General features: G+C 36.2%; 4 protein-coding genes across 13 annotated transcripts in view; 1 reads left to right on the top strand and 3 right to left on the bottom strand.

Annotated features, from left to right (window-relative positions):
- Positions 1–3554: 3554 nt before the first annotated feature.
- On the bottom strand, positions 3555–40748 carry RPAP2 (RNA polymerase II associated protein 2). 5 transcript variants are annotated; one of them, XM_035332822.1, is made up of 13 exons: positions 40557–40739; positions 40164–40209; positions 38344–38458; positions 37591–37689; positions 37215–37280; positions 36731–36819; positions 34727–34762; positions 32896–33844; positions 31373–31467; positions 29705–29785; positions 21937–22005; positions 4257–4406; positions 3555–3670 (listed from the first exon to the last, which is right to left on the bottom strand). In XM_035332822.1, coding segments are annotated over exons 1-13 (1854 nt in total). In that variant the 5' UTR covers positions 40615–40739; the 3' UTR covers positions 3555–3669. The 5 variants fall into 5 exon arrangements, 3 of the variants coding, with proteins under 3 accessions (XP_035188713.1, XP_035188712.1, XP_035188714.1); XR_004752749.1 differs by lacking the exon at positions 3555–3670 and adding an exon at positions 29458–29573 and having other exon boundaries at positions 4391–4406; positions 40557–40747; XM_035332821.1 differs by lacking the exon at positions 3555–3670 and having other exon boundaries at positions 3926–4406; positions 40557–40741.
- Positions 40664–61966, top strand: GLMN (glomulin, FKBP associated protein). 2 transcript variants are annotated; one of them, XM_035332826.1, is made up of 19 exons: positions 40664–40796; positions 42292–42363; positions 42836–42961; positions 44335–44454; positions 45270–45378; positions 45950–46196; positions 46684–46783; positions 49011–49198; positions 49669–49722; positions 50649–50679; positions 51046–51135; positions 51594–51635; positions 51720–51793; positions 52110–52194; positions 53972–54081; positions 55269–55332; positions 59089–59212; positions 60603–60685; positions 61906–61966. In XM_035332826.1, the coding sequence occupies exons 2-19, from the start codon at positions 42298–42300 to the stop codon at positions 61918–61920; spliced, it is 1728 nt and encodes a 575-aa protein (XP_035188717.1). In that variant the 5' UTR covers positions 40664–40796; positions 42292–42297; the 3' UTR covers positions 61921–61966. The 2 variants fall into 2 exon arrangements, with proteins under 2 accessions (XP_035188717.1, XP_035188716.1); XM_035332825.1 differs by having other exon boundaries at positions 60819–61947.
- Positions 61914–70579, bottom strand: C8H1orf146 (chromosome 8 C1orf146 homolog). The gene is made up of 5 exons (XM_035332838.1): positions 70511–70579; positions 66462–66555; positions 65231–65399; positions 63442–63520; positions 61914–62057 (listed from the first exon to the last, which is right to left on the bottom strand). Exons 1-5 carry the CDS (start codon positions 70577–70579, stop codon positions 61938–61940), a joined length of 531 nt encoding a protein of 176 aa, XP_035188729.1. The 3' UTR covers positions 61914–61937.
- A 10940-nt stretch (positions 70580–81519) lies between these two features.
- The window catches only part of BTBD8 (BTB domain containing 8), a 35234-nt gene continuing 5383 nt past the window's right edge, over positions 81520–111370 (bottom strand). For 2 of the 5 annotated variants that reach the window (XM_035332785.1, XM_035332787.1), the window contains 16 exons: positions 108476–108744; positions 107464–107581; positions 104444–104533; positions 102184–102264; positions 100865–100961; positions 100155–100243; positions 99842–99944; positions 96210–96392; positions 95322–95459; positions 94164–94293; positions 91534–91595; positions 89857–90490; positions 89593–89683; positions 88877–89016; positions 85352–87697; positions 81520–84010 (listed from right to left, as the gene is read on the bottom strand). In XM_035332785.1, coding sequence (XP_035188676.1) covers positions 83541–84010; positions 85352–87697; positions 88877–89016; positions 89593–89683; positions 89857–90490; positions 91534–91595; positions 94164–94293; positions 95322–95459; positions 96210–96392; positions 99842–99944; positions 100155–100243; positions 100865–100961; positions 102184–102264; positions 104444–104533; positions 107464–107581; positions 108476–108744 — 5041 coding nt within the window. In that variant the 3' untranslated portion in view covers positions 81520–83540. Of the gene's footprint in view, positions 84011–84108; positions 87698–88876; positions 89017–89592; positions 89684–89856; positions 90491–91533; positions 91596–94163; positions 94294–95321; positions 95460–96209; positions 96393–99841; positions 99945–100154; positions 100244–100864; positions 100962–102183; positions 102265–104443; positions 104534–107463; positions 107582–108475; positions 108745–111370 lie in introns of those variants that run through there. The other 3 variants (XM_035332788.1, XM_035332786.1, XM_035332789.1) reach the window with 3 other exon arrangements.

Genomic DNA, 111370 nt, shown 5'->3' with positions numbered 1-111370 from the left:
GCTTATCTCTTTCTTCTCCTGCCTGATGCGTGTCAGTTCTTTTCTCTCCAGCAGTTAAGGGTCAGCTAAGACTCACCGTCAAGCTGAACTGCTCAGCCCCTCTTGTATTTTGTGGAGCTCAGATTCCTTCAGCGCAGGGAAAAGTGGGTAGGGCATGCAGGTTCAGCACTAAGATACACAGGATTCACCACCACCACTGAACAAATCCCCCACACCTACAACAGCTGCATCACACTACCCAATGAGAGCGAAGAGTAAAAATCCAGGTGACCATCTGTCATCTGTCCAGGTGACCACGCTGTGTGATGCAGCCTTGAGGCCCCAGATGTATCTCATGCAGGCACCATGCTCACTGTTGTTCCCTGCATCACTCTTTCAAGAACGGGCAGATAAAATTTTCCAGTCCTGGGTTTAGATGGCAGCAGAATGATGTCAGTTCTGTTGCTTTAGATTTACTATGGCACTTTTTTGTTTTGATAGTCTTCAGTGAAATAAATCAAGCTCTCTTCTGCTTGTCTTAATGCAGAATTTTGGATTACCTTATGTAAGCACATGATTTGCAAACTCCATCGAGATGCAACTTAACCTGTAATTCAAATACCTGATAATTTACATTATGACCTGTTCACTTCCCTGAAATAGAGACTATCTAAATAACCCCAGAGTCCCCTTCTTTCCCATGAAGAATCAGCAAGTTTGGTCAACAGGCTTAAAGAACTGAACTGTAGCAGTGAAGGGACTGATCTCTGTGCTAGGAAATGCAGTGTTACGGAGTGACAGTATTCACAAGGCTGTGGCCTGAGCTGTGTTACAAAAGCTTTTCCTCCATCCTTTATCAACACAAAGACTGTTGTGTAACCTTGAACAACCAAGGACTTTCCTTGTATATGTGGTTTTATTAACACTGTTTTCTTTCTGAAAATACTTGTCACATAAAGAGATGTACCCCCCCCCCCCCCCAAAAAAAAACAACAACAACAAAAAACACATGATACTGTATTTGCCTTGCCACAGGTCCCACGGCACACAGAACTGGATAATTTACATAGCTATTGTAATGAACTACCAGGACTTCATGATCCTTATGATCTAAGTAACTGATGGCTTTGCCTAGCTTATTCAGAAATGGAGGCTTTTACAAGTGAGCCACTAAATTTAGTATATCTGAGATGAGGCTCAAGCCCACCTTTTTGCCTAGTATCACTTGTTCTCACCTGTTCAACAAACATAGGAAGAAAAACATTAAGCATAGCAACCAGGCCACAAAGAAACCATCTGCCTAAAAACAGAACCAAAATGAGAAGGAAAAAAAAAGTGAGCTGAAAAAATTAGATCAGCTAAATGACAGATAGTTGTAGCACAGAACTAGCGTTAAGCTCACAAGGTCTAGATTTGAACATTTCTAAGCAGTTAAGCTGTTACAAAACATGCTCATAAGAAAACTACATAAATGAACTTAATTTTTGGTGCTCGAGTTTGTGCTCTTTGTACAACTGGTTAAGGCTGGTAGTATGAAAGATCCTCTTGAAATGAGTCTGCAGCCTTCCCACTACTGAAAGTAATGGGTATATGTACACTTTCTGCATTTATTTACACAAGTTTTACTAAAGGGAGATAAGATCATTATAGGTAAGTGAAGAATATCCCTTCAGGGCATTTCCAGCTTATCACAGAAGTACTTCCTCTGGACTGGGTAAGAAGGTCATGGAAGGAGAAAGGTTATTCTGTTCACTTAACACAAGGAAAAGAATGAGTGAGCTTACTGTCCAGCTGCCCAGGAAGAGATGTAAAAATCCTGGTAGTTTACTTTTTTGAGCTGCTAAGGCAGAAAGTAAAAGCAGTTACAGTGAACCCTGACAAAGAGATCTTTGGACGTGTGACCTGCTCAGTCTTATTACAAGCTTATGTGTTAATAACACAGTAAGTGCTGAAGACCAGGCCTAAAAATAGAAAACAACAACAACAACAAAAACCAACCAAACAAAAAACAAACCACTACACTGACAGGAAATGTAAAAACTTTTCAAATGAGAGACAGCAAACCTGACAAAACACGTTTATATTCCCAGTTTGATGTACATTTTTAACACCAAATAGCAGCATTGTCATGGGGCAGTTATAATCTCTGCGTCCCAAAGTAAACATCCACAGACCAGAACAGTGGCTGGCTCAGAATCTAGAGGGAAATAATACCTATAAATAATTACCTTTCTAAATCAGAACTAAATAGAATTAAATTAAAGATTAAAGTTTTGCTCAGTGTATCTTACCTATTACTCAGTCTTCTAAAAGCTTATCTTTTGATGAGGTCTTGTCCCTTCTTTGCATATGTATCTAGTAAAAAGTTTTCCATCATGGTACAAAAAAAAAAAAAAAAAACAACACACACACAAAAACCTTCTAACTAAATTACAGCATGCATTCTTATGAATTTGACATCAGACGCTCTGATCATGATGGGTATTTTTTTCCTCCTATTGCATACTTCGAAAAATGCATAGCTTTAACTCTGCATTAAAGGTTTTATTCGTTCTAAATCAGTGCTTTTACAAGCTAAACTGAACATGACTTCCCATTACAAAGCATGTTTGGAAAACTCAGGCATCACCTAAATAAACTCTACTGCACAATTGAGCTGCCACTGAAAAAAGCTGCATGGGCTTCTGTGTGTCGGGAGAATCAACATATTTATCTCAATTATTGCGAAGTAACTACCAAGCAATAAAGGAGGTGCAGAGTTTACTTTCAGTGTCCAATTATGGAAGCGAGGCAAAGGAATAATTTTTTTTTTTTTTTTAATAGAGTTGCTATACAGAAGTCCTGGTAAGTCTTGCTTCAGTCTTTACTGCTGGCATTTGCTGCAGATTAAACAGTCAGTTACAACTTTATTTTCAAGTCTCTCAAAAAACAGTGTCCTATGAACTGAGCACTGTGCCTTTAGATGGTATATTGCATCATTAAGAATTACCAGTGGGTTAGTCTTAAACTGCATTTCATAATCACTTAGTAATAGGAGCAAGTTTGAACACAATCTAAACAACACAGCTATTTTAAATGAAATTACTACAGAAAGCCAAAAATTAGTCTTATTTTTTTTTTTGTAAATAAACCTATTTTGAAGTCCAAATTAGTAATGATTAGAGAATGTTTAGAAATCTTTTACACATGTTCAAAGACCACCTTTTTTTAGAAGTAACAAGATAAATCGGTAATAGATCAAACATCTTTGTGTATCATCTTCATCATTCTTAAATAATACTGCTCCCTGCACTCAGTCAACTGGAAAAAAGGCAGCAGTGTTCTTAACCCCCAAGATTTTTTTCTTTCTTTCCCCAGTTCCTGTAGGCAAATTTGAGTCAAAATTTTCCAAACAAAAATCCAAACCAAAAAAACCCTGGTTCCTTTCTACTGCTTTTAAATAGTCTTCAGACCATCCACATTTTAATTAGTTCTTATGCATACCTTGAAGAACTGCTGTTACTGAGTCAGCTTCTGCAAATGGCATCAAAGTTCTTCTTCATGAGAAAGAAATGACAAAGCAAAAGTGCAAGAAGTACAATGAATTCTTAATTTTATTTTTCATTTTAAAATATCCAACAATTGAAGGTGCTTTTTTGTTCTCCATGCCCTTATTTCAGATAGCGGGAGATGTAAAGATGATCTTTTTGTTCTGTGGGGAACAAAGGACATAGATCAGTAATATTAATACACAATTTATTTAATTACATAGTATAATGCTAGATTTATTGAATCAGTTGAATGTCAGCACACTTAAGGTATGCGCTCTCATTTTTCCCCCACCTATCCAGAATGCAAAATGTGGTCTCAGCGTTACTGCAAAAAAAGTTTAGCTTTTAGCTTAACTTTGTATCACACAGACTAAATATAACAATTACATTTTGCTGAGAGTTAGCCATTGTAGCCACTCGTTTTTTTTTTGTTGTTTGTAAATCCTAATAGAACTTTTGTAAAAATTCCTCCCAAAATCGCAGTAAGCCAACTACATATAAAACAAGTATGTATTCTCAAAAGATTAAAGTGATAAGTAACAAGCAGCTGGCATTTACTGTAAGTGACAGAATCATGACACTCATTTCCATACCATATATATTTCTATACTTTAAAATGTACTTTACACATTTTCTACTAAGGCAGATATGATCTGTAGTTACTATGCATACTTACAAAATGCTGGAAATTAAAATAATCAATTTGCTTAGTTTTATGAAATGCAGAATACCTTAAAAGTGACTGACCATTCAGGTAGGCTGTCCTTCCCAAATATTCTTGTTAAGCTTTCCAGATCTTCATTTTTGAAATGCAGTTCTTCTAGCAACGTGGTCAGGAACTGTGTGTACGTTGGGCTTGTCTGAGTGTTCTTGAAAACTGGACTAATTTGTGACAATCTGGAAAAATATATATATATTATATATATATATATTATATGTATATGATACAGAAAAGAGACCTTGCAGTGTTAGATGTAAAAATTAGATGTAAAAATGCAAGGCCTGTAAAAGTTCAAACCACTGTGCTGAAGAAAGGTGGTTTATAATGTCACACTTGGTTTGTTACAGTACAATACGTAAGACTGCATACATTATATACAATATGTATGAGCTGTACCGAAATATTTAATCTTATTAAGACGTAGTGAAACTAAAAAAGTTTAAATAGAAAAAAATGGGCTAGTAGTCCGTATGCCTCTAATCAGTTGTATACTGATGCTACCTACTGTAGGCAAATTTAGAACAAAACGCAAAATTACATATATTAAAAAAAATATCAATGCCAATATTTTTATCTTTACCAAAAAGCTCCTAAATGTTAATCTTGTAGAAGTTGTATGGTTCTTTGTATGAATGAAATATAAAAGAGTTATAAAATTCACCTTAAAGTAACTAAGAATATTTTAATCACAAATTCTTAGTAGGTATCCTTGGCAGACGTTTTACATAACTGCAGAGTCACACGCTGTCAGGCTTCATACCATTACATTTGTAAGATACACGAGGGTCCAGTTTGCTTACCTGGGGGATTGCCCCCATGCAGTACAGCACAAAATGCAGTCACTTGGTCACAAATACTATATTCAGGTAAGTAGTGCCATAGATAAATAGACATCATACAGGAATATTTCAGAATGTTTGTGAAATGATGTGCTTTTAAGAAGTTGCTCAGGGTAGTCTACAGCTTATTATAAACTTCACAGCTCAGAGAGCCTGCAAGTAACAACTGAGATAATCTTTGTGCAGTCATTGGTACTAAGACAACCTTCCCTTGAAAAATGCTGCATATAAAAGACTTAAATTAAATAAAACAGTTCCTTAACACACAAAAAAATAAGTTTCCATTTTTTTTCATTAATAAGACTTTTAAGAATTATTTTTTTCATTTATTTTTGATTCTATTTCAATATGTATATGCTAAATAACTATCTAGCACTGACACTTGGTAGTAGGATTTTAAGGGATGCTCAAAGTAATGACATGGTGTGGCACAAAACAGATTGATGCCCTGCTATGAGTCCTCCCACAGAAGCGAAATACTCACAGTGGGATTTGTGATGTTTGGACTAAGGCCACCTTTTTTTTTTTTTCTCTGTAATTTGACAGACAGGACTGAGTTGTCTCCTTCCTGGTAACTATTACAGTAGTTACTGTTTAATCTGGTAAAACAGAGTGCCTCTGACCAGGGCTGACAATCTGTAGGTTCATTTTTGCATTATGATGCTTTATCAGCAGGGAATCTTCTATCAGCAATTTCTGAGTGGCCATTTCAGGTTGGTGGTCTGGAGATGAGGTGAGTGGGTCAAAGACCCGGAGATGCATTGTTCGTGCTCTTCAGCTCACTCTTCTCCAGATTTAAGAGGCTGTATACGAGAAGGGACTGGTGGCATAAACTGGTGTCATGACTTCCTCAGTGCTGGTGCCAGGAGGCTGCAAAACACACTCTGCAGTATTGTAGATCTACATACATTTTAACTGAATTTTCTTTCTCCTACCTTGTGGTTAAGAGAATAATAAAAATACTATTTCTCCAAAAGAGCAGAAATCTTATGCAGTTTTAAGCAATATACTAACATACCAAAACCTTTATGCCACGAAGCTCACAGGCTAAAGAGTCTCTCTCTCTCCCCACGTATACACGCGTGTGTGTGCATTTGTATGTATATATTTTTGGAACTGCAGTTTGTGAAATTACATAGTTTCATAAATTACAAATATGTCCTAACTACCACACCCTGTTTAAGACATCCTGTATACAGAGCAGCTATTATAGCCTACGCTAAGGAAGAAAAAAGTATTCCTATTGTCAGAGAAACTGCCAGGCATTCAATATTGAGGAACAAACTTAAAAAAATGAAAATAAGTTTTAGCTGTTGATTGTTCTTTTTTTTTTTTTTTTTTTTTTTACATGACCTTTGTTAACAAAGTCACTAAGCTATTAATCATCTGATAAGCAGGAGACAAAATCGAGAAGTTCAGAGACACACAGAAGTTTCTAGCAATTATTAAAAAAAAGGCAGCTAGATGAAGCAATGGATTAAACATTTATGAATACGTATACAAAAATTTAGTCTTGGAAAACTGTGTCCTTTTGGCATTTAAATGATGCTCTGACTTGTCATTTGAAAAGCAGTTGTTCTCAGGTACTTCTCTGCTTTTAAATGGCTGTTTGAACTGAAGCAGAATCTTTTGTCTTCTGAGCAAGCACAACTTGCCAGTTTGCACTGAGTAATAAGTTTCATGGTCTTAGTAACATTGGTCCAACGTATATTCAAGGTACTGCACAATAGAGCATTGAAAGCTGTGCTCTCATCTTTGCATGCTAACTGAATTAAACCATAATTGTATGCAACTAAACCAGAACAGTCTTTGGAGTCATTATCTTGCTAGCTACAATGACCGTAGCTCTGAAAAAACTATTATGACTAATTCAATGTAACAATATACAGGATTTCAACTGTAAGCATCATGGAATTGCCTTGAAACTCTCAGCATCTTCAAAAAAGGCCGAATATAAACAGGACAGAAGATACTTGGACAATAATAATGACCGGTTACTGCAACAGTGAAAAGAAAAATATAAATTATGCCTTTCTGTTAGTTCTATCACATGTTGCAACATTAACATGGAACAAACTGTAGTGAAAAAGTCAAATAAGAGAGTATAAAGGCTTAAGTGATTAAAAACAAACAAACATCATCTACAGAAGCGCGCACAAATGTTACGGTCCAAAGTTATACGCCTGTGCTTCAAAGGATTGCCCTCAGCACACTGTTAAGAGGAAACTTTCGTGCTCACTTCATGGAAAAGTAGTACGGTATAGATCAGGCTTCATGAAACAGTGTCGTTTCCTGCACACCCACTTACACCATATGGTAAACAGGTCTTTGTAAAGTTTAAGAAGTGTTAAGAATGTCAAACTATATCTGGGTGATAAAATTTGTATTTGCTGGCTATTCCACATATGCTACGTGTTCAAAAAAAATTCATGTGAAGACCAAGGTATTACTATAAAGCTATTAAGTGACATGTGGCTGCTACAGAATGTTTACATAGCTTCAGTGCTTCTACTCAAGCCCTAAGCTTTCTATGAATTAGTCGCCTTACAAAAACATTTGACAAATACATTTAGAAGTTTGACCTAAATTAGAACATTTCTAGAAGTCAGTCACATTTCATGGAGCAAATGTAATAAATTGATAGCATGATTTGTTCACAGCTCTACACCTACCTTAACCAATACAACAGAATACATTCAGAAAAGACGATGGCAGAGTGGCAATTTCTGTATGGTGATAAATCACTAGTTGGCACTTCCTAAACAAAGATGCAAAAAGTCTGTCTAAATAAACTTTATTTACAAAACCATCCCCCCTACACACTGGACTTCAAGAAAAACTTTCTGGACTTCTTGTTTAAAATGAACTCTGCAATCCCCTTTGAAAAAGCTAAAATTTCGAAGGCACCCGTATGATATCACCAAGTTGGAGATCTCTGAACATGCACCTGAAAACAACGGTCAGAACACAACCACCTAAGAGTTGTTTTCCTTTCCAGTCTCTAAAATTAGTCACTTAAACTTACAGAACAAGTGCAGAGAATAGGGGTGCACAGAAGCGTACCTGATATCATGCAAAGCAGTTGTACACTCATGAAGAAAAGCCATATGCTTATTCTCAAAATAATTAATAATTACATCCTCTTAGAGAAATCTAAGACTTTCTATTTCTAAAGGCAGAATCCTAAAAAATAAAAGCAAGTCTTGTGGCAGAAGCGCTTATTTCAACTTTACCTTGTTTGGTATGCTTGGAAGTGGAGCAAGAACAGAATTCTAAAGCAGAATGAAGGGACAGGCAAGTGCCACCTGTCTTTCTGCAGAAAGCTTTGGGAAGTAGGATATAAATATTTTTGCCAACTATAGCTGTTTGAGCACTATGAATGACTAACATATTCATCACAACATAGAAGTTCTTTTCATTTTAATTATCTCAGTTTTCTTCTAGCTTTTGTTTCAGGCACTTGTATTTTTTAAGCTCATCATAACCAGGATGACTGATACCTATTTTTCTACCAGAATGACAGAGTTGCAACAATGATCACAAAAGTTTCTTGAACACTCATTTTGGAACATGGAAATGAAGCAAGAACTGGTGGCAAATAGTGGCAGCACATTTTTTTCTTTCCCCAGCAAACAGTCACAGACTGCCACATATGTGCTTCAGGGAAGGTGCCAACAAGCTTCTGACCAAGGTGCCTTCAGCAGATGCTCACTAAGGGTCCCCACCTGCATTTTTCTGCTGTCGCCAATTGGACTATGGCTAGCTCTTACCCCACAAGCATTTTAGCTGAAGGTCTGGAATCACACACTGTTTACACCTGACAAAGAATAAAAATGTTTGCAAGCCTCAAGCATCACTTCAGATGATTTAACATAGCTAGTAAAGGGCCTGAAAGATCAAGCAGCCATTCCAGCAACATACTATTAGCACTTAAAGCCAAAGCCTATTTGCTCCACTGCTATGACAAGGTCATGTCACATTGTCAACAAGGACTGACTTAGGAGACACGATGCTAAAAATCATGAAGCAACGTAACTGCGCAGATGCCACACTGCGGAGCGCCATTTATCATTAACTATCAGCTACAACAGAGCATTACACAGATTTCTGTCTGAACAGGAAAACCTTGAATACTAAAAGTTTTCAAGGTTATCAGCAATATTTGGACACAAATGACAAATATTTCAGTGACAACTCTACATCGAAGCATGTTGCTGGGGTTCGGCATGGACTGGTGAGGGATCATGGCTCTTTTCGTGCCTGTGATCAAATGGCTGTGAAAGCAGAGCAGCTGATGTAAATTCTTAGCTGAGGACTTCCTCAGTGAGCAGGCTGCTAAAAAGCTAAATACACCATTTTGTCTTTTCTGCACTTCACGTTTTCCTGGCCATAATCATCTCTACTCTTCCACATTGGGCTGAGTTACCCTTGCTATGCAGACATATGAGTACATTTGAGAGTTTACACTATTGCAAAAAACAAACTCGTTCTCAACAATTGGTTACTGGTTGGTTTTCTTACTACATCAGATATAGTTTAATGCCTTACTAGTTGCATGCCTGTGGACCACTTTTGCTGTCATGTGGACATAAGTCTTTAAATCAAAAGCAGGGATTACTACCATCGTGCGAATCACAGATAACGGAAGTTAATTTGGAAGTCTGGCTAATTTCCACTCAAAACTCACACTTGCAAGACTCTTACAAGTCACTTATGTATCTGGAAAAATGAAGTCATGAATGTAGGACAGCAGTTATCATCTTTATGAATAATTAATCAATACTTAGAGGAACTAAGTTACAAAGACACAGTATTCCCCGCTTTTCTCTTCCTGCATATTCTTTTTGTCAAAAATACAGTTTGGGAAAGTATTACCTAAATACCTTCTGTTTTAGGGAGTTACAAGGAGCATTGAGAAGAAGAGTACCTTTTCCCACCTCTGTACCTACCATTCCGAGGTGAAATCATCTCTGCTTGGATTGCTTCTATAGGGTGTAGAGGATCAGCACAGCACTGAGTGGCTCAAAATGTACTACACGCAGCAGTGCTGGCTGGCAAGTGCTAGGAGAGGGTGTTTTCTTCAAACCGACCCTGTGGAAGGCTGGTCAAAGTGGGAGCCACTGGGGAGCCCAGGGCAAGTCCTTCTGCAGAAGGCAGGCTGATGGCCAAGCTGAGCATGTTGAACCACTTCAACGGTGGGTCATAGGACAGCACTAAGGAGGCTGCCATCACTTTGACAGACACCCCTAAAGTTGTTCAGTAATACATTCATCAGCAGTCCAAGACTCCTTCAGCACCAATCTACGGTAAATTTCCCACTCCTTGCACTGAACCAGAAGAGATAGCACAAAACCTTGTCCGTAGATGTAAATAAGCTTTTGAACAGAGTTATAAAACCTGAATAGCAGTGTCACGCTGCAAGTCATTCTCAGTAATAGTTCATCTCATAAACTGGTAAAAAACCTCTGGAAATACACGAAGCCATGTTAAATTGTTGCAACCATTCCATTATAATCTGTTCTACTCCATCAACACACAAGGAACTTTTTTTTTTGCCTTAACAAATACTTTATATTTCTACTACTTGTGTTACAGATTTGATGGGCGTAGCAATGCAATAAAACGTTACTAATCAGAAATGACATTCTTTTAATATAGCAGAGTTTTCCAGAATACACTCTTAGATTCATTTGAATTATATTCCTATGGCGGAAGTCTCTAATGCAACTGATTAAACAGAAGTTACTGTTTTGTTTAAGACAAATGACTAGGCTGAGTCAATACAACAAGTGTTACAGATCAGCAGTAAAACTCATTGAAATAGATAGGCATTGCAGCTTGTAGACCATCTGCCTCTACGCGTAACTGGACTGTGGCCAATGTATCAATCCCTTAATATCAGTGCTTCTGTTGATGGGATGAACTGAAGAAAACTTTCTGCATTTAAATCCCCCTACTGAAAGGTGCTCGGGCATTTTGACAGAGTAAGTCAATACATCACTGGCATTCTGGATGTTCTACCCAACATACTGTCTACTTGCTCAGTTTGAGGTCGAGTCCTTCATTCGCCAGCGTATCACTACACACAGTATACTTGTCTAGGGACAGCAATTTTGTTAGTGAAGTATCTTAAATCACAGCAGGGATTTCCACAGACATTGAAACAAAACATGTCCATCAGGCAAGTTAGTATTAGCCAGAAAATCGATCTGAAGCACAGCGTGTGTGTAGTTGTAGGTTAAAGCTGCAATACTATAGAACTTACAAAAATTATAATCTTTGGTATATTTAAATAGTTACACAATCATACCATGCAGAAATTATAAACATTACATCCTCATTATTTAATTCAGCCATTATGCACAGTTCCGTTAAAAAAAAAAAAAACACAAAACAAAAAACAAACACAGATTTCTTACAACTTCAGTTTGAGCATGACTTAAAAAGCTCAACATAAAAAAAAAAAAAAAAAAAAAAAAAAAAAAAACTTGTTAAAAGCAAAAGACTGTCCTAAAGTGAATTTTCCATTAGAACACATTAATATTTGACAGACAATCTTGAACTGGAAGAATCTAACTTGCAAACATGATGCAGTGGTGTTTAAAAATATCTCTCATGTTGTCTTCCTTTTAATTAAATAATTGTACTAGCAGGGAAAAAATGTGATTATCGTTAGTATCATTTGCAACTCTGAAATAAAAGCAACTCCTACTTTAGGACCCTTTGTTAGTATCTCATATTGGCCAAAGAGGAAAGTCAGTATTCAGAGGCGTTTTTCTTTCATCTCCACAAATCTATTATTTGTGTTTTCTGTTTTCTTCAAAGAAAGATAAAGCACACAATGTTGAATGATAGCAACTGACAGAAATAGATAATTTTGAGGGAAAAAAGCTACTTCTGGTCTAGTTTTAAATACAACCTAAAGATCCTATTGTCATCATAAAGACAAGAATTTTGTAGCTAAAGTGCAGTTTATATTTTATTTATTATTTAACTTTCCTTTCATTATTGTGTACTGACTTGTCCACAGCATCCAAGCACAGACAGTTTAATCCTCTGATGGCAACAGGAACTAAATTATTCATTTTTTTTTTTTTTTTGTCCACTACACTTAAATCAATGCTACAAACATGGATTCAAAATCAATGACTGGAATTCCTACTTAATCCAAACATACTGCAAAACTTAGGGTTCATTCAAGAGGTAGCTTTGTTCACTGTTTCCACTACCTTAACTATTTCATATGCAACTTCTACAAAACTGTTTTTTGAACCCTATTTATGTATATACTTACAATAATTATATTTTTCTTCTTTCAAAGTTCACTTCCGCACACTTTTCATTTAGCTGGTAAGCAAATAGAAGTCAACTTCCATTCCCTTTGAGTGGGACCAAAAGGTCACTCCTGGTGCAGCAGAATGAATACAACTAACAGCGAACAGAAAGCATACCTGCAGTAATGAGAGTTTCTGCAAGAGGCAATGGGAACAAACTGGAAGACAGGAAGCTCTCCTTTACTGTGCAGGTGACAGAGCACTGGCAGGGGCTGCCTGGAGAGGCTGGGGTGTCTCTCCCTGGGAGACATTCAGAAACCGCCTGGACATGGTCCTGGGCAGCCTGCTCTGGGTGGCCCAGCTAGAGCAGGGGGCTTGGACCAGGTTGGCTTGGACATACAATTCAGCCACAACATAATGGTGTAATATGGTTCGTCTCAAAAAGCAACTTGAAAATGAAATTTCTCACTATTCCCATATTTCAGTTCCATGTGAGTGACCAGCAGTGCATTAGCACAAACACAGGGATTTCTATGCAGATGAGAGTAAATTTACAAGTCTTCTCATTGGACAATTATTTTAACCTTTGGAATGCAAGCATCAACACAGAATCTACTCCTATCACGTTCCTTCTGAACAAGTTTCCTGACCTTATGTATACACACATAAAACAAATTGAGTTCCCTTGGTAAGTGTCCTGCAAAGGAACTATACTTTTCAGAATATTCAGCAGATAGAAAATGTCACATTCTCTGCCAGCATTTGCCACATATATGCTGTTCCTGGAACATTTAGTAGTTGACTTCATTAAGTACTATAGGGAATCACTGGTTTTCACACCCGGGCTTAGCCTGTCTAATAGGAAAGAAAATGACCAACACTCAAAATACTTTGATGATACAATGCCATTAACAAAAATTCAAGGACAGGACTCCCTTAAAGCTATAACAATAATATGGAATGGTTCTATTTGCATCCTGTATTAAGGATTTTAGGAACTCTATTTTCAACTGTTTACTTATTTTGAAGTGACTACCACCAGAAAATATCATACAGCTTCAGAAAACAAACAAAAAAAAACCACACCACAACAATTATTTGGGCAGTCTTGTACAAGACAGAGCTCCCAGAAAATTTCTTTAACAGTGTATTAGAAAAACCTCTATCCAGACAAGACAACAAGGGAAGCACCAAAAGTGGCTCAGAGATCTGTGGTTTCTTATCCTAAGTACTTTTTAGTTTAGCTGGATCAATGGCTGTTTCACCATTTTGTATGAGCAGGTATGACTGCAGAATGATTATTTAAATACCTAATCCAGTATTGTACCCACCTTTGCATCACCACATTCCAAGTTATTATTACAATGCTAGTTCACAGAAACAAAGAATCAGAACTTAGTAATAACTGTGTGCCATTTAAAGCCCATTCATACAAGGAATTGTTCCAAAAGGTTTCAATTTAGCTTACTTAGCTGCATAAATCCAAGGCAATAAAATGTTCACAATATAAGCCAAGAAGAAAAGAAATCACCATCAGCTGTTTCCCTCTAACAAATCTAAGTTTCTTAGGTACACATTTCAAGGACAGGCCGTGTTTAAAGAGTTCCATTTATGTGAAGTCTGTTTCCTGCTAACCAGCTGACAGATCAAAGGTACTTCTCAGTCCTAGCGTTTGCTCCCATTTTTCCCTCTTTTTCAACTTGGCCAAAAATTTAAACGTAATACATTTAAAATTTATTTTTAAATCGATCCTTTCATGCTTTTCAGTCTTCTATTCCTTAGATTTTATGTTCCACAAAGTTTTCCTTTGACACCTCCCACATACTGCAATCTATGCCACTGAAGTCCTTGGGTTACTTAGCTACATGAAATTAAAAGCACAGGTATAAGTCCCAGTGAAATTAACAAATACTAAGATCTAAGCTTTAGAGAGCCCGAACCTTTTAAGTGCACTGTGAAAAACACACTATTGTATAAATTATTGGGCACATACAGTGAGACAATTTAATATCTAAAAATGCATTTATGTATCAACCTGGCACATTTTATGAATTCAGTATTATTTCATATACATCCATTTTTGCAGCTGCTGGGTTTTTGTTGCTGCCACACACTAGCAGTCTATTCCCATCAAGTCGTTATCTCAGTGCTATGAAAAAAACAAACAAACAAACAAAAAAACACCAGAAAACCAACAACACTTCAATACAGATTAAATCAGAAATATGCTGTCATACAGTTGGAACAGCTACAGCGTAATGTGCTTAGGTAAATAATTTGACAATACTTGACTTTATAAAATGTACTCACCTGTACTCAGTTACCACAGAAACAATGATCATAAAATTGACCATAGTTCAGTTTCAGAACTTTCTTACACTGTAACTTGATTATCTGCCTCTCAGTCCACCATACAAATCAAACACCTGGAATAATGCAGCTGAGTAAAGAGACATGCTAGGAATAGATTTGCTTCAACTGTGTTCAATTTTTTTTTTTTTCTTTCAGAAGTTAAACATATGAACTCCCCAGAGAGACTGTATTTTCTGCTTGTTCTCATGAATATGAAAGGAACACGTTTCAGAAAATACTGTACATTTTTCACTTTTTGTCTTTACATTCTATATCAGGACCAGAACTTTATTGCCAGAGTGGATCAGGACACTTGGTGTCAAAATGCTTTTATGTCTCAAGAAGTAACAAACTAAGGAGAAGTACAAATTTTCTTTGTACTCAATTCCTACATCAGTAGGGAATGAAAACAAGTCTTTGGTTCATCAATGTACTACTCACTATCATTTACTGTATCAAAACACATTTCTTTCCTTTCTGAATTAATTAGTTGTAACCTCTTCCTCCCTCCAAATTTTTCATGCCTCTAAGTAATTTTCAGTTTCTCTCTGGTTACTATAGAGTATTATAGAAACAGCAACAGTCTCCAACATAACATTATCCATATAAAAGCTAATGAAATTCATCTCTGTTCATTTCCCCCAACATAGATCTTTGATGCATGGGTCTTTGAGTAGTTACTCGGACTACTGCTTTGATCCAAGCAAATTATAACTTTGCTCAGTTATTCAACTAATTTTGTTTTCCAAGACATAATTCATTCATAAAGCCACTTTTCTTCTTCTTCATGTTTTTCCATCATTTGCAGGATTCCTTCTCCTTAAAAAAACGTTATAACAATATATGCCACATTAGGTCTGACACTTTCAACAGGAATACGACGAAACCAGCATCCCCAAAATGAAGTACTGTCTTTTTAGACAGTCTATCTTTCTGTCTTGCATTATAATGTTTTACATTTCATAATCTGCATGAAGCACCATAAGGAGAAAACTGGTAAGATCTTTGAAAGATACTGTTTGTTTGGGGATTTTCTATAATCAAAGTTTTTCTGTTATAATGGTTCCAGAAGAGTTAAGTAATTCAACACTTCTACTTTGGGCACAATTAATTTCAGACCTGAAAAAACAACAGGACACATCTCTTAGGCTAAGTGGTATTCTTATGACTCTCTGCATAGCAGAAAACAAATTAATCTAGAACCCATGCTAGAAATTATGCTGGTACAGAATAACAGGAGATCACATTCTAAGAAGCAGTAGTAACCTTTCAATGATGTATACCTCTACATTTATTTATTTGTTGTTAGAAACAACAAGCCAAATAAACGTTGATTTGCATCTTATGATGCAAAGTTTCCTGTAAGTCAAAAACATCATCTGTGTATTATGTCCCCAGCAAATATAACTTCGGAAAGTTTACCAAGATAAAGTTAAAACTCTGAAAATAAAAGATGCGTTTATTTGTCAGTCGTGTTTTTCTTCTAACAGATGGGTAATGTTTCATAATAAAAAAAAATGTTTGCATTGAATGTATTAAGATTAATTATTAATAAGGAAGCAAGTATATTTTCATAAGGCTAGAGCTTCAGGACTCAGTTGCAAAATTAACAGCTCAGTTTGCACAGTGGTTGAAGTTAAAATATGTTTAAAACTAAGTTCAGGGCAGCTGTTAACGGTGTTGTATTACTCACAATGCCACACTGGCATTATCCATTCAGAACTGCCTATATTACAGAGTAACTGTACAATTTACTCTACTATGACATTACTTCCAATAAGCAACGCTGTATGCAGCAATTATAGAAGGAAGGAAAATACGACATTACAAAAGAACTCTGCTGAATATATATCTTTTCCATGAACATAAATTTAAGACAGTTCTGTCTCTAATAGGGCTGGGCACTTTTTCTGATCTGCTTGATCAGCACATTGTTGTGGCATGAAGTTCAATAGGACATGAACTCCACTGACCGAGTAAGCTCCCCAAAGAATCAGCACGATAAAAATGTCTTCCAAAATCAGGCACGCTATCTTTCAGAAGCTGCAACAGAATTTTTTTGTTTACTCATACAAAAGGCAAAAATGAAGTGGCAGAGGAAAGTACTTTCCCTACTACCCTTCTTTTAATTCATAAACCACATGTACATTTGGAATATAAAGTTCCCAAGGGCGACTAAAGCAAAAGCTCCAAAACCCTCTAGCAACACACAAAAGTCCAGGACACAGTGTGTGCTAAGGCTCCACTCCTGCTGATGAGACCAAGGACCAGAACCGCAAACGGGAACTCATTACCCAGGATTCATCCCAGACAGTTTGCACTGGGTATAGTACTTCCAAATATCCCATTCAAGAGGCTATCCACAAGAAATACTAGAGCGGAAGAAGACTGCAGCTGTTATGTATGTTGCACTGAAATACAGACAAACAGTCACTTTCTTGTACACCAGCGCTAGCAACACAGCACTTTTTGTATGGGGAGAAACACCCCTTTCAAATCGTTTAGGTTTCTTCTTCTTCTATTTTCTCCCTTCCAAATGAAGAAGATATTTCATTAATTTTCAAGTTGGCATTATTAACATCCCCATGACCAACACTGCAAATTCCTCAAAATACCATTCTATATATATATTTCCCAAGTAATACTGCAACACGCTTGGAGGAAGTAAAGTAATACTGATCTCCTGCACAACGTGCCAAGTAAGCAGAGTTTGCTTAGGAAGTGCTGATAAGCAAGAACTGCTTAACAGAAAACCTATTTGAGTTCACACTTACTTACCCAAATGACAATCTAAAATTATAAAGAGAATAAAAGGGAAGAATGTCATTTATTTATTTTTACCATGTTAGAAAAACTTGCCTTTTCTCTATTTTAAACAGAAATATAACTCTACAGATTGTGACCAAGAGTAGGGACAAAGACTGGGGCAAAGTTCAAATGCTTTTATAAAAAGAAAGGCTTTTTGGATTTTTGATCCTGCAAGCTCTGTTTCAGAATGGGAAATAATTATATTTCTAGCTCAATGAGGAATGATTTTTCTCAGCTGGAACCTATTTTCTATCATCAGACTTGCCAAATAAAGCATCATCCAGCTGATCTGTATGTGGTTTCTGTAGGAAAAAGCCTATCTATAAGTGCACTTTTTACAGTCACTCTGCAAATCTGATTCATATCCGATAAGTGTTAGTACATTTGAGACATTCAGATGAGAACACAGTAGAGATATCACAAACATCTGAATTCCTCTTAAAATAATGCAGAAATGTCAATGTTGAGCAATAGACATGCTCTTGGTGTACAAAGAAATAGAAACGCATACTTGAACCCAAGATTCTCCAGTTCCCAAACTGTTATCTCCAAGACAGCAAACCTCTAGAGTACATCTCCACATGACACATTTATCTAAAGTGGCTGCACACATATAACGATGGCTTTTGTTTTGTGACCATGTTCATTTTGAGTTTGTTTAAATACTGCAGCCCAATGCATATACACTAATCCCAGAACATTCTGAAATGTTTCAAAGCTTTTAGCAGAAGGAACCTCTTGCATAGGCGTTGTAGATGAAGCTGACCACAGTTCACTGGAACCAGCCAGCTCAGATAAGTAAGATGAAAGCAGACATTTCCTGAAAATATCTTGAAAGCATTCCATTAGACTGTACCAGGGGTATACACTAAAAACAGCAAGTGCCCATGCTTGTATAGCAACCAGTCTTCCCACTGCTTTCTCCGTTCTTTCTTGACTACTGTATGCGTTAACTATTATCTGCTTCAATTTGTTATCTTGCAAAGTTCTTTGGGGGGAGAAAGATAGAATTTCTGTATTCTAGTTCACATTTCAAAGTCATTACTATAATGTAAAATTACGCTTAACATGCTAAGAAGGACTACAACAGGAAGACACAGGAATCTACTACTGCCAACTGGCAAATAAATAAGAAATTTGTTCTAGAGATCATTTTTAAAGAGTTACCACTCCATAGCAGGTATGAATGCAATTATTTGAACGTAACTCTCTGGCTGTCGAAGTATACTCTAGGAAAGTCGATACAGCATTGCTGAATGTGCTGGTCACAAAGACAGTAGTGCCTCAGGCTAGATTTTCAACAGAGGCTCAGACTGGCTGTTCATATTTTATACCATAGTTTGATTGAATAAATCCAGCTGTTCACTAGAAAGAAGAAATGCACCACTGTTGGGCTCTCCATCACTTTATAGTTTTAGAAAGCCACACTGTCTAGTTTCAGGTACTTTCCTTTAGAACAATTTATTGGATGCCCAGATTTTTTTAATAGTCAATAGACTCAAGGGTGTGTAAGTACTTAGAATAATTTTTGAAGGCCAGCAGATTCTAAAGGGAGCCCAGGTCTTATTTAAGCACCAGAATTAGGGTGTTGTTACTATCCTACACGTGGTATCCTACAAAGATTTAATCCACACGCTCTTAATGAAAAGAGGATACCACTATCATAACACAATACCAAGTATTAAGCAGTGATAACGCTTTAAGTCGATACCATTGTAATGATAAGTGATTCTGCTCAGTAGCATACCACAAAAAGTGTCAGGGCACTATGAAATTGCACCGTGAAGTTAAGTACACTGTATGAGTCCTCGGCTATATATGAGAAGGAAGTGGTGAGCCACAATATCAATGCACAGAACAGGGTGCAAGTCCAACAGTTGCTACCTGAAACAAAACAACTCTGCCCCCTTCCAAACAAACAAAAATACTTGAGGTCTTCATAGTTTCTCTTGATTTATACCCTGAAATCCCATGCTCACTCTGCCTTTTTTGGTGTGTGTTCTCAAACATTCTGCACCACAGGGTATGTGTAATATGGTCTTTTGTCCTGATGGAAAGAGGAAGTATTACCTTCTTTCAGGGTCTTGCTTATTTACTCCACTGTTTAGTGTTAGGAGTAGAATTGCCATCCCATGTCTGAGAGGTGAAGACGTGAACACATGTCCTGCAAAGGTTCTCTTCATCAGCTACAGATGCTAGTAAAGAGGCACTCTGACTCAGGCCCCATATACCTCCTCAATCTAAGTGACAGCACATCTGCTGCAACATGCATCATCATTCAGTGTAGCGACGGGGAGGCTGCAGAGGATTTAACAGATTATAATCCTTTTTATGAGCACCATCAGTAAGATAGGGTTGATTCCCTAGCAGACTATAGGAGGTGACAAAGGGCCACAATCTGAAGATCTGTTTGTGAGGAGCTTGGCCGGGTTTCTGGAAAAAGTACTCAGTAGCATTTCTCCTAACACTTCTATCTTCCACTATATCCTCAAGTTTGATTATTATTTCCAAGTCATGAAGCATGTTGCATTCTTTCCAGAAAGGTCAAAACTGGACATTTAATTTTCTTAGAGAAACCTAACACTCATTCTGCCCCATCTACATTTATCCCATGGTCTCTCCTAAGAGGAGGCCAAGAGAAGTTGTTCGAAGTCTGAAGATTATATGACTTTGCAAGAACCTTGCAATAAGTTGAAATCAAATGCAGTTTTATTTGTGATTTAACTAGAATAGTATTAGAAATTTAACTAGAATAATATTCAAGGTAAAATCCACTCTACTTCGGGATCAAATACAACCCATTTGTTTAGGGGTGGGCCCTTAGAAAGCCAAGGTAAAACAAGACTTGGTTCCCTGCTTCTGCTACCAAGACTGCCTGTTACTTGTAGAACATTTTAAAACAATTGTAAAACAATCTTTAGGTATGTAAACATTTAGAGCTCATCATCTGCAGCAGAGACCAGCAACATATTTTAACTTCTTAGCAAAAGAATCACAATTTCCTTAAATGTACAGAAACTACTTGAAAAATTCATAAGATCTGTTTCACAAATTACTAATTCAACCATAAGAATATATAGTAAAAATGACAAAAGATTTGTTCTTATAGTTGATAAAATATTTATGCCAAGGCATTCAAGTAAAGTTACTTTCTGTGTTCTGATTTAATGAATCATTTGAGCAGTATCTGGCTGGGTGACACAGATGTAAGGCTTGCTGAAGCCTACTCTAATGCCTACTGGTACAGCCTTCCTTCGGACAGTAAAGCCAGAACAATGTGTCAGACTGAAGTAATATCAAAGAAAGTAAGTGCAGTACTGGGGACGCTCTGAGGTTGGCCCACAACACTTCTTGACCTTTGAATGTCTGTAAGTACTTCTGTGTCCTACTCGCTCCAGTGACCCAGGAAACCCAGAAGCAGCAGCAGCAGCACGGTAATAAACAGTCTCTGAAATAAGATTTCTGCAATCTTGTAATTCAAGCTGAAAGACATACAAGGCTTGCTTGATGGTTTAACCCTACTGAAAGGCAGGGCCTGACACTATGTGAAACCACCAGTTATTTCTTAAAAGGTGAGCTCATGTTAAATGTTTAATATGAATTTCTGAAATAACTGTTTTATACACTGCAGAGTTTATATCTTTAACCTCAGAAAGGTACATTAATTTGGAAAATAGAAATTAAGGAACATATTTGAAGCATATGACTATAGCTTTTGTAATTCATGCCTGAGCATACAAGTTTACTGAAATACACTATAATAAAAACAAAATTCCAGTTAGTAAAACCCTTGGAAAGCATTTAACCCTTGGAAAGCAAGTAGAACAAAGCTGAGGAGGACTTTAGGCACTTCAGTATCATAATCTTAAGCAATAAAACTAATCCACATGAAATAAAATACTGTGTCCTGACATTGCTTTCAGGAAGTCAGAGCTGCTTAAAAAGCTTTCCCCTGCCAAACAAATTTGCTAGATTATTTAAATAAACACAAGCAGAAGCACACCATATCTTTATGGAAGTAATTTGACTTTAATTATGAAAGTGAAATCTTTTAAGAAATTAGAAGTAAAATGAGAAAGTATAACAATAACACTGCATCCAAATAACGCGTGTCATTATATCCTACTGTCAGACAAGGGAAGAAAGTCTGGCATTATTGAATAGAAGCAAGTAAAGTACCCTCTTCCTTCCTCCCACCATTCTTCTTTAAAAATACATACATACATATATATATTTAAATAACATTAAGCTTGTCCACTGTTAACTTGTTGTTCCAGATAATTCATTTCATTTGCATAAAAGAATATTTCTGTTGATTCCCCCAGTCAATTACAAGAAATATTTTCTCTCTTTTATCTGAAAATTAAATCTCATCATAACAGGCCAGTTAAGATAGCTGCATGTAAGAATATTTGACATTAAAGGGTACTTACACAGATAACAGAACGATAGCAATTAGAGTCCATTCAGGCATTTTGTGAATAATGTTTCTGTTTGTTAACCTGTAATAATTAAAAAAAAAAAAAATCAGCACATTTCAAAGTGAAAGTAAACAGATTTTAATTGCTGAATTAGAAGTCTACCATTAAAAGACGTGGTATGCAGAGTTACGATGTGGAAATTACAGCTCTATCTGAGCAAGTCACCAACTTTCAGGGATCTGTTTCTTCATATCCTGTAACAAAGGATTTGTACAAGTCCCAGTATCTGTCTTTGTTTCACGTGAAAGCTGGATGGGGAAGACTGAACAGAAGCTAATTCTTTGAATTCACAATTTTGGCTGCTGTGAGGTCTCAACTGTCCCTGACACCGAAAGGGACATGCTCAGGAAACACGCGTACACTTTCTGCGAAGATGGGCCTTCCTACACTGTTTCCCCTGTTAGTTTCAGATCCAGATTTGCTATAAAAGCTAGTGTTGCGGAAATAGACTGGATTTTAAGATACTGGGGTACAGTACTCTGATGATCCTTGTTATTAACATGAAAATCTAGAATTCTAACTTATGCAATGGGAGCCAGGGCAGATAAAAGAGCAAGAAAAGGTGTGAATCAAGAACCACACAGATGCTCAACAAGACCACTGCATTTTATACCCACTGACTCACATGGTTTAATTCCATAGTAAGACATTTTCCTTAACTCAAATGTTAATTTGACTTAAAACAATTAATGTGTCAATTGTTACGGCTGAATTTAGGCATGTGTTTGAGAAGAGAATTTTATGGAAAAGTCACAGCTCAAAAAGAAGCTGTGGCTATGTAGGCATCCAGAAAAAGCTAGCAGCATTAATTTTATTCAGACAGGTGCTACCATATAGCAGAAATACTGACGGGTAAATGCCTCAATATGTTTGCTTCCTTCTTACTCTCTGCTTCCCCTCTCTGTAGACTTGCATAAATTCAGACACATGAAGAAGCTGCCCTGTCATTAACACAGGTCTATAGGCCCTGGTGAAGCCGGGAGGCTGCTAAAAGGTCTGGGAGTAAACCACTTTCCTAAAAGTTCGTATTTCACCTGCTCCATCAGGGGCTGTTAACCAGTGTTCATTATGAGAGGGTTGAGAACATCACCCACTGCAGAGGTAGGAGAATAGCTTTCTATAACATGTTCAAGGTTCAGTTTAGGAAAAGAGACGTTGTTTTAGACATTTCAAAGGAAGACGTGATTCCTTGAAGTTTTAAATAAACTGTGGCAGCTGGCAGAAATACATGCTTTGAGAAGTCACAGATGGAAAACTAAGTGGCAGCATTAGCTGTAAAAGTTGGCAGCCTAGCCATAAGGGCTTTATCACCAGATCCCTTACCAGCTCTGACAATTTTATCACAGTATTACCAACTAAACATCATCATGGTAGCAAGACAGATGCTCATGACACAGCTTATGTTAGCTCCAAAAATAATAATAATAATAATTTAAAAAATAATAATAAAACATTAACTGTGCCTCTAGTTCCTTACTAGGACACAGTGTAGGCACATCCCTTCTCCTGGTGGTGTACAATAAATTCAGCTTCAGGAGCAGACCAGAATGCTACTGTGCTCAAGGGATCCCAAAGCACAGCAATGACCATGAAGATCATTTAGACATTTAGGTTTCTAGAGTAGGAACTTAAGTCTTTTTTTTTTCTTCTTACTCCAAACACGAGCTATAAAATGAAATACCTCACAACAAATTAAATTCCAGGGTATTCTTCCCTCAGTAAAATTTTTAAAATTATTTTTAATCTCTTTGGGAAGATATGCAGTTACCAAAGGGAAAAAAAAAAAAAAAAAAAAAAAAAACCTTCAAAGGTGGAAAAACAGACGTGCTCATACTTGCCATTGTTAAAATTCAACTTTTTTTTTAGAAAAATCTACCCAGTTATATTCAAAATAATCATTAAAAATAGTTATGAAGGTGTTTTAAAGGATCATTTCCCTTTTTTCAGAAATATATTCAAAAATATTTTTAAGAGTAGTAATGAACAAAGCAATATTATCCTGTTTTCCTTCTCAAATCTCCAAGTCTTCCAACCAAAGTAAGATTTTGAAGCAATGTTTACTCAAATAGTACCTTAACTGCCCTAGTTTTGTTAAATGATGAAAGGAAAAGCAGTGTATTATACTACATGTATAGGAACCATCATGCCAAACTAGAACCAATAATTTTGGTAAATACAGATGATTTTTGCTATTAAAAGATGCATGTTTACCAGTTGTTATTTGAAATAGCTAATGGAAGTAGCTGGCAACAAAGCTGTTTCATTTTTCAGGTTATAGGAAAAGAAACAAAGCAAAGGCTGAAGGTCTTGACTCAATACTGATGACAGTGATAAACACTACCAAGAAATGCCTGATGGAATCATCTTGACAGGCAATTCATATGTAACATTCCAGTTAATCTGCTATGGTAAGACACAATGGAAGAGACAGATCCAAATCACCAGGGAAAACTCTGTCAAAGAGAGAAAGCAGCTTTATTTCAATGCTCTACAAGGAGTTATTATTGATTAGAGTACAGGAAGGTGTCACTCTTTACACAAACTGAGAGATGCAGTTATTTGTGTCAATTAACTCTTATTCAATGGTAGTATTGATTGGCAAGGTCTCAACACTAGTCATTGCCATCAATATGCTATTTCTGAAGGAGGTAGTCCTAAGACAGATAACCAGCAGCATGTGGCAGTACAGAACTGCTGATGTACCTCTGTCACCAGACTGGATGAAGTGAGGCTTCCACAACCCTTCAGTATAACACCTGTCCTGAAGCTCCTGTGCAACTGAAAAAAAAAAAAAAAAAAGTGCACACACACACACAAAAACAAACAAACAAAAACCATTTTAGGCAGATCAGACTAGAGCTGGAAACCTACAGGTGTGAACCCTTAAATAATACAGAGCAGAGGAAGGGCAGTCACTTTCAAGAACAAGATGTGTGTCAACACCAAGGCCTCTGAAGAGTAAAGCTTTCAGAAAACAGGAAAGTGTAAGTCCTCTCTAAAAATGGTTCATTAATTCTTTGTCTTGCCTCTGGCCAAAATTGTTACTTCAGAACAATCCTTGAAAGATGGGGGAAAAAGGTCACTAGATTTCTGTCATACACATACTATGGAAATGTTAAAACACTACAAAAGTCTGGGTATATGATTTGGGTTTTGCAATGGAATGTTTTCTGTTAGAGTTTGGCTAAATTTTCCCACACCTAGCCAAAGAAAGATAACAATATACAACTTTCCAGAAGAGAACGTTTCTACTTTCTTATGGTTTGTAGTAATGGATAGGTAAGCCAAGAATCCTGGACGCTCCCAGATAGCTGTGTGGGTTGCTTAACTGGTAGTTTATGGGTGTTGTCTTTCGCCCCTGCACAGCTTGTTGGAAGAAGATGCTGGACTTAACTGCTTCCCTCATCCATTAGGCAGCAGGACCCACAAAGCAGTTCTAATGCTGTATGAACCAAAGTGGTAGAAATTGATAAATAAAGGACTAAAAAGTAAGACTAAAAAGAATTCCATTTCAAATCTCCTCCCAGTACCTGACTGGAGCCCAGCCTGCAAAGAAAGTCAACTCTGATACAGAAGCTTTGGGAGTATGGGGGAGTCCAAGGTTGAAGTAAGCAGTAAATGAAAAAGTAAACCCAAAAATGACACAAAAAGAGCACACAAGTTGGTCCTACTTCTTTTCCTTTAGTTGGCTTCCCATTCAATTTCTGTCAGCTGCTGATTTTGCTAGCAGAACTCCATTAGCAACAATGGCCTGATCTGTTACCAGTACTTGCTGTGGCAGCAAATTTAAGCACATCCAGGAAAGCCCTATGCTAGAATTTGGACAAGTACTTCAAGAAACTCTCAGCAGTGCAGGTGCTAAACACCTCAGCAGGATTACCTTTTCTGAGACTTCTAGGAAACAATTTGATAACAGGAACACAGTCCAACAGGAAATGGCAGATAGAAAAAAAGATTATTGTGCAGAGTAATTAACATCTTCCCCCCTCCCCCAATCAGGTCCACAACATCAGATATTACGAAAAAGATGCAGGGGAAAAAAAAAAAAAAAAAACAACAACAACAACAACAACAAAACCACTGGTTAACATAAAATAATCTTTGCTAAATGTATTTTATTTATAACCATTTATAAACTAATCCTGAGTATTCTTTCCTTATTTGTTGATACAATTGAACTTTGTTGCAAGGTAAACTCAGCATCTTTGCAAAGAAAGCAGCCTTTTCACTCGCACATCTATGTTCCTAGATGTAGGAATATGTTATTAATGTCAGTTCAAGAATCTGACCTCCTAGTTTGTCCATTTGCCTGTTCTGTAAGACAGACTTCATGGATGAGGATGTTAAAGTTGTAACTTTAGAGAAGCTCAGCTACCTATAATTTTTCAAAAGCTTGCACTGATATGGGCAAAGTTGTAATTTAACTAACCCAGGTTAGCACAGGCAAATATGAAACAAACATAATCTATGCTTCAAGCTTCAGCTAGAAAAATTTAAACATAAAAACCAGCTCTCCTCTACCCCCTTAAAAAGAGCAGCATATTTCCATGCTGAAGTATGATGATCATGAGCAAAAATGGCCTGTTATTTTAAGTTTAAATTTTCTTTAAAATAAACCCATTTAATTTATATCTGCTGCTTTAGAAACAGCTCTGCACTAATTACTCTGACTGATCAAGATTTAACACAAGTTAGCTCAAGTTTAACACAGAATAAATACTCTAGATGTGTTAACAAGCACTGTTACATCCCATCCTGTCTGGCTGTAATGGTGTGCTGCACTGGCACTTCAGCCATGGAAACCCATAATCTGCTGTGCTGAAGAGAAAAGGTCGTTGACCGGCTGGTACTTCCATATTTCCACAGAAAACCCTGACTACAATGAAGTATTGCTGAGTTGAAACTCAGAATCTAAAATTCCACTTAATAAAGGGTAATAAGCAAAAGCCTATTAGTGAATATAAACTAGATAACATGCACTCATTATACATATTTTAAAAGCTAAAATACTGTCTTGTAAACAAGACAAACCCTGTAATAGAAAATCATGAACACAACTTTAAGAAACAGCTATATCACTGGCATTGTGAGAGTTCATTGTCAATAACAAGCTCCATAAAATGAATTAAAATATTTACAACCATAAGATACAGCAGAAATTCTATTTTTAATATACAACATTAAGCTTTAAAAAATAAAATCAATCACACATTCACAAACATAATAAGTTAGCCTCAATTTCTATATAAATAGCTAATTTTGTCTTGATCTTTTAACAAAGTGCCCTTACACACTCTGGAGAATTATTTGACATCTCAGTTTTCGTAACAAAAGCTTACAGGCACTGTGGGACTCTGTTTGGGAAGAGCTCTAACCATTCTAAAATGTCTCCTGAGATCCCTCTAGTGCGTTTCCCAGCAGTGGTGATTGAATAAAATGTTGCCCAAAGGAGGCTGAACTGCAAGTGTTCCTTTAAAAACCAATGGAGCTGAAAATTGTTGTTGCTTAGTTCACCACATGCTCTTTTACCCTTCTTCAGCTAAGCTCTCCTACTGCCATGTGTTTTATCTCCTTCCCTCTTCAGCAAGTTCTTCAGCGTGAAACATCTCTAGTATGAAAAGCAAGGAAAAGCACCAGCATTTATCAGGGCTGCCTCCATAGTCATTAAGCATTTAAACCATATTAACAAAGAAAGTAACTTTTGAATTTCTACACCCTACAAACAAATATCAGTCAAAAAAAAAATCTCAGAATCCCTGCTAATACATTCAACTTAAAATCAGAGAGAGCACTCATTAAGTAAATTTATATTTAAGTATAGAAATAGGGATTCAAACCTATGCCTTCTTCTAGACAGCTAGCTTTTTTTTTTTCCAGTTTTGTCAGCAGACTCTTCTGTATATAAGTGCAACAACGAGAAAGGACTCAAAGGTTTTATTACTTATTTCCTGTATTTTCATATTATTTTACCATCAGCAACAATAACACTCCAATTATTGTGAGATGTACATAAAGGCACATACAAATTCTTGAGTAGTGCTCACAATTGTTGTCAGCCACCCTCCTCCCAAAAAGATGAATTTCTAAGCAATTTGTCTGGAATCTTCACAGCAGAAGAACCCCAAGAACTTCCTACCATTCCCTTCAACTTACTCCTTAACAAAAGAGACTGAAAAATCAACTCATTCAGCGTTACCTGAAGGATCAGAAATAGATCTGTGGAGAATTAAGAAATAGCAAATTATTGCTATATTAGCCAGGTCTCACACTTCCACTAAGATGTATTAACAATAACATTTTTGGATCAAAACCCAAATTAATTAGATTTGGTTCCAACCTGTAAATCCACACGTTTTTAAGTGTATATCTATGTTTTTAGAAGGCTATTTTGAATTCAAGGCTCTTTTGCTATAAACTGCTTTTGAAACCTGATATTCAGACCACATTATCTTTGAATAGGAAAAATAATTTGAAATATAAATTCTGCTCTTGAGAACCTCCAGGTAACCTTTATCCTTTTAATGTAAGCATACAAAAAGTAGACTGAAAAAGACCAAACATAGTTTTTTCCAGTTCTATCACTACTAAGCATTTAGACTGCAGAGCAAGAAAAATGCACAAAGGTTTAAGATACAAAGACCTTATTCAAAGAACCAATACATATACAGTATATAGATGCTGCTCCAGTATAACCAAAAATATCTTTCACAGTTTAGATATTGTTAAAATAAAATCACAATTAAATGACTGCAATTGCCAATTCAAGTTCAAACACTAGGAACTCTTAAATAAGAGATCATGCGCAGAATCACCAGAAAGGAAAAGGAAATGATTATCTTCCATGGTAAAAAAAAAAAATCCAACATATATAGAGATCTGTGTTTTTGTGGCGTTTTTCCAGATATCAGATAAATCATGAGGAATTAGGTGGAGTTGCGTTTCTGTTCACCAAAGCCTAGATTTCTTGTTGCAAATACCACAAGAATGAGCTTTGGTAATTTCACATGTAAACATCATGCAGTTTACTGAGGGGTGGCAATAGAGTTCCAAGAGTGATAGCATACACAGAATTAATAACTCTTGTTGCTCCTTCTCCTGACAATGCTTTAAGATGCAGGACATGATCTAGGTCTAAGATATAGGAGTTTGGCCCAAAGAAAACCTAAAAATGTTCAGAGAAGTTACCACAATTCTTATTTCCCTCTTTCCTTTAGTCCCAGTGTTTCCAAATACCCACTTCAGTGCTTCTAATTGTGGTGACGGAGCATGCCCTAGGTCTACTTCCCCTTGAAATGGGCAAGACAGCTCAAGCTGGGCCTTCTTCCCATCTGTAGAAGTTAGTGGTAACAATTATTAATCACATTAAAACCAGTCAGCCCAGCTACAGGGAGCCAGAGCAAAAGGAAGTGACAGATCTCAGAAACTCACGCTTAATAGGAGGCGATGAGGTAGCAGAACCTTTAAAAGACTCACCACCGTCCTCCAGAGACCACTGGCCTAGTTTTTAAAAATCTGCAAATACTCCTGGTGACCCAGCCACTGTCAGGAGCAAGGAAGGGCTTGTTAGTCCACAGGGAACGTGGCATTACCTACACGAACACACAGCCAGAAAAGGGAAAAATCTGTAGGGGGATCCTCTCTGCGCCCAAATCACAAATCATTCAACAGGATATTTAATTAATCAACCAAGAATAATCTCTAAGTAAAGACCAATACTTACTGAAAAGTTTTCACAAGATTTTTTAGCTCAGTGTAAACATCCCCTAGAGTAATCTGAAGAGGGCCCAAAACTGCAGGTAATCTAGAAGGCAAAAGACACTGGTTAATATATGTTTTCCTCTGATTTTATTTTTTTCCTCAAGTTTCTGATTTCTTCTCTACCAGAGCTCATTGAAGGAAATACAAAAAAAAAAAAAAGGGTTATTTTTGTGCAATAGATCTGGCATGATGTTTGTATTTCATATTTCTCTCGGTGGTGTTTGGGCAATACCTTCACTTTAAAACAGCTTGCTTGTAACAAGTTCAGTGTGAAAGTGAAGTAGAGATTAACTGTATTTTACATACTCTGTTAACTTCCATATCAGTTCTGATATGATGTTCTTGTAAAAAAAAAAAAAAGTTTTATGTTATGAGGATTACAATTCCAGGCCTCATAAATGCTTTAAATGTTTATATTTACATGGTTGAAAAATAACAGTACAAAAGGAAAACTGCATGCATAAATGAGGTTCACACAGGGAATCCATCTGCTAACTGCAGACTCTTACACTACATAAAGAGGATACAGCACTCCATTGTAAGCCTGCTAACTAGAACCACGATGTTAGCAGGCAATCAGAAAATTTCAAACACAGACTGCCTCTCTACTTGACTGCATGTAAAACTTGATATAGCACACCACAAAACACACACACAGTTTAACTAGGTCTCCGTATCCACAAGTGCTGGAAATAACGTGTATTCTTCACATTTCAGAGGTGGATTTAAGATGAAACTTTTGCCTCTATTTTCTTGTTTAATAGTTAATATCCTCTTGCATTTGAATATTTACATTTATATGTGCATGTAGTGCATTGATATTGCTGGAAGAATCAAGATTTCTATTTGCCTCTATATCACCGTGTGTTTTACAAGAACTCTGCTGTGCATGTTCATATTCCCACTGGCTTCATCTGAACATACCAGGAAATAAATGCTTTACCACAATGAAAATTACATGTAGTACATACATAAATTACATACACTATACACAGCTATTTAAAAATAATTCATTATTTTATATATACATATTCTATATTTATATGTTCAGATACTGTTGATTTACAGTTCCTATTTTAGGTCCATCAGAATCTGTCTCTAAAGAACTTGCAAGAAATTAGATAGTTCAGATGTTTCCAGATATGTGAGAAGAAAGAGTCTGATAAATAGAGGGTGCCGTGGATTTTTTTTGAAGCACATTCTTATTTTAAGCTTCATATGTTGCACCAATGTTTTGACTGAGAAAACACAGAAGTTTTCCGTGTAACAGCACAGCAACATGCCTTCTGCCAAGTGCTAAAGAGTGGGACCATGCTGTCCTGCCAGCCATTAATGCTGTCAACTACAAGTTCTGGTGCATGCAGGAACGGAAAAGTTTCTGTTAGAGAACACTTTGGCAGTGAGATTCTGACATCCACCACAGCTGTGCAAACTGACATCTGCTGCTTTATCACACATGACTTAGAAATGTCTTAGAAATAAGTTCTTTAGGGCAATAATGATTATAAATTATGAGTAATGCCACTCAGGAAAAGGCCAGAATGTCCTTGCACAGTGTGTTTATTACTTAAAATGATGATGAATGAGCACCAACTTCAGTTTGATATTTACTGAAGTAAAGAATACTTACACTTTTCTCAGTTTTTCAAGGACGATTCGCTTTCTAATCTGCATTTGTGCATTTGAATCAACAAGTGGGAACGTGAGGTCTTGCTGTTCATCATCCTGTATTACAACATTAAAACCTTTAACAATCATAACCTAATAATTGCAGGCTATGCATCAAAATAGTTACAGATTATCAATAAACGTTTAAACATAGGAAAACTTATCTCTGAACGAAGAAAGAGGAATTAGTAATTTTTTAATAGACAGAATGCTGGTTGATTTGACCCCATATACAGTTTGCAGCTAACCTACTTTTCCTCTTTTCTTGCAAAGCAGTATGCTAGATACTTTAATTCAATGGTAAATTCCTTCAAAATTATATGTCTAAACTTTTTACAAGAAGCAGTGTAACAGTTTTATTTTACAGGAAGCAGCATTGTGAAAGTTATACTCTCAAATGCAAATATTTAAAAGCAAAAGCAATTTCAGATGCCATTACAGTTAGTGAACTGTTTTACAGTACTGACAAGACCACCTTATTGCTATCAGCTGGCCTGCCTGACCTGGAAGAGTCAGAGAGAAACCTCACAGCACTCTACACTTTTAGGTCTACAACCCACCAGACTGCCCCCCCCCTCCCCCCCCCCCCCAATTGTATAGATTACAGCAACATATGTAAACAAATCAGCAGGCTCCAACTCAAAGAATTTTAACAATAGATAATGCCAGAGATTTAGTCTTACTAATAAGAAAGAAATCCAATCCTTGTCATGAATTAAAGGCAAAAATGTAGATATAAATTTTATCTAATGAGTCAAAGGGGAAGAGAAAAATATCACGTTCTTCCTTCAGCCAAGGCCTACCCTGTCTTATGTTTCTTCTACATAAACTTTCCTTACTTGCCCTCCAGGGCATCAGTTTTAGAGAAATCCTTAGCTATAAAGACTCTTAGGAGCCCTAGTTCTTCTTTGTCTTTAATCACCAGTTTTTCTTGCCAATAAACTATTCTTACACTGATTATTTAACAGCTTCACCTCGCTGCAATTATGCAATGCAACAATTGTAGAGTCTTTATAAGATGCAGAGGTGCTAGAAAGGACAGGACTTGGAAGTGATGACAGCAGTTGTAGTTGACCTTTCTGCTGAGATTACAACAGCTATAGCACCTTGACCCATTCTCTTGCAAAAACTACACAGGGCTCAGATAGTTCTCAACTCCTCTCCCATCCCAGCTTACCAGTACCTCCTCTGCTTGCCTCAGTCCATGATCAAACCGTGCTTGAGCAAATGGAATAATCTTTCAGGCTTCACAAACTGAAAGGCTGCTGTCAGAACTGAATGTATTCCGAACAGTCAAAGTCATTCTTTTTCAACCTAAAATATGTTTTCTCATCCTGATGGGATTGTTTTGAATCTAGTCTACCTTCTTTCACATTAATAGCTTGATGGCACCTCGGCCATATCCACTTACAGAGACAAAAAGCTTGTACTAACTGCTTGAAAGCAGGCTTTAAATAGCCTGGACACTATCCCATGGGCACTTACTTTGTCTTTGCTTGGAAGTTCCTCTGTTTGTGCATGTGTCACTGCCTCTTCAGCCAAGATGCACTTCCCTTTATAGAACTCTTTTACTCGGAGTTCTAGGAATTCTGTTTCTTCTTTTAACTTTTCGTAACTTGGCACAGGCTTAGCTACTCCACCTGAGCCTGTATAAGGTAAGGAATAGTTCAAACTGTTTTCAGACTCCCCTGGTGCAACAGTGTCAAGATCATCATCTGCATCTAGGTCATCCTCGTCACGTTCTTCACTTTCTTGGTTGGCAGATGATTTGCATTCTGACGAGCATAAAGAAGTGTAGTTTGGGCCATAGAGAAATTTTAAAGTTTCCTCAGTTCTCCATTCAGTAAGTGTTTGCTTAAGGACTTCTAATAAACTGCCTTTGGCAGCCAAGGAATTAACTGGATCCCGCAGTTCATTTTTTTTATATTGTTTTGAGTTAACTAGTATTCTTGTAAGACGTTCTGCCCCTTTTTTGCTCACACCTAGAAAAACTATCTGTGATCCACTAAAGGTGTTTTCAACATTTTCTGAAACATTTGATGTTCCTGGAGTAGGATTTTTTGAAGGTGTTGGAGTTACGTTATTTTGAACAGAGCAAGCATGCATTTCATCCTGAACATCTAATTTACAATTTGATAGTTGTTCAGTGGCTTCTACCACATCCAAGTCTTCAGCTTTAGGGCTGGAATAGACTTTCTCAATATATTTCTTTTTGAGGATGCTGTTTCTGTGCAATTGCTGTGCAAGATTAGCTGAGCTTGACTGACTTCCTGGTAGAACAGAAGAAACAAATTCTTGTTCGGTATCACTACTGCTGTCACTGGCTGTGTCACGAGAAGTAGATTCACATGGATTTGAAGATAGCCTAGGATTTTCAATGTCAGAAGCTTTAATTGCTTCATCACGTAGTTTCACCTCTTCTCCAGACTCGCCGCTGTTACAGAAAACACAAGCCATCAATGAAATAAGAAATGGGTGTTACCTATAATAGCTTTCTTTCTCATGTAAGATAAACAAAACATTTTCCCTTATAGTAGAAGTGTACTTTTTTGCTCTATAAATCATTTATCTTCCAAAAGTCTTTAAATGCAAGGAGTTTTACTGTTCTGCAATCAAGATGGCAAGTACAGACATCGTTTAGAGAAATAAATTCCCAGTTGCTCATTGGCAATTAGAATAGTAAATTGTTATTATTAAAGACAACAAAATGAGGTTAAACTTAGCATAATGAATTTGAAAAAAAAGTGCAATTCAAAATTAAGATCAGCATCTCAACATAGCTATGAACACAGTACTCTAAAATCAGGAGGCCAGCAGAGCTCTTTTAGCGTATGTAAGTTTGCCATCTAATGGCCATGTGTTGCAAGAGAAAACAAACAAAGCCATAATACACACAGCAAGGTACAGAGGGATGACAGATTAGCATGATTTTAATCTAGCAGATATCGATGTTTCAGAGTAGGAAGTACAGCAGCTTTCATCACATATAATTGGTACCATTTTCTTTTTAAAGAATAGATGGTATAAAATATGCCAAGTATAAACAGTGTATTTGTTTCAGATTTCAACAGATTCAATTACAACATACAGGCCAAGAACAGCTGTACACTAAATCATACAGGTCAAACATGCTGGCTTAGACTCACAAAGATTAAAAAAAAAAGAGAGAGGAAAAAAAAGAGAGACAAATAATCCTTTGTGTAGCCTCTAATAAGATCTTTTCTATAACACATGAAATCAAAATTTCTCCTTTTATCTTACATGATGCTAATACTTGTAACTATAAATGCACTTAAAAAAGTATTGTTCAGTGTACCTCTGCCCCTCCTTCAGCAGCTCTATGTCTGGTGGTCTGCAAAAAGAAGACAAAGAATGAAGAGTTTTCTGCTAAATCAATGCTCTTGAAATACACATACACACAGAAGATACAGTTAGGGACCTCTAATGGTCTAAGGGACCTCTAATGATCTTCTAGTCCAACATCCTCTGGTCAAAGCACAGTAAGCTTAACAGTCACCCCTTGTTAAGATTTCTGATACCAACCAAGAACAGTTTGGGTCTGTAATCTTTGCATTTCCCCCCCTGCCCACAAGTAGCTGTAGACTGCTTTCAGATCACCCCTTCGTTTCTTCTTCATGAAGCTAATCATACTCATATCCTCATCTGGTCACAAGAATCCCTATAGTAAAAGTGGTTCTGTGCAGTTTATAAGAAAATGCTCCAAATTCACGCAAAAAATATGAATATTCAGGAGATCTTTTTTTAATTTGAATTTTTATTTGGTCAAAATTAGGCTATTACAGTTATACTGCTTTAGGAAAATTGAGTTCAAAAAACATCCAGAAGCTCGAAGAACTGTTACAAAACAAATTCTGATGGGTTTCTTTCCAAAATTCTACCTGCAGTTCATCTGCTTCAAGTAGTTATAAGGTAACAACATAATGCTATTTATCTTATCCAACACTGAATGTTAAAATCCTCACCTGCCTTATGAGTGAAAGAAAACCTGTTAAGCATGCACCAAATACAAGTCAATGCAATAAAACCTTAAACTCAGTCAGTATATATATAAAAAAACAATAGGTTTAAAAAATATGAAAGCTGCACCAGTCATATGAGTGAATTGAGTCTGGAAACTAAAGGTGATAACATAAAATTATTTAAATGATTAATTCCAAATACTTGCTCTTTAGAGTTTAAAATTGAAGTTTTTAGCTTTTTATTTCAAAAGAATTTCAGATATTCTCATGTGTAAACATACAATGTGTGCAAATGTAAGTGATTATGCAAACAGACATAACTAGCTGTGCACTACCTGTTTTTTGCAATTTTGTTTTGCTTGTTTATTTTGGAAAATACACCCAGCCCAGCATAAATAATTAAGTACGTCAGGCATATCAGAACTGTATGCTTTTAATGTTAACAATAAACACTTTCTTTAGAGAGAGCAAGTAACAATGCCACAATAATACTGGTAAGTTTATTTAAATATTTCACAAAGAAAACAGTTTTGTCTACCATATCAGGCTGTTCTAAACCACTACTCTTATTGATCAGGCATTTCACATGATTGATCGGATCTGTGAAACTGAGCTCAGATATATAATTTCAGCTTGGTTATTCTGTTGCAAACCAGGATACTATGAAAAGTAGCGTCTTGGAGAATGAAAAATGAATACTTTTACCTGAATGTTCTCTAGGCAAGTATTTAGTGTTGAATAGTGACACCCAGTGGCTCAATTAATTATTTGCCAGTCTATGTTTCTTGAACTAGTCAACGTATTAAAACATTAACCATATTACACTCTTCCAAAGTGTGTATTGCAGTAACAGCAGGAAATGGGCAATCTGAAATTATAGTTTTATGCAGGATAAAGAACCTCTTCATTTATTTCAGGTGTAAACCTTTGCAGTCTAACTTTAAGCCCAATGCAAGTGCTCTGCTATAATTAGGAAATCTTTTGTACCAAGATAAGATTAATTAATTCTTTACATTATATTATGCGACTTTTAAGAATCCAATCACAAGAAATTTTAAAGTTACCAGGACATCATTATTATTTATGACTAGCCTGCCCTCTAAACTAACACAGTCCTGTCTGTTGAGTAGTCATGAGCAGAACTGAGCCATGTCAATTACAGTAATCCATACTGCACCAGCGCTTCTGAAATTGACACCATACTCAGCTAACATGTTAACAGTCACCTTTGCTTCAGCCTAACCATTTGGATGTATTGCAACTAATTAATTACCATCACAACTTGGATAGAGAAAATAGCATCCTCAAAATGAACCACAAATATATAAGGTTATACTTACATTTCTTCTTCTCGCATCCATACTGGACTTTTGGAAATTTGAGCTTCAAAATATTTAGATGCTCTGTAGCAGAAGTTGCTGCAGAAGCACTGGAAACAAAGCAGTATGTAAAGTATGACTAAAGACATCTTTAATAAGAAAGGGACAAAATGAATTGTTTTTCATACCCGTGAAATACCAATTCATATTTCTTTTTCAGCTTATAATCAAGCTTCTAATTTACGTGAGAAACCAAACCTACAAAACAGGTCTATCCCCACAAATCACTTTCAGTTTTTTCTTTTTCTCCCCACCTCCCTGCTCCTTTTTGCACTTTCATTATCAGAAACAAGCCTGTGTTGGGTTCTACATAATCAAAAAAGTTCAAAGAACAGATCCAAACATGTTGGTTCTGAATCAAGCCACTATATGAATACTTTTACAAAATGCATTTCTCATGTAGAAACAATATTAAATACAGTATAGAAATAGCTTGTTACCATACCTTTCTTTCAGTAATATCATAAACTCTGTTAGTTTTTGTTGAAATTCTGTACTTCTGTTTTGGTACCTAAAACAATATACTTTCATCAGCAAGACTGTCACCTTTGTCATGACTTTACATAAAACTTGATTCTTAATGCACATATTTTAATATACTAACTGATTCTGTCATACAGCAATGATTGTCAACAGGTCAGATTTAATTTTTTACTTCAGAAGTCTTAAGCTGAAATGGAACAACAGGATATCTGGCCCATTACTTAACAGTATTTTTATCTATGTTTAATATTTTAACTTTAAAGTGAAAAAGAAAATGCAAGAATGTAAAAAACAATAGGAGGCTCTTATGTTAACAGCATTAATAAAATGCAACTTACATTTTCCAGTTTATTTTGACATATAGGATAACCACATAATTTGATGATAGACCGTTCATCAACAATGTCTTTATAATGAGATGGAGTAATACTTTTTCCCTGAAATTACAAGAAAACAGTTCAAGAACAGACAGTGGAAGGTCATTTTTCACACTCAAAATTTCTCATAAGCAAGTGAATACTTGATACTATTATAAAATGAAAGGTAAGTTTATTAAACAGCATTCAGAACCTCCAAAGTAAAATTGGTAACAAGGTAAATACTCAGAGGAAAAGAAAGACACGGATCCTTCTTATATATAGAAAAGCCTCATCATTTTGCCTCTAGTGTGGTACCTATTCTCACGATTTTCCTCTTTATATGTTATATACACCTATCTACCAGTGCATTTACAACTTTAACAGGAATAATCCTCATACCACCCCAGTGGTATTATAAAAATTGTGCTGCTAGTATGAACTGTGGGGTAAAGAGTACCGTTGTCTAAATTCACAGAGGACCTAACTTTTTATACTTCACCTCTGAGTCTAGAACCTGGGGGATATAAACAAAGGTAATAAAGTGAGGATTCATTAATACATATAGTCCTACAAAACTACAGCATATTTTCACTACAAAACCCCTGAAAATAAGGCAATCAGAGCTGACGAGAGAGAATAACCTTGTCTACTTTAAACTTCAGCAAATCACTCCAAGAACTTAAAAAATTGAACACTGAGATACAAAATAGTGTAAAAATTTGCAACACATACAGAATTCAGAAGGAACTCTTCTGTAATGTTCTCTTCCAAAAGCTGCTCAACAATATTCAGTGCTTTTTTCTCAAATTCAATCTTCTTTCTAGTAGCAGCTTCCAGGACTGCTTTCCTGTAACATAAAGGATATTGAACGACACAGAGTAGCTCCAGCTGTATCTTTACCAAGTATCAATTATATCACAGAATCACAGAATTGTAGGGGTTGGAAGGGACCTCAAAAGATTGGGGTCCAACCCCCCTGCCAAAGCAGGTTCCTCAAAGCAGGCTGCCCAGGTAAGCGTCCAGATGGGCCTTGAATATCTCCAGAGAAGGAGAATCCACAACCTCTCTAGGCAGCCTGTTCCAGTGCTCTGTCACCCTCACCGTGAAAAAGTTCTTTTGCATGTTGGTGCGGAACTTCCTGTGCTCAGTTTTGTGGCCATTACCCCTTGTCCTGTCCCCACAAACCACTGAGGAGAGGTTGGCTACATCCCTCTGTCTCCCACCCCTCAGATATTTGTACACATAGATAAGATCCCCTCTCAGTCTTCTCTTCTCCAGGCTGAACAGACCCAGGTCTCTCAGTCTCTCTTCATAGGAAAGATGCTCCAGGCCCCGTATCATCTTTGTGGCCCTCTGCTGCACTCTTTCCAGGAGATCCCTGTCTTTTTTGTACCAGGGAGCCCGGACCTGGACACAGTACTGCAGGTGGGGCCTGACCGGGGCAGAGCAGAGGGGGAGGATCACCTCCCTTGACCTGCTGGCCCTGCTCCTTTTAATGCATGCCAGGATGCCATTGGCCCTCTTGGCCACCAGGGCACACTGCTGGCTCATGATCAACCTGTAGTTTACCAGGACCCATATAGGTGTCTCCCATCTCCATCCAGTAGCACCTCCCACAGAGGCTGTCAGTGTACAATCATTCCACTTTCTTAACTGGTAGAGGTCTACGATATGCATTTGAAAGTCTTCTATGCAGTCAAATGATTTTTTAGGTAACTGCCCATGGAAAAAAAAAAAAATCTGCCATGGCCAAATCTTTCAGATTTGGTTTTTAAAGTGAATAAATAAGACTGGAAAGTATGCAAGGAAATTAAACAGGCAAAAATCAGGCACTACAGAAAAAGGAAATACAACTGTGGAGTTCAGATTCATAAACTTTTGGCATATTATACCATGTATATATGTTCAGAGTCTACTTTGGAAGCCCTAACTCAAAATTAGTAGAAAAATTTGTCCTTAATCTCTTTGCCTCACTTTTCCATGTGAAAATATAAGTGCTAATACACTGCCTCAACATACCATCTTTTACTGACTGTTGTGAAAACAATTCAGCAAACATTTAACATATTAACAAAAACCTTCAGGATAAGATCAACAATTCTGTTTTCAGAACAAGGTCTGAATTGAGAAGTAAAAGAAGAATTAAGCTACACGTTGAACAATGAAATTAAAGCACGATAAAGGTATCTTCTAGGTATGCTTCAGTCACATACTGAATAAACGAAGAAAAAAAAAAAAAAAAGGAACAATACCACTCACTACTGTGATAGCATCCCACTGTCGTCCCTTTTACCTTGAGTAGAGAAATGCATGTGTGTTTTTTCTTCTAAATGTTTGGATGAGATATCTTTACAGTAACTACTGTGGAAACGTAGTTGAAAGACGCATAGCGTTGTCCCGAACAAGTCTGCCTGAAGGGGGTACTGGTTATCTCTTACGGTACTCTAAGAAAGCCAAAAAAAAAACCAAAACCAACATGCCAGGCAAAGAATACAGTTGCAAAATGAAGCAAAACAACATGATGACCACGTGTTGTTAGTCAGAAATTATACCTCTGAGCGACGTCTTCATTTTCCGGAGCAGCTGAACGTTTATTTCCTAGAAATCAAAAATATGGAAATCTGTGAGTTTATTTTCTTCCTTCATCAACAGAAAATATCGGAGCCGCGGCTCCCCGACCAGTCGAACGGCCGGGGGCGGGCTCCCGGCGCTGCAGCCCCCCGGAGCCTGAGGGGGCAGACGCAGCGCCCAGGGCCCGGCCCCACACCCGCCGCCCGCCCGCTCCAGCCCCACTGCGTTGGCGGTAGCGTCCCCGCACCGCCGGCCGCCCGGCCGCTCCTCACCCCCTTCGGTACAGCGAGTTGGGCGAGCCCGTTGGGCCGGCCTGAGGGCACAATGGAGAGCCCACAGCGCGGGGAGGGGGAGAAGCGGCGCTAGGAACTTACCTGCGCGCCGCCGGCCGGGCTTCCCCTTGGGGCTGCTCTGCGGCCTCCTGGCCGCCATCGTGGTGGTGGTGGCTGCCGGCTGCTGGCTCCCTCCCCCTGACCTCTTACCGGAGGCGGAGCCGTCTCGGTGCGGCCCAGCCCGGCGGGAGGCGGCAGAGCGGCGACGGCTGAGGGGTGCACGCCGCCGGCTGCGGGCTGGGGCGCTGCGAGGGGAGTCCGGCTCCGCCGGCGGGGCGAGGGGTGAGGAAGAGGAGCCGGGGGCTCTGATCCAGCCGTGTGCGAGAGGCTCGTTAGCAGCCCTCGGGATCGGCCTGCGTGTGGTACCTGCCTGGGGAGGGGGCTGAGGGAGGGAGCTTCCTGAGGGTTAAAAGCAGATTTTATTTTATTTTATTTTATTTTTTTTTTTCCTCGTTATTTAGATGCTGTACGTATGCCGCGGGAACCAGTGAAAAGATATAGTTAGAAACTGGATTAAGTATTAAGGCCTGAGACCGTCTGCGAGGTTAACTGGCAAATCCCTGCCAGGGCATATTTCAAGGCTGTAAGTACACTGTAAAATTTCTGAGGGCTGAAAACCCCAAAATATGAGCGTTTAAAGTACATTTAAATTGTTTTGGGCATCTTAGTGATGCTCAAGTGGTACAATGTGCGTTAATAAAGTACATGATAATCACAAAATCAGAAAGATCAGGTTTGAAACATTGCTAGATTGCAGTGAAGTTAAAGTGTTAAATTAGGCAGTTGAGAATAGAAAGTTACGTGATCTTTGAGTACTAAAATTCGCACATGTGCTTTTTAAGCTATTGTGAGTTGACTTTTTTTTATAAATGTCCAAATAGCTTAGTTATCTAGATGCTGTGTTAGGTAGCTGAGGTCAAACTTAGGAGGAAAAATGGAGGATGTTACATTGAAATATCTGTGTAAATATGAATCTTGGGTGCTTGGATGAATAGTTTGCCAATTATTGAAGTGCAGAGGTAATTGACAGCCACAGTGATTATATAACCAGGTTTAGGCACGTGGAACTGCTCAAAACTATAAAGATTACAACGGCTGCTCTGATACATCACGCAATAATTGAGCTTGATTTTATGTGTAACTCATGGTAACTTTACTGAAATGTTTACTTGGTTTTCAGCAAGGAAATTTTAATTGCATCTAGAGGTAAAAGGACACTGAACAACCAACCTAGACACCAACAGGAAAGAATTGATACTGCAGTCCTGATTGGACTAAAACACTGTTGACACAAACTGGCACAGAGGCTGGATCAGCTGTGCACGTCCTGGGCATCTGGTTAGAGTGTTCTAGTCAGAGCTGAGCAGAGAGCTTCTCTGGTGAAGATATGCATAGAAAATGTAGTGTATCATGGGAGTCCAGGGTTGGTATGCAGCTACCCCAGGCTGTATTAGTTGCAGTTTTCAGTGTCTGTGTCATAGCTAACGCCTCCTGACTTCCTAAGATGATCCTGATGGCACTCAGAAATTGCTTACCTGTATATAGAATGCAGGTTATTTTCTATGTAATCCAGCAAATATGGGGAGTAGAATAACACAGTATACATCTCTTAAAAATATATTTTTGCCTTTTTTTTTAATCATGTAATCTTCATAAGATCTATTCATGTGGATTGTTCTCATTTCGCTACTTGGCATTTTTTTTGATAATGTGATTATTTTTCAGTCTCTATGTTTACTTCATGTGTTTTAATACTGCACTCCTTAACTTATAATAGTTTTCAATGCCAGAAGAACAAAGTCAAACTACAATGGCAGTTGATGAACTTCAAGCCATAATACAAAGATGCGTAAGTACTTTTCTCTTCATAAACGTGACAAATGTAAGCAGTTCAAGTTTTTCTTTATGACTGCAAAACACAAGACATTCATTAGCAGATCTCCTCACTGGGCAGCTAGGTTTAGCCTCCGTGTTTCACTGACTTCTGCGTGGTGCTTATCCTAAGTTCTGCCTCCCAAAGAAAGAGAGGTTTTTATTTCTCTCAGTGGTACCTGTCTAAGGGAACAAATCACCGACAGACTGTTGTAGAAAATACATCTTCCATATATTGTGCTGTAGTTTAGGGTTAGAAAATGCTACTGAAATACTGCTTTGTCTTCTGTGGTAGCTCTTGGTAACTTCTTTTAATATGTAAAGGACGTTAGTAAGAAATGATAAGTTACAGTGACAGTACATCTAATTTTGAAATGAAAACTTGGATTTACCTATTTGTGATTTGATTTTTATAAATATGGAGCTAAGCATGTATATTTTCTTTCTAGCAAATTCTGGAAGAATCTGATTTTAGAGGAGAAGATTTTAATCTGTTTCAGGTAGCAGGTCAGAAATGTTTAGAAGATGGATATGCTGCCCAGTTGTTAGAAGTAATTCAAAATGAGAAAAATAAGGTGAGTTGAAGTTTGCACTATATATTAGTTGTACATTAAGCACACTTAAATAGATAAAACTATTAAAAAGGGAAAGCTACTTTCACTGTGGAGCAAGTGTGTGCATATTAACAGTTAATCAGTTGCTGTCTGTTAAGTGCACGTTCTTGTGCAACTTCAGGTAGTTTACAGAAGTCAAGTCATGGTCATTTAAGAAAACCATTAATAACTACTTTCTAGTGAGTTTAGGAAATAGAAAAGAGATGTTGAAAACACAGCTAAGAGAAAGTGCCCTTGGCCCTCTGTTGCAGGACAGAATTTCAAATGAGGCACTGAATGGCATTTCTTCATGGCCGCTTTAGGTTTGTGGCCAAGACAGGGTTGATAACACACTGGTGTCACAGCTGTTACTGAACAGCGCATGCACAGCGTCAAGGCCTTTTCTACTTCTCACTCTGCCCCCTCGGCAAACAGACTGGGAGGTTGCAAGAGGTTGGAAGGGGATGCAGCTGGGACAGCTGACCCTATTTGATCAAAGAGAGATTCCATACCAGGTAATATCATGCTTGCCAGTTGAAATGGGGATAGTCTTCCCAAGGTAGCTGTTGCTCAGAGACTGGCTGGGCAGTGGTCTGCTGATGGGAGTCAGTGAGTGATTGCCTTTGTATCGCTTGCTTTTTTTCCTCTTTTTTCCCTTCACTTATTAAATTGTCTTTGTCGTGACCCATGAGTTTTTCTCTGTTTTGCACTGTTTCTCTTCCCCATCTTGATGTGGGTGGAGAATGAGCAGCTGACTGGTGGGTGCTGATTTTCTGGCCAGAGTCAAACCACCACAGATGGATACAATAATATGGGTCAAAACTGTAAGAGCTGACTAAGCTGATGCTAACATGCTAAGCTCTACACAAACAGGAAGTTCAGGAAGAAAGTGAAGGATGGAATTTTTGCCCAGTGTTACAGGGAGTCCCCATCTAGTCACAAATTTTGTGAGTTTGATGTAACAATTGAAAATCCTGATCCCCTCACTTTAAACGTATTTTTTCTAAACTTTCTCTGCTTTGCTTAATCCAGCAAAATCCCTCTACCTACTAGGTTTGACCTGTTTGACATTTATTGCCATGTAAATTCTTGGAACTATACACATGTTAGAAATAATGCATTAAAGAAAGCTAGACAAAATATGAATCTATATTGATAGGTATGGGGAGAGAATACGATGTATGTCAAGTACAAAACTTTATAGTAATAGCTGTTATATTTTCAATAACATTATTATGGTACCAGTTGCAACCAGGACATTGATCTGTTGTCTTTTTTTGACCTTCATATATACAATTTTGCTGTGTTTAGAAGATGTCAGGTTTTCGTTTATTCTCTGAAAATCTGTTTTGTAGGTTATCATCAAGAATATGGGTTGGAATCTCATTTCTCCTCTTGTTAGGTGCATTTTAGCATATAAACAAGAAGATGATAAGCGAGAACACTGCCTGAAGATACTAGATCAGTTGGTACAGGTATGGCTTTGAAATACATAGTTATAATAAAATAATTGTAGGGAAGGGGAAGGGAGATGTCCTTTTCTCCTTCTGATTTCCAAAAAACAGGGTATGAATACTTCTGTGTTCCTCTACCCATTCCGCATAACTTTTAAACTCACAGGCCAGTTTTACCTGAAGTAGACAAAGGATTAGCATTCTCAGAGGTTCAACCTTTTAACAAATTTGGAGAATTTATTAACTAGACAAAGCATAGCGACAGAGAATTATTCAGCAAAAAGTAGCTAGGCATCATCTGATACAAAGTTTTCAATGGCCAGCTTCTGCAGTCAGTGTAGCCACAGCAATGCTACCTCTTGTCTTCATCAGTTACAGTATGACAGTGAGTGTCTGCTGATTCTGAGGGAGTAACAGGGAAATAAAATTTATTCTGTAGGAAATCGTTCACCTACTTAGAGAACAACTTGCAAATTGAGTGACATTCACACTGAAGTTTTTATTTTCTCTCTGCTCCTACAGAATTTCTTCCTATGGTACTGTGAGGTGTTTATAGAACATAGAAATCAAGTTTTGTGCCATTGGATTTGCTATGTTTTCAGCTTACATAAAAGTGTACTTACATATACATGTTACAGAAGACATTAACTGTAGGGAAGTACTTATTGTTTCATATTTATTTCCTTAAAGATTATTTTGGATGTTCTGATCTGCTTTCTTAATGTTCAGGGACCTCTGTATTGCAGTTTGGGGTGTGTGTGTTTTTTTTTCTTCTTTTCTTTTTAATATTTTATGACCATAGTGGTTAAAACATGTATGTTGTTCTTCTCGTACAGCTATGCAATCCAAAGGAACTTTTTTTGGGTTTACTTGAGCAGATAGAGCAGACGTCGGGAGAGCAAGTGTGCCCAACTGTCATGCTGCTACTTCAGCCTTTGCAGACAGGTAACATTCACTTGCTCATGTAGTTTCTGAAGAAAAAAAATCTTGTTTATCAAATTAGTTTAACTTTTGCTAGAATAGTTTCAGAATATTGCTGTCCTGATAGTCTTTACAGTCTTTTTATATTTTGCAAAATATAAATGGGGATATTTTCAGTATTAACTTTTAAAACATCGATTTCCATATTATCATGGTATAAAACTTATATTTGTAATTGAAGCAGTTGAAATGTTTGAGCTGAAAGATACATTCTTCTGCTTTGCATAAAAAGATGAAAAGCATTGGTTTTGGATACCAACTATATAGGTAATATGACTGTGCTACAGAGAAAGGAAGAATGTGTGGAAATGTGGGACTGCTTTATTGTGTCGTTCTCAGCTATATGGTCCTGTTAACTACAGTGTCTTAGACTAGCTGGTGATATTGTTTAGTCTTGCTGTACTTAGTCATATGAGTTCAGGTATTAGTCTCTTTCCTCCCCTGAAACGAAAGGCTTTGTTATGCAGTCACATTATTTTTCTTCACACTTTCTTCCTGCAAATAATAATGTCTCAAAATGTTCTCTTTGTTTCAGTGCTTTTGAAACTTCAGAACAAGAAGGCCTACTCAGTGGGCTTATCTTTGGCTATGATTATGAATCAGCTTACTCTCTTGCCTGTGCCTTATACAAAACAACAAATACAGGAAGATAAACTTGGTCTCTGCCAATGCTGTAATGCAGTGGTGGACTTTGCTAAACCTTTTGTGGATGAAGTTGTTAAAAACATGGAAAAGTCATCAGAATACAATGACATGGAGCTGAAAGAAGAATTATTAAAGTTGTGAGCATTTTTTGCCAAATCATTGTATTTTATAAAGTAACAAAATGAACAGTAGGCATTTATTGCATAGGCAGTAAATAAATAATCTTATTAGTGTTTTTATAATGCTGTCAGCATATAAACCAACGCTGTATTTCAAAAATGAAAAAAATAAATAATCCTTTACATTTTTATGAAGTGAGAGAAGAAAGGCAAAAATCATTTTTTTAGTACAAGGAAATGGTAATGAAATGTTAGTCTCTGTGATACAGAGCTAATTTGGTGGCCCTGTGCTTCTGCTCAAAGGTAAAACTGAGGATAATCATATTTTGGAGGCTAATTCTAAGGAATGCTTCTCTGAGAGACATTCTTGTTTTCATTCTTGGAATATTGGGAATAGCAGCAGCTAATATGAGTGTAGACTTTGCTGTTGGTCATTAATGACATTAGTATAGTCTCTATTTGTGACCGTATTGGTGATTTTATATTTCACTGCGTCTTATTTCAGCTGTATGAAAAGCCTGAAATTCCCATTATTGACTGCTCAGCTTGAACAGCTTGAAGGCATTGAAGAACATCCCTTCAGGCATTTTGCAACTGAAATTATAGTAAGTGTAGTCAAAATGAATTACAGTGTTTGCAAAAGCAGTGTTATGGTTCAGAATTCCCAATAATTAGTTGTGGAGCTCATTTTGCTTCTGTTGTTGGTGTGATGGCTTACCAGGTCCTGTAAGATAATGCAGGTAGATAAAGGTTTAGAATAGTTAAAGGTTCCATCCTTAGAAGTTATAAATCTTGCAGACACAGTTTTGCTCCTTGATAAGCCAGTTTGGACTGTTCTCTGAATCAGCAGTTGCTACTTTGTTGTAACCGATTCTTTTTCTTAGTGATGTATTATTTTTAAGCTTTTGAAATATCTAAAAGATTATTTTTGTTGCAGTATTAGATGAAGGTAAAAATCCAAGTATTAATGCAAGTTTTGCACACAGAGAAATCTCTACTGTGCCTAAAGTGCAGTGCCAGCTGCCTGTTAAGAAATGTAAGTGGATCCTTGACTGCTGCTGATGCTGTAGCTGGAAATTCAGTGTGAACATGCCCACTCCATGCTACCAATGCTGTTACTCTGGTTTTGAATGTTTTGCATAGCATCTGTGTTTTATTAGAGCAGGATTAAGTTGTTTCAATAGCTATGGATACACTTGTTTCTCATCTTAACTCTATTACTTCATGGAGTTGACATGAAGTTTGAGCTTTGGAATTTATTCTACCTTGTTATCTTTGGTTAGAGGAGGAAAACTCACAAGTCAAATACAGAAGAGAAAAAAATTGAAGAACGCATGGAGGGAAATGGAAGTTTTAGAAAAGGTAGAGTAGGAGGGGTGAAGCGGGCTGAGGAACTGAGGAAATACAACTACCTGAGGAAGAAGGCTGAAACTGGTTGTGAACTACAAACCAGGGAGTTAGAAAAGAGGCAGCTTTTTATATGGGGAGTAACTAGTCCTGGAAAAGTGGAGAGACGGGGTCAGGTTGTCATTTTGTGGGGAGGGAAGGGCATGAGAAGGTATGATAGATCTCAAAAGACTGGGAGCCAGCTGGGATGAGGAAAGCATGTATAAATATATGTATTTGTTTGCATGCACACAAAGCAAGTCTGGAAGTTGCCATGTGATACAATTGTTTCTTCTCCAATTTGTTTTTAAAAATAAAAATTAATGCACGCAAAATTTTATTAAGATTGTAAAGTGAAGCACGCTAAGCTGTTAGCAAAACTTCTGGTTGTTTTCCACCATAACTGAGTTTTCTATTGTGATCACATCAACTTTTTTCCACAGCAAGTCTCGGTCACCATAGGATAGAACTGCTATGGGGATCAGTCAGGGTTGTGCAATGCAAGAGAATCCGTGTGTGAGATCTTTGCTTCTTTTACTGTAGAACTTTTAAGATGTGCAGTGATAGAGGCAGGGATTACCAGAAGATCATCTAATGGTTAAGGTAGTTGAACTCTACTCTGAAAAATGGTCTTTTATCCCTACCTGTCCTATTGGGCACAGACTGAAACCATGTTTATTACACTAATTATGAATGACCTTTGCTTCATTTTCTCAAGAAATTTAATTCTGACGTTTGTGGAATTGCGTAGTGAGAGCTGCAGCTAAGATCAGTAATGACATACTTTGATTATATGATGTTTTGTATAATCCTGATTCTCTAAAACGTCAGATCCTGGATGTTTGGTTTGGACAACCCTGGAAGAATGAGTTAACCCTGATCTCTCTGCTTCTTCATAATCCGTACAGTAAGAATTACAAAAATGTGTGGAAAAAACACTTAATATTTGTAAAGTACTCAGGTGTCATTGTGTTGTGAATTGCTGGAAAGAAAGGCCATACAAAATGATTCTAACTTTAAAACAGGGCTTGCCTTTAGCAGATAAACATTGCATTGCGTAAGACCAGTGATCAAAACGCAGAATACTAAGTGAATGTTCAGTGAAAAACACACGGGTCCTCTGGCATAATGTGATTATGAAGCTATCATTCATAGCTCTTGTGGATAAGGGAGCCAAATTGGGTTTTGCAGGGTGACTTTAATTTTGTCTTTTGCTAACTTTTGAGTGCTTGACTTTGCTATCTTAGTAACATTCTTCTGACAACAGTTATTTTTCCTGGAAGGCTTTTTTGTGTATGTATGTATCTTAAATATTCACAAAATATTTCTAGTAACTTATACATTGCCTCATAAGAGATTTTACTGCAAATACAACTTAAGCTTTTAAAAGTATTTGGTATGCAGTTTTCTAAAGGCAGCTGAATGAAATCTAACTTTCTTGTTTAGGATATTTTGCAGGGTATAAGAGAATTGATACCACTCGTATTTTTACATCATAAAGGCAGAAGATCATACTGGGAGAATCAGGAGTTTGAGGACATAGAGCAAAAGAATTCTGCAGATTCTTCGGCATGTCTGTCATATCTGATGTTTGTTCAGCATTTCGGTATCAATTGCTTTCCAATGGTATTTAGGTAAGAGCTATTCTTAGTGAGGACGTACTGTAAGTTTGTAATTTGAAGTTTGTTTCTGAGCAGAAGAAAACATTTTATTTTGAATAGTTTTAATGAAAGCTGTGGTTTTCCCTAGTATTTATTTTTTGCTAACATTTATCATTTATGTAGCTTAAGAACATACTTCAGTCTTTCAGATTACTTTATTGCTGCTTAATTGTAGATGAGCTGACCTTTTAAAGAAACTGATAGGATTTGTCTCGTTCTGAAAATGAACGTATATTAAAATTTCAATTATAAATTTATAGGCAGATGTCAACTGCAAATTATGAACAGAAATTTGATTTATTGCTTTGTGTCTATTTCAAAATTATACATTTTGTAAAGATAATTTTGTAGATTTTTCAAAAGAGACTAAACCAGCCAAATACATTAACTGTAACAATGTATGTCTTTATGCAGTTTAATATAAACCTAACTTTCTCTTCTAGTCCATCATACCTCCTGCAATGCAATATGACACATATTGAAGTGCTGCTGAAAAGGTAGGTTATGTGATATTAGGATTTCTAGATAATGTGTGTCAGGTGTTTGTCCTATGGTTTATTTCTGATCTTTTATAGTAATTCATATAAATGAAAAACAAATAAATTCGGAGGAGGTTTTTAAAGCTCAAGGTTAAAATGGCAAGCTCCATGATAAGATAGCGTTCTCTTTTTCTAAGAGTTATAAAAAGTTGCCTAAAGCATTCATTTATTGTTTTTAGAAACTTTATTCTGAAAATGCAACATTAAGGCCATTTATACCCATGAAGAATATTTAGAATGTATATTTATTTGTAACTCTGTAACAGTTTACTACTAACAGAGACTATAATGATAGTACTTATTTGAATGTATTCTGGTATGATACACAATCTAATTAGAAGTTATGCTTTCTAGAGGAAACCAGACTTTCAGCATATTGTGTTTATTTTGTCTTCCATAAGAAGCAGTGTTGACCTAACAATTTCTACCATTGCTGTAGAAGGGAAGTTTCTCATTATCACTGCTTATCACTTTGTGGTAAAATTTTAGACAAAATTTCTTGGCCTCTTCCAAGGCCAAGACAATTCTTAGGATTTGTCATGTTTTTCTTTGGCTTGCAGGATTATGCATGTGAAATCATCTGTGAAACTTCATTTTATTTGTTGATTAATACCTGTGGGATATGAGCTACTGCCTTTGAGCATTTACAGATAATTGAGAGGGCGAAAAAGTTGACCCTAAAGAGAAGAGTCCAGTTTGCAACTCTTTATCAGTCAATATATTCTGAAAATCTTTGAGAGGAGTTATGAAGGTATCTTATTTGGAAAGCAGAATGAAAATTTTTGAGGGCCAAGTTTCTTTTTGACATTTGTTCTACAATTTCATCTGAAACTTCAGCAGCATCTCTTTAATTTACAACAATTTTAATGTCTTTTTCTTTCTAGAACAGAAGAATCTGTGTTATCTAAAGGACTTGTAAGTTTATTTTTCGTTTAATCAAATTTTCATTATTATAATGCTTACTCTTTCTGATTTGAGAAACAGTAAAACTTCAGCTTCCCTTTCTTAGAAAGGTGTACAAATAATAGTTCAGATAATATTTTCTTCAGTCTTACAAACGTTTAAATTTATTGAACGTTACACACATGCATATACCTTTAAATTACCATTACCACTTAAATTTGTAGCTCCTAGGAGCTTTGGATATGCAAAAGAGCATTTATGGTAAAGGCGGTTGTAGCCATGAAATGTGAAAAATAAATTAATGTCTTGTGTATGTGCAAGGTGTTGGTAGTTGGTTTTTGTTTATTTGTTTGCCTCTTTTTTTTTTCTCACCCACAGGATCTGTTTGAGAGTTGTATATTGAGGATGGAAGATAATAGCCTTCTCCATCAGTATTTAGAATTCAGAGATTTTATTAACGTGCCTCAGGTAATAAGCAATGTACAGAAGTCTCTGTAGTTGATTATAAATTATACCTAGCAGTTTTCTATGTGTTTGAGAGGGAATATATTACTGAACCTCTATAGAATTGTGTTGTCAAATTGAAACCTGTAGTGTCATGCTATATAGAATTGTCTTCTATGTGCAGCAGCATGAAGTTACTGTGACAACTAAAATACACTAAGTGTATGTACATGCCACCGAGGCAGCTGGGCACTGATCTTAGCTGAAAGAGCTCTTGCTAATTTTTGCTGTTTCCTTGGAAGTGTGTTGCTTGATCGCATTCTTATTTGGACACAGTTGTTAGTGGGCTGAGGTTTTTTGTTGTTGTTTTTGGTCATTTGTTTGGTTTGTTTGTTACTACCCTGAATAGATTTTATTCAGTGTGAGGTAGTCTAATAATCTGCATGTAATTACAATTTATGTTTTTTTTTGTCCAACTGCAGGATCTGGTGAAAGTTATGACCCTTTGTCCCATAGAGCATCTGGTATGCAATAAAACACACAAAATGAATTATGTGATTTTTTTTTAATTAGAAAATTATCAGATAATTTTTTATTATTATTTTTAGAGAAAGAAGAGTTTAAATGTGTTGCAGTTGTTCATAGACAAATTTGATGCAGAAGGAAAGTACACATTATTCAGGTATGCATTCAAATGAGTGTAGATTGTGTAATATAAGCCTTGTTGCAACTTAATTGCTTAGAAACTTAGTCAGAAATCATTTTTATCTATCTGGTAAGCCACAATAGTTTCACTATGTTAAATTGTGGATAAATAATGAATTTCAGTTGCCTTTCATAAAATAATCTGTCTTATGTAAGCCAGTGTTTAAAGGCTGGATATTTTCTTTTTCTGAGGAGGAAGTACCACGTAGTGAATAAGGCCATAATATCATCCAAGTCTTGAGCTAACTCTATAGGCAGCTTTTAAATAATAATATCTTTATTTTTGTTTGAAGGTGTTTACTGAAGACAAGCAACCACAGTGGTGTAGAGGGATACGTTATTCAAAAAATAAAAGATCAGATTCACTTATCATTAACGGTAAGCCTATTGCCTTTAAAAAAAACAAATTGTCATCTCAGATGTTGAGCAAATATGTATAACTTAAAATTTGAGCGATGCATTTAAAACAAAAACAAAAAATACAAAAATTGAAAAGAAACATAAGATTGTTTCAATACAACATTGAAAAGAAACATAAGATTAGGAAATAATTAAAAATACTGATTTGGCTTTTTTCTGTGTATGTATTTTTACATTATAATTTTACATATGTGCAGTTTTAATTACACAATTTTACAGTATATTACAGGTTATTACTACCTTCTCTGTGCTTGTAAAACATAGTCCTTAAGGGGGAACTGCTTCGTATTTTTTTTTTTATTCTCGCATTTCCTGAATATAATTCAAATACTACAGTCTAGACTATTGATTTTTCTCTTGGGTTTTATTATGACAGTCAGCATTATGAGTGCTTCACAAATGTTATATTCATCAGAAAGGGTTGAGCCAGATCAAAACCATTTAAATCTCATATTTCATAATAATTTATACCAGGAAAACTTAATAAATAAATGATTATCTTTTTTTTTTTCTTTCTTTCTTTTTTTCTTTTCCTGTTTCTTCCCCTTTCAACTTCTTAAGGCCTTTTTCAAAGCAGATTTCATCTTCAAGGTCTTCATTTTGTCAAATAGAACAACATAGTAAACTTGCACATATTTCATGCTAGCGTTTATGAAGTGTAACACGATTATAATATAGTACTAAGGGTACAACTCTGTTAGAGAACAGTGAATTAGTATTTATTAGGTTATAGTCTGTCCTGTATATGGAATCGTCAGGGGGTGAAGAAATTAATACTATGAAAATTCTCCCAAAAGAAGCTTGCACTAAAATTGAATAGGGAAAATACATTCTGAAAATTCTTTACTACTGAATTTGTTGACTATACAGCTTCAGAATTCTGTCAATTCAGAACTTCGATGTAGAGCAAGCTGTCTAAAAGTCTCATACTTTTAGAATTTTATCATATGGATTTGAATATTCTATTTTTGTTGCAAAGAATTCTGCTATAGACATCATAAAATAAGTGGATAACATTTTTACTGCCCACGTAGTCTTTGTCTTTTTAGGTTTATCATCTGATCTAACTTAACACTGACAGGTAACCCTCTTGTCTCATCTAATATACAGACAGAGAGGATTATGAAAAGACTAACTTATATACTTTGATCACATGTAGTAATTAGAAAATATTTCCTCCAGCATTTGATTTGTGTATCTATTAGCTATCTGTTTTCCCCAAATTATTCTTGTTAATCATAGAATACCCTGAGTTGGAAGGGACCCACAAGGATCATTGAGTCCAGCTCCTGGCTCCACACAGGACCACCCAAAAAAAACGTATTTCTGAGGGCGAAGTCCAAATACTTCTTGAACTCCACCAGGCTTGGTGCTTCCCTGGGGAGCCTGTTGCAGTGTCCAACCACTCTCAGTGAAGAGCCTTTCCCTAACACCCAGCCTGACCCTCCCCTGTCCCTGCTCCATGCCATTCCCTCGGGTCCTATTGCTGTCCCCAGAGAGCAGAGCTCCTGCCTCTCTTCTCCCCTCGTGAAGAAGCTGCAGGTCGCCATGAGACCCCCCCTCATCCTCCTCTGCTCTGGGCTGAAGAAACTGAGTGACCTCAGCTGCTCCTCATATGTCTTCCCTTTTAGACCCTTTGCTATTATATTATTTATGTTAAATTACTTAAGATTTATTTATCTTTATTTAAGATTTAAATTTTTTACTCAGATAAACTTTCTGTATCATTTTTCAGAAGGCACACGACAACGTCTGGTTTACAGGACATTACCTGATCTCCCTTCTAGATTTAGTGCTTTTCCTTCCTGAAGGCGCTGAGACAGATCTTCTCCAAAACTCAGATAGGTGAGTTGTAGTTACAATTAGAGGCTTTTCTCGTTTTTGTTTGTTTGTTTGTTTGTTTTTAATTGCTTAAAAAAAAAGTCAAGCTACCTTATTACACAATGAAGTGACAAAATCAATGTATTTTAGATTTTTTTTGAAACAGGGGTGCAAATGATAATTTATTTAAAACATCATTTTAACTAACTGTGCATAGAATAATGTTACAGTGCTATTATATTGGTGTTAACAATAAGGAATGAATTCTTCCTGCATTCCTCAAGAATATAAGGCCTTAGGTCAGACTACAGAGCTAATTGGTAAAGCATTATTCCTTCAGGAATGTGTGGTTTGTCATTTTTCTGCGGAAACAGAAGAATAACTTCAGCAATTGGCAGAACAGAAAAAATGTGGTGTGTTGCCTTACAAGATACAAGGGTATAATAATGATCTGATGTAACTTACAGCACACAGCCTTGTCAAGGCTCTTGCACAGGTTGCTGCTGGGAGCCCTGTATGTCATGAGTTTCCGCTCAGATACAGAGGTATCTCAACAATACTTGCATTAAATAAATAATATAAAAATAATTGGAAATGTCTCTGAAAATCTCCTGTACAGGACAAGTCTCTTCCTATGTGATGAATAAAAATTGAGCTTGTAAATCCCCAGGATGATGATGTCCAGATGGACACACAACTGTGTAAAAACCCAGATGTAAAATCTGTACTTGGAGACAGTGCTACAGCTTATCTGGAAAAAGCAATAAATATTTTTTTTTTGCTAAAAGAAAAGTAGAGTAAAACAAAAGCAAAATACACATTTAAAAAGCATACAAAAGTAAAAAAATCAATACAGTAAAAAAAGAAAACTGCTAGACGAGTTTCAAATCAACTGCGGATCTCACTGGTGATATATATTAGAAATTCTGTAATATAGTTCTCTCCCTTCAGAAAACTCTTTTCCTCGCAATCACTGACCTTGTCTAATCTGCTGCTGGTTTTAATCTTACTTGTAAAGCGTCAGCTTCTGTTGTAACAGGGGAGTCACTGCGCACTGGTGCTCTTGATTAAGCTATATTACTCAACAGAGAAGTGGTTTCATTTTATACGAAGGGATATTTTTAGGATGCCTAGTTAATAGGCAATTTAAGTTATCACCCCTGTAATAAATATCTGCACTTTAAATGATCAGTAGTGTTTCTCATTCACAGGATTATGGCATCACTAAATCTTCTGAGATACTTAGTCATTAAGGATTGTGAAAGTGACACCCAAGTAAGTAGTAACTGATTTGAAACGGATTGATTTCTGATTAGCAGAGGACTGAGAGTTTCCTCAAGTCAAAACCATGGTTTTTGCATTTTTCTCCAAAATGGTCAGCAACCCAGAAGTGATATTTTACTTGGCTGTATTTAGAGATGCATGATGTGTTATTTTATCCTGATGAAATTTGGTTGCATTTATATTTAACTGTTACCATAAACAAGCTAACCCTTTTACTCTGCCTAATGAGTTCTGGTCACTGTCCATAATTTTAGAGTATGTCACCATAAAATAACATCCCTATCAAGTATTCCCAAAAAAAAAAAAAAAAAAAAAAAAGACATTAGTCTTGATTATTTATTCACTGATAAGCCCCCCAAGTGAATATCTTAATAATGGATTTCTTTACAAGCCTTTGCAATTCAAAAGATCCCATTTATTCATTTTAGGTAAAATATCTTTGTGCAACATGCTTAAAGTTATTAGCATTAAGATTTCTCAGAAAATATTTAATAATCACATTTAAATAGTTTTTACTTGTGCAAAGACGTATTCTGTATTTACGCACGATAGGTACATATTAATATCTTCTCTGGGTATTAACATAGAAAAAGGTTTTGTCTGTGAGATCCATCTTCTGAAGTAATGAAAGGAATTGATAGGCCTGTCCAGGTTTCTGTTCCATTGCTTTATCAGATATAGCCTGTTTGATGCAGAAAGGCAACTTGCCAGGCTAAACTGCCCACCGGTACAGTTTACCTATATATTTATTATACCTATATCTTTTTACCTTCATTTCTTCTGTGTGTGGATGTTTGAATGTAGATATTTAGGAAAACTCTGTATATACTTTGCAGTATAAATGCATATCCATATAATGTTATGCTGCTTCGCTTTTAACTGGGATTTTATTACTTTGTAATACCTGCATCTTTCTTCTCTGTTTCATTTAGCTCTTTTCTGTCTGAAGCAGTCAGCGATATCTGTCAGTGGTAAATCAGTGCTAACTGTTTGTTATTCAAGTGCTGTGTGGCTTTTCAAGGTAGTATATTAGGATGGATCTGGGTCTTGTGTGCGTAGTCACTCCTGTTCATCTGCAGATGAGGGACTGGGTAGTCAGAAATTTTGTTTTAATTTTCACAGCTGGGTTGATATTCAGACTTTATATTCCTGCAGATGATTTGTAAGTGCTCTGACTTTCATTGTGTCACTACAGCATTGAAGAGCCAGTGTAATTATATGGGTTTAGTTTTCTGATTACATTCTGTTACCAAATGACTACTTACTCTAATAATAATTGCAACTTCTCTTGACTCCTTTCAAATCATTATTTTCCAATGTTCCTCTAACTTATGCAATTCAGTAGGCTTTTATCTGCTATATCTTGCAGCATATCACCTATCCCCTTAGTACTAAACATTTTGATTTCCTGTTAAAATACTTCTTAAAATTAGTGGTAGTGTAAAGATAAATTACTTTTCAGTTTTAAAGTACTGTAAATCCTTTCCTGCCTTCAGTAAGCACTATCATGGCCAGACAAATATTCCAACCAGCAGATAAGTATACTAAGATATTTTGTTGTTTATCACCCAGTTCCTCTACTTTCTTTATGGTTTGGAGTAATTGACTTTGGCATCTCTTTTTCTGCTTTTAAAATACAGAAAAAAAATCTGATCCACTTTTAGAGCACTTGTGGGTTCTATGAATACCAGCTTCTTAAGTGCCTAATGATGTTATTTAAATAGAATAATAATATCATGATGGGTAGTGATTACTAAAACAGTTATGAAAACGAATTGTAAAAATAGCTTTCAATTGGTGCATTTCTAATTTATTATTTAATTAGTTGGCATTGATAGACTGTTTCTCAGATTTATGGTGTAATTTCAATTTAAGTACTCATTATGGCCTACTCTATTTCATGTAAATGCATAGCTTTGTAAGAAAAAAAAAGTTCCTCTATTATTATTATTAAAAATCTATATATAGTAGCACGCAATTGCTGTAACATTTATGTCTAGTGTCTGCCATAAAGAACGTCGTTACAGTTTGAGGAGGAAATAACATCACGGCTTCTGAAGTTTTCCCTAAAATAAATCTAAATGCTGCCACTTCTTGACTTCCACCCTCCCCCGTCTCCCTTCATACAGCACAACTGGGACACAAAGAAAATGCTTCCTTTCATGTCAGTTTGGATGTTTTGATTGCTGCATAACAAGCACTTTCACTAATGAAGTATAAAAATGAGATTTTTCTGAAAAGTTATTTTTTCATTTCAGCACCATTCATGTGGAAGTTATTACTAGTCTTCTTGTTTGATCAGTTAACTTTGTGTCACTTAGCATTCAAATTTGGTGAATTATCCCCCGTAATCAACAATGCCATTTAACATCAAGAATTCTTATTTTTTTTTTTCATCTTTATCCTGCCCTTTGATGATACTGCCTGAGGAAAGGAGTCATATAAATAGCTCCTGTATCTACAGACACAAAGGCTGCTTTATATGCTTTTTCTACATTTCTACAGAAGTTCTGTAACTACAAGCTTAGAAGGTGCCAAAGCAGTGTAGTTTTCCTCTCATGGCATCTAACTTTGAACAGCCTTGCTTTTGAGCATCTTTTCATCATATCCCTTGCTTCATGAATACCATTTATATACTCCTTTCACCCAGCCCAAACTGGGGAGGAGGTTTGTGTGTCACTTCAGCTACTGCGCCTAAAGGCATAAATGAATACAGAGTGTCACGATATAGTATTTTTTGTGATTTCACTAGGGATTTCATTAAAATCTTAACAGTAGTAGAATGCTGAATGCCTATTGTGGTTTTATATATATACACACTTCATATAAAAATGTTTATGTGTATATATATATATATATAGTGAAGTTAACAAGGAAAAACTATGTAACTAGATTGTAAAGCCTGAGGGAGCGGTATTACTTGCCGGCAAATTCGGAGTTATCAGCGCAGCAGAACCAGTAACAAGTCTGAAGTCTTATCAGTGTGGTTGTATATGTATAGTAGCAACACTGGTACAGCTTAAAGCAAAATTTGATTCTGCAGTAAGCAAATATCTAATTTTTTTGTATATGTTTTAAGTTAGATTGGAACATGGTGCATATATGGAACATGTTCTAAAAACAATAGATAAAAAGACCTTAAAAGTAAGTACATATAGTTCCTACATACTGGCAGAGTATAATTCACCGTGACAGTTCAGAATACAAAGGCTGAAGTAGCAGCATATCCAGTAACACTCCTCCAAAGCTTCTTAAACTAATTGCAATATAGACAAGAACCTTATATGTGAGGAGCATGACATTTACCACAGCTTACATTTGTCATCTCAATACAATGGTGATTTAGGAATGTTAATTCAAATATTTGTGCTATTTTGCCACTGTAACAACATATAAAGCTCCTTTCAGCTTTATTTACAAGAATGAGTTGAAAATGTGCATTTCCATTGCTCTAGTTATTCTTCTACATACTGCATTTGCCCCTTTTCTTGACTTCTTCATCCTCTAATTTTCAAAAAATAATTTTGAAAATGCAGGAGAGTAAAAAGAAAGGAGCTTAAATAGCTGTCACCATGCTATTATTCCTTAAGAATAAGTGGTTAAGTCTAAATTTTCTTTTTTTTTTTTCTTTCCAGCACAGCAGTGTATGTTACAAAGACTAGTCAAAATTTCTGCTTGAAAACTTAGCATTGTGATGCTTCATTAAAAATAATGTACAATCTTCTCTGTTCTTTTCTTTTTGAATAGACTGGTGTATGGACCACACTTGCTAAGATTGAGAAAAATTTTTTAAAACCACTGCATGTAGGACTCAGTATGTCAAAAGCACACTATGAGGCAGAAATAAAGAATAAGAGAGAAAACAGAAGAGGTTAGTTGTTTTCTTAGCTTTGTTCATATTCAGAACCTTTGGAAATCCTTTGGAAACAAAGAATTGGTGAATGATGTATAGATTACATTTTTATTTAACTGTTCATGCTATTCCAGGTTTCAAATAGTAATTCAAGAGTTGCTATATGTGATATTAATACTTCTCATGATTAGTCAGAAAAATCTGAACTTGTTTCTCTCTCATCACATTTGTAAACCTTATGGAATCCTGACAGAAATGTCACTTGAAGACATTCAAACCTTGTTCTGCATTTATACTTTTGATTTTAAGGTTAGACAGGAGCATCTAATTCCCTATGTGAATATGTAGCCCTTAGGTTTCATACTAGGTGTGGGGAGGCTAATAAGAGAAGAAATAATTCACACAGCAAATAGGTACCCTCTTAAAGCCTGAAGGATTACACTGATTTATTTTTTTTTAATCTGACACACAGAATCAGATTCTGCTCAGGGTTAAGCAGATACATCCCACAGGAAATGAGAGCTATAGCTGCTTTAGGCCATCTCTGTGTATGTCAGATCCTCTGTTCCTTTGTGGTCTCTAGTATAATTAAGAGAGCCCAAGGAAATTGCTTCTGCTGCCAGAAATGTCAGTATAGTCTTTTGCCCCTAGTGTTATCCTCTTGTTTTGTTATAAAGTATACAAGTACAAGGCAGAGTGAGGGGATTTTTTCTGAAGGTACCCTGTGGATATCTTTCTAAAGGGAACCTTTCTTTTAGAGAAGAAGCTTGCTAATTCATTTTTGTCTCTTACGTTTCTCTAGCAAAGAGATCTGAGTTCAGAAGAGAACATCTAACTCATAAAAAATAAATGGTTTAGTCTTTCTCTCCAGTGTATAATCTTTGTAAGCATTACACTAAATTTCAAGTACGTGGTTTGAATGTTGGAATTTTCCTCTTAGTTTTCAAACTGTCCTTGTAGTTTTATCAGTGGTAAGTAGTCTGTCAGAAACAGACACCTGAATCCTTTTCTTAATTAAATATTTCACGTCTGGATTTGTTGCTTGAAGCTCAAGGATCTCCCGCTATCTCTGGATATGAAAGTATTAAAAATGTATCCAAAAAATGACCAGATTCTGTATATATATATTTTTTACCTTTTAAGGAGAATTTTAGCTATATAAAATTGTTTCAAGTTACAGATATTACCTGTTTAGTAATGTAGTCATACATCATATAGTAAGTGCAGAGAGCATCCAGCTCAACCTGTCTTCTTAAAGTTCAGTACCTTTTCTCCTCAGTGTTTTGTCAGTTTTTAGGTTTCTGCTTTTAACAACTGTTGCCTATAAATGCTTATATATATATATATATGTTAATATTCTAAAAGTTATGTGGAACAGCAACTTGATCTCTGTACTTTTCTTCTACAGTGGCAAATAATTCTAACACAGTTTGTTCTCTAACTGTCAGTGAGGAAAAGATGCCTGCCATGACTACTGAAATGCAGCTTCAGGTGAGTTGGCAGTTCTTACCAAGCTGTTCAGAAGTATTGAATACTTTTCAATCTAGAGACAAATGGAGATGTACAGTAGATAAGAAAATCATTGTTCTAATAAAAATAACATAAAACTCTTCTGTCATTTCAGGTTTTGCAGTCAGCTCTCTTCACATTTGATTTAATAGAAAGTGTTCTAGCTCGAGTAGAAGAACTCATTGAAGTGAAAGTAAAAGCTGTAATGGATGAAAACATTTAGGTCAACTGAAATACTTGAATTAGTCAAAATTATCTTGCAAGAAGGATGCTATTAGACTTTAGTTGAAAAGGAGGCTACCAACCTTTAAAGAAGAGTAGTGTAGAGTAGCCTCTAGAAAAATTGTAAATCCTGCTCTTTTGTCTTGTTGCTTTTTTTTTTATTAAAAAGAGTTCAGCTATTTTTATCTGTGATTCACAGAGATGGCCTATTAAAGTACTCCTTTTCAGAATTTATTGCTTTTCCCAAAGTTTAGAAAGTACGTCTGTCTACAAGGTGTTGTTGTTGTTATGCTGTGTTAAGGGAGCTATGATTGCGCATTTCTTGTTCTGTTCATTTTCAAAATACTTCAGGTAATAGTTGCTGACTGGTGTTCTGAATTATGAAGATTTTTATAAATTAACTTGGAGAGACGTGAATTAAAAAGCACTGTTTAAGCAGTAGCTATTTTTATTAGCACTTTTTGACAAACAAACTTCTATGTTTACAAACTGAACTGGAAGCTATAGATAATAGACTATGGCAAACTAAACAAGGTTTAAAGAAAAACACATCAACCTTGAGCCAAATAAGATGTTAGAACTTAGTAACAGAACAGATAACTGGTGTTTAAAAATGTACTCTGTAAGGCTTCATACACAACTATTTATGCACAGGAAAATGTATTTTGGAATTGTTTTATCATTGTTGTTTCTAACGATAAAGTTTTCGTTAAGATACATTATATATTTTGGGAAGTTATTATGAAAAGATGAATGTATAAGTTCAGAATTGAATCAAATATCAGGATGGTTTTTCTATTAGTGCAGTTAAACTACATTTTTAATTTGTTGTTAGAACATACATTGGGTATAATGTATGCTATTTTTCACTGTATGGTATTTTAATACAGTTTTTTGTTCCAAATGCGTAAGTTGTATATACAGTCTTTTAAATGTAATGGTATATTTTAAGAACATTCTATATTTTGTTCAAAATGTAGCTGCTATATTTATGAATAAAAACACCAGTTTATTAATTACAATGCAATTGGTATTTCTGAAGCATCTTCCAAACTGGACTGTTTTCCATTATGTGGGCTTTTGTCATTGCCATTTTGTAATGAATATCATCTATACACGGCTTGGAAGTCATCTTAAAAGAAAGAAAAATATTACAAGTAGGTGACAATTCTTTTTACATAAACAAATGTTCAATATCTTATTTTTCAAATAGTACAAATGTATTTATCATAATGAAATTTTAATCACGTTTTTTGAAGTAAATATTTAGAAATAATGTACACAGAGGTGATTGGATGTATTCCTTTAGCTGCAAGACCAGTCCTAAAGTAACTGGTTACATCAGCATTGCTTCTGATTATCTGGATAGTATTTCAAGAGGAGTTGGTGTGATAGCTCAGGATTAGTTGGATGGTACTGTTCCCTTGGCCTATGCTAAAACAACAAAAAAATATTTTTTAGGCCCCATGACAATTAGGGACTCTCATGTAAGAGGTCATTAAATTGGCTCTGTACTGCATTAGCAAGAAATAATGTAATGGCAACTTGTAGTACGTACTATATCACTACAGTTTGTTGTATGTACTATGTCACTTCTTACAGGGCTGTCCTGTTGAAATCTTGAATATTCATTCTGAACAAGCAGAAAAGCACATTCAAGTTTATAGGATCAACAGTAATCTTAAAAGCTTTTAAGTTAATGCTTCATGTGGATGACACCACAATAGAGTCCACAAAAAGTAAGAAAAGTACAACGTTCAACCTTGTAATAAGTGTTTAACAACTCTTCACATACAATAAATGAGATGTAGGTTACACACTTAAAGTGATGAATACTCTAAACAGGTTAATACTTAGTATTTTTAGATAACTTCAGGAAAGCATAAAACAAATTCATATTTGATTTCTAACATGCTATCTAACCTACTTTTTTAATTTTTGGTACATGAGCTGCTGCTAGTATTGTTATAGTTAGTGTGCAAGTTAGAATTCTTGTGGAAAAAATGTTTTTAAAAGCAGATTAGTGAACATACTTTAACAACGTGTATGTGTACAGGATATGTTGCTGTTACAGATAAATTACACTTGTTAAGCTATAGAAACACCATTATTACGTGCATCATTTAAAAATCTACAGGTAACCAGAGTTTTCAGATAGCTATTTTACTTTAAGAAGCCATTACATACTTAGATCTCATTGATGAAATCAAGATACCCTAACGTAACTGTGGAAAGTAAGAGCTGAATTAGCTCTTAAGTAACTCATTTGTTTTCATACATACTATTAGAAGCTTTTAAGCTTTAACAGTAGTTTAAACATTTGGTTAAAGAACTGAGCAACAGTTTTACCTCAAGTTTATTACATGGATTGTGGTCAATATGACACAAAGTTCCAGTAAGGAAAATTAATTATTTTCTAATTTATTTATTTATTTTACTTTTCCTGGTTAATATACTTCTGAAGTACTTGAAGTTCTGAGGAGATAATAATTTTAAGTATATGTAACTAGACTTACCTTAGCTATGGTTAGCATTAACTTAACCATTTCAGCAGTATTATGAACTGGTATTATACGTAAATTGCTGCCCAGGAATCTGCACATCAAAATAAATTTAGGTTACTTTCTGCATGCACTTGAATTGTTATGCCATAAAACTCAGAAATCACTCCCACACAATCTGAACAACTTCTATGTCTGCACCACAAGTTGCTTTTATTTTTAGATGAAGATTGCTTTTATCTTTAACAGCAACAGAATTCATGCTCTTTGTATACCTATCTGTCCCATTTCTATACCATTTGTTCAGCTGCTAAAAAAAATTTAGAACCTGAACTATATCTTTGTAGTGTGCTATCTAAATATAGCAATCCGTACATGAATTAGATGTGATTAAGATTGAGAGATAATTCTAAGAATTTCACATAAAAACTTGGACCAATTAATTTAACCTTATTCCAGTAATTTAACCTGAAATTCATTCTCTCTCTATAAATAAAGTTATTCATATGCATTCATGCTTGAGAATGGAATCTGAAGATTAAAATAACTACCACCAATTGTCATTCAAGGCAGTCATGGAAGAGAGGTATCAAAGCTTAGGCAAGCACAAAGCTTCTCTCTTTAGGCTTTTATCCTAAGTATGTTGTAACAGTGACAATAAAGTTAGCATTGCTGTCATTTTCTGTTGTAGAAAGTATAATTTAATCTAAAAATATAAGTATCTAAAATATAATTGTCACTATCAATTTGGTGTGGCCTGAAATGATAAAACTATTTTTTTATTTTAATAAAATTACTGACTTGCCAAAGGGAATGTATTTTCAAAACATCACGTTTGTTAGTGATCGACACACTTCCAGATCAGTTGACTATAGGCACAAAAGTAGATTGAGAATTAGCACAGCCATCAGCTGAATAATATGTTCTTGCTGAATGGTGGCAGAGCTTTTAAGAGCTCTCATGAAAATGTATGGAATTTTTATACAAGGATAATGGATTTCCTAAATTTCATCCCATACACTCTGCTACTCATCAGAATTTTGGCAATGTGCCCTGGATTTAATGAACGTGGTGCTAGTTTCAAGGAAGTAAAGATCAAAGACTCCATTAGAATAATCACTTATTTGATGTCAAGAGTGAAAATCAACTGCATTTAAGACTACTGTACCTGCCTGAAAATAGTTTTGATTAAACATATGGAACAGAATCTGATAACTGTTCTCAGCAGGTGCATACTGAAACATGTAAGTTTTCAGGCTTCATTAGAATCACAGATAATATTTTAAATACACCGGTTTTAATGTCCAGTTTTATACTCCTAATGTAGAATAACATTATTTCCATTGTTTAGCTGTGCATAATAGACACTGTTCAAAGTGAGCAGATTTTAAAACCTGGTAAGGAATATGTACTTTACAATAAAGCCTTTTCACATGTAGAAAACGTACATGTTCTGTTTTGAAAATAACCATGAAAAGATCCTGACAGAACTAAAAAAAAAAAAAAAAAAAAAAAAAAGGTTTATGAAAATTGCCTAATTTTCCAGCGCGAGAGAGAAACTTGAAAAGGGATTACATAGCCATAAAGTGATTGAAAGGAAGGTTATTTGCTGTTTTGAGGAAGATCCCTTTTTGTTAACTATGACATGTCAGATTGACTCACTCAGCATTTTTTTCATTTTCCATTAATAAACTTTTTTTTTGCCTGGGGAAAATAAAATTCATCTGAATTTAGGACTGCTGAGTAAACAGTTATTTCATTTCTTCCTAGCAATAAAAAGCTTAGTTTGATATTGCAATCATACCTTCTCTGAATCCTAAACATTATATTCCATTCTTGTGGTCCATGAAGAGCAGCTGACAAAACCAAAAAACTATTCCGATGTATGTTTATGAATTTCTGAATTCTTTCTAAAAACTGTTCTTCTCCTCTCATAACCATGTCTTGAGTGTCTGCCAGTATAAATGCAACACCTATTGAAGAAGTTAATATAAATATGTGTCATGGAAATGTGATTAAGCCTTCTCACTATGAATACCCTGATCAGGAAGCAGAATTGTTATTCAAGTATTAGTTTAAAAGTCAATAGAACAAAATGTGTGAATGAATTCACACATCTTGTTGGTGAAATGCAATCATGAGATTTGGCTAGTAATTTTAAGATAAAACTACAAAATAATCAGAGGTTATTTTCTACCATAACATCAAAAAAGCATTCAGTCCACTCAAAGTATAGACATCTGCATACCTTTGCAGGCAAATGCTTCGGGAACAAGAAATCGCTAATATGGAATATATTTAGGACAAATGCAAAGACAGATTGAAGAGCTTAGCAAATCTTATTTCTAAATAAGATAAACAAACACACTTTATCTTAAGATTAAGCTAAAATGTCTGCCATGAAAAATGAAATTATAACCCCATCAACTAAGTTATTCTGAAAGGGAAAGTTATGTTGTAAATGTAGGAGGTTTAACAAGAAGATACAAAAGACTGGACTAATCTATGCCTTTAATCTTTATAGTTCAGGGAAGCTTTAGACTAAAGATCTTGTCTACCTGTCTAAAGCATCCACTGCTCTAAAAAGGATGGATAAGTGTTTCATGTTTGCGGTTTCAGTGATTTCCTAATCAAACCTGTTCAATCAACAAATACTCTCGTTAACTCCCTTGTTACCACCAGGTCTGCAAACTCAACTGGAATAATTAAAGCCAAAGATCTCAGTTCACTCTTACATTTACAGCCGTGTATACGAAAAATCTCGATGGCTATCTTAGGTTTAAATGGCACTCAACAAGTTTACTCAGTTATAATAAAAATATACAAAACAGTCCAGCTGATGATCACCAAATCCAATGTAGAGATCAATGGAAACATTCCATCCTCTCACTTAGTGCTACCATATCACAGCTCCTTCCACGACTGCATGACACCCCAACACAGAAGCTTTTATTCAGTTCACTGCAGCCTTCAACAGAGCCTGACTCTGTACATCATTAGAGATTAGGAGTTTAAAAACAAACAAAGTACCATACCAGAAAGAGAAAAAATCACAGATCCAATTTCCACTGATTCTGAATATCGAACTCGGTGTTGTTGCCTCTCTAGAACTGTAGAGATTTCATGATTCTAAATAAATTGTAACATTATTTTTATGTTTCCAGCCAACAAATTAAATACAAAGATTTTTAAAACATTGAAGGTTTTAGATGGAACTTTAGCATCGTTGATTTAAAAATATTTTATTCTACTTGCAATAAAAGTAGTAAAGCATTAATTAAAATTTTTCAGTTAATTAAATTGTGGAATATTTGTATTGAAAGATATGAAATCATTAAACGGCAATTTTGTATGCATACATTCAGTTTGCCACAGGAAACTGTTGCATAAAACATAAAGAAGCTCAAACATTTTACAGCCTATTTTTGTAAGATATGCTAAAGGAAGATTTGCAGAAATTATGAACATATAGTCGTGTGTTTCTAAGACTCCAGTTAATTAGACTGCATTATTTTCATGGATATCAGCATTTCATTTGGAAGATAATTCAGAAAATCTGTATGGGAGATGATTTTCATTAAAGCTTTTTGACAGTATGCAATCCAATCAAGCAAACTAAAACACTGCAGTATCCAACATAATCATCTGCAGAATGGAGTGGGTTTGGATATAGCTTTTAGCCTACAAAAAGCATTTATGCAGTATATTATATATAAACTGTTTAAGCCCACACTTTTTAAAGATTAGACCACTGAATCCTTTTTAACTAACATGTTTTTTAGGTTACCCTTTTAAAATACAGCCAACCTGCCATGTAGGGAGGTGTCATGACCTAATGAAAGAGTACAAAACACAGTCAGGATGGCAAGTGTACCCTGAAGGAGACAGCAACCAGAAATTTAATGCTTTGAATTGGTATGGAATGGGAACACTCAGTGACAGCTACTTATGAGAAATAACTACAATTCTGGAAAAACTCTGTACTTTAAGTCACTGATGAAAGTGAAATATTTAATGTACAAATATAAGCAACAGCTTTAAGAAAAGGATAGCTGCACAGATAGGAGGAAGCTCATAATGCAGAAGTAACCAAAAATGATACAAAGCAATACCTCTGTAAAAGAAAAGCCATCTTAGAACTGTACTTCAGCTATTTCCATATCTTTGCTCACTGGGAGTCTTTGAATAGGACTCATGAATAAGGAACAAGTTACACCAGTATAGCTGATGCAATCAGCACACTCTGATACCTCTCACCATGTTACGGATTAAGTTGCTCTTGAAACTTTTACCAAACTGGAACAGTTTACCAGCTATCCTCCTAATGCAAGCAGATAAATAAAAATAGGCTTCAAAGTGAAACAACTCAGGAATTAATTCAAAAGCATTCACCTATTTGCACAGCAAAGATAGAGCAATAACCTCATGAGCCAAACTAACATAAAATATCCTTGATTATAAGTCAAAGCCCTCAGCCTCTAAATTCTCTCAAGCTAGCATGAAATTGGCCTCAGCTGCAGGAACTAATTATCAGCTCCTTGACAGCCCCTTTCATTTTACTGGGGAATTGATATTAACAGTTATAAATACACATCACTATCTGTAAGACTATTTTAAACTAAATTGCACACTTACTGAGTAATAATCTAATCCATTGTTGATACTGTATGGTAAAAATAAAGTGTTTAGGGAGAAATTCAGACAATTAAAAACATTCCAGGAAGAATTATTTATACTACTAATTGAAAGCAGCATCAACACAGTGCAGAATTGATGAGTCAGGAGAACAGGCCTAAAACAGTACAACTCAGAATAGCAGGTGGCTAGAATACTAAATACATAGGTAGGGAAAAATAAAAATGACAACAACCAGTGCTATGTGTGGGAATAAAAATGTTGTTTTTGCAGAGTTACATTGTTTAGAGGGAAGGAATGTGGTATTGAGACATGCTTGCAGTGATAAGAAAGCTTAATAGACAGCCTTGTAAAATGCAGATAACCAGACTCCTTAGAGCAATTAGGTGAAGATCACGGTGTCAAGTCAGATGAGTGAAGAAACATTACCACTTCGAGCAGTAAAAAAAGTTAAAAGAAATTTTAAATTTAATAGGCTGGCAACTGAAGGCCATGTATTGCCTGTGAAGCATCAGATAGGTTGTGAACCTGGATTACCCAGTCAGTGTGGAGACAGGGGAGGGTCGTCAAAAAAGAAAGTATATAAACTGTACTATGTGACTAGCAGGTGTGCTCCTGCTTGTGGGATGCCTGCCATTGCAATCGCAAATAAATTACTACTTCACTGAGAGCCTCGCCTGAGCCTAAGTTATTGGCTACAGAGTGTTTCTCACAATTTGGGGGCTCATCCGGGATCCAGTCACCCGCTGGGGAGCCCCACTGCTGCAGCAGCAGGAAGGCATGCCCCACTGATTTCAGTGATCCTGTGCATCAACGGTGGCGGTTCTGCGGAGAGCTGACAGAGGGCACAAGACTGAATAAAGAGGCAGGATTCATGAAGTAGTGGGGAAGGGAAGAAGGTAGGCACTCCAGGTTTAAGAATTGATCTAGTAACTCTGTGCACAGACCAAGGTAAGAAATATTAAGTACTGCCTTGGGGGTCGGGTGAGACTGTGTGACGTGTGATTGAGACGTACTTTTGTATGAAGCGAGTGTGGAGTCCTGATCTGCAGTTCCATAACTCTGCAAGGGACGTGGCTGGAGATGGATGAAGCGTGAGATAATGGCGAGAAATGAAGAGTCTAGGGAAATTTGGTGTATTGTACCCCTTGCATGGTGAAGAGCTAGGGAGTACACCAGGGAATCTGGTAAACTCATTGGTGTACGGTACCCCTTGCACAGGGAAGTGCTTGGTAGTACACCCCCATTTTCCAGAATCGGAACGTTAGTGTGTGGTACCCTGCAGGAGGGAAATTTCTGTAGCAGCACACTGACGAGGGCTAGGAAAAATAGGAAATAGGAGTTCCAGGGGGCAGGGAGATATCCCCGGGGGAGTGCCTACTGATAGTTCTTCCTGAAGTATGGTAAAAAATAGGAAAAATAATCTCAAAATTAGAGGAGATGATAAAAGAAAAAAAAAGGTTAAATATTGTGTATCAGTCTGGACAAAAGAACCAATTAAGGAAACAGCAGTATTTTGGCCAAAATACGAGTCTGATGAAAATTCAGGCTTTAAATTTATATGTAAACAATAAGATTCCTTTTTCAGAGAAGGAGCCAAGTCATGCTCCCTATAATCTTAATATTGCACCGGTGGCAGCAGCAGTTGCTCCAGGAAGGGAGACAGGTATTGCAATTAATGCCGTCTCTAGAGAAGAGCGCACTCTAGGCTCTGGTAAGAATTAGAACAAGGTATAAGAGATATTGAGAATTTTGCCTTCCCTGATACTAACAGTACTAACACTAACTCCCCCTCTCCTTGCTGGCAGAGAGGTGTTGGGGTTTTAAGAAGGTGATGAAATCTGTAACTGAGGACCCCATCAGGCTAGCTGAACAATTAGACCAGTTCCTAGGGCCTCACTTATACTATTGGGGGGAAATGATGTCTGTACTAAGTATGTTGTTTACAGGGGAAGAAATGGAAATGATCAGGAGGAGAGCTGCTATACAAGAATGGGAAAGAGCTCATCCTCCACAACCAGGAGTAATACCAGCAGGGCAGAAATACCCACTTGCCGATCCTGACTGGAATAATAATAATGCGCAACACATAAATCATGTGAGAGACTTGAGGTCAGAATGAGAAAGTACTTGTGGATGAATCCTGAAGACCCGGTATCCTGGGGGCTCATGAAAGTTCATTTTGTGGTTGGAGCCTGGTCAGATACATGCTGGGGGGGCTCCAGAGGGTGGGGGGATGTAGTGAACAGTCACTGGGTTATTGGCTACAGAGTATTTCTCACATATGGTAGAAGCAACTTCAAATAATGTTCAAATAACGCTGCTTAATCATCTAAAAGGTATATTAATTGATACTGAAAAAAAAAAATTCCATGTATATAATGTAGAAAATACTTCTTTCACTGCTTCTTAGTGAGTCACATGCTGCTCTTGACAAATAGTCTTATACCTGCAGACCCGTACTCATAATAACAGTCGTTATCCATCTTGACTGTTCCTGCCCACCACTCTCTGTCATTTTTTGTGGTCCACCACTCTCTGTCATTTTTTGTGGTCTTAATGGCTTTGCAATAAAATCTCAGCTGCCTCTCTGAAAAAACAAAACATAACAAGAAAATAGAGATAACAAGTATCTTAATTAAAGAGATACAATATTTAAGGCACAGAGATCCATTGAAGGTATGATAAAAAACCAGGGCACTACCCAGTTCTCCAAGATGTTCACAGGTACCCACCACCACTGTGGCACCACATATATAAAACAGCAGTTACATATCAAAATGGTTTTTCACATAATTTGTATCTAGAGGTGTTAACAGGGAGTGAGCACCGTAAATGACATCAAGAACACATTTCTAGAAATTTCTAGATTTTTTTTTTTTTTTTTTGATGTCTAAGGAACTTTTGCTTTGTTTTCAAAGGGCACGGTTGTTACTCTGCTGCTTTCACAGGAAAGCATTTTTAGGCAGTCTTCCCCAGACGTACTGCCCAGCCCGGATCAACAGCTCTTTCCGTGGACAGCTGCGTTTCACTCTTCTGAAAGCACTCCCCGAGCCCCAGCTTGGCGTCCATTTTCTACCTGGCTGAGGAGCGCTCGGGGCAGTGGGGACGCGCCTGAGGCAGCCCAAGCGGGGCCTGGGCCCCCTGAGGTGCCCGCCCGGGACATGCCACCACCGCCCTAGGCGCCGGGAGAGCTGGTTTGCACAACCCCTTCTGCCACTTAGTTCCCAATTTACATTCTAACAGAGCCTCTCCTCGCTTGAAAAAAAATGGGTATTTGGCAGCGATGTAGGCTCCGGGGCCCGGCAAGGCTGCAGGGAAGGTGGGGCGGGGAGAGCTGTGGCTCTCACTTCCCGCCCTGAGGGCTCTCCGCTTCTTCACAGCCGTGGCTCCCGTGCACGGTGCCTCTCGGCCTCACAGCTGGGCAAAGGGACGGGGCCCTCTCGGACCGGGAGCCTCTGACATGAAGGGATACCGCAGAACATGGGGCTGGTGGTGGCCCGGCCTCTCCCGGGGCCCCAGCTCCTTCCCGAGACCCTCGGAAGGAACCGTGGCAGCTCCATGCTGGCGACGTGCGGTCGCCGAACCAACTTTCCCTCACGGCTTCTCAGAAACAAAGAGAAAGTAAACATCTCCCAGCAAACAGATGAAGAGCACTTAATTTACCGCTAGGAAAGAGGGAACTTCGTGGGATCTGAGGAAACACCGAACCTGGTTACTGCCCTCTGGCTCCTGTCAGGAACTCCGTATTGCCCTGGGTGGGAGCCCAGACACCTAGTCAGCGTCCCACAAAAAGTCATCCAGAAGGTCAGTGAGAGAGACTGCTGCCATGCAAGTATGATTGTGTGACATATTTACGTGATAAAAAGCACAGAAAAGACAAAAACCATGGGAAGATCCCAGGTAGAACAAGTAGGTGCCATAAACAATAATGGCAATAAGTTTACTTCAGCATAGGAAAAATCTTGAGGAGGTGTTTTTAACGGACAGCTAATTATGCAGCTGTTTCTGGGGAAGAATGTTCCAAATCATTTATTTGGTGTTCTAAATATAAAAGTTAATACAAAAAATGTAAACCCAGTACCACTTTGAGAGAAAGAGGAATTCCAGAGTATTGATGCTTTTTTTTTTTTTTTTTTTTTTTTTTTTTTTCCCCATTATTTGTGAGGGTACCGTTTCTTTTATAGAGCAAAGAGGAGCTGGAGCCCAGAGCCATTAAGAGTAGTAGAAAGCAGAATATTGATTCCCATCTCTGTTTGTTGCAGTGTATCTGTATGTAAGCTCGTGGTTATGTATTGAAAACTGTATTTTTACTGAAAATCTGAGATGGTAGTAAAAACATTTCCTTTTAAAACTTCTTAGAGCATTTTTAAATAGAAAAAAAAGTGACCTTAAGTATATATTAAAAAAAAAAAAAAAAAGGCAAGTTGTCTGGCTTGCTTAGGAAGAGAGTTAGATATCTTAGTGATTTAAAAATGACTTTCCACCTTGTTTCAAGTGAACAAGAAGCAGATTCATACCTGATGGTTACCTTCTGTTGGTAACCAGAGAGTTAGAGTTACTCCTCACTGCAAGAGTATGGAAATGTCACACAACTATTGAAAGTCAGTAAAATACGTCTAATTCCTAATTCTTAAATTTCTATGAAGTGTAAATGTAGGAGTCAGCATATTAAAGGAAAATAAATCCATGAGGTATTCAGGCTCCAATGTTTTTCTGGATGGCTGTGACAGGACCAATGAACTGTGAAGCCATTTCCTGTAACACAGTGGAGCCATTACCTTTTTTGACTGCTCTGACTGCATACAAAAATCAGAGTGTTGAGAACATCAAGAATTCTTTAAAAATACAATTATAAAATAATAAGGCAGTTTTATGATGAGGGTTGATGATCCAACTGACATCTGCTGACGTGACATTTGAATTTGTGCACACTGTGAATGAGTTTATGTTTCAGTACTTTCAGTACAGAGGCATTCTGGGGTATGGAGTAGGAGCTGTTGCTGAAGTGGTTGTACTTGATCTTATAACACAATAGTGCCTTTGAATTAATATTTTGGAATATGTTTAATATGCATGAGCATTAAGTGAATTACATCAATTCTGATGGAATAGGTTGGAATAAAATGACAATTCACAATATAAATATACTTAACAGGTGAGTAGATTTCTGTTTCATGCTGTGTAATATTGTTAGAAATGTACAGTACAAGAATAAATTACTACATTTTAAAAAATATGGAGAAATATAAATACTGGATTTAGGCTCCTGGGATACCACCATGTGTCTTTCTGCTATAGCCATATACTAAATATGAAGAGGTTGCCTCTTCACAGCTTATGAGCCTGTTCTCAATGTATGTCTCTCTCAGCTGTGCCTTTCTTCAAGCTGGATTTCTAACCTTAATGCTGTATCTGGGCTGTATGAGGTTTGCACATACTGAAAATTAACCATTTCGAGAAGTTTTAACATTTTACCGCTAAGATACCCATCATTAGCTTAAAGATAAGTAACTTGTACAGTAACTGTACAGAAACAGGCAAGCACAAATATGTGTTAGACAGTCTCACTTTTGAGCAGTATGATTTCTTGTTACTCACTCCATCTCTGAAATACATTTTTTAAATAGCACTTGTTAATGTTTGGAGGTCATGTGGGCAAATGAAGCATGTTGAACCTGAAACTGAAAATAATCACAGAATCACAGAACTGCAGGGGTTGGAAGGGACCTCAAAAGATCATCGTGTCCAACCCCCCTGCTACAGCAGGTTCCTCAGAGCAGGCTGCCCCGGTAGGCGTCCAGATGGGCCTTGAATATCTCCAGAGAAGGAGACTCCACAACCTCTCTAGGCAGCCTGTTCCAGTGCTCCGTCACTCTCACCGTGAAGAAGTTCTTTTGCATGTCGGTGCGGAACTTCCTGTGTTCTATCTTGCAGCCATTGCCCCTTGTCCTATCCCCACAAACCACTGAGAAGAGGTTAGCTACATCCTTCTGTCTCTCACCCCTCAGATATTTGTACACATGGATAAGATCCCCTCTCAGTCTTCTCTTCTCCAGGCTGAACAGACCCAGGTCTCTCAGCCTGTCCTCATAGGAAAGATGCTCCAGGCCCCGTATCATCTTTGTGGCCCTCTGCTGCACTCTTTCCAGGAGATCCCTGTCTTTTTTGTACCAGGGAGCCCAGAACTGGACACAGTACTGCAGGTGAGGCCTGACCAGGGCAGAGTAGAGGGAGAGGATCACCTCCCTTGACCTGCTGGCCCTGCTCCTTTTAATGCATGCCAGGATCCCATTGGCCCTCTTGGCCACCAGGGCACACTGCTGGCTCATGGTCAACCTGTTGTCCACCAGGACCCCCAGGTCCTTCTCCTCAGAGGTCCTCTCCAGCAGGTCGTCCCCCAGCCTGTACTGATACTTCTGGTTGTTCCTTCCCAGGTGCAGGACTCTACACTTGCTCTTATTAAATCTCACTTGGTTTCTTCCTGCCCATCTCTCCAGCCCGTCCAGGTCCCGCTGAATGGCAGCACAGCCTTCTGGCGTGTCAGCCACTCCTCCCAGCTTTGTGTCATCGGTGTACTTGCTGAGGGCAGACACTCTTCCCTCATCAAGGTCGTCGATGAAGATGTTGAACAAGACCGGACCCAGCACCAACCCCTGGGGAACACCGCTAGTCACAGGCCTCCAGCTGGACTCTGCTCTGCTGATCACCACGCTCTGAGCTCGGCCAGTCAGCCAGTTCTCAACCCACCTCACTGTCCACTCATCTATCCCACACTTTCTCAGCTTTGCTAAGTAGGATGTCATGGGAGACAGTATCAAAAGCCTTGCTAAAGTCAAGGTAGATGACATCCGCCGCTCTCCCAGTTTTCAGTCCACATCTGGAAAGTTTTCTGATGAGGTGGAGAATTGCTAGGAATACCAAGGCTGTCCTCAGCACCTGCATTATATTCATTTGCTTCATGCAGTAGGGCAGTACAAGCAGTGCAGTTTATGGCATCGACAAGAATCTTGCTTTCAGCCAATCTGCTTGAATAGAAAAACAGGCATGGTTTCAGGAAATGTAAAGACGTTCAAGTCTTCATTCAACATACTAAAAAGTGAAGGACTATCAAAAATGATTTTATTAAACCTCCTAGTCCTCAGAGGTGTGTCATATTTTATTAAAACTGTGTTTACATGAGAAACAGTAGTATTTATATACCAACTGACTTAAGTTTTAATTTTGAAATAAAGTATATGCATAATGTTGAATTGTAATTATAGTTGGTTCCTGCCATCTAAGTAGAAGGCCATTTAAATAGAGCTTGGACTGAAAAAAGATGTATAATTTTTCAATAACATATTCTTTAGAGTATTCTTCCCCCTAAGTGTTCTCAATTTCAAAAAGTGACTTTGAGGGATCCTGTGCTGCCTGATGTTATGAGCTTCACTACCATATCCGCACTAATTCCATGCTTGATGTGGGTGTCCATCCTTCCTCTTCCCTACTGAACCACTTGGATCAATGCTGTAGCCTTGAGACTACAATTGACCCCTGCAACACTGATATTTAATTTTGCAGCAAAGTTTCAAGTCTATGACTTCTTACAGCTGCTAACCCAGTTCTTTGTCCTTCTGGGGACATGCACACAGAGCCACACACAAACTTCCTGGAACCTGTGTTATTTGCAGTGATTTTGACCTAAGAGGCAATTGAGGCCAACATAGGAGGCAACATTTTGCTACTTGGGACTACAGTAAAAACAATTTTTCATCTTCACACACATCACCTGTCTTGTTCTCTGATGACACAATCCAAGAAAAAGTACTTTTATCCATATTAGAGGACAGAAAGTTGGACTGAAGGTCCACTAAAAGAATGGAAAAAGAAAGTCACTTTTTTTTCAATTTACAGAACACAAATTAACATTTATGGCAGTAGTCCACACATTCAATGAAGTACAATGACACAGCTTTTAAGTTACACATAGGATTTATTATTTCCATCTGTCATACACAAATCAATTAAGAATCTTCAATATGTAGCATGGGGAAGAAAGCTTGTGGGACTATGCAACCATACAGTGATTCCGGAAGCAAAAGACTAGGTTCACAAGGAATCATTTGGAAATATGGTTACGTAGGCCCCAGCTGTGATTCTAATTATTAATGTTTGGAAAATAAGCAGGTTGAAAACATGCAAGCATTCAGCTTGAGAGCTTAACATGCTCCTTACTCTCCCAAAGACTGAATGGTCAAAATATTATAGGATCCATTAAGGCATGGACTACAGCTAGTGACTCAGACTTTTCTCCATATGCATCCCATTATACATATTTAGGATTAATCTCAATTGCTAGAGCACGACAATCCAGAAAATAGGGATTTAAGTTTCTTGCTCTACCACAAAGATACAGGCAGACCTCTTGTTACAAGTACAAAATCTCACTTAGAGGTGAGTCTTATGTTCACGAGCATTAAAATTACCTCATTCTATGAAGGTAACGAAAAGTCTTTATGCTACCAACACTGAACCTGGCATGTATATATGTTTTGTCCTAGTTATACTAATCTTAAGCATATTGATATAATTGTACTGAAAGGCAGGATGCCATGCTGCATTCAAAGGAGGGTTATAAAAAAGAAGCAAGAAACTAAAATGATCTCACTAAACACAAGTTTAAGAAAATCACACATTTGTTTGATCAGAGTAAACCCAAGGTATAAGAGGATTAAGTGAGCGCTGCAGAAATGAGGATGCTCTTCAATTTAACAATTTGTTACAGCCTTACTACGCTCAGTCTTAATTTGGTTATACAGGCTAAAATTTTTATTCAGGTTACCAATCCTTCTGTTCCAACTCTTTATAATATCCCTAGTTTTATAAATATGGATCTGATAACACTCACAGTAACTTCAGGGGGAGCTGAGAAAAAGTCAGTCACTTTTACTCCAGTACATAATTATAAAATGTGATGAATTGTCTGGGTAATGGGGTCAGTCCCCACATTTGTACATGCAAGTGTTCAGATTCACCAGAGTATTCAGTTCTGTACACTTCAGTTGTCTTCAGTTAACATTTTGAAAAAAATATTTTGACCACTGATGTACTTGCAAACTGTATCTAATTACTGAGGTATAGTCACCTCCCGCCAAATACTGAGGCTTCTGGTTTTGGAGATCTGATCAGCATTCATATTTTACAATGCAACAGCAAAAGATTGTTTGTTCCACATAATGCAGAAAGTTACATTTCTCAGGACTTTGATTTCCCTAATGGAACAGTCTTCTGAGCTGGGAATTTCAGTAATAAATTAAAGAGATAAGGGAGCAACCTAATGCAATTCCATTATTAATTATCGCATACTTTAACTGCATCCATATGGTTCATCAGGATTAGAATCTCATTAAGTTGAGAGTACCATCTAAAAACACGAGTATGCCTGCCCCCAGTGCTAGTTCCATTACCCTTTCTGAGAAATGAATGTTAACCTGAAAGCCAGTCTACAAATGATTGAGCAGGTTTACTCACGTTTGCAGAACTGTAGCCTAATTCACTGTACAGTGTAGATGATTGTATAGCAAGTAAAAAAGAAAGGTTAAATGCAAGAAATAAATAGGTGTGCATGTGCATGCACGCATTGTTTAGCTTATTCGCCTATTAGTTATCAAAGGTAAAAAATATGTATGTATATATATACACTGAAATCAGTATTTTTCCTTAACTGATATCCACATTTTATAGAAATCATTTTCTTCCATGTTTAGTTTCCTTAAACACATGTAGTAGTTGCTGATAGGAAGCTTGGTTTTAAATGAGCAAAGAATGGATTTGAGCTGTAATTTTTCCAAAATAGAATACATTAAAGCTTATCTTTGAAAAACAGCATATATAGCTTATAGCTATAGTGTTCAAGAGATATAGGTGAAAACTGCTATAGATTTTCTGCAAGAGATTAAAGCTTCTAATTATATTGGATTTCAAATGTAAAAGCCCCTTTCCATGGAATCATCTATTGTAGCAAAGCTGCTACTTCTGATTCTCTCTTTTGTCTTTAGTTCCTGTGTAGTCCTGGCAAGAATGTCATCTATCAAAGTATAAATGTTAAATCACTCCAGGCATGAAATATTAACAGAATACATACAATTATGACTCCTAAATTGAAGTCTTTCTAGCTGCAATTTGTCACCGTTCGAATTGTACAGTGTTATAGGTTGGAATAAAACTAGAATAGTAAGAAATACAGATACTGGAAGAATAAATTTTCTAGTATATGCATTTAATATAGCTAAGCCTTGAACCTATTTTAGCAGAGGTCAGCTGGAGTTTTGCCTTTGATATTAGTGGAAGCAAAATTATGCCTACTTAAACATCTTGGATTTGAGCAACAGATGATCAACATAAGAGTAGTTCTTAATTCCTTCATGCAAAGGTTTAGCTTTTTGCAACAAAGTAGTATGAACATGCTAGTAATTATTTTGCAGACGGCAGTAATATATATTCAGAGTTTTAAAATAGTCTCCTGTGATCTGTGTTTAGAACAGGTACATTATTTTTAGTGTGTATATTCCCTGAAAGCAAATAAGATAGATGATGTTAGGGGAATTTGTATTATGGACAAACTTTGTGTGAGGAAAATGGGAAGTTCTCTTGCCCACTAGCTCCTCTGAAGCAATATTAAAATTTGTAGGTTTGACAATTCAGTGTAGTTTTGAAATAGATTTAAAACCTTAAAAAGTAAAATGTGGAGTAAGATTATTCAATACATACAGTTAAATCATATATTAGCCAGAAATTAAAAATATTGCAAGCAAGGCGTATTTCTTACACTTCTTGACTAATCTTTTTCAAAATACTTTCAAAGTAGCTTTATTATTATGTGAACATTTGTATCTCAAGTAACTATTTCCAGTGAGCATTGTGTTCCTGTCTACTGACTTTATTCCAATTTGATGTGCTACAGACGTAAGGCCCAGCAACCTCAACTAACTTTGAAGTTCCCCCTGCTTTTAGCAGGAGGTTAGCCTAGAAACCTTCAGAGGTCCATTCAGGCCTGAATTCTTCTGTAATTCTGTGATTTTTCTGTTTCTATTCATTCTGTGATTCTATAGCAAATTTTTCCAAGAGAAAAATGATATATTTATGATGCATGTTTTCCACTATTCGTACCACAAAAGCACACATTCATTTCTTGCACTCTCATCCGATCACTTACAGTAACAGCCCCGCCTCCATGCTGATCTCATTTCATGCATACTTACTCATCTCTCCTGATCTTCATTTTAGGTCTTAGTCTCCTGATTTCTTGTGCTATGCTGTATAAATATGGCATCTTACGCATTTAAAATCAAAATTAAATATATTAACTGATGTGTTTTGTTAACTGATGCCTCTCTCTTAATTGCTAGCTTCAGTTTCCTTCCTACCTTTCTCTCAGACTCTTCCAAGCTGGTATCTACCTGCCATTCATTCAAAGGAAGCTAGAATCTCATTTTGATTGCACCTAAGAACATTTTCTTAACCAGCCTCAAAATTGCTATTTTATTCACATCATCTATTTCGTGGTCCTTTTTCAACATATATTTTTTTCTTATATTCTTCCTTCCTCATTTGACTCCTGTCCCCACCTTTATTTTCTTAACTTCCCTGATTATTTTTCAACCAAATCCTTTGAAAGAACCTCCTCTTTCTTCAGTTCCATGTAGGGGTCCAAGTGTTCAGGCCTCAAGTTCTTTCTCTTTTCTTGTCTGCAATATGTGATTTATTCCACAAATACAATTTTAACTAGCACATGTGAAAAACTGGCAGAGCCGCTACTCCAGTGCAATCCAGACTCTTCCTTTCCAGACAAAAACAGTTAATTATGCCTATTGACATCACCTTCTGGAGGTCTAGCCTATTTTGTACTTAATATACATCTATACCTGTTAAACATCCTTCCTTGTTTTTCACTTCGTTAAACGTCACTCAGGATAAGCAAAACCAGGGTTGTCATCTTGAAGTCTGATTTCCAAGCCCTACCTTTTAAATTTCTGATTCTTTATTCCCTGTGGGATACAGGCAACTTTATCCGTTCACATAACCAGATCTTATGGAAGCTGTCAGTATTACCTTTTGACTGCAAGTTTCTCTTCTGAACTTTGACAAAAAACAATTTTACTGCTGTTACTCATTCAAAATACTACTGCCAAGATAAATCCTTAACCATTACTTTGACTATGCCATCTTGTTTCAGTGGGTGTATGTGCACTGTCTTTACCTCAGAGGTCATTCAGGACCTCTTACACACTATTCATTCAGGGCCCACGATACTAGCTTTAGTTACCTGCATAAGCGTTCAGACAAACTTTTGTCCATTCTCTCATGTTTTGGAGAAGAGGTCAATACGTTAGCAGAATGATTGTCAGGACATGTGAGCAGGACTCCAGAGAACTCGAGTGATTGATGCTATTAAACAGATAGCCACCTATACCTGCCAAAATCTTGCACAATGTCCTAAGTGAGGAGGGACTATTAAACAACATCGAGCATGAGCAGGATTGGTCAGGAATATAGATCCTTACAGCTTTCTCCAATTTTCCCTTTCCATAATGCATACAGAGAAAAAAAACAACAACACAACTGTTGAAACTGATGGTGCACTGAAACTATTGCTAATCGACTGAACTAATATTGTCTCTAATTTTACTCTTACACCCATCTATATTTTTTTTAATCTTTTGTTTTAATCTTTTGTCTTAACTTGGATTATAGCCACGCTGGGAGGCCTTTGTTTTTGTTCTGTGTTTGTACAGTGTCTAGCCAGTAGGCTGCTGGTCTGATTAAGACTCACAGGCAGTCTGGTAATGTGAATTATGTGGAATTAAAAACAATACTGCTTTTTGTTCCTGCTACTTCTGCAGAGAGTCTGTGGCTGTGGGAAGCTGAATTCTATTGCTACATATGCATCAATTGAACAATTCACCAAATCCTGATCATTGGTCTGCTGCAAAACTATTACAGGAATTATAACATCAGTGGGTACTTGAAGAGAGAATCTGATTTAATTGTTACACTACAGCTGGAAAAGTAAATAAAAAAAACAGATCAGAAATGTGATTATATCTCAATATGCAAAGCGTGAAACTTTGTGTGCTGGTTTTCAGTTACTTTTTTGATTCAGTGAGAAGTTAAAAAAAATGGATAAAGCAAAAAATAGACAAGGGGAATCTTTCTTTCACTTTGTCACTTTTCCTAATCCTTTATCTTCTTCTTTCCATCATTTCATTTAACATTTGAATGTCCACCAGGGGCATCAACCAGGATTTTAAAGTTGATTAAACTGTATTGTAATCATCTTTTATGACAGTCTTTTGTACAGAAGCTGGGAAAAATCCCATTTCCTCAACATTCTGTGAGAGCTTCTCTAGTTCTTTTTTTTTTTTTTTTTTTTTTACTGTAGAGTCTTTTACTATGGCTGATACTAGAATTCTTTAATTGATTCAGATGTTAATGTCCTTGCTTGTGACCTTGAAGGTGAAAGCTAAGTTTCTTGATGACCTGGACCTCTAAAGCTTCTCCTTACTCTTCCCATAATAAAGGCTTAGCTATATACAACATATATTTAAAATACTATGAATTTTAATATCACAGAATATTAACACTGATAAAAGCTAGGAAGACCACAGGAAAAGTTACTATGAGATTGAATATCATTCTTGCATGGGTTTTGAGTCCTTCATTGACATGAAGGGAAAGGAGGGTTTTATTTTTTTCCCCCCTTTCTTGATATTAAAGAAAGGAATACAATTCCTCCTCAGTTTACTTTGGGGAAAGTAAAATGTCACTTTTACTTCTGTATCGAAGTTCAAAAAAGTGTCTTTCTTGAGTAAATGTTTTGCCTTAGAGCCCTTTATTGTGTCAAATCCAAAGACAAGTTATGACTTTAGTCATGTGTTGGGGCAACTTCATATTTCAACACAACTGAGAGTTTCTGACTATTGATAAAAATAAATGAAGTTCCTACAGAAAATTAAGGTGCCCTGTCAGAGTTCTGCAAAAGTCTGCAAAAACTGACTGTATTATCAGTGGGTAAAGCCAGCTAAAGTTGTGCTTTATAGATAATAATAAAAAAAAAAGTTAGCCTTTTACTGCCATATGGTGCTTCTCCTGTTAATGACTAAGAGGAGATAGAATACTAAAATACGTCTTTAGATTTTGAACTGTGTGAATGACAAGCCCTATCATTTCCTTACTGCAGGTATTTTAGAGGGGTTAACCCCTGCAGGGAAAAAAACCCTCTGTGTTTCAGGAAGAATTCTGTCTTTGTAGGAACAACGAATAATTTCTCACTTCCGTCTTCCCCTGTCAAATCAGAAGAGACAAACAGTCCCTCTATGCCCAAATTCATATCTAGAAGCAACAGAATGAGCAGTACTGAGAAGGATGTCCTATCTCATTCTGCTCACAGAAAAATGATTATGTTGACATTTAGTCTTTGGATAGAAGCTACACTAGAGAGATACAAGAATCTTGTTCCCCCTCCAAAAATGTAGTATCTATGAGAATAACCAAAACCAAATCTCTGAGAATCTAGCTATGTCTCAGGCAGTGTCAGAAGGGTGCAACTGTAAGGAAGTGAAACCCAAAGCTAGTTCTAGACAAAGTCAGACTTCTGATATGAGTGACTAGATTATTTATACCAGGACTTCAGACTGAGATATACTTTTAGAACTATCAGACATACTCTTTTCAAATAGGAGGAGCATTCTCCTGACTCTTCTGAATTAACGTACTATGCCATTAAAAATATTTACTTAAATACGTGCATTTTCAAGAAACAATGCCCTTCCTAGAGCACAGAGCCTCTTAAGACTTATATTTAAAGGAAAGACCATTAAAAAATTTATTGAAAACTTGTGAACAAAAAAAATACAAAAAAAAACAAACATGGATGAAACAGATGAAACAATCTGCTCATATTAATAAAGCCCAAAAAGGATTCATATTGGAACCTTTCCTGTGAACACAAATTTCTGTTATTTAAAGCAGAATTGGCAGACATGACCTTTTGACACAACCATTCTGAATCTTTATTGTTGTGAAATTGAGTCACCATATAGAGAAAGAGAGAGGAAAAAAAAGGAGGGAATAACTACTAATTGTGCAGTCATCTTTAAATTCTTGCTCAAGGAGACTATTAAATGGCAAAAAGGAAGATAAAATGAGAGAGGAAACCAAGATTTCCTTTCAGGTCAATCTAATTTTTCTAACAATTCTAGAAAATACATGCTCAAAATTCATTTTAGAAAAGACATACGTTTAAGTCTTGAAAAATTATTGTACTTGCAATTAAATCTAGATTATAAATTAACATATTTACCTCATTATATCAGAAAGATTGCCTCAGTACCAAGAATTGCTTGTTCTTGACTGATGCAGTATTTCATTATTGTATGGAAACAATGCATCAAAAATAGATTTGGGGAATGGATTGGACTTGCAAACATTTGATCACCTTAATGATGAGTTTCCAGTTCAAGAATTGTCCATTCCCCTTGAGGGGAAGAACAGTCTTCAGATGAAAAGCTTGCCACTGTAATGCTTGCTGAAGAATCATCAAGTGGAGACATAAGTTCAGTCCACCTACTGAATGTGTCAACTTGTGATGTACCCTGAGGATTTGAACCATCTCGTGCCAGAAACAGTGTCTGATTGATTAGACATTGTGCTAAGTTAAGGTCTTCAGGAACGGAGTTTTTGAAACCTATATTTGAGTCCTGCTCAGATAACAGTTGCCTGAGAAGAGTCCAATCCTGTTCTGCAAACTGCTGATCTTCAAGATCCACATCTAGAACTGCTGTTTCTGAATCCATCCTCTGCTCAATTGCTTCTCCAACATCCATCTCATATATTGGAGAAAGGGTTTTTGAAGGCCGGTGCTCAAACATGCAGGTTTGTGCCATTGTGTCATAATCATCTATGTCTCCTGAAATAATTCACAATACTGTACAATGTAAAAATTGCAGATGATCCTCCCCTCAGGGCTGTGTAGAACAAATTTAACTCATTCAGGAAAGATAATCCAACCAGGTTAAAAAGGGGGTGATGGAGGGTTATACAAAATTGACAAAATTTTAGGCATTTATTTCCTATATAAAAAACAAAGTATGGTTTATAAATCAAGTTAAAGCAGCAATCACCACTGGTAATTAACAATAACCTCCATAATTAAGTTTCTGATACAGAAAATGACAATGTAAATACACATTTAATGCACATGAAATTTCTCATTTACTACATAAATTAAATTTAGACCAGGAGGTGCATGGAGGGAATTAATAGAGAATGATTACTGTATGGTGACTTAAGCCATGTCAGCTTAGAAAAGAATTAAAAACAAAATACTTCATCCACAGGCTTATTTCTACACTACACATGCAACGGCAGCTGCAGGCAAGGGCAAGCAAACTTAAAAAATAAAATAGTACAACTTTTGTTGTCTTTGTGTTATATGGTCTGGCTGAACATAGATCATCATCAGCATTTCATTGCTCTTGAATACACAATAGTTGATAACACTATTGTATATTTTTGATGGGAAAAACAGACTGAATTATTGGTATAAAGACAAAACACAAAACAACTAGACAAGTATTCATCTAGCCACATCAAACAAGTTAGAACTCTTCTGTGAATAAGCATTAGTTCTAAGTATAATCTCTCTTTTAGGAAATAAGCTTTTACTGGTAAAATTTAGAATTTTAGACATCTCATAAGCTCTAAATCAGAGTTCAAACCTGCTCCCACTGACGTATATGGCAAATATTCAGTTATATTCAATGGGAGAAGGACCCAAGTTTGTGTATAATATATAACTAAATAAATTACAACAGTAATACATATAGCTGTTCAGGTAAACAGTTCAGTGCGCTTTAGTTAAGGTTATTACTGTAGTTATTGCACATCCCATTCAGACATACTATGTATTGTCAAGCAGACAAAAAAAAAGCTAAGTTTCCATCAAAAGTTGATGCTGTCAATGTTAGATTGGATCAAAAATAACTACAGAAAGCTGCATCCAATTTTTATTTTAGCATTACATTTAAATCTTTTCCTGTAGTAGTTAAGTTTCTCATTGAACAGCATGGTATTTATGGATATTTCAGACAATCATTCTTTACCCTAGTGAAATACTTAAAAATACTTAAATTTAATATAATTTCAGCCAAAATTAATTCAGTTTAGGATTCAATCCCAGGCAAATTCTCAAAGCTTTCGCTAGTAATTTGCTCTTGAATGACTGAACATTTCTATTTCTGTACATTACCTGGAAGTAAATCAGTATTAGCGAATTCAGTAGGTGATGGTTGACTGTCTCTCACTTGACCTTCCTGAGTCAGTACGTGATTCTTACTGGCTTCTACAGGTTTTGCAGAGTTGCTCTTTTGCATATCAGCATTTGTTTCTCTTTGATGAAGATCCAAATGACATGGTCTTTCTTGAGATTTTGCATCATTGTCTAAGTATTTATTGCACTGCTGAAACTCAATAGCCACCTCATTCTTTATATTTACTTTTTGAAATTCTCCTGGACATAGACTAGCCTCTGAATATACTTTCTCTGGGCAATTTGGTTCAGTCACTGACGTACCTTGATTCTCCTTCCCTGGCATTTCAGGGCCATGAAGAGGTAGGAGACAACCTTCACTTTTTTCCAGTCTGTTGTCTCTATCCTTAGCCTGTTTGCAATCCTGGAATCCATCTTCAATTTCCAATGAGTATCTTGAATAAAAAGTCTTTCCATGGTGCTCTTGAGAAACACTGTCAAATACATCTGAAGGAGTAAGAGAATCTATTGAATGCTGATGTGAAGGATGAGTTTCTGCTCTATCATCAGATCCCAATTCTTCACATTCATCTACTGAAAGCAAAACAGATCGTTTGAAATTTTTAGTTTTAGAAAACTCTTGTCTTGCACTATCGTTTTCTGTTGCATCTTCAAAAGCTAAATTATCAATTCCTTGGAACTGTTGAGTGGGAACATTTGATGGAGGAATATTTTCTGCAGCATTTTCTGCTTCAGATCTGTCATCTTCTGTTTCATCAGCAGAAGAAGAAACTTGGTCTGCTTCCTGAGTAAACTGTGCATTGCCAAAAGCAGAATTTTCAGTTTCTTTAGTATTGGTCCTTGCACTTCCCTGCTGGGACCAAATTTCTTTTTTTTTTCTTGGTATTTCATCATCACTTGTTGAATTAACACGGAAGAGATCAGAACCTTCTTTTTTCATTTTTACTTCTATTCTTAGGCTGCTGTCATAAATTTTTAATTCTTCAGGTGTGCTAGTGTCACTGCTGCTTCTTCCAAGAAAATCATGGCATAACATAGTGCTGCATTTAGAAATCCCTCTTTCATTGGATCCTTCATCATCCTGAGAGCCTCCAGCATCATAATCTTCTGATCTTGGTTTTATATCATCAGAGGATGTGGTGGCACTGCCAGTATCTGATTCGGGACTCTCTTTTGGATCTAGTGCACCAGTACTCCAGTGGTCCACAAAGGGAATTTCTGCATTTTCTTGGTTTTCTGGCATTTCCATGGAATCAATACCTTCTGTGTAATGATGTGCACATTTGTCCCTTACTCCTTCTGTGGAACATTTGGAAACATCATCTAAAGCTACTGTAACTGATTTGTATTCAGTCAGGGCTGATGTATCACACAACTTATCAGCTGAAAGAAATCCCTCCATATGAATATGAGGAGATGATGTTACATCTTTATTGGTTATCCTTTCGGAAAAGCTTGGTAAAGTATTTTCACCATGGTTAAGACCCGTATCACTGCTTAATTTATCACTTTGTTTGATGCAGACTGTTGTTGCTTTTGAATGTTCTACAAGTTCTCCTGAAGCAGTAGCCTTTTGATTGGTTTCCTTGGAAAAGTCTGAGTACCCATCACTGGTAGACTGCACTTGACAGTGAAATTCAGCAGTATTATCATCTGTCTTTCTGTCTTTATTTTGTTGAATTGCAGCCTGATCTCCACAGATTTTTCTTGCTTCCATTTCATTTTGCAGTGAAACATGCAATTTAGAAAGAGTTTCTTCTATAATCAGAGGCAAAGATTTAGACTGTGATTTGTATTCCTCATTTTCAGGAGGATCCAATAATTTTTGTTTATCAGGTAGGCAGGATTGATCTTCTCTGCTACCTTCCATCATAGATTTTAGACATTCACTTTGCCTTGCAGAACCGCATTCATTATTTTCATGAAGCTGAACTGCCACAGCATCAGCCATATTTTTTTCAAGATTCTGTCCAGGACTTCTGTGTTCTGAGGTGTGCATATTCTTCTGGACAACAGGAGATTCACTCCTTGAATGTTTTGGGGCAGAGGACTGAGATTTTAATACAGATTGACCAGCTGTTTTCAGTTTCGGGTCTTTATTATTCATAATCTCACCATGCTTTGATGGAGTCTGAGTTTTGGGTGTTAGTGTTTTTGCAGCAGCTTTTGTTACAGGTGTTTGAGACTGTTTAACACTCTTCTTCTTGGCTGAAGGAAGTTTTTCTGGGAGTGCTGTCTGAACCAGGTGCTGTACCACATTTTTTTCTTCATTATGTTTTGGAGACATTCCTGATTTCAGTGAGTTTGGTGATTCCACCATAGGTCCTAACAAACCATGAACAAACAGACAAAGATTGTAGATTTTAGTCTATGTATATGCACTGAATTTAGGTTAGTGTGCATTTGTATTGAGAAACAGGTTACTCAACTTTTCATGCAACTAAGGGATTTAAGGCTTGCTAAAGAATCAAGAGTTGAGATCTTAAATACAAACAAGATGAAAATGCCATCCTGCATTTATATGCCATCTTTGGAATGAAAGCACTTTGTAGACTATACCTGAAGGAATTTGACCAGTCACCAAAGTAGTCATCACTGGAGTAGAAAGCAGCAGCTATGTAATAGTGCATAAAAACACCACATAGCAGTTAGCACAGGAAGTGATGAGTCCTGTATTCAATTTATATTGTAGAGGAAATGACAGGAGGTACAAACTAATTGCATTACTTGTAATGTGATTAGAATACCAGAATGAACATCCCTGCTCTGTCTGATCATACTGCAAGATCTCTAATGACCATATATTGACAGGACCTGTGGTTTCTGTATCATAATGCATATAAGATAACGCGACTGGAATGTTCTTTCCCAACCCTAGTAAGTGCTAGATCCAAATGGGATTAGAAAGAGCTCCATCCTTAACACTTTGTATTTTCATAAAGCTGGTTTTCCTCTCTGTGCTCTATAATGTCATTTCCCACACTTCCTCTGAACAGCTGTTGAAGTTGAATATTAGTTCATGGGGGTAGGTCAGCATTAGCAAAACATTTACTGGGGGGGCAATCAACAAAAAAGGGAGGCATAAACTAACAGTTCTTGAAACAGTCTGCAGTCTGGATCTTTGATGCATATTGTAAGTGCTTGACCTGCAGGATTTCTATTGAACTCAGTCGTAGTTTTAAGTGCAGAAGTGTGAGCTATTAGCAAATAAAAGACTCGGCAAAGCAGAAGAAAACACCAATTGGCAGAGAAAGCCATCTCTAAATATTCTGAAATAGACATTCATTTACATTTTACAATTTAGTGTTGTCATCAATAGTGAAATATGGAAAATAAAATTGTTCAGAAGATTTTGCCAGTGCTTGCACTAAAAATAAAAATAAAAAATTAAAAAAAAAAAAAAATCAAACAAACAACCACCAGCCAAACAAACAAAACAAAAGACACCCTCCAAGTTTTTGCAAAAACAATGCAGGACTGTTTCATTACCACTGGAAACTTTACCTTGATTTTTGGGGGAATTGGTAGGTGTGTTCTGAGCCTTTTGCTGTGTAGTAGAGTTGCTACTCACATTCCCTTTTTTCTTTAGGACAGCTTGTGCATTTTGTTCATTGCACCCTTTTCCAGCTGACTTTTTTGTTAGACTGCAAAGAAATTATTATATGCATTATTTTCAAGCATAAGATCTAGCAATGCTTGATTATATTTGAACAAGCAATATATGTGTTTTAATGTACACACACATATATATAAACATTGAAAAACCAACCTAAACCAGGTACTTTTTTGGAAAGAAAATATACACCTATGTATGTATATAGGCATACACACACACACATTTATGTAAATATAAATGACAGTTGTCTTATTTTCACAGGGTTTCAACTGCCTTCCCGTGCAGTATTTTGCAGTTCACTCTAAGCTATCCCAGAAATACTAAGTTTGCAACACCTTGTGTAGTCATTAACTGTTCCAAGTTTACAGAGTTCTGAATGACCTACAACAACGTACAAATGATTAGCATGAAACAATCCAACATGAAATCCAGTGTTTCCAGTAACTATTTTTTTTTTAAATAACATGCAATAGACAATCATTCTGAAACATACTCAGGTTAGAAGTAACATGTTGGTTTAACAGTAAGTTTAATAGTTTAACTGAAAAAAAAGACTTCACAAGCATGCATCCATACAAACTAAAAAAGCATATTATTAACAAACCTGCTTGTTGCAGCATTAGCCTCAAGCTCAGTCTTTTTTTTTTTGTTGGTGACTCCATTTGATGTCTTCAAAGAAGACTTTGTTATTACTGTTGTAAAATAAATTCAAAGTTAAATATAAGGAAAAATGCATTGCATGTAAGTAGTGAAAAATTCTAATACATGACAGTCAGCTATTGAAAACTGCAGAGATGCTAAACATGTAAAATTCTTAACATATGGCTCTCAATTTATGATAGACTTTAAAAATAAATAAGTAAATTACCAGTACGTTTTTTTCCTTCCTCTACCAATTTATCCTCTTTGGGTTCTTCTGCCTGTTCGCTAGCAGTCTGTATATCCGTGCTCGAGTTCGTTAACTTGCTGGATGCTCCTGCCACAGTCACAATGGATGGAGATTCCTTCCCTGTGTTTTTTTTCAATGGTTTTGTTTTGATTTGCACACTTGTGGTTACAGTCAGTACTTTAGGCCTGGCACCTGCAATTTTTCCTTCATGGTTCTTTAATCCTTTGCCACTGCCTGAATTTTTTTGTCCGCTTGCAGATGTCTTTTCAGTATCTTGCCTGGTAGGCATGCTTTCAGCCTTTGTATTTCCGTTATTTTCTATTTTTGTTTTGATGACAGCTCTAGCCTTTGGCGAAGCAGTTTTTTCTCCAGGTTTTGAATCTTTAGTAATTTTGGAAACGGCTTTTTTGCTATCTTTTCCCTTTGTATCCTCATGCTTTGAAGTCTTATTGGCAGTGTTTCTGTTGGTGCTTGATGCATGTCCAGATGCTCCTAATCCATCAGATTTCATTTTATCCTGATTAGTGGAAGAATCTCTTCCACAATCTTTCTTGCCGTGTTCTGTCCAAGAAGTATTCCTTATACCAACAGATTCAGTACCGGGTTTATTTAGCTAGAACAGAAAATCAGAAAAATAAAACAGAAGACTAGACTAAACAATCATAACCTGTAACTTCTGAAACAGCTATTTATTAAGTAGTACATGAATCTAAAACAACAAATTTCTGCATTGATATAATTTTTAAAAATTATATTTTCAGCTCAGATTGCTGGCTTACAAAAGTACCAGAAAAAAATCTAGAGTGCCCCGTTTATTTTTTTGTCTTGCAAAATGCAGCTCTGTATATAGGATATAGAAATACCTGAGCAGAGTCTCACTTTTACTTTAGACAATTTTTTCTGTTATGTATTACTACTGTCTGCTGATGGAAGGAAACTTTTTTTGAGCTACATATGCCTATTTTCCAAGGAGAAATAAAGACTATGAATTATTAGAAACATAAAAATTATTTTGAAATACGTGGTTTTTTTTAAACCATTACCAAAGTATATCCATTAGATAAGTGATGATAATTATTCTCTCTCTTAGGTAAAGATATTTTGAAATATGGAGAATTAAGTACATGAAATGGAATCTTTGTGTAATTGCAATGTATCCATGACCATCAAGTCATACAAAACCCACAGTAGTTGTCTACTTAATAGTAACCTAATTTTGAGCAAGAATCTCAGAGGTGTTGTTGTTCAGGGCATTAAAACATAATTTTCATGGCAGGGAGCGTAACAGACTCACTGCTGCCATGGCTTGTGATAATAGTAGAGATTTGTTAGCTCAGTATCATACCATTTGCTCTGGGAAACAGATCTGTTTCATTATGTAGCAGCAGGGGAATGTGAGATTCTGAACACAAATTCCAATCTTTTATTTGAGCTTATCTGTTTGACAATGTAGTAGAGCACAGGCTGAGTCCTAAAATGTTTCTAGTAATGGACATCACTGATTCTGCAGAAATAAGAGTTCAAGAGAATACAAATTTTCAAAAGGAGGCTGCATTAATTAATGTGACAAATTAACATTGAATATAAAACAAATGACAAAAATAGTTACGTTCACAAGCTTTCGAGTACTTTTAATGCTCAGATATGAAGGTTTACCTGAGAACTAGTGAATACAGGTTTTTTGCCAAGTCTTCTGTCATCACCCTTGTCAAATGCAGCTGTAAAGAGGAAAAGCACTTTCTTTAATATTTAGCAGAAAAGAAGGGAGACAGAAAACAATTCAGCCTACTCAATTAGCATCTTTTGAAATCAGGAAGTGATTTTTTGGGTCCTGTAATTATTTTAAGGCGGCTAATTTTGGTGACATGGCAAATGTTAAGAGGAGAAACAGCTTTAAATTTGGAACAGAAATTGTGATATTTGTAATGAGGTCACATGGCCACAAGCAAGTTTTTTAACTCTTACTTTAACACTTGTTTCCTCATTTTCATAGTAAGGCACTTTTGTTGATCCAAGCTTACCTTATTTAAGTAACGTAAGGCTTGAAATACACTGAGACCTTGGAAAGCGTATACAAAAATTTACAAAAAAGACAGACCTACAGATTTAGAATACTAATGACTTCAGTGTGACATACTGTAATTTAAAGATTAAGTATTTATAATATTTAAACAGGATATTGATTACAGAAAGGTAAATTAAGTTAGTTTTCAAATGTGGTAAAGCCAAAGTATCTAAATGTACTGAACAGTGCCTCTTTAGACATCATGAGAGTTATCTCCGTGATTGTCATGTGAAATTTTCAGGCAGTGAATGCCTCTTTTTCTTTTGACTGTTCTACTCTGGGAGAGAAGCATTTTTCAATAAAGCTTTTGAATTAATTGTGCTTGTAGAATATAAAAAAGATATTTATAGACACTATACAGACCCTGAATCAATAAGTTTTTTTTTTAAACTATTTTTTCAGCTGAAAAAGAGGTTTTACAAAAAATGTAGTTAAAATTAAGCATTCAGTTCTTCTTGTTCTGACATAGTATTTGTACATATACAAAAACACATCAATTTATAACAAACAAAAAATCTAATGAATTCTAATAGAAGATATTTTTTATATATTTCTGTAAAAATCAAACGAGAAAAGATATACTGAAAATGGCACACCAGGGACCTATATCCCTTTTTCCAGCAATGACTCTGCACAATAATACATATTAAGATAAAAGCCATTTAAACTTGAACCTAAGAAAACACATGACATGTTGTGATTGGGAAAAAAACAAAAAACAAAAACAAACAAATAAAACACCCAAAAGCTACACCAAATAATTTCTTTTTTTGGCATTTTTCCTCTTCTGTTACAGTGTTCCATTTATAGATAGGCAAAATCTAAAAAAGATCCCCCCCCCCCCCCCCCAAATCTTTTAAGATGAAAGTTGATTTAAATTATCTAAGGCAAATTTTACCTGAAGATTAAAATTTGTCTACCGATATTACGTGATTGCTTTGCCTGTAATTAAAAACAGATAATGCATGGGAACATTTCATCTTGGTTGTTTACAAATAAACTGTATGCTAGCTCTGAGTTCAGGTTTAATTTAGAGAAAAACAAAACAATATCTGTAAAGATGGAGTTTGGACAACTAAGGCACATCTCAGTCTTAAGTATTTCGTTTTGTATTGAAAGCACTGGTGCAAAACAGCCTAAACATTATGTACAATAAGGACACAAGCATACTAAAAATGCCCCCCCCCCGGCCCCCCCCAACAAACAAACAAAAATCCTCTGGTTTCTGAAGCCAGCTCCTTAGCCTCTGAAAAACTTCATAATCCTGAAAATAATCAAAATCTGTTTCATGCAGGTTTAGCAGTGAGATGTTAGTGGGCTACACCCTTAAATCATGCTTATAAAAGACTGACACTGCATCTTTACCTCAGCGTGCAATTCTAGAATAAAATTTTCATCAGCCTACAGGCATGAACAGCTCTATAACTAGCATGGTCTAACCTCTAATGTCCTTAACAAAATGAACACTGAAACGTTTACCTTTTTTGAGTCAAAATGCTTTCATTTTATACAAGTCTTACACTGTACTGTCACAGCTAATATTCAGCTGCAACTCCATCATCAGTTCGCACCCGCAGAATACTTGTGTACTTCAGCACAAAGAAAGGCTCAGAACAAAACCTCCTTTTTGTTGGAAGGGCTGCCTGTCCACATTTTTAGAGCACAGTGCAGCTCCTTAGGGGTTCTCTGCAGTAGCATACACAGGATCACAATACCAATCAACTGTGAAGTCAAGCTAGCTGCAGTTACTCACAGAGCCTGAGATAAGCATTATGCAAGAGACAAACAATATTTATACATTATGTATAAAATTATAAAGGATAGAAACTGAATTCATAGAATGGGTAATCTGCTTTGTGTAAATTTAATATTTCCACGGTGCTTATCTCCTTAAAAATGAGATAGATAATGTCTATTAATCCTACTGCAGTATTTTAAATGACTTAGAGTAGCTGTAAACAAGGGGAGAATCAGCATACCCATCTCTGGTTTCTATTACATGCTCTCCTAAAAATAAAAGCAGGGGAGACGTCACAGAAAATGACTTACTGATTTCCATGTTTGAAACTAGCTAAGCGTGCATCTACTCTAAAACACCATTTCAGAAACCTACTGCATCACATATTGTGCTTAATTTGTATCTGGCTCCACAATACCACCTACATTTTATTTGCTAAACAGATTGCTAAAATATTCTAATGCCATTTTATGCCAGACATACCTGCTTGTATTTTCTGTTGATGGTCTGGTCTCATCAGCTTCCAGCTTTCTGTGTGACGAACAGCATAAAAAGACTGAACCAGGAAGACCCAGAGCTTATCACGCAGAGCCTGGATCTTGCACGTAAAACCCTGTGTTCAAGTAACAAATCAGCAGCTGGCGAGAGGCAGATTGTCATAGCAACCAGTCATTATTCCTTGCAGAATCTACTTACTCCCTAAGCTAGATCAATGATGTCATCACTTATATTTTATAATGGCCTGGTAGATGGGGATGCTGTTTTTGAAGGATTATTGCCCACCACGGTAATTTTTATAATGCTTTGATACCAAATCACTCCAAGGCATACTAAAGCACTAGAAAACACTGCATTCCTTTTTTTTCCTCCTTCTTTTTCCTATTTTTTTTTTTTTTTTAAATGAACCCCTTAATAGCTCTTCGCTGTCAGCTGTGTCACAGCAAGGTCAAATACTCTAGGGAAAAATAATGTATCTGATTAAATTTTCATTGCTTTTACCAAGAAGATCTACAATAGCACCAGATTGCAGTAATTCATTTAGCATTTATTTTTCATTCTTTGCTTGTAGCATCATTCCAGATTTTAATCAGTATGTCATATTATTCATGAATTATTCCCAGCATTTCAGTCAACCACAGCTTAAATATCTTTATTCATTATTCAGACTGTGGAAATATACATGGCATGTTACACACAGACTGACACTTCTCCCCAGTCCAACACACACTCACTAGATTAGGCAGCCCTTGCTTCAGAAAACAGTCTTAAACCCAGATGTAGCTGTGACTTTTAGAAAATGCAGAAGGGGGTTAGATATATAGAGAAATAGAGAATTAAACTCTTCCCCTTTAAATTTTAGGTAATTAAACATTTTGCTAAGTTTTTCCTCATCACAAATTTAAAGTGCTAGTAAAGATCAACAGAGCAAATGGTGCCCATGGGACTTCCATTCTCAGGAATACTTTTTTTTATGGCCATATATAGGGTTTCTCTTTAAAAGAAAAATGTTAATATCCAGTAAACAAATGCCAATGTCTTGGGCACTTCAACCTGAGCTCAAAGTACATCATATGATTTGAACTCTCAAGTGAAAAGACTAGAATAGGTTGTCCTACAGAAACTGCACGTGGCAAAACCTACCATCTCCTTCACATTTGCAGAGTCCAGCAATGTATCCACAGCTACAAGAAGAAAGCAGCTATTTTCGTTATTAATACTTTTTTCAATTGCATTAAAGATTAGTTCGAGAAGGTCAGGTTTGCTGCTCATTGCCTGAGCCTGAGGAAACAACAAAAGGCAGCCATTTAAAACAAAAGGGTGTGCACTATGCAAAAACATTACTGAACAGAAAGGGTCTGCTATTATGCTGGTGCAGGAAGCTGAAGTATCCATTCCTGTGTATTCCTTTCACACACATCCCACCCCAGGCCTCTTACAAATAATCTTGAGAACTCTTGCTAATTTAAATTTTAGGAATAAACATGCTGTGATGAATTTACGGCCACATGTAATTCTAAATTCAAAGACAAAGTGTCCTAACATCTCCATATTTAAAATCCTCTACACATTAAACAAACAAAACTTTTAATGGGAGAAATGAACTCCCTCTATAAACGTGTTTTCTAACTAAGACTTGCAGCATTGCCAGTAACTTGCAACAAAGATCAGTGGAAGTTTGAGGATACTGCTAATACTTATAATAATTCCTGTAAATACCTGTTGTAATCTGCGGGTCCAAAGATAGGAAAGTTCTTTGGAATTTTATGTATATACTTATTATCTCTTTGTGACATAGAAATTGTTCCACTAAATTCTTGTGTGAACACTTGTCTTAGCTGAGGCACATACCCAAATGCAGTATTAACCCTTAATAATGCTTTATAATACTTAATGCTGCCTTTTTTTCCCCGTATTACTGTATTTTAAAGCAGAAGTTGAAAGTTGCAGTTTTTTAACAGCCTGAACTATCCAAAGCCTGATATGATTCAGTTTACTTGGAGACACAAACTAACTTGAGGGCACTTTCACCTGCAACAAAGTATAGAAGGCTTCACTTTGTACTACATGTAGGAAGTTTGCCACAATAAACGTTATGCATTTTTCTTGTAGCCTAGATGCCACCGCCACAGCTGCCTCAGTCCACTTCACTTGGGGAAGACTGTTGATTAGCCGGTCACTTTCCATCAAAAAGAAAGAAGCATTCTTGTGGTTCTTAGAAAATAAAAACAGCGATTAGCCTGTTGCCTAAATAATTGCTGCTTATAAAATAACTTCTGTTCAGTTCCTGAGTACTTATACAAGGATCCAATGATATATTCATTTCCCTTTTTAAAAATAAATGTGGCTTTTGATAATTCTGAACATTATAGGTACCTTTGAAACTAAAAGAGAAAAAAAATCTGTTGCTCTGTTTTGTCTACTGAAGTTAGGCAGTAAAGTGTTCAGTACCTTTTATTGTACTTTTCAACTGTCATTACATACATACTGCAGTCCTTAAAATCCCACCTGATACGATATTACTTAACAGAGAAAATCATTTTAGGTCACTGCAAGATACAATAAATTCTTTAATAAAATGCGTAAGTGAATGCTTTAGTTGATTGTGGATGATCCAGCATTCAGAATACATAAGCATCCAAGCATTTTCATAGCTATGAATCCTTTTGCCTTATTTAATGGAGACATCAAATATGTCTTCTCATATGAAGAACTTATCTTCTTTTTTAACTGACATTTCTCTAAGAAGCACGACTGTTATGTTTATAGGCAAATTTGAAAGAAAAGAAAACCAAATTCCAAATATCTACCTCCCTGGTCAATTCTTTTGCTTCTTTCATACTTGTCTAAGCATTTGCATTGCCTCATCAAATCAGTAACCAAGGGCAACTTCTACTGGCTGATATGTGACTTAAAATGAGCTTGCAATTTATTAGGGTGGATGCACATTAGGATGGATTAACAGCTTTACTCAACATAACCTAGCAGGTCACTAATAAGTGATGTGGCAAGATCAGTAACAGTGGAGAAAGCAACAATCCAGATTTGACACACACACACACACAAACAACACTGTAAATTCAGATTATAACCATGTTTGGCCCATGCAATTAAAAAGCAGTGAGGATTTTGTTCATGCATATTGCAGTTAAAGCATAACATCCGTTATGCTGTTGAACAGCCACTGTTTAAGTCTGTGTTTTATTATTTTATGCAGCTGCAGGTAAAACAAGTTTGTTAATATGCATTTAAGGTAAAATAAGGATTAAGCGTGTGTTTACGGCTTGATCTTTCTCCCACTGGACTCAATTGCAAGCTTTTGAAATTGTCGAGGATTCACCCCTGCTTGTAAGGCAATAAGCATTCACCCCCTTCATATACGTCCAATGAAACACAAAGTGCTGTCAATGACATCTAATTAAACCAGCCCTCAGCAGGAGGGTCCCTATCTGAGTTTTACTTCTCCTATTATAATGTTTTTCCTACTCATTCTAAAAATGGTGTCCACTTTACTTGCCTATAAAAGTGTAAATCTATGACATATCATTAAGTAGTACCTGGATGGTGTTTTAAGCTGCACTCCTCTTTTAACATTGCTGTGCTTGTCATTTTGGCTGCCCAGAGATTTTCCATTCAGCAGTCTCCTTTTCTTTGTCCCTTTTTGTCCTCTAAGCATTGCCTGTGCTTAAAAGCTTTGATATTTGCAAGATTGATTAATGGCAGGCTCAAGAGTCATACTGTTTAACTGGGTGTGACTGTTAAAAAGTTCTACAACAGAGAACTTAGAGGATTGCAAAACATAGGGCAGCTCCTGCAAAATGTTAGACTTTCTTCTTTCTCTCTCAAGCAACTTGAAGCATTTTTGCAGATTCTTGGTTTTAGAAATTTCAGTGGGAATTCCACAAGTGGAATGGGTGTCTTAAGAGCTTGGAAATAAATGGTCACTAATCAGAACTGTTCTGTGGGCAGATAAGGCTTATGCTTTATTTTTTAGAATTGCAATTAGAAAAGTTTTCTAGTCTTCAGTCTATAAAATATTGGTGAGTCTTGCAAAGACCCACCAACAAAAATCCTAACTCAGCAGAATGGAAACCAAAATACACTTTAGTCTGGACTCCAAAATGTTCTGGAGAGGCTGGGTACACAGTTGGAGCAGTACGAAGTACCACAGGTTCTATGAAAGCTGGTAGCTTCAACATAGCTCATATATTTCAACACAAAATCAATACCACAAAGCTACACACACATTCTGGGAACAAATGAGTGTACTGATTTAATACAATGGCAAAATACTCCTACTATCTTAAAAGCCATAGCTACTATATTCTGTCAAGAGTTGATGCATGCTGGTAGAAGGACTGGTTATTATAGCTACTCACAAGCTTCTCCTGGTACTGCCACATAGATCTGAAATCTCTTGTTTTTCAGGCCTTCACCTGAATACAGACTAGCAGCCACCGCTTACAGCTGACCTACTGGCATCAACACTTGATGGGATAAGTATTCTCTTGATAAATCATCCAGAAAGGCCCCAAGAAGCCTTCACAGCACTTTCAGCAAGGAGCAGTTCTTGGACAGAATTATTTGTCAGTACATCTCTTGAGCTAAGGGATATGTTTAGCAGCCATACCTAAGCTAGTTACCTTGAATAAGAGTAACAAGACACAAGAACAACTTTAGCATGAGATACACAAGCATTCTGGAGACCATACATACTCAGCTGTCTAGTGTATGCTAGAACCAAAATTGTTTTGTGAACATTAGCTGAGCTAGTTAGATTAAACTGTGTATGCCAATCCACGTTAGTTGTACTTATATATACACACAAACAGTCATGCCTGACAACAGCTGTACAGATTTATCTTTAGCTCCTTTACCTGCTCTTTATATTTCTACAGCAATTCACTCTATTTCTAGGCTAATTACTGGGCTAAATTCCTGTTAAAATAACTGATTTGAACTGGATCTGTTAAGTCAGCATTGATGATAGTTTTATACACAAAGACTATTATAAAATATTTACATTTAGGCAGATCAAAATTGGAACAATGTAAATACATGCTACAAACAATGAATTCTGAACTGTGAAGGGACCAATTAAGTACTGTCATCTGTGAAGTCGAAGATATGTATACTATCCTGTTACTTTATTTTTGAAAGATGGCTGGCATTTAAACTGATGGTTTGTGATCACTGCTAGCCAGTGATCACCTGAAGTCTGGAAAAAAGAAAGGTATTATGTTCCAAATTAGAACATAGGTAAAGAGGAGAAGACAGTCACAAACAATGCGTGCTGCTACCTAACATAAAATTTGATACAGCAATTTGCTGCTTCTCACTCTTTGAATATTTAATGAATGCTGTGCTGTGATGTCAGAGCTGTTTCATAAAGTCTTTTAGTATTATTATGCTGGATTATTATTATTTTGTATTATTATGCTGGACTTCCATGTGATTTTTCACTAGACTTTGTTCCATGAAGCATAGCAACTACATCAAAATCTGTTTCTTAAATTGTTATTTTAACGGGAACTTTTATGCAGTATATATGTACTACAGATCTAAAATACTGCTATTATTATTTCTTAAATTGCACTCTACAGCTAAATAAGCAAAAAATTTATGCCACTGTTTTTATATAAAATACACTATATACGACTTACCAAAGACTTAATCAACATAACAAGACAGTTGTTCTGAAGTTCAGGAGGTAAACTGGCAAAGCTTCTCTCTGACAAGCATTTTGCAAAATGTTTTCCCACCCATCTGTTGAAAAAAAAGTCTTAAATAATAAAGATGAAAAATGTTCCATCGTCACTTGTAAGTGTATGTGATCCCTGTAACATATTGTGAGGAAAAATGTTTTAAATGTGAACTTTTAATGTCAAAATAAACCCAATCTCTCAAGGGAAAATTATTTCAACAGGAAATAGAGAAATGGAAAACATAAACCATAACTTAATTTGTTTTACTTACTTCATGCAGGCAGCATATAGGCTTTCCACTCCCAGTGAATGAGCAATAGCCATGCATTCTAGTACAGGTTGCTGTTTTCCAGGAATAGGCTGGAATTGTTATAAAATCACCACAATTATTACACATTCTGAGATGGAGAAACTGTACAGAAGTACTTCAGTTCAGAGTTTCTGTTAGCCACCACAGTATTTAAGTTTGATTGCCATAATAGGGAATAGGGAAGTCATCTGCTTCCTCACAGGTCAACAAAGTAGCATTCAGCCTAATGCCTAAAAATGCTTGTCTCCAAGCTGTTGTTTGTTTTTAAACTATTTTTTATTGGAGAGAAATAGATTTGAACTATATGCCCATGAAATCTGTTATGCATGTATATAGTATTTCCATATTCCTGCTTCTGTTACGAACAATTACATGTGCCATGGAATGTATTAAATTATACTTAATGTAATTTAATGTTTAGTTAATGGGATGGAATGCTGCTTTTCATCAGTTGTGGTTTACAAGTTTCTATAAATAAGTGGATGATACCCGCAGGGCTTACGCCAATCACCAATGCTACTGAATTTAATGGATTTACACATATGAATAGGTTCTGCTGACTTAAGGTCACATGGTTGTTAAGTATCTCATCTATATGATCTGTAAGTAATAGAATCAAAATTATTTCTCTAGGCTTTACAATTCACAAAGTAGCATGAGGACTGACACACCTTTTGGAAAAAATTGCAGTAATCTCTCTTCAAAATGTAGATAGCTACTTCTTTCAACCCATCTAGCCCATACATATCTGCAATGCCCAACATGCGACTAAAGAGAAAGCAGAAACAATAGAAATTAAAAATCATTTTGATTTTGCTTACAATTTACACACTATTTTCACCTCTTTATTCAGTCAGAAGTTACTGCAGAAAATAGATTGATAACCAAATGTGAAACTTGCCAAAGAATAATCTTCAAACAGAAGCATGTACAGACCTAAAAATAATCTCCCAACCACTGAGAGTGGTACCACATTTCTATATAAAAGTAAGGCTCAGCTACTGGCTGAGTTTAAAAGACTCTCAGTTCCTCTACTTTAAGAGTAACAAGTGAAAAAGATACTTGTGCCAGTGGAGTTTTGGCATTCTGTAATTTGTGCAAGGGTTACATAAAATGTTAGCAATGACATAGTGTCTGAGAACTGTGCCTCTTCCACATATTAGAAAGCACAGTGAACAAACTATTGATAATCTATATAGAAAATAAGGTATTTATTATTATCTAAATTCATTATATAAAAGTTGACATTGGGGAGCATATTGTAAACAGTTCCACATTTTTAATTTAGATGTAAACTTTGACCAACAATTTCTAGCATTGAGAACTTGTAGTTTTTCAATGTAGTTTTTCAGATGTAATTATTATTATTATTATTTTTTTTTGGCAGAGTCCAAAAGCTAGTATATAAATTACTTCAGAAAACAATTCACACATTTTAGATGTTATTTCACTAATACAGGATTATTGTACAATAGCAACATAAAACTGGGATAAAAAAAATAACAGAATAAAATGCCAACAATAACATTTGTTGCTATATATATATATATATATATATATATATATCATCATTTATGGATCTAAGACGAATTACTTAGCCTTTGCATCAAATGCTTGTATCAAAATATATTCCAAATAACAACTTTTACATATTTTACATGCTGTGGATGTTGTTCTGAAAGCTAAAAGGAACATACAAGCAAAATGTACATAATTATGGTATGAAACACCCTCATGTTTTTCACTGTCCTCATATAATATTCCAAAAGCATCTGGCCCATCTTTTTCAATAGCTGCTGAATAAACAGTATTTCTTCAACAGCTCTATTTTTGGATTTTCCTCAAGTACGTTTAGGTGTAATAATCGTTTTATTTGACATCTTTGTCTTATTTATATTCTACAAGATTTTTTTTTTCCTTTAGACTCTTAACTGAGAAAATATAGAACAAGCACAAACTGCAATTAAAAGTAATAAAAGTTGACATATACCCAACATCAACTTCATCTGGGAAGTCCAGAATAGCTCCGTATATAAAATGCAAGATGACACTCATTTCTATATGGCTTATGCTGAAAAAAAATGTAAGAAATAGAGACAAGTTCAGGACAACTACCACATTTCTTCGCCAAAATACATTAATCAGAATACATCATCCAGCCTTACCAATGGAAGGTAATGACCTGATAATCCTAAAGATCACTGCAATGTAAAATCTGAATTATCAACATTTTGGCTGAACTTTGCTACTCAGTAGTCTTGCTGAATTTTTGCAGTACTTTAAATCTTTGAAATTAGTCATAAGACGACTATTACCATCTTCTAGTAAGATTTGATGTAATTACCTAAATATCTAGATTACTTATGCTGATAATATGCAGAAAGGATTTTTTTTTAAATCTTCTCTAAGCCCCTTACTACTAGTAAGTCAATTACTAAGTATGTATTTCAAAATTGTTTTATAATATTTTTAATTCATTACTTTTATAAATCTATTTAAGCTTTTCCTGCAATAAAAATAGATTTAATAGTTTTATGACAATTCTAGGTAGGAATGTTGCGTTTCAGAATATTTAGAAAAATTCTTTATGGCTAGATTCAGATAAAGAAACCTGGAAGTCCTTCAGAGTTGCATTTGCATCCTTCCATCCTCCCAGCACCATTAGGGGGAAAGGCACGGAATGTCTATTTTAAATGGTGTACACAATCTCCTGAAAAATACATTAATCTACTTATGTATGTACAACTCCATGTGCAATTTTTAGAGCCCACAAGGGCTATGTACAGAAGTAGAAATTAGGCATGCAGATTGAGTTGAGTTAAAACATTATACATGTTTAAGCAACAGACATTGATGAATAAAAACAAAAAAAGTATGTTGTTGCAACACACTAAGAAGCAAAATCAACAGTTATCTCTCTCTGTGTTAGCACATGATAGCCATAAAATCAGTAAGAAATTTTCCTCAGTCTTGACAGCTGTTATCTAATGCAGAATTTTCATTATTTCAGAACATGCCATATGTACTTTATTTATAAATGTTTAAAAAGACAGCACGGAAATCTGTACCTACCAGAAAAATTAATCAGAAAAGGTAAAATAAATTGACACCATTCTTAATACCAGAAATTATGAGACAATGGCAATGAGAACATACTAATAAAAAGCTAAAGTACCTCTCAGGAGAAATTCTTTACTGAAAAATAAGGGTTAAAGTTTCTTAACCAGAAATTAACATATAAAAAGATCTCAATTGCAGGGAGAGAATTGTAAGTACCAGAGCAATTGTTGATGATCAACCCCTAAAGCATTCTAAGTACACTATAAAAGCCAAACAATCAAGTAAAAATGTATTGTTTTTATGAGCATTCAAGTTATAACCAAATGAACAGATAACCCCCCTGATTTTGCAGCAGTATTATTGCAGAGACAGAAAATTAAAATGATGAAAATACAAGAAAGTATCAGTTGGTGAAGCAATTTTATATTAACACAAAGTAATTATACTTTGCAGCACTGTAAGGTACACAGTTCTTTCTGAAGAAAGCTGAGTCAGCCAACACCACACTTAAATTAAAAAAGCTAACATGTAGAAGTAGCACTATTAGTTTGCTTTTAGAGGCAATTTAAACTATTGCAAATGTTTTTTTTCTGATACTAAAAAGAACTAACATGGCAGTCCCCAGGTTATCTACAAAGTCTTAACTATTTATCCTGTGCTGACAGCTCTGTTATTTTCAGCACTTACACAGAAAGCCATTGTGAACATGCACACTAGTCAAAATTATCTTAGATAATTTTCAGATCCTGAATTTTCATTATTAAACACTGTATAGGAAATATAATTGTTTATTTGTCTTTACATCATAAAAGTACCGTACAAATAATTCTGAAAACGTATTACACTTCATCCATTTCTGATGCTTTTCATGATGTCTACAACTTGAAGTCAGTAGAAGAGGTGTTAAATAGACTGTGAATACTAAGATATACTCTCCAAAAAAAAGATTAGAACCCTTTTGTTGATGATAAAGACTTCTTCCCTGAGCCATCTGACAGCATTAACAAATATATTACATACAGTGTTTCATACTAAAGTCAAAAGAGTAGTCAGGAAACGTATCAGTCTGAACAAAAGCGTCAAGGCAGATTAATCTCCAGTGCTCTATACACAGCACACTTGCTGCATATTTGCAGTGATTTTAAATTGCCTACCTTTGCTCCTGCACGACTTGCAAAGACAACACTTACCCTTGAAGAGTGATGTGCTCTTGGGAGCTTTCAGCCCAACTTCCACTCAGCATAGCAGCAAAGTAACTAGATCTGGCACATAAAATGGCCCTGAGAGAGAAAAAGTAAACATTATTCCACTAGATACAAATATTTTTTATGAGACTCTTTGATAACATTGACTTAAATCTTTGCCCTTTATGCATTGAGGCGTCATCTGTATACTGCATGCCTTCCAGTATGTTTGAAATTTTAAAATACGCTAAAGAAAAAACAAGAGCAGTACTCCAAATTTTTTTCAGCTACAGCTTTTTTCTAGTATGACTTCAACATTCACATAAAGGAAATCTATTTTCACAAGCATTTTCCTTTTATATAACATGAAATTTCAAGTTTATTTATTCTGTTTTATTTACCAAGTAACAGAAAACAAGTAACCTTGTTTTCACAGCACCATTTTGGCCAAATAGTTATATCCTGAACCTCCATATCAATTTCTCTTTATACTGCAAAATGTCTGTTTATTAAAATGAAAAGAGAAGTATAAAGCTTCTCTTACTCAAAATTGGCTGACTACCTACCAGCACATAGACAAGAGTCAAACAAACTTAATAACAAGCAATCCAACAACCTGATGTGCGTTTCCAGCACTATTTGAGAAGAACTATCAGTTCTGTTTAGACTTACTGTCCTGTATTTTATATTCCAAATGCCTAACTTCATAATAAAGGGGCTCATCCAATTTCCTCCTACTTCCTTCAAAGACAATAAAAAAAATCCTGACCAGTAGTATTTCTACCAGTATCAGTGTTCACAAAACAAGCAAGAAAACCTTTGCAACGGCAATTTCTTAAGGTAGAAGTGAAAGGGCAAAAAGGAAGGTAGTAGATGAGAACTACTTTGTGATTTCAGCCTTCCAGATTTACATCAGTTACAGTGTTAGCTGTTACACATCTAATCTGGGCTAGGGTAGCTGTAGATGATATCCTTATACACATAGTTCTTTTCTTGACACCTACTATGCTAAAATTACTGTTTGTCATGTATTTCCTGTGGCAGAAAAAGCAAAGTATTTTGTTTGGCATGAGAATACATTCTTTCATGTGTATTTGTTGGTTCTTGAAATGTTTCAGAGCACTTTCATATGTGCATAGGAAGAAGAAGGATGCTATTTATCCTCTCTTTTCTAGTTGTTCTACATTCTGCAATCTCTCATATCTCTCTACTCCTCCCTCTTCCAGAGTCTCTCAGTATTTGAAATTAGGAACTTCTTGCACATTCCTCCAGTGATTCACCCAGCAATAATAATAATGAAGCTTTTACAGAATGTTTCACATCATGGTTTAATATGGCCACACTTAAATGGGTATTATCTCACAGTTCTGAGTATGTGAAATTTAAAAATACATACCATACTACCTTGTTTTTGAAAGTTACAACACAGTATCGTAGGGATGTTTGTCATTCTATTCCAAATAATTTTTAGTAATAAACAGGGCTCAATCAACTACAAAGACATAGTTAAGTGGTTATTTCCAGGATTTGTTTTAAATTAGATGGCTACTTAGCAAAATGTTGACATATACGTATTACCTAAATATATGGCATTGATAAAAAATTAACTTAGGAAATATATCAAGATATCACATGAACTTGAAGTAAAGTTATCTGTGCTTTCCTGCTGTCATGGTTTGTGCCACAAGTTTATTGCTGAACAAGCTGTGTTGCTACACGGAACTGTAACGATACAACACAGCACCAGTAAAACACAACTTGCCACCTCTCTCAGAGCACTGTTCCTTACACTGTGCAAAGTCTACTGGAAGGTCATCAGACTCCATGAGAAAGTAAAGAATATGGAGATGACTGTGTGGGGGTGGGTGGGAGCTTAAACTGCCTCCAGTCTGAGAATTAAAACAAAACAAAACAAAAATAATAAAAAACAACAACAAACTTCAAAATAGATCATACTGGTGCTTTCACCACAATTATACCCAAAATTAGCTTTCCCTTATTCACTCCTACCATTCATATGTTGTGGTGTTAAAACAAGCAACTTTTGTGCCTGTTTTAGAACTTCCTTGTTTCCTCTAAGATTTACTGCCATATTTTTTTTTCTGGTTAGACTACATACATTGCTCTAGGCAGTAAGTGGCCTAAATGTAATAAGGCAGTTAAGTGGCTCTGACAATGTAATACTTTGTTGAATTTTCTTTTGCAATAAAGTATTTGTTTCTCAAAGTTACAGCTCTAAGAACATGCCTTCTTATAGTGTAGACCAGAATTAAAACCATGCCTAACTACACTCCATTTTGGGGGGTCTAACATATATCCTAATTCTGTTATTAAAAAACAAACAAATCAAAACCATAAAACAACTCCACCACCACCGTTACGATAATTCTTCTGTAAAGATATTTGTAATGTCAGTAATACAACACCCCACGTTGGTTTTGTGTTGAGAAAATACTAAAAATAGTGGAGGTTTTTGATCATTTCTCTGTTATTTATATACATAAAGTAAACAAAATACAGGCTCTCCAGTTTGCTACTTCAAATTCAAACATTAAATGCAAACTGACAGATACCAAATGTACAGGGAAGACAAGAAGTATACTGCCCCTATAATTTGTTTTCCCAGCCTACAGAAGTCCAATGAGCCAAAGTTGTTAACTGGTCTTGGACTTTATACCCAATAAAGGCTGTTGACTTCCTGAAGACAGCTCAACAGTTTTTATATCAGCATGACAGAAGTAATCAAAGTAAAATCAGATTATGCTGCACAGATTCTGAAAAGCAGAAAAAAAATGAAGTAATTTCAACTCCAGAAAGCTTCTACCTGTATGGTAATTTTATTCAGCACTAGTAGCCAAATAAAATAGCTGAAGTTTATGAATAGTTTTTTCATTTTCTGAAGAAAGAGAGTACAGATGATTTTTGAAAAGTTAGAAAAGAAAGCCTACCTAGTATTTATACAAGAGAATATACTCATTATATGAGTTTACAATGGCAATCTTAGAAGAAAAGTTGTTTTTATATACCTGTGAGCTTGAAAGTTGTGGCCTTCTACGCAAATATTAATATCTGGACAACAACGCTTCTTGTAGAGCTTCATTAAGTCTTCTCCTAATACAGACGCGGCTTCTAGCTTGGAATCACCTGGAGGTGGGGAGAAGTGGCTATTTTCACTCATTCAGCGAATACTAGACTATTGTTAGGACACAATTGGAAGTATTAGTGAGAAAGAAATTTACATGATGTCAGATTCTAACATTGCACATTCAAGGTAGATTTTTCCTTGCAAGGGTCTTCCAGCAATGGAACATGCGTTATACTTGTCATTGTGAGTAGAGATTCAGGAAATTAATCAGTGCTTCACATTTGATATCTACAGCATAAAAGTGTTGCAGGGACTCTTTTGTAAAATTATATACCCAGTTCATTTCTTCTGCAAAGATCTGGTACCTCAGTGTTCAAGAAAAATTGACTTTGAAGAAGGGTAGGATCATGTAGTGCTACCAGATTAATTGCTTGATCCTACCCTGATGTCACAGCTGCAGCAGCCAACACCTCTGGTGTGGATGCAGTCATGTTTCCTGGAGTTACAGACTTAGTTCATAGTTGTAGTAGGAAAGGCTCTGAAAGATTTCATATTCCTCATCAAATAAAGTGCAGTGGAACTTGAATAATTTGCTAGAAAAGGAAAGGAATGGAGAGATTGTGTTCTGTGCAAGTCCCACATGCTCAGGACTCAAGTTTGCTGCATTACAGAGAAAAGACAGGATGCAATGACAACACACACCCAATGCCTGGCATGTCCTTTCAGATTTCTGCTAGACATTGGTAGTGAACTGTTCCTGCCAAACTTCTCCAGTAATTATTTTTTTTCAAAGTGTGAGAGACCGAGGTATAGCAAAGAATATCCATGTAGGTTGTGTTATAACAATAGCTTTAACCTCTTCCCTCATTTTTACATCCGTATAAAGCTTTGGATAATTACTTAAAAGGAAAAAACAATCAACAATAAAACTATGAAAGATATACCAAACTTACCTGCCATGGCTTTGTTGCTTTCTGCATCAACGGCTACTTCTGAAATTTCCTCTTCAATACAAGATACATAAGCAACTTCTTCCTGCACAGCTCCACTTGGAGCGTTCTGTTCAGCTGCTGTGCTTTCATCATCTCCAAGACAATTTGCATCTGTTTGAGTGTTCTGAAGAGCAATGTTGTTTTCCTGTATTAATTTGGGTTCTAGTACTTTTTTCATCATAGCCAGTTCCTCTGATTCTTGAAGATTTTTATCGGATGAATATACAAGCCTAGAAGATGACACTGAGTTTACTCATGTAATGTTTTAATTGACTAACACAAAAAGTCTAAAATTACATGTATTTTATCTGATAAAGTTCACGAACAGAAAAAAGCTGGACTGTACAGCACTTAATAATTGAAACAACACCTCTCTGAAAACAAATGCATTTCTGTAATCCTTCAAAAAGCATAAGCAAGCATTACAAATAAAATGTACCGCCAAGTTACAGGGAACAACGGTTTATCTCCATCAACTTTTTCAATTAACAAAATTTTCATCTGCTCTTCATACCTCATCTACTATAATCATCATCTACTACAGGCAAAAGCAGAAGCAAATTGTGTTAGTAATAATAGATCACTGATTTTATAAATCTTAGCATGACTAAGAAAAGGCATTTGATATTTGATTGTCCTTTGTAAATCAATTTAAAAAAATCAAAATATAAAGACCTAACATCAAGACTAGAAGTGCAGAACCATAGCAAGTTTTAGAGATATATGTTTTAATTTCAGAGGAAGTGCTTGAAAGCACGAAAATGTTAACAGTTAAGATTACCCAAAGGATTTTACTTCGCCCATACAGTAATTCCAGCTTCCCACTTTCCCATCTGTTTTACCAGCTTATTTTTGGCTCAAGATCTGGAATGGCTAACAAAGCCTGCAGTCTGTGATTGCAGAGATCTTATATTTATGAAAAGATGCTCTTCTTCAGCAACTTAATGGAGCTTTAAAAAGTCAATGTGAACAGATAACATGTTTTATCAGTGGTTTCATACCAGACAGATGAAGTTAGCAAAGTTTAACAGAAGGGCTACAGTTACTTTGGATTCAATAGATATATACTTGCAGATCTGCCTTTAGTCACTCATTCCATGGCAAAGAGGATTTATTGTTTATACTGGGAACAGTAATTTGAAGACACTATTTGAACATTGCTGTAAAGGGGCAGAGAAGAGATAAAGAGAAATCAAATCATCTTCTTCTGTAATTCCTGTATTTAAAGGATTGGGTTAGGTAGAACTTTTTTTTTCTTCATGATACAGCTTATCATTCTTAACTTATTAGGTTAAATTTGTGCCAGAACTTATTTTTTTCACCTTTCTGTTGCTGTTGCATACTTGCCACGTAAGGATGGTACAAATTGACTTTGAAAGAAAATTGGTTATAACAGATACACTGCTTTGCCATTACAATAATTGTTGTAATGTTCTTGCTTTCTTTCTGCCAGTAACTGAAAAACACACTCATAGGCAATATAGTAAGCTAGGCAATAAGGTAAAAACCTCTAGGGAATCCTCAGAGTATTTTCAGATAATATACATAAGAAACCTCAGGAATGTGATTCTGTTACCAGTAAGCTTAAGTTGATAAAAATGGCACTGGTTAGCACAACAATGAAGTCTACAAATAAAACAAGCAAACTGACATGTTAAACCAAAACCAAGTAACTGGTTTCTAGATCTGAAAAATTATTCTACAATCCACTTCTGTGGTCCTTTGAGTTAAGAAGTACCTTTCCTTAACGTAGGTCACACCCATTGTCTGCAAAACTAACAAAATCCTAAACTGGTATGTTCCAAACCACTAGTGACCATGGAGACAACACAAAAAAGCAGAGAGGTGGGAAAAGGCTTTATTTTAGAAGAAATACATTAGTTAAAATTATGAGAAACCCATTTTTGTTATTTCCAAGAATATGTAGTCACTGGAATTAACACTATCACCACCACACATTACAGTAACCTGTTAGGACATCCACTCTTACTGTCCCAGCCCAGTTGTAAACCAGCCTGAAAGAACACTGGATTTAAATGTTATCCAAATCTAAAAGCATATTCTCAACTAGTTAGGCAGCAGACTTTTAAATACTCCCCACTGCAGATTCTACTTTCTAAGAGATAGTCCTTCACTTAAAGCCCATCTGGAAAAACAGTTACCAGACTTCTTCTCCTTACCCACATTCTCCTTATTTATATATATGTGTACATATGCAGGTACACACACATATTTATATATGAATACACATCAGCCATGTCATGTTGTATATATGCCGAGATTTGTAGAGCATTAGTAAAGAGATGACAAAGCAGGCTTGAACAAGTCATTAATGCTAGGAGAGAGGGTCATTTTTCTATCTTGATTTTTTTTCTTATCATAAGTTCAGCTAGCAGTACAAACTGTTAATGCTCAAGTCCATCAGAAAATTCTCAATCAGAAATACTAAAGGTAGCATGAAGCCATCAGCACAGAAGTCTGACCTGTATGAAAAGGCATGTGCTGCTCTTTGGCAGCATATCAGTTCAATTGTCCTGAGAAAAAAAACATACTGCAGTAACTTTAGAATAAAGGGACAAAACAATTAGATGCCCCAAACAGGATACTTACTTGTAATGTGGGGGATAATAAATGGACACAGATAAATCAATGTTTTTCTTTTATTTCAACTTGTATAGATGTTGTGTGCCATTTTCAATAGAACTTGGTATAGCACATACTACTAGAACTTCAAGTAGTAGTTAGATTAGCACAAAATATCTTCTGTACCTGTGTTAAATACTAAATCATGCAGTTTTACTCAAACAGTAAAGCTATGTATCATGACAATGAAATGGCATAATAAACAAGATTTGT

The sequence above is a fragment of the Oxyura jamaicensis genome, chromosome 8 (assembly GCF_011077185.1).
Source record: "Oxyura jamaicensis isolate SHBP4307 breed ruddy duck chromosome 8, BPBGC_Ojam_1.0, whole genome shotgun sequence".
NCBI lineage: Eukaryota > Metazoa > Chordata > Aves > Anseriformes > Anatidae > Oxyura > Oxyura jamaicensis.
Note: the sequence above shows the minus strand (reverse complement) of the source record. Positions and strands in the feature narration are given on the sequence as shown.

Excerpts from the sequence above, each read along its gene's own strand:
- RPAP2 (XM_035332821.1), bottom strand. The coding sequence starts at position 40,614 with ATGGCGGCCAGGAGGCCGCAGAGCAGCCCCAAGGGGAAGCCCGGCCGG. Across the intron at positions 37,690-38,343 it reads AAGAGTTCCTTCTGAATTCT|GGAAAAAGTATTACTCCATC; the intron begins GTATGTGTTGCA and ends TTGTAATTTCAG. Across the intron at positions 34,763-36,730 it reads TGGATGCGAGAAGAAGAAAT|ACCACCAGACATAGAGCTGC; the intron begins GTAAGTATAACC and ends TTCTTTTTGCAG.
- C8H1orf146 (XM_035332838.1), bottom strand. The coding sequence starts at position 70,579 with ATGACAGAGAGTGGTGGGCAGGAACAGTCAAGATGGATAACGACTGTT. Across the intron at positions 66,556-70,510 it reads TTATGAGTACGGGTCTGCAG|AATCATGAAATCTCTACAGT; the intron begins GTATAAGACTAT and ends CAATTTATTTAG. Across the intron at positions 63,521-65,230 it reads ATGTTTAGGATTCAGAGAAG|ATTCCTGGGCAGCAATTTAC; the intron begins GTATGATTGCAA and ends TTTGATGTGCAG.
- GLMN (XM_035332825.1), top strand. The coding sequence starts at position 42,298 with ATGCCAGAAGAACAAAGTCAAACTACAATGGCAGTTGATGAACTTCAA. Across the intron at positions 42,364-42,835 it reads AAGCCATAATACAAAGATGC|CAAATTCTGGAAGAATCTGA; the intron begins GTAAGTACTTTT and ends TTTTCTTTCTAG. Across the intron at positions 50,680-51,045 it reads CTGTGTTATCTAAAGGACTT|GATCTGTTTGAGAGTTGTAT; the intron begins GTAAGTTTATTT and ends TCTCACCCACAG.